General features: G+C 41.6%; 10 protein-coding genes across 14 annotated transcripts; all 10 read right to left on the bottom strand.

The window, feature by feature from the left end:
* Positions 1 to 22088: 22088 nt before the first annotated feature.
* LOC114430031 (ankyrin repeat domain-containing protein SOWAHC-like) lies at positions 22089 to 24265 on the bottom strand. The gene has a single exon (XM_028398543.1). The coding sequence runs from the start codon at positions 24166 to 24168 to the stop codon at positions 22516 to 22518; it is 1653 nt and encodes a 550-aa protein (XP_028254344.1). The 5' UTR covers positions 24169 to 24265; the 3' UTR covers positions 22089 to 22515.
* Positions 24266 to 25945: 1680 nt separating this feature from the next.
* On the bottom strand, positions 25946 to 30326 carry cep70 (centrosomal protein 70). 2 transcript variants are annotated; one of them, XM_028398541.1, is made up of 17 exons: positions 30221 to 30320; positions 30043 to 30141; positions 29632 to 29731; positions 29430 to 29553; positions 28670 to 28850; positions 28390 to 28565; positions 28252 to 28311; positions 28078 to 28177; positions 27919 to 28007; positions 27806 to 27865; positions 27444 to 27522; positions 27240 to 27365; positions 27011 to 27163; positions 26759 to 26927; positions 26581 to 26689; positions 26427 to 26506; positions 25946 to 26214 (listed from the first exon to the last, which is right to left on the bottom strand). In XM_028398541.1, exons 2-17 carry the CDS (start codon positions 30049 to 30051, stop codon positions 26156 to 26158), a joined length of 1674 nt encoding a protein of 557 aa, XP_028254342.1. In that variant the 5' UTR covers positions 30052 to 30141; positions 30221 to 30320; the 3' UTR covers positions 25946 to 26155. The 2 variants fall into 2 exon arrangements, with proteins under 2 accessions (XP_028254342.1, XP_028254343.1); XM_028398542.1 differs by lacking the exon at positions 27806 to 27865 and having other exon boundaries at positions 30043 to 30326.
* Positions 30327 to 32961: 2635 nt separating this feature from the next.
* Positions 32962 to 52473, bottom strand: LOC114429979 (double-stranded RNA-specific editase 1-like). Of its 2 annotated transcripts, XM_028398540.1 has the most exons (11): positions 51454 to 52473; positions 46417 to 46459; positions 40157 to 40228; positions 37781 to 38709; positions 36988 to 37102; positions 36257 to 36425; positions 36015 to 36166; positions 35775 to 35943; positions 35132 to 35313; positions 34874 to 35052; positions 32962 to 34641 (listed from the first exon to the last, which is right to left on the bottom strand). In XM_028398540.1, the coding sequence occupies exons 3-11, from the start codon at positions 40158 to 40160 to the stop codon at positions 34462 to 34464; spliced, it is 2079 nt and encodes a 692-aa protein (XP_028254341.1). In that variant the 5' UTR covers positions 40161 to 40228; positions 46417 to 46459; positions 51454 to 52473; the 3' UTR covers positions 32962 to 34461. The 2 variants fall into 2 exon arrangements, with proteins under 2 accessions (XP_028254341.1, XP_028254340.1); XM_028398539.1 differs by lacking the exons at positions 40157 to 40228; positions 46417 to 46459; positions 51454 to 52473 and having other exon boundaries at positions 37781 to 40102.
* A 173-nt stretch (positions 52474 to 52646) lies between these two features.
* Positions 52647 to 58732, bottom strand: slx9 (SLX9 ribosome biogenesis factor). The gene is made up of 6 exons (XM_028398548.1): positions 58386 to 58732; positions 58138 to 58258; positions 55573 to 55641; positions 54794 to 54968; positions 54439 to 54504; positions 52647 to 54345 (listed from the first exon to the last, which is right to left on the bottom strand). The coding sequence occupies exons 1-6, from the start codon at positions 58572 to 58574 to the stop codon at positions 54216 to 54218; spliced, it is 750 nt and encodes a 249-aa protein (XP_028254349.1). The 5' UTR covers positions 58575 to 58732; the 3' UTR covers positions 52647 to 54215.
* Positions 58733 to 59665: 933 nt separating this feature from the next.
* On the bottom strand, positions 59666 to 66992 carry plcd4a (phospholipase C, delta 4a). Its single transcript, XM_028398537.1, has 15 exons — positions 66844 to 66992; positions 66577 to 66735; positions 66278 to 66506; positions 66038 to 66167; positions 65736 to 65967; positions 65462 to 65663; positions 65133 to 65277; positions 64519 to 64671; positions 64084 to 64251; positions 61732 to 61888; positions 61533 to 61649; positions 60935 to 61113; positions 60722 to 60854; positions 60497 to 60646; positions 59666 to 60377 (listed from the first exon to the last, which is right to left on the bottom strand). Exons 1-15 carry the CDS (start codon positions 66941 to 66943, stop codon positions 60292 to 60294), a joined length of 2340 nt encoding a protein of 779 aa, XP_028254338.1. The 5' UTR covers positions 66944 to 66992; the 3' UTR covers positions 59666 to 60291.
* Positions 66993 to 68657: 1665 nt separating this feature from the next.
* On the bottom strand, positions 68658 to 70948 carry cnot9 (CCR4-NOT transcription complex subunit 9). The gene is made up of 8 exons (XM_028398546.1): positions 70742 to 70948; positions 70154 to 70333; positions 69966 to 70081; positions 69774 to 69883; positions 69573 to 69682; positions 69362 to 69460; positions 69186 to 69277; positions 68658 to 69034 (listed from the first exon to the last, which is right to left on the bottom strand). Exons 1-8 carry the CDS (start codon positions 70757 to 70759, stop codon positions 68866 to 68868), a joined length of 894 nt encoding a protein of 297 aa, XP_028254347.1. The 5' UTR covers positions 70760 to 70948; the 3' UTR covers positions 68658 to 68865.
* Positions 70949 to 71227: 279 nt separating this feature from the next.
* On the bottom strand, positions 71228 to 75355 carry carm1l (coactivator-associated arginine methyltransferase 1, like). Of its 2 annotated transcripts, none has more exons than XM_028398544.1 (14): positions 75269 to 75355; positions 74769 to 74865; positions 74557 to 74682; positions 74367 to 74482; positions 74199 to 74303; positions 73889 to 73999; positions 73206 to 73383; positions 73009 to 73099; positions 72310 to 72391; positions 72157 to 72242; positions 71982 to 72071; positions 71769 to 71906; positions 71616 to 71705; positions 71228 to 71520 (listed from the first exon to the last, which is right to left on the bottom strand). In XM_028398544.1, the coding sequence occupies exons 1-14, from the start codon at positions 75353 to 75355 to the stop codon at positions 71496 to 71498; spliced, it is 1422 nt and encodes a 473-aa protein (XP_028254345.1). In that variant the 3' UTR covers positions 71228 to 71495. The 2 variants fall into 2 exon arrangements, with proteins under 2 accessions (XP_028254345.1, XP_028254346.1); XM_028398545.1 differs by having other exon boundaries at positions 72157 to 72224.
* Positions 75356 to 75752: 397 nt separating this feature from the next.
* On the bottom strand, positions 75753 to 78575 carry LOC114432243 (uncharacterized). 2 transcript variants are annotated; one of them, XM_028400132.1, is made up of 10 exons: positions 78525 to 78575; positions 77929 to 78013; positions 77675 to 77841; positions 77436 to 77583; positions 77218 to 77360; positions 77025 to 77134; positions 76790 to 76866; positions 76561 to 76719; positions 76413 to 76475; positions 75753 to 76334 (listed from the first exon to the last, which is right to left on the bottom strand). In XM_028400132.1, exons 2-10 carry the CDS (start codon positions 77987 to 77989, stop codon positions 76210 to 76212), a joined length of 1053 nt encoding a protein of 350 aa, XP_028255933.1. In that variant the 5' UTR covers positions 77990 to 78013; positions 78525 to 78575; the 3' UTR covers positions 75753 to 76209. The 2 variants fall into 2 exon arrangements, with proteins under 2 accessions (XP_028255933.1, XP_028255934.1); XM_028400133.1 differs by lacking the exon at positions 78525 to 78575 and adding an exon at positions 78429 to 78524.
* An 815-nt stretch (positions 78576 to 79390) lies between these two features.
* On the bottom strand, positions 79391 to 83060 carry donson (DNA replication fork stabilization factor DONSON). The gene is made up of 12 exons (XM_028399294.1): positions 82545 to 83060; positions 82397 to 82468; positions 82111 to 82314; positions 81861 to 82039; positions 81710 to 81785; positions 81532 to 81634; positions 81376 to 81460; positions 80999 to 81151; positions 80715 to 80913; positions 80551 to 80620; positions 80282 to 80412; positions 79391 to 79791 (listed from the first exon to the last, which is right to left on the bottom strand). The coding sequence occupies exons 1-12, from the start codon at positions 82971 to 82973 to the stop codon at positions 79651 to 79653; spliced, it is 1842 nt and encodes a 613-aa protein (XP_028255095.1). The 5' UTR covers positions 82974 to 83060; the 3' UTR covers positions 79391 to 79650.
* A 746-nt stretch (positions 83061 to 83806) lies between these two features.
* On the bottom strand, positions 83807 to 93911 carry runx1 (RUNX family transcription factor 1). The gene is made up of 8 exons (XM_028399588.1): positions 93616 to 93911; positions 92754 to 92914; positions 92570 to 92680; positions 90966 to 91122; positions 89443 to 89547; positions 88037 to 88255; positions 86039 to 86185; positions 83807 to 85962 (listed from the first exon to the last, which is right to left on the bottom strand). The coding sequence occupies exons 1-8, from the start codon at positions 93641 to 93643 to the stop codon at positions 85415 to 85417; spliced, it is 1476 nt and encodes a 491-aa protein (XP_028255389.1). The 5' UTR covers positions 93644 to 93911; the 3' UTR covers positions 83807 to 85414.
* Between the last annotated feature and the right edge of the window lie 38470 nt (positions 93912 to 132381).

Genomic DNA, 132381 nt, shown 5'->3' with positions numbered 1-132381 from the left:
CATACCAGAGGTCTGCTGTACTAATCTTCTATCTATTGTCATGCTATATGCCCTCTTCCCTGAGCATTATCAGCTCGTTAGGCCAGGTAACCATGACTGTGCACACAATTTGCAATACAATAGCATTGTCAACCTTTTGTGTGTGCGCTGCAGTGGGAGGGCTGTATGAGGAGTTCTGCACATACGCTTCTCGGGGAGTGTGAATATGCCGTGCCGAAACGAACATTTTTTTTGCTCTTGCCACCCGGGGAGGGAGAAGAGACTTCTTTGTTCCTGTGAAGTATGGATCCAGCTTAAAGCTGGATCCATACTCCGCGAGACAAAGACATTTTTCCCCCGTGCAGACGTTACGCCCACAAAATGACGTCATTTTTTGTCTCTGACCACCCGCTGATCCGCACTCTTGTGCACAGGGTCCGGGCCGAACTTTGTCTTTCAAGGCTGTGCGGCAACCATGCTGTGATTGGTCAGAATTTATTGTGGGCGTGATAAAAGTGGAGAAGCGCAAGAGCCTCTCCAGGTAGGTAGGTGTATAAACAGCACTGATTCAACAGATTTAGATAAGACCATACTGGTTTTGCATGATGAGCAATAAAAGAAAGAAAGGCAAGTAAGGGTAAATTTGTCACCAATAACTCTAGACAGCCATTCACACATACCAGATGGTGACTGTTATTACCATTCTATATACTCCTACATACCCGGGCATAATAGGCTCGTTAACAATGTCTGTATATCTTTGCTATTGTTACTTTTAATGTCGCATCTTCACAGCTCATCACCGGACAGTTTGAAGTATCGCAGGCACATTGGAACACAGTAGATGTGCAAATGTGGTCATAAAGGCTAGCACAAACACTGAATCTTTGCTATTGTTACTTTTAATGTCGCATTTTCACAACTCATCGCCGGACATCTCACGCTGTTGCAGGCACCCTCTCTGTATAATGCCCTCTTGCCATGGCACACGTCCTTGTGGTGTGTTAAAAAACTCAGTAAGTCTTTCCTTATAGTTTAGTGGGCGGGCCGTATGAGGAGTTCTGCACACACGCGTCTCGCGGAGTATGGTACCTCAGTGCGGAAAAGACCTTTTTTTTATCTCTTACCACCCGTGGAGCGCGTTCTCCGCTCTTTGTCTTGCGGAGTATGGAAAAGCCTTAAGTGTTAAAAGGTATGTTGTGAGGTTGTATGATCTGAGCTAGCATGTAGATGTTGAACAGAAGCAGTTCAGGAGAGGACCTCTGAGGTGTTCTGCATCTGTCATCTGTTCAGCTGTTCTGTCATCTAAGTTTGGTTAGACTCACAGTTACCAACTGACACGAAGTAGTCAATATCATGTAGGTTGGATTTGAACCAGTTTACCACAGTGCCAGTAAATCACAGCCACTTCTGCAATGGAATGCAGTAAGACATCAAGGATGTTAAAGCGTTGTTTATCACTTGCATCTTTAGGATTGACAACATGAATGTTGCGGGTCTAAAGTGGATGCACATAGTGTAACAGTAGTTTGGCATAGTCATGAAAGAACTTTGCATTGTGTTTCTAGGTTTTGTTGTGTGACAGGAGGATTTTACCCAAAGAGCAACATTTTCATATGAGTCAAACATCAAATAATAATAAACTGGAGGCAGTGATTAAATATAATGGTGATTTCTCCTCCCCTGGGTTGTGCAGTCTTGTTTCACTTCACGCTGAAGTTAGGAGTTGATGTAATAAGAACTGCTCCATTATTATATTGTCCAAACCAAGTGTCAATTGAAATGCCTTTGAATAAAATGATTAATTAAGAATCATTTGCCTGCCAACGATGTACTAAAACTCTTGTCCTGTGTATAAGGATGATCCTCTGACACCCGAGGCTCCGACACACGAACGGTAGCTCATAAAGCAATTGTTTGGAACCCCTGTGCCGAGGCTTGGTTTGGTCACGTGACTAGTGTCGTTTCGAGTGCTTCGAACGGCATACGAGTCATGTGATTGGTTCGGTTTGTGAATCATCCGGTGGGATTGAGTGTGTTCAGGGATAGGATTAATGTAGATATATTAGGGCTGGGCAATTATTCGAAAATATATCGAAACCGACATTTATGCCCAGTAACCCATGCAATCTTAACGCGTGGGGATTAATCGTGTGTTTTGTGGCGCAGCGGGATTATCAGTGGCTTGGGAGCAAGAGGTCCGGGCACAATAACCGATGATCGAGGACAAAGCGTCAATTAATCGCGGTTTTGATTTCAGGCAATATATAAGAATAGATAAATTAGTTAGATAGAGAAATATTAGCTAGATGGATACATGTGTTAGATATGAGTTAAATATATTAATTAGATACCAACTATTAACATTTATTTTTATTATTTATATCTAAGAATTCCATAGCGTTAAACGCAGTTAATCGCAAATAAGTAAAAGAAATGTTATTGATCACGTTTCTCAAACATAGACCAAAATTACTTCAAATCGTACCATAATTTTGTGCAGTCAAACTGAAAATTTAATATCTGTATTTTATAGTGTCAGCCTGAAACCATGTAGTGTAGTGGAACGAGACTGTGCCAATAACACACACCGCAATTGGTTTTATTCACCACTAGATGTCCTACTCGAGCACTGTGTCATCGAAGCCTTGAGTAATGAACCATTTCTTGAATCAGGTGTCGAAGCTTCAGCAAGCTTCAGAGAGTGGAGAAGAGTATCGGTCCATTCAGATGAGATTCGCGTTTTCCTTTGAACAGGTCATCACATTCCCAGAACAGGTTAAAGCTATGAATATGAGTGCAAGCAGGCAGCTGAATGTATTTATCTTCCTATGAATGTTTTGAAGTTGTGTGCTGATGAAGGATTGTATTTCCAGTTGAAGGTTTAAAGAAATGTGTTTTCAACAGTTGTTATTCATCCCTCTTGGTATCAGCTGCACCCACATGTAGAATGATATGTTTGAATCCTGGGTGGTTTGACATGACCTGGGGGAGTAGTTGAGTTATGTCACCTATGCTGCATGTGAGCTGCATCTTTCAGTCTTTAGTCTGAGTAGCAAAAAATGTCTGCCCTTGATTGTTGGCATACATTGTCTGTGTCTGTGCGCCGTCTTTTGTACTTGATGCACCTCACTTTTTGTAAATTCTGTATTCTTTGTTTCCTGTTTTTTGTATTTACTGCAGTGCATATTTCCAGTCAGCTTAGACAGTGGTTCATATTTGTTTCTGATCACTTGTCTTTCTTTGTGTGTTTGTCACAGCATGTGAACAGCAAGAGACACAAGGAGGCGAGAAGAGGACATGATGAGCATGGCAGAGCTCAGGAGGACTTCTTACATCAGAAGGCAGTAGTGGTGGCTGAAGAAAGGCAAAGAGGACATCAGAAGGCAGCGCAGAGATGTGAGCACATGTATATGTTGTGGATATATTAGTTAAAGAAGGAACCCTGCAGGGTTTATAACAGGGTGTATATCTGTGGATGCTCTCATTCATCTAGGTCAGGGGTGTCTAAACTACGGCCCACGGCTTCTATCTTAAAATGTGTTATTTTTGGCCCGCCAGCCAAACATATCATACAATCATAAATCATACAAAATCAACAGGCAATTCTTATTTTTGTTTTTAACTTATTGTGTAACGTTTGCATCATGATTCTCTGAGCAGAACATTATCACTCTCTCGCTGTCTGCATCATGGTGCGTCACGCGGTGCTGCAGGGCTTGGTTGTTGGTTCCAGCTACGCAGAGGGCTCCAAAGGTGCAAAACACCGGTTCAGCACTTTGACACAATTCACTACGAGACTATACATGCTTCTGCATACAACCTGCTATCAGAGACAGCGCAGGGGAGTGGAGCTGAGCGTCCCTCTCCCTGTCCATCGTGTCGCTCCCTGCTGCCCGCTCCTGCCCGCGCCAGGCAGCAGGGAGCAATGCTAGAGCCATTAGAGAAGTTAAAGCAACATGATGGAGAGGGACACTCATTGCTCCCTGCTGCACGAGCAGGCTGCGTCCTGGCCTTGTGCCTTTTTACCGACGGCTGGATAAAAGCAACTCTCCAGAAATGCGAACATTTGTAAATCATGAATTAGTTTGTGCCATGTGAGCAGACTGTGATAAACTGTGATGTTTTATTGGAGCAGCAATGAGCAGTCCGTCTTTGCTTGTTAACGTTCTCTGTTGTTAAACTGTCAGCTGTACAGTGAGACTCAGCACTTCTCTCAAAAAGACTCCGTTATTCAGTACGCATCTGTCGTAAGGCACGTCATTACATTTTTACGTCTAGTTGGCATGCACTGCTAACCTGTGTAAACATTAAATTACAAGACCCTTTGAGATGATCACTAAATGACTCCCACCTAGTCTACCTGACATTTTACTGATGTCTGCTGCTCCTAAACCAGACCTGCCACACATGATCAGATCTCACCTTCACCGTAGAGTCAATAACTTGCCTGTTGCTCTGTTATCACAACCACACAGTGTCTGAATGTTTTAAATTTATGCTGTATATTCAGATTCAGAACATTTTTTGATCTGTTCATCTGAATGCTAAGATGTTATTTTGTTTGCTGTGTAAGATGTAATATATTACAAAACAGCACACACAGTTTTTATTGTTTAAAATAATGACATCGGGGACTGGTGGCCCTCAGAGAGTTTCGCATCTGGCCCTCCCCGAAAAAAGTTTGGGCACCCCTGATCTAGGTCATAGTGATTTCCAAGAGTTTAAATGGAGGCAACTGGACATCAGGATTGTTTTTTGAAGATGTTTTGCCACTACCCCGAGTGGCTTCTTCGGTTCTGCTGTTGTTGTTGTGGTTGGGAATCTGAGTTGTTTTTGTTCAGGAACTCTGTGGGTAAGATCCCTGTAGTTGGTTAATAGTCAGTTAACTACAAGAAACTGTCTGGGCTCTGTGGAGGACTAGTTGATGGCCTATTGTCGGGGTTGGAATGGGGTGAAGCCTGCTAGAAAGGCATGAAAGAACAGAGTTGTAAACAGGTGAGAGCTGTTGCCTCAGCCCTCCTCTGTTGACAGAGGGTGTTTCCAATTTCACATAGATGGCTTCTTTGACTCCTCTTTCAAACCATCTGTCCTCTCTGTCTGGAGTTTGGACATTATTGTCCTGAAAGGAATGACCACTGTGTTTGAGGTGTAGGTGAACCGCTCAGTCCTGAGGAGGTGGCTGTCCTGAGTAGCATGTCTTTACCATCCTGTAGCTGTAGTAGATGTCATTGGTGGTTAATGAGGAGGGTCACTTTGAGTGTTGTCCTTGTTGCTGGCATAGTAAATGTTGTTTTACCAGTGGTAGCTTTGTACCTATCAGTCAAGAATGAAACAGAGAGATGTGTTGGCTAACAAGGGAATGATACTCCCAAGCTAGTCACAGACCCCTGTGTTCCTGGAATGTGGCTGGAGTGTGTTGTTTTGATGTGTAACTGTGTGTCTTTGGTACTTTCAGGTGTCAGAAGGAGTGTCGCAGTCTGGATGTCCAGCGACCAAAGTGGACAGATGAGGTGTGTAATTGTGAATGCTTATCAAAGGTCACATGAGTTCAGGAGGAAAGAAGAGGACAGGATGAGCACAGCAGAGCTCAGGAAGATGTCTTAACAACAGGATGCCAAAGAGTAGCATGTGTGTGTCTGGGGCGTCTGCACATCTCAGTTGAGTGTGTGCTGATTAGGAAGTGTATTTGTGTAAGGGCTATGTAGGCAGTAATGTGGTAATGTCTGTGTGTTGTTGTAGTGTTTTGTAGGTTAGCTGCCAGTGAAAGTGCTGTGTCTGTAATGTTGTGTTCCTTTTGTGTTGTATTGACTTAGTTGACTTGGTAGCAGGATGATTGTGACAAGTATGTAGTATTGAAAGGTTTGTGTTGTAGGCTGTAAGGTGTGTGATGTTGTTGTTGTTATGTTGTTAAAACATATGTGTAGTGCATTTACATATGTTTTATTTTTGTATGTGAAAATGTATGTCTGTATTTGTTTTATTTGTCATGTATATGTGTATGTATACTTACATGCATTATTGCAAGTGTAGTCCTCAGTCATGTGTGAGTTAGTATAATAAAACAGTAGTTTGATGTGTATATATTTTGTGTCTTTATTTTTTTTTTATGTCTATATTTTCTTTTATGTGTAAGTAAGTGTTGATGTCATGTATATACCCACACATACATATGTGTGATAATAAAGCAGTAAAATATGATCCTTTGTTTGAGTTATTGCTTTTAGTTAATTGTGTGACTAAGATTGATAAAGGTATAAATAAGTTATTCGACCAAGTGGAAAAGTGTCATTGTTTTTCTACTTCTGGGCCAGCCCGGCCCAAGTCCGATTCCAAGTCAAAGTCTAAGTCGTTGGCGAGTCTCAGAGGAGTCTCAAGCATCTCGAGTCTCATGAGTCATACCTGCTCTGCTCTGCGTCTCACAAGTACCTGGTATTAAGCACTTGATCCAAGACAACGACTGGGGTACGCAGCATTGTCAGACACAGGCTCCCACCCAACATTAGCTGCACTTTGCAGGCAGTCCCAACTGGGAGTTGAACTGATGCTCGAGCTACTACCACACAAGCAGCATTACCACTGCAGCCACTGTGCCGCCAGGAGAACCGGTGCACAGGTTCAAACTGTCCTTCACCTGCTGGACAAGACAGCGTGACATCACCAACAGCTGGACAAAGACGCACTGACAAATGCTTCAAAGACCAATAAAGGCAACCTTTATTAGGGCATCAGCCAACACACACAACACAATTACAACACTGTTCGTGCAAGGCTCTGACTGAATTTGAATTGGAAAAATATAGACAATGTCTGCACATGAGGAAGTACTACTGACTTGCTCAGATGACAAAGTGGTTAAAAGTAACAACACTCATGTACAATCAAAATCTCTAACTACTTTGGCCAACACAACACGCACACCATGACAAACCATTACCTGATCGACAGCTGCTGTGGCTTCTTACACTGGGTGTCAGCTTCGATTACCGCCAGGGCCAGGGCCTGCGGCATAAACACAACAACAACAACACATAAACCTTAGGACTTCTTATTCTATCCGAGCAGACAACATACAGAAAAAACACATACCTGCATTCTTGCTTGGATTAACTGCTTACATTTCAACCATTTCTGTTAGGTCTGACATCACTGAGAAACTCCATCATCTCCTCCTCCGTAGCCTACATAAAAAACACATTCAGTTTAGCAACAGTGACAAGAAAAACTTAATTACATACACATATTATATATGTATAAATATATATCCCTTGCCTAAAGTAGATTAGAGTAGATGGATCCATTGCTGGAATTAGAATGGTGTTCGGTAGCCTCATCATCGGCTATGCTAGGAACCCTTCTGTGAAGCAGCAGCTGTTTTTAAAATGCCATCCTATGATTTGCCTTGTCTGTAGCTATGGGTCTGTTCTGTTTGATAGTCACTTTCCTTATCCTGTTTGCTGTCATACAGCACTGCACAGATGTGACTACATATTTTATTGTGGCTACATTGAACATTGTTCTGTGTTGGTGTCACAGAAATTTATATTTTCAATGTGTTCAGACACTGTCAGAATAAGGAAAACATGTATTGTACAAATGTAGGAAATTACATGATTAAAATACATGTTTTCACTGTTTAACAACGGCAGTAACTTTTATGTCTTGGAAAAAACTAACATGATGTGACAGTAAAGGTGTGTTCATTTTTCCCTTCAGCACTCTGAAGGGTTAATGAGAGCTGCTGTGGACTGTAGATGTGGAGTTTGTGGAGGCATAGTTGCCACACTGGACTGTAGGTGGAAAAGCAGGCTGTGCCACATTAATATGTTGAAACCATACTTACAGCGGCTGCTGGCTTTACAGTCTCACAGTCTCCTGAGGCCTGTTCTGTCGCTGTCCAGTGTGGAAATCACTGACCAGCGCTGTATCCCGATGTCACTGTCCAGTGCTGAAACTGCTAGTGGGGCTGCTCCCCCTGTGCTGTTGTCTAATGCTGATGGTTGTGATGAACAGATATTGTAACATAGACGTGGGCGATTCGAAACATCAAAGTATATAACCTGAAGTGTCTTAAACATTTAACAATTAAATGCACTAAATTGTGACAATTAAACTAAAGAAATGCTGTTATTCTATATGACCAGCAGGTTGCAGAAGAGACTACGAAACAAGGAGCCTAAAGGCCGACTAGCTTGGCTGCTGACAGTTGGCATGGAAGGAGCCTCTCCATATGATCCTTAGATACTTACCTTTAAATCTTCTGCCTGACTTTGTAGCAACATGACATCATCATCTTGTTTTTTATATCTGATGTATTCATGTGTGACTCACCTGAACATCTGAGAGACTAAAACTATCAGGATACACAAACATGTGTGTGTGTGTGTGTGTTTGCATGTGGTTGTGTGCATATTTGTATGTGTATATACATCAAGAGACCCTCAGCCTCCTTGGAAGCAACCTCACTCATGCCCCCTCGCTGGGAGTGGTGCAGCCACAGGTTGTGTGTGTGTCTGTGTGGCATGGGGTGTTTAAAGCAGGTGGAGGTGAGCAGGAGAGAGAGGCAGGCCTCCACAGAGCATGTGTGAAGTCAGGAAAAGAATCCGATGTCAGACAGTCAGATCCTCCTCTGTGACACCTTTAACATCATATTAGAAATCTTGTCTGCTTCTGGTACATGCAGCTGATCACCAACAGATGGCTCACTCAGGGGGGCACTGTTCTGTCTGCCACTGGGATATGTTAAACTTCAGAGTGCAGAGTTTGTATGGATTTCATTCGGATATGTGTTTATGATCATTTTATGAATCGGTTCAAATGAAGGAGACTCATTGAAGTCACAGTTTAGTTTTAATACTTATACACACTTATTTTAAAGCTGCTGATCAAAAAGCTGATCAAAAAGCTGATCTTATCAACTTGATGAGTTTTCCTGTTGAAACACGAGGCAGGACATGTGTGTCAGAACATCGATGAAATGCATAGATTAAGAGGAGAAGGCAGAAAAAGCAGAGCTGATATGTCACAACTGCTGTTTGTGTTCTTTTAGTGTCTCCAGCTTGATGAAATGAGGCTGTTTTACTTTCTCCAAGTAGAGTGGACATGGCTCACAGAGTGCTGCTGCTGTTTCTGCCTCTCTGTGAGCACCATGTTAATCAATCTACAATCTACCTGTCTGAGAGAGAGCTGTCATCAACAGCAGGAAGTACAGGAAGCTCGTGGTGTGCAGGCCTCTGATGTTTGGAGGGTTTAGTTTGTAAAAGTTATGCTCTCTAACTTTAAATGTGAGGATCAAAAAAGAACTTAGATCAGATATGTGCAGATAACAGATACAACAACAGTGACAGCTCCCAGGTTAAAAGGTGTGATGAAGCATTAAAATTGTCCCAAACGACGCAGAACTTACTAGAATTTAATAGCATTCATTTGTCAAGGACAGCAGACTGTCTCTTATTACTATCATAACCATTATGAATATATGTTGATGCTGTACATAAAGGCCTCAAATGAAAAATATGATGGTATGTGAAGTAGCTTTGAAGGAGTCCAAATGTCTTAAATTAAGCCCTTTTAGTCAGCACAACAATGCCATTATCATCTTTTTCTAACTTCATACCAAACAGTTGTTTATTTACACATCCAGCTGTTTTGAAACATCATTCATTTGGATCTATGTCTCTGTCCACCTGGTGAACATAAGCCCAATAGTCACTCTCCTTGTTTTTTTGTTTTTTTTTTTGGTTTCTACATCTGCCTCTCTAGCTGCCAAATGTTCCATATGTTCGCCAGGCAGTTGCCGATGCTGTCTGGCAGCTCCTGCTGTTTGGTAATGAAGAGTTAAAGGGGGGGAGTTTAGAGCCAAGTCTGTGGTTCAAAATAACACAATGAAATCAGCAAAAGTAAATCAAAACTGTAAAGTCATACACTGTTATTTTAAAAAATGTCCATAGCTGTTTGATGTGAGCGACCATTAGATAAAAAATAAACTTAGCCTTGAAAATTGTTTCATGATGTTCAATCAGATAACTGAGCTGCACATAAATAGTAGTGTTTTAATGTTACACACCTTTCACCAAGGAGAAAGTGCTTCATTTTATAATTCAAAGGTAATTGACATTAAGTGAGGGAGAGCTCATGGTCCCAAACAGTAACATACTGTATGGTGGATGGGACAGGTCTAGTAATCCAGATGTTTACAGCATAACTGCGAGCCTAAAACATACATGCAGATTGCATAAGAGTGGAATAAACAGATGATATGCATTTACAGCCAGGTACTGTGACAGTATTGTTACATCACTTGATACATTTATTCATTCATTCATTTATATTTATACAAGATTTATCGAAATAAGGAATCACGAGGGATGGTGTAGTCGGCCATGTTAGGAAGACCAGAAAGCACACAGCAGCTCAGAGCAATGCGGCCGACGTCCATGTCGCAGGCCTGAGACCACTCATTCATCTCACTGTGATAGTACTCAACATTAGATGTGCTGGTGGTTATGCCATTGTTGCCACCGACAACAAAGAGCCGGTCCTCAACTACTTCGATGCCAAAGTTGCGGCGGGGGGTCACCATGGAGGACACGTTGTGCCAGGTGTTGGTGTGAGGGTTGTAGACCTCAGCGGTCTGCAGATAGGCTGTTCCATCAGAGCCACCAACCTTTGGAGTCAAAGATGAGAAGAAGATGCATCACTTATCAATTCAATTGTCACTTGAAAAACTAGCTGCTTTAAACCACTGATGAAAGCTGGTCACACATTTCTTTCATGCACTTACTGCATAAACACGGTTGTCGTATGCAATGACTCCTACTCCATCGCGCCGGCTGCTCATGGGAGAGATCAGGGTCCACTGGTTCGTCTCTGGGTTGTAGCACTCTGCTGTTCGCAGTTCCTCATTCCCGTCAAATCCACCACATATGTAGATCTGAATACAAAAAGGGAGGGGGGGGGGGGGGGGGGCAATAAGAAATTGTCATTTTAGTTGGCTTAAACTGGCAGCAGTGTTTTGTAAACAAATCTTTCTGTTCTCTGTTATGTTCCATTGTGTTCCACCCACCTTGCCGTTGAGTGCTGTGCAGCTGGCGTCGCTCCTCTGCTCATGCATGGGTGCAATTTCAAGCCACTGGTTGGTTTCTGTCTGGTAGAACTCAGCACTGCTGAGACGTCTGTGCCCATCATAGCCTCCCATGGCATAGATGCACCCATTCAGCACAGTCACGCTCACATTACCGCGGCAATAGTGCATTGGTGCCACCTCTTGCCATGTCCGTGTGCTCAGGTCAAACCTGTGCACACTATTGGTGACTCTGAACACCTGGTCAAAGCCACCAACACAGTAGACATACCCACCGAGGTAGGCTGCACCATGAAAGCTGCGAGGAACCTCAGAAAGGTTTATGTTCATCCAGTGATTTGCACGGACGTCAAATGCCTCGATTACATTAGTTAGAGCCATGCTGCTGTTCAAGCCTCCAATGGCCAATAGGATGGCTGAAGGCAGACGAGGCCGACCGAGGTTTCTGTCTTTGCATTCGATGGCCTTAGAGACCATCGCCTGGCACATCAAGTTGTCCATCACCAACTTATTGGACAGCACATGACTCTGTATGTAGTCTGTAGGCATCATGCTCAGCCTGACCTACAACAATACAGAGAATAAAGAGGATATAACTTAACCATCTGTGTCAGAACAAATAAAAATACATAAAAAATCATGGTTCCTAATAAAGAACATCACAATAAATACAAGTAAAACAATAAAATAATGGTCAGTTATTTGAAATGCTATTAGCAACCGGAACAAACGAGGTCTTCATTTTCTTTGTTCTACATCGTGGCAGTCAGTCAGGATCAGTGGTGGAAAGTAACTAAGTATTTGTACTTCCTTACTGTACTTAAGTAATTTTTTATGTAGTTATACTTTACTTAAGTAAAAATAATAGTGCATGATAGAAACACACTGACTGATATTTTTTTCATTCCTCTCATTACTCTCCTCCCTTCATCTGTCATAGTATCATTATCAGCTTATTGATTGTCTGAGTTGCATTAACCTGCACACAAAGCTTATGCAATTAGCCAGCCAGCATTACATGTATATGTTCCTTATTAGTTTATGTACTTTTACTAATAATAATAAATTATTATAAATGCTTGTGCCAGCGCCCAGCTCTAACAGGAGGTTTAGTAACGTTTGTTTTGTTTTCTAATATTTTCATTTTTTGCTCTTTCATAGGTAGGTTGTCACAATACAAATGCTCTGTAAGGTTTTGGAAAAGATGATAATTTGCATAAATTCTCCATTTTCAGAGTTACCCAGAAGACCAGCATGCACATGAGCATAATGCGTCACTCAGGTAGTCTGTGTTGCTTTCTATTTATCACTCATCAGAATAGATGATATTGCAGCTTCTGGCCTATAAAAGGGTAAAGGATGGCTCTCCTGGCCATCATCATGACATGGAGCACATTCAATAACTGGTAACCCTCTATTGGGCTGAGGTTGGCTTCAGTCACTGTCTTGTGATAGATTAACCTATAATATGAAAATTATAATGTATAATATAAGGTACCTTTGGCAAGAGAAAAGCTATGTGTTCTTTTTGCTCCTGAGGTTCATGTGTGATCCACCGAATGATGGCCTCAAACACAGCTGTCTCCTGTCTCACATTGAGGTTGTCACTGCTGATGATGTCACTGACATCCTGGGCCGAGAGCTTCAGGAACTCTTCGCCGAAAACCACTTCCTCAAAGTGACTGAGGACATAGCAGAAAGCCTTGAGGTGCAGTTCAGGAACGTGGTAGGTTTTTGTGAACTGCCAGATGCCGATACAGTTGTCTTGACAGAGCATCTTTTCAAAAAAGTTGCAGCATATTTGCACCAGCTCCACTATATTAAGGGAATCAGCTGCCATGAAAAGCTTCTGTGCATTGGACTCTGTCACGTTAACAGAGCCGGTGTATGCAAACTCAATGATGAGCTTCATTATGTCTGAGGATATGTCAGGAATAATGTAGACTTTCATGTCAGCTTCAGGCGAGCGTGTGAAGAGAGCTCTGAAAGACACAGAAAAAGTTCCACAACATTATACACCACTTTTATGCATTTCAGTTTTTAAAAGATACTAAATTGAGTCACTAAGTCACTGGTGGATTTATGGGTAACTTTATTGAACAGTCTAGTTAAAGGTCTAAATCTGATTGCTGGAACATTATGTAATTCACTTATGACTTATAAAATATACTTCAAGTTTAAGTTTAAGATAAGTTTGAGCCTATAGAGGGAGAAATCATTATTAGATGCTTTAATGTCAACATGTCAAAAATTGTTGTTGTTTTTGTCATGTTATAACATTAAGAATTGCTGCTGCTTTCTTTATGAGGTCAGGCTGACAACAGGTGTCATCACAACAATATCAGCAAACACACTGAAACACTATAGCTATAAAAACAAGATTGCAGTGAATAATCTCCAAACACTCACATCATAAACTACAACAAATCCTTGTTTTTGTCACACACATTAATATAAAATTGATATAATCAGTTTACCTGAAGTAAGTGTACTTCGCCAAGACGACTCTGTGGATGGGAAAGTCATCATCCTCCACTCTGATGACAGCATCGCAGAGCAGCTCCTGGTCAAGGAGATCCTTGAAGACTACAGCCCGGTCATGAGTCATGTTGATTTTGCAGAATTTATATTTTCTCTGTGTTTGTTGCCTGTCTCCTCTCAGTATATAACAGAAGTTCAAAGACACACTGTGAATGGAACCCTTGTCATCAAAGCACTTCACATCACCATGGAGACCACTATACATGTTTACCTTTAAAAACTACTCATCCTTGCATTGCATTTGTGTTTCCCACAACTACCATGACAACAGGTGCTCCAATACATCCCTATAGCCTTTCATCCTCTTTCATAACATGGCTGTATTATTAGTAATCCATGGCTGAGCTGTTGCATTTGATTTTTCTGTTACAAAGTTGTTCCCTGTTTACAGTTATAGTCCACATTTTTCTAACATCAACTAACACCAAGGGGGGGGGGGGGGGGGGGGGGGGTTGTTGAAAACAGGCCAGGGGTCACCAGGTCTTTCTAAAATTTTCAAACGCCATGAAAGCTGGTGGGCCACATTTGACCTGCAGGCCCACTCATTGAGTAGTCCTGCTTTACAAGCCGTTGTACAACTGTAAACAGTGACGAGCTGTGTGTATCTCAGAGTGCAGTACACTGAAAAAGTGATCTCAGTGAGTTGTTGGATCAAATAAATGTAATTATGTGCAATTTAATTAACATTTTTGTGTTTGGTTTTAAAACCTAAACTAATTTAGTAAGTGTAACTTTAAATGTATACTTGTTGAAGCAACACAAACCAAGTAAGTAAATTCAACACAATTTAACATTAAATTAGTACACATGTTAATTAGTTCTTAAAATATGGACTTGAATTGTGCCTTTGTTATGAGACCTAATATATACATGTTTATTTCCAAATGTATTTCTGTAAATTATTTATTGTGATACTATATTTTAAAGATGTCAGCATGACAGTGTTCAGGGTGTGGTTGTGTTGTTACTCAGTTGCATTCCCTGTTAGTTATGAGATGTATTGATTTGCACCATCAGTGAGGAGGGCTGTGTGTGAGGGCTTAGGAGTGTGTATGTGCTAATGTCAAGGCTGGTGAAGGGCTCAGTGGTGGAGTTAAACCACACTCCTGGAAACCACCTGGATTGCTATGCTGACTGAAGAGGACCTTAATTCTTGCAGTCAAGTCTCTTGTGTTATCACGAGGTCGTAACACATATTAGGCTAAGCTTTATTAATAGCTACAGATCAAGCATGTGCAGATTAAGGTTTTCAAAACTTATTCATCAAGGTTTGTTATATGAGGAGATCAATTCAAAGCAACTTGCACTTTCTATTTCTATATTCATTTTCTTTTTCTGTTGACATGTCAACAGAAAAATGTGCCATTCTGTCACGACCTGGTGTTTATTTATGGTTTTGGATTTCCTTGTTTTGGGTTTTTAGTTTAATCTGTGTTATAGTTATTTTTCTGTAGTTTTGGGTCTTTGTTTAGTTCTTGTGTGTTGTCTTGTGCTTCCTGTTTTACTTTGATAGTCCTGTCCCCCCTGTGCATTGTCTGGAGTTTTGCTTCCTGTGTTTTCCCTCCTTGTGTTCTCCCTCCTCCTCCAGGCCATGTGTCCCACCTGTGTCCAATTGTCCACCCTGATCCCTTTGTATTTAGTCTTTGTCCTCCCTGCACTCCGTGCTAGTTCGTTTCGTCTCTCGTGGAGTTAGTGTGTCTTGTCACTTTGGGGAATGTCTTTGTATCTCTCCTGCCTTGACTTCATGAATCTCTTGGTAATTATGCTTCGTCATGTTTTGAGCTTTGAATTATAGAGTCTATGCTAAGAACCTCGTTTTGCTCCTCTGAGTTTTTGCCACGCTACGCATTTTCCTTTGTTTGTATTTTTGCCCTCGTGGCCTTGAATAAAGGACTGCCTTTAGACTTTACACCGCTCTGTGCCTCTGCATCTGTGTCCTCATCCACCACAACTCTTGACACATTCAGGAGCCCTCCTGTTTGAAGTAACAGGATCATGACCTGTTACTTCAAAGTGATCTGACAGTGCTTTATCATTTCATTTGTAACATTAAAATAGATTTGGAGATTCAAGCTACTCAAAAGGGAGCATGATAACATTGTACTAACACATATATAGAACACCTAAAGAAAACAGCTACACAGATATGTACAAATACAAAAAAATAGGCAGAAAAAACACAGAAACATCAGAAGGAACACCTGTAAAACAAAACAGCTCAAATTTAACCAAACTTTAGGAGTGGGAATGATAATTCAACATGAACTGATCATGCTTGAGGTGATTTCTGAGACAAACTGGCCTTTAAACGTTAGACAGATGTTTCAAAGTGAATTTTTATTTTATTTAATATCGTTATTGCGTGTGACAGTCAGTCTGTGTGGTCCAAAATAATAGTAAATGGACCGATATAATAACTTAAATCTACGTTGGTTAGTCACATGATCCACCACGTGTCCTCTCTGCCCTGTAGCTGAGCGCTGCTAAGCTGGGAGACGGTTTACGCTACGACATCTGCTATACACTTTTGGTGTGGTCTGAGAGAGAATACTAAACCAAATACTGTACACCACGCTGACAGGCAGAGGCGACGATGCGCAGATGCTTCGGGGCGCTCTTCATCTGTGGAGGAGAGGACAGACAATTTAAAACAGTAATCTTCCTTTTGTGAGTTGCCGTTAGTGACAATCTGTGGTGCATAGTTTATCACACCTGGTTTAAAAAAAAAAACTGCAGTGGCCAGGCCACCTACAGGGACAAAACAGTCAAGTAAGTTGCTCAGGTAGGATGCGTTACCATGACATCCATGACAGCAGTATCGCACCCATCTTCACCGGTAGGAAGTGCTACGATGAGTTGCAGACATATCACCTCACCAGCAGATATCCACACTTCAAGTTGACGAATCGGTGGTCCTGCAAAGCAAAAAAGGCACACAGCAGCATGGTAAGTGTCTTCACTGGCAGGAGGTGTTCACAAGATGCAAACATTACCTCAATTGCAGACATCCAGGTGCAAACTCTGTGGTTCTGCAGAACGATAAAGTCAGAGTGGTAAGCAAGCATCTTCACTGGAAAGATGTGTAGAGAACAGTTGCAGACACGTTAACTTACTCGCACAAATCCGGCCTTCCAGGTGACACATCAGTGGTTCTGTGAAGATGAAAACAGCCATGAACGCACACATATTTTCCTCAAACAACCCACTGTTCTGTTAAAGCCCTCCAGTGCTTACACAGGAACCTCCAAAAAGCCCATTTACAGCTAAATAATAATATAAAGCACCCATAGTGACTGTGAGGACTGAACTAACACAGCTGTGCTGACACAGCTACACTATCAATTCCATACATACAGGAGAAGTGCCTCAAAACAAAATTACATTTTACCCACGACTCCCAGTCCCATGACACTGGGACATGGATAGCTGCCTACATCAATCTAAATAGTTAATACTAAAGTTTTGGCTACCAGTCCGTCCTATGTTTCAACTATACTTTCTTTAAGTGTTCTACAGCTACACCTTTTTTAGGAAGCACAGCTTGTTTTAACAATTTACTTTTGTCGCATTTTAACTTTGTACACTACAACTACTTAACATATTTTACACAGTTAAAGGGAACACTGACATTTTTCCTCTCCTTTGACATATTCTCTTTAAATTAATCTATTTAACTTAAGACACTTTAATCTGTCTCACTTTTATGAACTACTCTTATTGTTGTTGATAAAGATTCTGAAATCATCCGGGTCATAATTCGTAGAGAAGGTCAAAATTAACCTCCATTAACCTAAACTCCTATTATTGTTACGCTCTGTTAAACATAAAGACGCATTTCTTATCTAACAAACCTCATTTTGCCACCATTTAAGGTGATATACACAACATATCAACTTCACTTTTAGGACCGCGTTTACTAGTTTGCCTGCTAAACTGTCCTATTTATTTCTACACCAAACTACTCTTGGCATTTTACACCCAAACAAGTGCACCACACCAACAACTATCCCATCGTCAACAACTACAATCATCACCACAAACAAAATGCCCAGCACCAAGAGCTCCTACAACCACTATCTACCAGCTAACATAACTTCTGCATCCCTAATGTACTAATCCAATAACTACTAACTCTCTCTCTTACCCTACTTTGGCCTTAAAGATCTGTAAAAAAGCTGTTCTAGTAGGTCTAGGCCATGTTTTCTGATGTCCATTTCTTATGCTGGCATTTTTCTACACTATCCTGCTAGCACGTGGTGACGAAGCACAGAGTTGTAAACGCCTACTTAATTGCGTCACATTTTATTTTTGGCTAGATAATGACGAATGCTTAGCAAAACCACAGCTAAATTATTTTGTTCTTACCATCCTCTATTATTACTTTTGTTTGCTTATTCTGCTATACATTGTCCTATTTTATACGCTACCTGTTGCAGAACCCCTAATGGATTAATTTAATACATTACCTCCTACTATCACCTACTAGCACCTGTGCTGCAGACGTATTAAACGCCTGTCTTGTGGTCCCCATCTCCTCAGAAATGGACTCCAAATTCCACAACAATTGCTGATTGATTGGAACATTGGTGCGAAGCTGCTCTTAATCATGTTGACGTGGCATATGCCAAGTGTATGATCCAGAAGGTTTGTCCAGGTTCTGACATATTGCTGAAAGCTTTGATCATTTGTTGTCTTCAACTCTTCAGAGATCCTCAGAATGCTTCTTCTTTTAAAAGAGTCATGAGCTGGTCCATTTAATATTTCAGATTTTCCTTCCACATCGTTCATTTTTTAGGTGTCCTTTGCTGTCACCATTTTTATTTCAAAACGGGTCAAGGCTGCCAGTTTTGTAACATTACACTATTTTCCCCCATTGGGGTGTTGCCCATTCACAGTCAACAAAAAAAATCCCCATCAATCAAACCCAACCACCAAAAACCACAGCAGCATATGGTAAAATGCAACAATAAACCAACAACACAACTCTCTATGACAGAACCACAACAACACTAACCCGATGCTGGCATCCACACACCCTAAACAACCACAACCTACACCACAACCTCCTAAACACCTGTCCTCGCTAAACACTAATTAAATCTTCCTTAATCCTACCTTAACACTACTAATCTTATATTACTATTACCCTGACAAACCGCTGACTTTAAGCATCTATTTTTATATTGAGCCTATTTTAGTTATCTAGTGACCTAATCCTAACGCAACATCTGGTTAACCTCATTTATTTTTCGCACCTTTCCACTACAAATTGTTCTAACAGTAAATTTATTTTATTTATCAATGCAACTATTAAGTTAATTTATCTAATTATACTATGAATAATATCATTTTTACCACTACATAATTATACCGCCTACGTGAGGGCAGAAAATATGAGGTGAAAAACAAAAAAAAAACACGCCATACAGAAATAACAAGAAAACCGATAACCTGACACAGTGGGACATGAAGACGTCTCCTCAGACCACAGGCAGGGCCTGGTTGTGGGATGACCAGGTGCAGGCAGAGGCAATGGTGGCTGTGGTGCTGTGATGTGATTGTCAGCTGAGGACAAGATAGACCATTTTTTAACAACAAATAACACATAATCTGCAATGCAGAGTTCAACAAAGCAAACATGAGGTAAACATGAGTAAAACAAAACGCTGATGGTGCAGATGTAGTTGTAGGCCTCGTAACTAGTCGCAGTTGAGGACAGTGGCAGAAGAGCTGGAGAACTACACGGCCAACACGCCTTATGTTGCCACTTTTCCTCCTCGAAAGATGCTACTTTTATCCGAGCGCTAATCCTTTGCCAAAGAACATCCCTTTATGTGCTAGGCAGGCCATTTTGTGGTCAGGGACCTCTAGCTGATCTCTTCACAGGAAAGCAGCTGACAAAAAACAGCAGATTCTTCAGGTTAGCGTGTCCTACCATCAGCACTGAAACTGCCAGGAAACATCCACTCACCTTGTTGACTTCAACCCACTGTGACGTCTCCCAGAAAGCACCAAGGAAGGCCTTCAAGGCCTGAAGAGAGGAGGACACAATTTACATCTACATTCGGCTTTAAAAAAAACTTCATGATGACTTCAGTAAATTAAAACAAGCAGACAGTACCTGTAGTAGCTTGGATCCACCTCTGCAGTCTGTGCATTGTTCCTGAGCCTGTGCCATGTGCTCTGATCATCACTGCTTTCAGATGTGTCTCTGGAACGGGTGCATTTCTCCTGTTCACCACTAGATGGAAAAAACTTTATTGCAGCATTCACGTTATACTGACATTTATGAAGCGTTTGAATTTAACACTTATTATCAACTGGCAGGAATCATCCACTCCCCTTGTTGAGTTCAACCAATGTGACATCTCCTAGAAAGCACCAAGGACGGCCTTCAAGGCCTGAAGAGAGGGAAGGGGGAATCAGACGTGATGACACAATTTACAACTAAATTCAAGCTTAAAAAAAAAGTATGCTCTGATTATCACTGCTTTCAGGTGTCTTTGGAACTGGCCCATTTCCCCTGTTCACCACTAGATGGAGACACATATTCTTAGTTTGGAAGCATTTACTTGCTACTGATATTCATGAAGCATTTGAATTTAACACTTCTTAGTATCAACTGAACAAACTAATTAATGCTGCTTCCCTATTATCTTTGTGTTCCCTCCTTCAACTCTGTAATGAAGTCTAGATCTTTTACAGTCATTCACTCTCATTGTGGAAGCACCAGCTATTGTAACTAAATAAACAAGATAAAAAAACAAACAGTTAAATCATTGTCTTCTTATTTTTTCAATGTGCACCTGTTGGCTGACATTTTATCATATTGCGTTCAACACTTGTACCAAATTCTGTTGATTTTCCTTTAAAACTGGAGATAAACACTCATCAGCATTTCCCCAACTACTATAATTTGGTTCTCTATGGACTTTAATGTGCCTAACAGTACAGGGTATGTGTAGTACATGATACTACAGAGTATAAATAATGTGCAGCTTGTAATTGCAGTCTCATCCAATATCGAAGCTATATGACATTAAAACAGAACTTCATCATCATTAAAAATACTCAGCCGAAGTACTGGTTACATATTATAACCACAATATTATAACCACCATAATATAACGCCGTTATGACAGTTATGACAAAAATTTCGATTGTTTGCACAGAAATGGCGCTATCATATTCACCTCTGACCTTTGCACTCTGCAAGCCGACATGGAAATGGAGTCTGGAGTAGGGAGTCTGTTTTCCACACTCTCAGTGGACAAGGCCACCATGGAAGACAGACAGAAGAAAGTGCTGTTGCTTACGCAAACACTCGCGGGACACACAAACCTCCTAAAGAACAACACCCCTATGCTTTGCTCAGAATTGTCTGCACAGACAGAGTTCATCATCAATCTTCATCTGTTAGATGACCAGACGATGGAAAGCCAGGAGGCAATAAAACTCCTTGGTCTGGAAGAGCTGCGCACAATAAAAGACTAAAGCCTCCAGACAATGCAGCAGCTCCTTAATGACGTTAGAGTGGAGAAGAGGCTCCTGATGCAAACACTCAGTGTGCCTCTGTCCAAGAAGGAGCAACAAAAGGCAGACAAGAAGCTGCAGAAAGGAAAGCGGGAGCAGGACAAAAAGGAAAAGAAAGAGAAAGAGGAGAGGGAGAAGCAGGAAAAGAAGGAGCGTAAGGAGGAGGCAGCAAATAGTCCTTCCAGATATGAGAAGCTGACCATTCTGTCAAAGGAGAAGAACTTCTTGACAGACGGGCTGATACAATAGAGAAAGGCAAAGGAAGAGTGCATTAAACAAATGACAGAGCAGGAAGAGACTGACAGTCAGATCTACACAAAACTGATGGAACAGAGGAGCCTTGTTGAAAAACTTCCCTCCAGAACGAGGGGAGGAAGGATCCTTCTGTATGGCAGCAGCTTCTCTTCCAGTTCTTGTGCCAAGTTCTCCTCGCCACATCACTCTCTTTCCTGCTCTTTTTTGTTTTCGTTTTAACAGCAAGCTCTCTTCAAAAACTTTCCTCCCGTCTTTCCCTCCAGAATGATGGGCGGAAAGGAAACACTGAAAAATAAGACACACAAGAGGAAGAAGAACAGGGTGGAGCCTGTGTTAGAGGCATCTTCTGATATATATATATATATATATATATATATATATATATATATATATATATATATATATATATATATATATATATATATATATATACTTTCTACCTAGCTTTTTACCTATTTCCAGATAATAAAAAAGAAAAGAATGACATCAAGATGTAGTGATGGTAGTGATATTACATAATAAAAAAAACATATGGGTTCCTGTATTTACTTTGGCAGAGAATAAGAAGAGCTACTTCTTCTGCTTGATTCTAATACATTACACATACACATACATCATTTAGAAAGGAGTCAACTCACACGTGACACTTATTAGAAGTGCAAATGTTTATTTAAATAACATTTCCTGTTGGATCAGAATATAAATGTGCAAACGGGACTGAAATAAACTGCTTTTTCATTTGTTGTTTAAAGAAATATCTCAGAAATGAGCCTTTGTGCACATATCGGTAAATCATTTTCTATACTAGCTCGCTGTTGTGTTCATGAAACAGTTTCTTTTTTACAAAAAGTGCTACTTTACAGTGTCATCATAAGCAATAATACACAGTTATACTCCTGTAAATGATTCAGTTCTTCCATGACATGAGTGTTCTAGCTGTAAACTCCTCTCTCAGGCTTATGCTGCCTACCACCTTGTGACACAGAAATCTGCCTGCACTGATCCAGATTACAGGTTTTAGTGTAAAGCAGGGATCTCACCAGACCCTGACAGCTCCACTGTTGTCAAAGAATGCCTGATCACACTGTCCCTTTCTTGTAAACACTGTCAGTGTGTCAGTGATCTCACCCAAAAAAGTGTGTCTTAGGTCTGGATCTAAAGGAGCCTTTCTTTGACCCATCCACGTCCTCCTTGTCGTGGAATGAAGCGCTCTGGACGATCTGAGACGTCCTGTAGCGGAGCCTTTGCAGTTTGGGCTTCATTCTGCTAAGCGAGGACCTCCTCCGGACAGGTTTCTCCCTGGGTCGGCCCTCCCCGTCCACAGAGTCACACTCGCTAGCATTGAGCAGCCTGAGGGGCCTCAGGTTAGACTGGAGGACCCTGGAGAACCTCCAGCGGCCTCCGTCTCTGCGGTCCATGTTTTCCGACTCCTCATATGCTCCTATGATGTCCCGTATGTCCACACTCACGCTGTCAGTCAGGTACTGGCAGGCCTTTCTCCCACTGTAGTCCCTGATCTCCACGTCTGCATTGTAGGCACCCACAAGCAGCTTCACCACCTCCATGTGGCCGTGCATGGCGGCTACGTGCAGCGGTGTGTACCCGCTGTTGGACCGGACATCGACACTGAAGGGAACGTTATTCTGCTTGGCAAAGTTGATGATCATGGCCATCAGCTCAGGCCTCCCGTGCTTGGCGGCCCAGTGCAGGCAGGTGAAACCTGTAATGAAGTCCTTCTTCAAGACTAATCCAGGCTCAGAGATGAGGAGGGGGTGCAAGCTGCCCCATTCCCCGTCTGAAGCGCACATCATCCACTCGTGCTCCAAGGGGTCAAGGGTCACAGAAGCCCTCTCATCTTCCAGGGTGATGGAGGATATCATAGAGGCCGAGTCACTGTCGCTCCTGGATGGCATGCACACTGAGCTTCGCAGCACCAAGCTGCGTCTTAACTGCGGGGAACGGTTCATCATGACCTCTATGAAGTGTTTCCGGCTGCCTTTTGGGGTGTTGTTGTCCTCACTCCCAGACAGACTGCGGGCATCCTCCTTGTCATCAGAAACAACCCTGCCCAAAGATCCTTTAGAGTTCAGATCCCTCAGGGCTTCTGATGAAACCACCTCGGCATGTCTCTGTGTGGGTGCAGCAGAGAGAGCAGGCCCGGGCAGGGTGAAGACTGCTCCCTCCGCAGGGAGTGGCGAAGCTTCAATCACTGCAATCACTGGTATGTCGGCTACTTTCCCGCCCTGGTCCTTCTCGGTCTCACTCTTCTTTCGACTGAAGCTTTGTCTGTTCCCCATTTTACCTGACGTGCCGTCCTCCACTATGCAGACATGGCTTTTCTCGGCTGTCTCAGTGGAGCAAACATGCGGAACTCTCACCTGGCTGTCACTTCCGTAACCTGAGCCTGTTTGTTTATGCACCTGAGCACGCGGCTCCTCCGCTGCGTCATCGCCGCTGACCCAGCTGTTAGCTCCTCGGTCTGGATTAGCAACATAACGGTGCTCTCCGACTGCTGCGTCCTTTCCACACTTTTCCTTTAATGAACGGCGAAACTTTTTCTTCAGGCAGACATACTTAACTCCGCTCTCCGTTTTCACAACAGCGACGTTGTCGACGTAGGTTTTAAACCTGTCCCGAACAACAGCCTTCTTCTCCGGTTCCTCCGGGAATACGGTTCTAAAGTGCTCTATTAAATCCGCGTTCCTCACTTTGTTTCCGTTCTCCGTCAGAAACTCTAGAATTGTATCTTGAGTGAACTCGGCAGCCATTGCTAACATAATTAATACTTATAAAAGTAGCAGAACAGCGGGGTAGCACCAAAAATCCACCAAATGATCCCCCGTGTAGAAATAACGCAGCCAGAACTGGTAAAGCCGATTAACATAAGGAGAAGTGTGATGTAGAGCTGCTCTGTGTGTTTTATTTCTAGCGTCCAGGCGCCTCCTAGCAACCGAGTGCAGCAAAAGGGCACTTGCGGACTGTACCATGTAGTCTAAATAGGGGTGGCAAGTTTACAGTTTTTTTCTGAATGCTTAAACACTAACAATGATTCTTATAGCACAATTTCTAAAACTATTAATAGTTATAGCAAAATCACTCACTGAGTTTGCAAAACTAAAAGCAAAAATGCTGATTTACACTCAATTTGCACTTTTGCAACACACTACATTTGTAATTGTATAAATATAATCCACTCCACAGCACTCTTTTTGCGGAACTGTAAACACAACTCACTGCTTTACACACAACTTCCAAATGATCAACACACTCCTAGTAAAACTATACACATTTATGGCTAGTATTTACACTATTTTGCAAACTGTCTGGCTACACTGTCACATGTGAGAACTGTTTTAGATCATTAGTTCACTTTGTAATCAGCATGAGCACTGTAAATAAGCCACAGGTAAGCTTCAGTGTGGAGAACAATGGAGGGAGAAGAAGACTGAGAAGAGTGAGAATTAGAGGAGGATGAGGACATGAGGAAGCAGGTGGGAGAGGAGGACGAAGACTAGGAGGTCAATTTAGAGGACGAGGACGAGGAGGTGAAGAGGAAGGAGGAGGGTAAGAAGAAATAGAATTACTGTCATCGGAGCTACAATAGTGGATCATATGATCAACCATGGAATGACCCTGAGGGAAGCTGGCCAACGGGTTCAGCCTGAGCCGCTACACTGTAGCAAGCATCATAAGGACATATTGATGAGAATCGGTTAGTACAGTTCCCTCACACCAAGTTTTGTAGTAGTACCATACTCTAATGAGAAAAACAACAATACTGTACATGTAAAACTGAAACTGTTACTCCGCAGAATCATAGACATCCAGCATCTGGAAGGAGGCATGCAAGGATATGGACCAGGCATCATGTCAGGCCTGGATACGGCACTCCAGGAGATGTTCCCCGGTGCCTTGGACTAGAAGACATTGCATGCGACGTTGATGAAATTCTGTGGCCGGACCCAGAGAGACAAGACTGATTTTCTCTCTCTCTCTCTTTCAGTGAAATTGTATGCTTTCTTGTGATTGGTTTGATGTGTGTGAATAAACATTCATACTTGAAATTTGAATCCCTGTGCGTTTATAGAACTATTTATGACAAAAGTTTGACCTCAAATGGACATACTGTACCTTGTGCACCCAGAAAGCAAAAGCCAGATGTGTTTTCAGTTAATACCATCAGTGTGTAGTTGGCACATTGTGTGCTTAGTAATATGATGGTTTGTGTTAACTGTTTGGTACAAAAATACCATTTTTACAAAGGTTTGAAGAGTTAAGCAAGATGTATTAGCTTTTGCAAGAGGACTACAATGTTTTGCTGATTTGGTGTAAGGTTGTTTTATTTGTGTGTAGAGTTTTGCACAAATAGCCAATAGTTACAAAAATGTGCTTAAGCAATCAGAAAAAACTGTAAAAATCTATATTCTATTGCTGTACAAACGTGTTAAAAGATTATTTATTTTACTAAAAACACTTGATAAATATGATAAATGTTGATGTGAATAAATTTAAAAACAAATGTATAACTTTTTCATTTTATTTTGTTTCCTTCTTCTTCACATTTACCAGCTTAGCTCCGGACTGTGTGTACCACCTGTCAGATAGTACAGCAAGCTACTACTTAGTAACACAGCAGTGTATGTAATAAACCATACAATAACTAGAAAAATGACACAATATATAGTCAACAAAAAACACTAATTAATACATAGTTTTCATGTTGATTAAAAATAAAAATCACAGCACTCGTGTCACAGCAGCCGCTCACTCCGTTTGTTTCAGAGACTTCAGAGCAGGGAGGATGTCATCCAGGTGACTCACATCTGTCAGAAACAAAAATGTAGTCACAACATGCCTTCGGTCCGTTTTTCACTGGAAGGCTGGGTGTGCCCATTTTTCTTAACACTGTGCAATACCTCTCAAGACTCAACAAGTACAGTTAGCTCATGTCAGATTATAACACCAAGTGCCTGCTTCACAAAAACTGAATTTTTAATTCACTTATCAGATAAATTACATCAGATGCATTATTTACCTAGAGTGTGTAGAATGTCAGTAATGAGGGAGTAGAAGGTGGGAAAGAACTCCTCGTGCTGCCTCACTTTGCTTACGATGCTAAAAAAACAAGAACAAACTCATTTAGCGTTGTGTTTTTTTAAAACAACAACAGGCTGGATGGATATAAAAACCTGTCAATGTCAGCATCTCCTAGCAGATTGTGGAATCCTGCAGCCTGTTTGTCAGACGAGACCAATCTGGCGACCCGGTTCACCACCTCAGCGGGAGAAGCTCTGTTGTCTGACACAAAACACCACACATCAATGACCAAGAAGGTTTTATTCTTCTGTGACTAGTGCGGGCGGTTACCGAGGTCCAGGACGTCTCTGAGGTTCCTCATGGCGTTGTTCATCTCTCCCAGCTGGCTGTACACCTTGTTCATGCGTGGGTAGACTCCGCTGAGAGACGGGACATCAAACAGCTTCTGGAAATGGGACACCATGGAGCCCAGAGCATATCGGGTGGGGCTCCTCAGTATCTAGCAGACAAACAAACCAGTACTAAGTACAAATCTGAAAAAAAATGCCTGAAAATGGCACAAAAGTAAAGACAACATCTAACCTTCTCATCATCAGTCGAGGTGTTTTTCAACATGGTGTCCACCAGCAACATCATGTCCTCCACCTTTGCTGCTTCGGCTGAGTTCTGGCCGCCATCCCCCGACTGCCAAGGCATCAGTGTGGCAAAAAGTTCATTCAAACTGCGCTGAAGATCCTAACAAACACAAGCACAACAAGCTCAGTGGACAAAGACGTTAGTTTGCTGTTACAACCATGTGGCGGGTGTTCACCGTCAGCAGGTGGAGCTGCTTGGCCCACAGCTCCAGTGTAGGCACAAGAGTCTGAAAGTCAGCAGTGGAGAGTTTCTGTTTGTGCAGTTGTGATGGAGTTACAACTGCACTGATCTCATTTAACAGCTGGAAGAAAACCAGAAAAATGCTGTTTATAGTATTAAAGGCAAAAGAAGAGTTAAGACATGGAATCACTGTTCTTACGTGGTGATAGTGGGCACACAGCCTGGCTTGGTCACTGATGTTCTCACTGATCTCTGCAGTGTTATCTTCTGTAGGTAATCTGCAAAAGAAGTGCTTCTGGACATGAGTGATATGTAACTGATTATTATATGCATTAACAGGACAAATCACGTGATCAACAGGCACGAAAACGCACATCCAAACACTGTTACTGTTGTGTTCGGAGACTTCAATCACTGTGATCTCTGGAAAAATATCCCCAAGTTCACAACATGATGGACAAGTGCTACTTATACTGCTGTCCCCAGAATGGTGCTCACCCTGCCATCCTGGTACTAGCTAAACTGTTACAACCCTAGACTGAAACATGTGATTGGTCCTACCTTGTGTTGCACAATCGACGCAGTTTGTGTTTGTAGAATTTCACCTCTTTGAGCGTCGGCCTACACACAAAAACAGTCAGCACAGAAAGCAATATAAAAGCAGGCACACACACCTTTTGTCCAGCTCTTGCTTTAGGTGCTGAACGTCCCTCTTTAGCTCTTCCACCTGTATTTGGCTTTCCTTCTGCTCTTCCTGGTATGCCTTTAAGTAATAAAATTGTCTGAATGACTGCTTCAGGGTCATTGACAACAAACATGACAGGTTTTAATACCTTCAGAATGGCTTTGAAAGATGGGGTAACACTGCCGGACGTCTTTTTGATTCTTGTTTGATCAGACGCTTTCGATCCATCAGACTTTTCTCTGACAGATCTGGAAGCAAAACCTAATGTTAGAGTTTGGTCTGCTCAACAAAATTGTGTTCATACACAAAGGAGTTGTGTTACCTGAGCTCATCCAGCAGCTGAGCCATTTTAGTCTCATAGAAGTCAATCACATCCAGCACCCTGCAGACACATCAGAGCCATCAACCTTCTGCTGTTCAGTCAGTTTATGTGAAGTCTTTAACATGCAATAGTTCTTACTGCTGATCTGCAGCAGAGCTCTGCTGGATGACTTTCTTGCAGACATTCTGGAAAGTTTGACTCTGCCGGGCTAACCGCTGCTCTTCTTCTTTGATGCTGAAGTAGAGTTTCCTCTGAAGCTGAGCAGTTTCTTCCTTTTGTTTAGAAATCGTCTGCTCCAAAACCTGACACTGTTTCTGAAAGAGTTTAACAATGAATCGTTATTAAAAATGCTGATATGTATATATATATATATGTATGTATATATGTATGTATATAGATATGTGGTGAAATGTCTCACCTGTGCTTCTTGTTTTTCTCTCTGCAGCTGCTGTGTGTGGCTTTGCTGCTGGACAGCTTTGCCGAGACATCGGTCCTCCAAGTCCTGGACTCTGGTCCTAACCTCGTCCAGCAGTCCTTCCAGCTCAGTGGCTCTTTGAGACTGCTGAGCCGCTCGGGTCATGTGCTCCTTAACATCCTCTCTAACAACACACATAATAAAAAAAAGGAAAATGTTTAGATGAGTGGCCATTAATTTAGATACTCATCAGCCATCAGATTATGAAATTCATATTTATTATTTTTTTGTTTATCCAATCCAAACTTAATGTTATGGCTGCTCTCTTTTTTTATGATGCATCATGTGCAAAGTGCCACCTGTGTATAAATCCATCTGATCACTATGAATCGAATAAGGCAGCATGTTTTCCACTCCAACCATTATAGATTTAAATGTGTGTGATCATCAAAAATGTATTCTCAGTAATATAATCTAGTCTTAGAAATGACTGGAATTACAGTCATCTGGTTTCCATGTCATTCGGGCTTTATCTCTGAGCTGTGAAGCTCGGGTGTATCCCTGTAATATCCATCTGATGCCGATGAGATTGGATGACAGGAGGCCAGGTGGTCTGTGCGCCCGTGTCTATGCATTATTGATGGCTCAAGATATTACACTGCAGACATCTGAACACAGAAAAAGGACCACCAGCTTTACTACAATCTGAATTGCTCCGTACATTCCAGCACTGCACTACTATGTATCTCTGTGTTGGACTTACTTGAGCTGGTTGTTAGATTTGACAAGCTCCTGGATAAGTGTCTGTCTTCTCTCAGAGTCACTCAGCATCATCCTCAGAGTTGTCCTGACATCCGCGGCTGATTTTTTGTCCAATAAAACCAAATCTGAAGACATATGCATCCCTAATAAGCAAACTGCTGCCTCCAAGTGTGGCATTAGTTTAACTCAATTTCTGTCCTTACCTGAAAGGTTCCTATTCTCAACAGGATCTGAAAAAAACACCGGCCTAAAACCATGGTGCTGCAAAAGTCTGTTCACGTCATCCCATTCTACCTGCTCCTGCTGCAACACACAGAGACCATTACAGTTAAAAGTATGTTACATATGTTCAGCATTTGTTTCAGCACCAACCTGAAACTGCCTCATCGTCCACAGATAAACATATGTCCTGTTTCTTTCTGTATCCACATCCATTGTTAAAAAACTCCCACTCATCACACTGATCTGTAAAACCCACTCGTGATAATGCTCCCGCACCCCCCACTGCAGCAGCTAAACAATGAATAAAAGGCGACCCACTGATCCACGATCTAACACCCCTCCCACTCTGCATCCCCTCCTTGACGCTATAATGCTGTTCTGACACGACTTACCTGCTCCATCGTTTAACCAAACGTCGTTAGGGTCCAGACAGCTGTCAGCGTCAATTACACGTAGCGTAACTTACGTGGATACGTACAAAACAACAGAACCTAAAACGTAAACAGCGGTTAGTTCGAACGTATGTGACCTTATTAGCTTCACGTTAGCATTAACGTCATTATACGTTACATAGTCAACTTGCGAGTTAATTATAAGGCGCCATTGGGACATTGGAAAATTGTTTTCTTCATAAGCTAACTCCTACGTCAACAGGGGCTAAGTTTGTTAGCTACGAACTGCTACTTCCGTAATTCAAACATTGCGCGGTGACGCCATTCTGGTAAAACCAATTGGAAGCAGCTATCTGGTTCATTAACCAATAAGCTTACAGGATGTGTTCAACAAAAATCGTAAATTCAAATCTCCTTACATTCTGACAGACTATTGTACCGATGTTCACGCCTAACGGGCGGGGAATTTATATGAAGCCTCGTAGACTTCTCTGATGAAGCATTTGAGAGTTGGTTTTGGATTAAGAAATACCATGAAGCAACGGAAAGTGTTAAAATTACGACCTCCAAATGTGCCCGTAATGCAGCAACAAAGCTCTTCTTGCACCAAGCACAAATAACCACTAGATGGGAGTAAACGCATGTCTAGCGATACTCCACAATGCAAAAACATCAGTTGATGCTATACCAGTTCAAAATAATTAGTTTGATTGCAGCCATCAAACTAATTATCTTGTCCTTCAACCTCTTTCTTCTATCTTTCTTTCTTCTATCTTTCTTATTCTTCCGTACGTTTTTTGGCGCAGCGTATCTTCAGCATACATTGACCGACTTCAGCCATTCAGCTATCAAAATGTTCATCTTACATAGGACATTCCGGGTCAACTTCAAGTTTTTAAGCAATTATTAAAATTATTAAATTATTAAAATTATCGAATATTAAGCAATTTCGGTGTCATTTTTAACACGGGAGTCTTCAGTGAGCCCTTCAACGAGGGTCATCTGCCAAATGTATCTCCTCCTATAAATTTCATGCTACAGACTCCAGTTTAGTCTTAAAACACTCATTAGATGCTGCTCTATCAAACCTGTATTCAGAATTTTCTAATTCCAAATCGTTTCTGCACGCCAGGCTCTCAAAATTGGAGTGGTTTTTGAGGTCTCCTCTGCTGTTACCATGGTGACAGGCTGACACCCAGAGGCATACAAAGCTCTTTCTCTGATTCTCCAGCAATTCAGAGCAATCCTTCACATCAGCATTCAAAACAATGCTTCAGCTGCAGCAATCAAACTTGCATTTTCTTCAGGAAATGCCCTTTTATAGTTTTATATTTCAGTTGATTTAAGTAGAAAGAAAAACAATTATTTCAGTTTAGATAAATGCTTTTGCCAAAACAATCTGAATAGTCTGAATATATCCTAAATAATACCATAAAAGATGAGTTTAAATGTAAAATCTCAGACAAATGACAACTACTGAGTACTCTTAAAAAATGCTCTTGAATTCCCTCCACCTGTACACACTCTAACTGTGGATCACTTGGGAAACGATCCACTGTCTCTTCATGTGAGAGTTTTCATTAAAGGTCGTTGTCATTTAATAATGGGGAGATGGAGCCTGGCTACTCACTGTGTCTATGCGTGCATCAACTCCACTGAGCATAAAATTAAAATGGAAATTTAGGTCTTCAACAAAGTCAAGGGTCCCATTGACCTGTGCTGTATGATTTATGGCAGGTGATTACACTACCTCAAAGCTGCCTGAGCTCATTTTACTGTTCCAACTCAGCACCATTCAAGTTCCAAACAAATGCACAAAAGTGCACCTCTTACAGGTTATTAGTCAGCGCATGTAAAAATCACTACTAGGTTGTGTAATAAATAATTTTCCTTGAAACCAATCCTCTGTATTTAATTACCTGATCTTATTCTGACTTTTTTGAAAATGTATTTTTTTAAAGGGTTGCTTACTCTAATCATATTGGAAACATCTAATTTTACAAAATTTTGAATTCATTAAATTCATTTTGTGCCTGCTTTTTATACTTTTGCAGACAAATGTTGCACAGCCCTTCTTTTCCACAAGGTGGTGAATTCACTCCTCATCATAATCTTCACATTACACCAGGCTGAGTCTGAGCCGCAGCTGGATCTCAGAGCAGGTGACATGAAGCCAAAGAATGACTCCAGGCCACAGCAGCAAGGCACCCCTCTGTGAAGTTAAGCCTCGGACATGATTCTCTGGATTTTTCATCGCCGTCTCAGCAGGTTTTATGCTTTAATTGGCTGAGCACAGACTTTCTTTGCTAAGGGTTTAAGTCGCCTGCAGCCTGGTGCTGCACACACATGCTGGCTAGAATTATACACATTATTATGAATTGTATTTTTCATCCTATTACATATTATAATCATTTATAATTTGAATATTTAAACAGTGTGTGGGAGTATTTTTCTCACCATCTGCACCATACAGTACCTACACTAGGTTCATGCAAAGGTCCATTAAGTGGCTAATGGGGTTTGATTGCAGGGTAAACGAGCTGCGACAAATGAGGAGATGTCCTAATGGATGGACAACTTGAGTCACTCCAGCCAAGGCATCATTTATCTTACTGACAATAACACTTTAGACTTGACAGAGAGTGTGTTGTTATCACAATACTTCATCAAACATCAAATCCGCTGAAAGAGAGGCTCTTTCTGCAAGATGCAAATTGCTTATGGAGTGTGATGAATGAGACATTATAGCAAGTTGTTTTATTTGTCACTTTTATTATTTATATTTTGTTGTTTACTTTATATACAGCATCTAAACATGATTTATAATAATAATAATAATAATAATAATAATAATAAGTAACATTTGTGGCTGCCTACAGATGTGTTCTGTGTGACAGTTGTAATACAGCATATACAACATTTGCTGTAGTATAACTTTATTAAATCTCAATATCAATGACTTGACGCTACATATTCATATTTGTCATGCTTTACAAGTAGAGCTCATGCATCAAGCCTCACAGTGTTGCCATATTATAGGACACAGTAAAGTAACAAATGTCTCATCCAGATCTGTAGAGGCTCCTCAATGGCAAAAAGTCATGTAGCCATGCTTAAAATTAGAGCCTATTTTCATTAATACAATGCAATTTATATAAGAGAGGGAAAAAACATGGCCTGGTGAGATTTAAAACTCAACTAACAGTGCAATTAAGAGTTTTTAAAAATTCTGAAAAGCTGAATTTTACAGTAAAAACGTATTTACTAAAGACAGAAATTAAGTCATCATATGACCCTATTCTGCCTCTAAAAATGTCAGAATACATTGGTTTGCTCAATCAATAATGCCACTGACACACATGCACATTGTGTCTGTTTACTTTTAATCACATAGTGTGTATCTCTTAACCTGACGGAATAAAATTGGGGTCATTTGGATGTGGTGCTACCACTAAAGCGGGTCTATGGTTCTTGTAACAGGTGTCTGGTTGCGTATCGGTTGTCCCTGCCAACCATCATGTCGCTCGTGCTTGTTACATTGGTAGCGAGGTAGCTAGCCAGCAACATTTTTAAGCATAAATATTAGCAAACCTTATCGTTGCTTGCGTCACTGCATTTTCAGATTTGCTTGCGTCAAGACCTGTCTATAACCAGGAGGTATGACCTCCACAGCTGAATGGACCCTGAGGACATCTGGGGTGGGCCTGCCGTTGAGAGGTGCTGCTTGCAAATGTTTGGGGTCCAAGGCTGGTCAGGAGCCCCCTGAGGGCTGACAAACGTTGTATTACTGCGGTGACAATATTCACAATAACAGGAATAGGAGACCTGCCTGACTCCAGTCTGTGCTAATGACAACCAAAACAAAGGAAAAAAGAGGAAGAGGAGCTAACCCTAATTTTCACCTAGTGCCCCACTGGACTCTAGAATGGCCTCTACTGCTGGACAGCCCAAGAGTAGAGTTGGCATGATCGCTATCTGCATCAGCCAAAATGAGGTCGACATATTGGACATCAATAATGCATCCCTCCCCATATAAAAATAGACCCGCTGTGTTTGATTACACAAGTACTGGTGTGTGAAAGTGCATCACACTGCACAACTGTAAGCTCACATTCGCTGCTGATAAACCACAACACTGAACATAATTAAAAACGCTTTCGCTTGGAAAGTGGAAGTTTTGGTATAATCGTACATGCAAAAGTCAGAGTGCTATCTAACTATCTCTGTTTCCATTCCCAGTCTGTGCTGTCCTTTATATAAACTTTATAAAGTTGCATAACTGAAGAATGTTTCGTGCTGGTTGAAGGAGAGCAGCATGAGGCTGTACAAAATAATGTGGAATGTTACATCCATGGATTATGACATTTGGATTTCTTGCTTCTTCACTTCAGAGAAAACGTCACCACGGCCAGCACTGACTCAAGCGGTCAGACTGAACTGGTCTTGCTCTATAGGTTTCTTCACCCAAGCACCCAGTCCAGCCTTGTGGAAGGCTCTGAAGACCATCTGCTTAGAGTGGTGGTACTCCACCGCCGCCTGTTTGGCCTCGTGGTAGCTGCTGGGGGGCCTCGCTGTTTGGATCCGCAGGGTGGAGGCCAGCTAAGGCACAAGGACAGGTCGCTTAGACAGACAAGAAACGTGAATTGTTTTGGTAATAACGAAACAGTTTGCACAATTCAGCTTAGACGTAGACAGTGCAGCCGGACTGCTGGACTGACTACCCTGGTTGTTCAGTGTCCTTCAGCATTAATCGATTAGAAAATCAATTACTTTTGGGTGCAGTATTCATATGACATAAAACCAATATCTGACGTCTGATGCGATGTGTTACCTTGCAGTGCAGGCCCATCCATCGGCTATAGAGTGCATGTTTGCAGAGCCTGGATGGTCGACCCAGATCGTCTTTCCCTGTTGTGGCGTTGATCACCTCCAAGCCCTGATCTCCCACTGTCCAATTCACACTGAAGTTTGGTGCTTTCCCAGGCTGGCGAGCCTCTGCGTTGCTAATCCCTGTAGAACAAGACAAAACCGGAGAGTTTTCCAGATGGTTCTGTGGCCAGAAAAAAAGCTTAGATGGTCTCCCTCTTACCGCTGAGCAGTGGCCTGTTTAAGCTAAAGGACTGCGGCAGGTCCTCGATCTCTGTGATCCTCTGGTACATGGCTCTGGAGAGGTGGTCGGCATGGTACAGGCTGCCCAGGATGATGCTTGAGAAATAGATGGGCTCGGTGAAGTAGCTCATGAGAGAACCTTGGAATCCAATGACGTTCCACCTAAAGGGTTAGACAGTGAACGGTTGAGATAAATGGAGGTATATCGGTCTGCTAAACTCAACGCCACAGTTCCCCCTGAAAAAAAGTCCTCACTTGGCAGACTCACTGGGTTTCATCAGGAACCTAATCAGAGCTCTGCTGTCCTAATGACACCTGAGTGCAGCTAACTGCAGAGGCAGAAATAGAGTGATTGCAGCGTGACACTGAGATAATTCAGTCTGTTAACACATGCACATAATCATCAGGATTCCTACTGGTCTGCTCATACACACCCTTCAAACACATGGAGTGGCCTGCAGAAAGATGCTATGACTTTACAAAATAAAAGCTGCATTTAAAAAGGCAGCAGCAGCACAGATTCTGTAACAACAGCACAAGCCAGGGACTGAACACTTTTAAGTTTTTGGACAACCACTCTCTGCTTAGGGTTCCTGAAAATGGATTAAAAACAGAACACAGACCTGGCAATCTTGTCACTGCAGGACATGGTGAGCAGCCTCTCACCCTGCAAAACCCCATCCCACGTCTGAATGGTGTTGCTGGAGCGCACCGGGATGGTTCCTTCACCAGACTCTATTTTAGTCCGCAGCTGCCCTCGGGCCTTCCTGTTTGGGTGTCTGTCTCCCTGATCTGAATGACAGTATAAGATCTTGACATGATTTGGTGCAAATGCACAGGCTCTGTGTGGTTCTTCTACTCACCCTCCACTCCGGCTTCATGAGGGGAGAAGATGCGAGCGTCTCCGCAGGGGGAGGTGCTGATGTACAGGTGGAACTGGACGTTTTCTTTCAGTCTGAAGCCTTGCTTTTTGCATGTTGTGAAGATGGATTGCTGGTGCTCCTCTTCACTGTTGCTAAACACACGGATGAATGAGGTTAGCTGATGCGTCCAAAACAAAAGACATATTGTGTTTCAGTCCAGACGGAGCAGCAGACCAAACTACCTGAGGAAGTGCTCCAGCTGGGAGTACAGGAACCTGATGAGAGACCGACGGGCTACAATCTCAGCGTGGCAGTCATTGAGTGCCAAACCTCTGTCGCTCATGTATTCACCATTGATGCACTTTGTCCCCGTGGACACACAGATGACCTGAGCCTCCTTCACATCCGAGCCTGGGTCACAAAACAAAACGAAAAAATATGCAAGGGCTATGCCACCTTGACCCTTTTCAGTGTCAGCTTTAGAATCCATTTGTGAAGCACAGTGGTGGTAGTTTCATGGTTTTGCTGCATCTGGGCCATAGACTGTGTGTAAAATTAGATGGTATAATAGCTTGCTGAAAGAGATTCATTCATCAAGAGGTCATTAACCCTGCTTTCTCCGTTAGTTGATAGAACTCTAACTAAAAGTTAGTTTTCAATGGATAGTTTATAGCTTGTTGGCTAGTTTTTTATCAGATCTGTGTTCCGATGCTGATTTTTTGCCTCTGCTAAAACACAAAAGTTCAGGGAGAGATGTGCCACATAGAACTGGGTGGCACCTTTATCCAACTTGGCAGCACCCATAAACAAGATCATTTTGGCTTATTTCTGTACGGGAAGCAGAGGTGAACCCATGTCATCCATCTTTATTTACAGTCTATGATCTGTGCCATCACTGATGCTGACAGGGCCAGGGCTTTAATAACATCTCTATGTATGCACAGTGTCCAAGTGTCTTCACATCAATGAATACCTGTTGTCATGACGACGCCTGCCAAGACTTTCCGCCGAGCGTGCGGCGACGTGAAGTTTTCGGTCAGTTCGCTGAACCTGTCGACGACCAGGCGAGAGACGGCGTCGGCCAAGACCTGAAGCAATACACGGCGATGCAGAGATTCAATTTTATTTAATATAAATGACTAAACAGCAGAAGACAACAACGCTAAAGTGAGATAGAAAAGCTTCTCTTATCTGCACACATTATTAAATATTTCAATCAGGAATTCTGCACTAGTGTGAATGACAGGCAGGGATATGAGCGGCTTAAATCTTCCGCTTCACTGACTGACTTGGAGAGGCTGCTTTACTGGTTAACAGTGTTTGAAGTAGTACTCAGAGAGTGATGTAATTAAGATAGCGGCTCTGTTATCAGTGTGCAGGGATTACAGGCAGGGATTAGTTTATGTGTAAATAGATTCCCAGTCTATTGAGCTTGCCCCCCCAGTCGTCTCCATCTTCAATCAGACTCTGTCAGGTTGGCGGTGACATTTCCTGGAGGAGTCACGAGGTTCGAGATCTGTGGTTTTTGCCGGCTAAAATCAAGCAGCCAGGAATTCAAAACCTATTTTTATGTAAGATTTGAGTTTGGCTAAGTTTAGATAGTAAACTTAGATAAACTTTGAAATGAACGTTGCCTTAGCATAAGAGGAATAACATAAAAATAAGACGTTACACAGTGACGTCTTATTTTTATAAGATTTTTAAAGTGTAAAATTTAAAAAGCTCAGATGAGCAGCTAGTAGTGATGTGCCTTCCGCCATGCTTACCTGTGGCAGATGAAGCTGCAGTCCTTCCCTTGGTATAGGCTGCCGTGATGGTGCCTGGTCCAGCTGCATGTTAAAGAGAGCAGACAGAGCCGCTTGGGCTGCCCGAGCTTTTGCCAGCCTTTTATTCCGGCCAGAACCCTGAAAATTCTGAGTGTCTACTGTCACCGACATAACAAAGTTCTTGGCGTGGCTCTCCCCGGTCTCTGACACAAAGTCGTACTTGAGGCCTGGTCGCAGCTCATTGAGGATCATAACAGGATTCTTGCCACTTGTCGAGAAAATGAAGGTGGAGGGTGTGGGAGGTAAGGCAGACTGGATTGTTTTTGGGACAGGGGGAGGTAGCAGCGGGTACTCTAATCCCAATGAGCTGAAGGAACTATTGCAGCTGGAAGCAAAATAAAAGGGGTCACCTATCGGAGTGGAAGTCTCGAATGCATTAAAAAGCATGTCTGGAAAGTCTGCTTGGTCCGAGGTGAAGTCCGTGTGAACAGCCAGAGTCCGACCCATGGCCATGTGAGCTTCAGACGCATTGGGGAACTGGACAAAGGAGCGCAGCGCCTTCTCCGCTGCATTCAACTTGGCTTTCTTCTTGGTGGGACCAGAACCATCAAAGAGCTGCCCGTTGACCTCCACAGTCATCACAAAGACTGGCGCATGGACCGGCCCAGTCTGAGACAGCAGCTTGTACTGCAGCCCTGGTTTGATCTCGTTCAGCTGCATCAGGGCGTTCTTGGGCAGAACAGGCCCGGGGACTTTCTTACGCTTCTTGGGCCTGTACCTGGAATGCCCATTATTTCCCTCCTCTAAGGGACGCTTCCTCCCACACCCAGCGCTCCCGTTGGGGAGCTGAGCAGCCTCAGCTGGAACCCCTTCTTTGGAGAAGAGGTTGTCCAAGTTCCGATTTTCCTTAACATCTGTGCTGCATGAACCTGCAGTGCCCAGAAAGAGTAACTCACAATGCCTTCGTTGGAGGATCTTGTAAATGTAAAATTTAGAGATTCCTTTACCTGTCTTTGCAACTGAACAAGTGATGCGTGTCCCTTCATCAATCAACAATTTATTACACATAATAACACTATTAACATCACCTACTCAGAACTAATGCAGGTATGGGCCTAGGAGAACATTTAGAATTTAACTATTTTTACTTAGCATAAAAGCTATAAAACATGACATATTTCCCTCTCAGGATGGTCTTGTGTTTTGGGAACACATATCACCAGGCCCTGTTAACAAAGCCGATGGAACTTAACATCAATTTCCATTTATAACATCCTCCAGCAAAAGCTCGATAGGTTACTCCTTTCGGTGCTCAGGACAGAAAGCGATCCAAAAAAAATGCAGGTCTACAGTGGTTTTGGGGAAAACAGATGGAGGTGCCCGAATATGACTGATTATTGATTAATCGTTTCACTGGTTAGATGGTTAGAATTTTGAAATGATATGCACCTTGATGCCCCACCAAACCCCACAAACAAAAAGGTTTTTAAAGGTCACTTAGCTGTAAGCGTTCCTGCCAAAATGTACAGTCTGGTACTCTCAGTGAAGTCAATAACAAGCATGCAAGTTGGGGACAGAACACAAACATTGCGAACAATAGCAGATTATACCCTAAGCAACAAGAGGCGGGTAGTGATTATAGGTCTGCCGGGGGAAGAGCGAACATAATGCTGCTGCTTCAGTGCTGCAGAAATATTGATGACAGCGGAAGAACTGAATTTTAGCCCAAACCAAGGTCAACAATGTGTCTAAGGACAGCCAGGAGCTGATTTTTTGAACAACTTTCTAAAATCCTTGAACGACCTTCACTTCCATCATCAGTAACTCTGCCTACATTGTCAGGAACAATTCATGTTTCCCCCATCTGGTCTGGAAAGCTGGGACGGGATTACTGCTGTCTGACACAAATAATAAAGGGTGTAAAGAGGCCCGCAGTGAGGCAAATCTCAGTGCCAATTGGCAAGTCTAGTTTATGTCTTCACACACAAAGATTATTCTCCTTTTCACACAGATACTTTTGTAATGAAACCAGTCGGATGCGGGATTATGTTTGTTTGGAAAAAACATGAAAACAGACATCAGGTGAAAGTAAAGCTTGGAGCTAATGTGTTTGCTTGCTACATCTTTTCATAAAATCCTATTGAGAAAAGGTTAAAGTATACCTGTGTCCAAATAAAGGTTTCTCTTAAGGAGCTTTTTGGTTGAAAGCAAGAGGTCAAAGGGTTAATATACACACCCTGACTGTGGAATTAAGGTCCAATCCTGCTTTCTGGAGGAATTACATTTTCAAGGACAATCTAAGTGTGTTCCCTGAGTCTTGACCCAGCATCATAAATAACAAAAAACAGAAAATATTTCTCAAATGAAGAGACTCACTCATGCTTTCTACTTCACCCTCTGTGATGAGCAGCCTCTGTTGGGTCCGAGTTGGCCAGGCTCCTCCTCGGCCTGTGGAAAACGCACAAAGCTGACAGTCACTCTTTTTGTTGCTGTCCGTTGTGTATGTCTTAGACAAAACCTCACATGTCTCAGGATTGTCACACCTATCAGCCTGAACGGTAAGCCTGTCCTCTTATAGGAACCCATTTAAAAACAAATAATGGCCATCTTACTGAATGTGTCTCACCTGTGTAACATGAGGTGTCAGCATTACAATAAAACCTGGGCTGTGTCTGTATTTGTCTGGGTATTCTGGATATGGGGACACCGTTATCAGGACAAACATGTACATTAGGTGATTCTACTATTAGATCTGTCTCTGTTTGGAAAACAGAGCAAACTACAGTTTAGACTAATCCTGTAGTCTGTGATCCCTCGTCAGGAGCAGTTGTTAAGTGTGTGACCCCCATCGTCATAAAAACCTGCTGAAGCCAGTCCTCCTAGTCTTTTCAAAAGCTGTTACGACTGGGAAAGTCATTTAGTGTGTCCCCAGACTTATGACTTATGACAATGTCTGGTACACCTGAGACTGATCAATAATCAGCCCTCAAGCAGCCTCCATCACACCTGTGGTTCATCCACCAATCATATTTCGCAGCAAAGGCCCAGACTACCTGACAATCTGAGCCTCTGAGTGCAATCTTTGTGTCGCCACAGGGTGTAGTAATTTCTTATTACATTCATGCTTTGTCGTCTAAGTGACAAGTGGTTATTTGTTTTTGGCTTCCATAGATCCCTTTAAAGGATTTAAAAATGATGCGCTGATCTCCAAGATATAGAATTTACGTCTCTGAATCAGAAAGGTTGAAGCGACTGGTGTTGGAGACTGTGATGTCCTGATACACCCTGTTTGTTGTGCAGTATGGGAACCATTAATGCAATGGAAATAAAATGAGAGCATAAACAGCCAAGAAGAATGGTAGGTGGAATTTATATTAAAGGATTCCATGTCCCGCCATGCATGCCGTACAGAGAATCGGCTTGACGGACAAGCAGGGCGAAATAAATAAAAATCTATTTAGACTGTCTGCTTCTGCCTCAGATTACACAACACACTCAGTCCTCACTCCTGCTGAATTCATTTACACACAGAGCAGGAGAAATCTGAAAAAAAAAACTAAATAAATGGAAAACCTGCTCGGACTCTTCTGCTGTCAGATTTTGGAGGGCCTGTTTTCTGTCACATTCATCACTCTTTGGTCTGGTTTAGGTAACAAATCAACTTGGATAGGTTTAGGAAAGGTTTGATTGAAAGAGCGATCAACTGCGCAGTGACTGTGGTAGTTGATTACAACTATATAAGACAATAAACAGAGCTATGACTCTATTATTCTCATGAATATACAGAAACAGAGCAGCTGGAAACAACACGGGTAAACACAGTGTAATATATAGATGATGGAGAAGGTGGGATAGCACTATAATGATAAAAGTCCTCACTGTGTCCAAAGGACACTAACACTTCCACAGTGACACTGTGAAATCTTAATTTGCTGTGTGGCAGTAGCCGCGGGGTCAGACCTGATGCTGTGTCGATGGCACACACTATTAATGCTGCGGCCCCCCCCCCCAGAGACATTTGTGCTGCAGACAGCAAATGATGCAAAGCCCTCTAGTGTCATCTCCACGGGGGGCCAAGGAGAAGGGCCCTGTTTACTGAAGGTACAGCAATTAATTGGATTACAGTATCCATACTGCAGAGGAGAGAGTGTGCTATGATAAGAGTATTAAAAAGGAAGCCTGTGGCAAACACAAGCATATGAAACATGTTAGCTAGCAGATCCTGTGTAGCTTAGCTAGCTCACATTTTTTTTTAAAAAACTCACTTCTTTAAATTATATTAGGACTTAAATTATGCATAATTATGGGCGTTACCGCTTTGACTGTCAGATGGTTTCTGTATCACAGCGTGAGCTTCCTGCTTCCACACTCGCCACAATGCCACTGTGTTTGTCCGTGTTTGGGCTTTGATGCTGCCAACATGGCGACAGTTGCGTCCCGCAGCCTCCCACCGAGCCTCAAAACAGCAGTCACAACTGACATCGAGGTTCTGGCAAAAGCATCAGTTACATATTTAAAAAGTTTCACAGTGCTCTCTGAGTGACAGCTGTCTGACGCCTAATTTGCTCGAGCTCATTTCATCTTTTCATAAGTTCATCTTTTTTCATAAGGTCTGAGGAGGTCAAGCTGAGAGACTTCAGGTCCATCCACCCTCCCCAGCATTCGCTGACCCTTCTCCACCCCATTCTCTCTGCATCACCGGCCTTGCGGAGCACAACAGATGGCCACCTCTGCTCTCCCAGCCCCAGTCAAGGCCGGGCTGGGCCCTCCGTTATCTGCCCTCAGAGATTGGAGGAATAACGAGGGAGCTCAGGGCTGATGTTGAATTTCACACCCCACGGCTTCGGGATTAGCGAGACCAGGAGCTGAAGGATGGACAGCTGATGCTGTCTACTGGTGCCGAACAAGAAGAGTCTGTCAGCTCCTGTACAGAGTGATAAACTTTGACATCAGCACATTAATGAACCTGCTGTGTCATTCATATAATGCCAATAATTCAACCTGAAACCAAAGAAGAGTTCTGCATTATAAAAAAAGGGTAACACACTGAATGTGTTTTCAGAATTTACAAAAAAATTCCAGTTACGCATTGCAAGTCTACTACTGATCCTGTATATGTTGTCATATGACTGCAACTGTTTTTTATTTATAATTTACAAAGTATACAAGTAATTCTAAACCAATATCCTGACACTGGACACATTTACTGGTGAAACTCAGAATCCATCAATGATAGCAAGCCATTCCTGGAATACAGGTCCAAACCATGATACTACCACCACCATGCTTTATGCCGGAATGCAGTCTTCCTCTCTCCAAACACAAGATTTTGTAAACTTTTCCAGCCAGCATCACAGCTCTTGAGGATTATTCTGACAAATAATCCATTGCAACTAGCATCAAATGGGGCCACACATTACCTTCTTACCTTCTCACTTGTGTCCCAGAACATATGACAGAAGATTATAACACAGCAGTGTAGCATGACACAATCAAATCCAAGCCAAGGATGCTGTTGGTGCTCTCATACCCTGTCTTCCAGGCAGGGAAAAGGGAGAGTCAAAAGTGTAAGGAGGGGCTGTATCACGTCCTCTGCATCACAGTACGGCAGCTCTTTGCCAAAACGAGATCCACGGCTGTGGTTTTGGGCCGACAGACACATCCCTTAGTGGCAGCGTGCCGACCGTACACGCCTCGTAGAGCATAACGGCTTATACCTCTTCTGAAATTCACTTTTGCTCCCAGTAGATTAAACTCACACTTCACTTCATCTCACAACACCCCGTTTAGCAGAGACACAGAAATGATGGGCTTTTACTCACCCTGCATGCAAAGTATGTACAATGACTCCATATTTCTTAATGCTGTTTAACACACTATGCATAAATGAAACATTCCTGGGGTAGAAAAAAAGATGAAAAATCACCTGAAATTTGCATGAATGTGAGGATTAAGTGCACTTGAGCGGACGTATCAGCAGGTGTTTGCAATCATGCACAGATGATGGTGCTTCCAAATGTCATGTTTGCAGCAGAGCAGAGGAAGAGCAGCAATGCTTGGTCTTGTCTGATAACAGCTCGCACAGCCTGTGTGCTGCTAATTACTGAGATAGCGATGGCTGTGTGTACACAGAGGGGTCATCATGAGAAGCGAGTTAGCAGAGCTTCACTTCTGTCATGTTGCATGGTTTAGCTAGATGCAGCAAACAATGATACTACCACCACCATGCTCAATCCGGCTGGAGCAGGATTTGGGCCATATCTGGATATATCCGGATAGCTTTATTCTGAGTCTGAACAATGCGGATTGGCTCAAATGTGGCTCAGGTGTGAACGCAAATGCCGCTAGTGAATCCGGCTAGTGACGTGATACTTCCGGTTCATGGGGACAATGTCCGGGTCGCGTACAAAAGCCGTATGTAAACAACCCTCGATCTACGACAGCTTTGCCCCCAGTTTATTTTCGACAGGGCTACAAAGGAATAAACTGCTTTTTAAACCGGAAAAAAAAATGAAAGAATAAGCGACACGGGACAAAAAAAAAAAACGCATGACGCATGACGCATGTGCACATGCGGTCTTACCGAGGCCTGAACGGACTCTGTATATTACAAGGTGCCACCTAGCGGTTTGCAGGACAACAAACAAGCCGGATTAAGCCGGATTGAGCGTGGACACGAGTGTGATGAAATAGGTCTGAACGTATCCATCTTAAATCCACCTGGATTTAATCCCACTCTAGCTGGATTGACTTATCTTATTTAAATTTAGACTACATTATTTTAAGGGCAATAATATAAACGTGACTGATCTGTTTCCAATAACATTTAACCTCTATCCGACATTTTTTGTTATTATAATTGAATGCAATATTTTGGCAGCTCTAAGCCTCCATACAGTCATAAACCATGTGTCAGCACCGACATGACATACTGGAGAAACTGAAGTGCAAAATTTAAGAATTGGAAATTTATTGAAAATCATTATTTTTTTAAGCTATTCATTCAGGCTTTTATAAATCATTTCATCATCTTACAAATGTATTTATTTATATTACTTAAAACTGCATGGCACCAGTTATTTGCTCATTTGTATTTTTCTTTCATATTGTTTTCTACCATTCTACTACTGCTGAGATTTCAGAATAAAAGCTGCAAATATTATTAAAACTACTTTTGAACTTATTTTTTATTTTGCTATTTTTTTGCTTCAAGGCTACAAAATGACATCATTTTATTTATTGTTTTCCCACGTATCTAATTTTACAAACTAAAAGAATCCTCCATCATTATTGTATTAACATACTATACAGGACAAAATACAGCTAAAGGTTTCCCTGGTGTTTGATTATAAATTTAAAAGCTAACAAGAAAAAAAAGACAAACTAATGGGTGAAAAACATAAAGCTACAAATCACAAGCACCAAAACACAGCATCCCATCCTGTGAAACCAATAAGGAGGCAACATCATCACCATCCACTCAATCCAAAAGTCACCCAAACCCCCACACACACTGCCTGAGAGCAGAGCACCATGTTTGGAGCGTACCTTTGCGCTCTGAGCGTCTTTTCCTCCTCCTTTTGAACCTGCGGTGGATCAGGCAGTTGTAGACTGCCGCGCCGGGAGACTCGTCCAACAGCAGAGCCATCATCTGTCTCCTTTCGCTAAGCCTGCGGGCTCTGCTGTGCTCCTCTGCTTAATGCTAACACAACTTTGGGCAGAGGAGGAGGAGAGTGAAGCAGCCAGCGCACTGTGAAGCAGTTGACTTGCTGTCAGATAAATGGGCTGGGATGTCTCCCTGTCTCCTCCTCCTCCTTTATCTGTCAGCCGCTGTCTGTCCATTCACTAACCCTCTCTCTCACACACACTTTGGGCTACAATGGAATATTCTGACACATAATGAGATGCTGTATAAAAACACTAAACAACAAAAGGTTTTTTCAGATTTTGTGTAGATTTGATTAAAAGTTGTAGCACATTGTGTCTAAAAATGTGTCAAAAAAGCAGTAATAGTTTACTATGAAACACAATTCACTGCGAACCCTAGTATAGTAGAATTTGAAGTAAAAAACATGATTATTTTCAAGCACAACTTCCCTTCCAACCTGTGAAATAATGAGAAAACACTGCCCCCATGTGGGAGACCAGCACTCACTTACACTTCTGTGCTGACAAAGATCACTCCAAATGTAAGACATGCAACAGTGACCGAGGTCACAATGGAACGCAGGCTACCTTCTAAAATGACTTCTTAGCTCACTGGCTAATGCTAATGTTCATGAGTCCAACAATTACACAAATCAGTCGCTGATCTCCATAACAGAATTGTTCAATTTTTAAATGAGAAGTTTTACACAAAAAAATACAACCGTGAAGCACGGTGGTGGTAGTATCATAGTTTGCTGCCAACTTTAGCCTCAAATTGCACCATTTCCATGGTCACAGGGAATCAAACTTCCTTAACCAGTCAGTAAGGCTCGGTAATGGCTTCATTGGATCAATTATTTTTTCCATCCAACTACTCAACAACATTTATTGCTACATTATGTAGCATTTAATTGATGGGGTAACCCTTTAATGATCCATTTAAACATACAGTAAAAGTGAATGACATAAAGCACTGAGAGCAAACTCACCTGGTTTATGTGTGCTTCCACGTTTAGGAGGACGTCACCAATACTGGAATAAACAACAGAAAATCACATTACTTTATTATAACACACCTCAATATACCATTATTATTAACTTCATCAAATGTATACAACAATTGATTCAACTGTAATTTACGAGTGAATGGGATGATATCAGCACAAGTGTTGATGTTACAGTGAACAGCCTCTAGGTGGAGGTGCTGCACCTTATATATCACACTGCTCATGGAGAGCTGGCTGGAAGAAGCTGTACTCCAAAATAAAACAGCAGCCACACCGTGCACAGATTTTTAGGACTGTTCCATGTTGATTCAATATCAATTAGGATTAATAATTCAAACATGTCTGGATCAATCATTAAAAAATCTATCATTATTAATTTGACAAAATCATTTTACACAGACTGCGTGCAGATCAGCCAATTATTCATTGAATTTTTGACATGTGACTGCTGGTCATTAGAGAGTTAGTCATGTCTTTCGAGTGGGACCAAGAAGTGCAACATTTTTTGTTCTGAACTGAACTTTGTAGAGTATTTTTATTTTGTTTCTTTTGTCTCTTTCTCTAAAAACACATATTGATCAACACGATGACTTCTATCAGTCCACATCAGGATGGTGCAGTTACATCTAAGGACTCATCGTGTCTGAGCCGCGCGGGGTAGATGCATCATCCTCTGAGGTTTTTCTCGCATGGCTGCTGCCTGCTGACCTCAAATGTCCTCCACAGAGACACAATGTTAAAACGTCAGCCGTCCCCGGGACGTCTCCACTTCATACAGGAAGACGTGATGCAAACACTGTGTAGCCTACTTTCATGTATTTGCATATGTTTCGTAGGATTGTGAGAGAATTACACTGTAAAAAAATGACACCATCAGCACTTGTTACTGTGATGATGAAAAATGGAAGTTAAATTATGTAGTATGTGCCAATAGACTGAGCTAAAAGTAAATGGCCACTATGTGCAACTTTACCTGCAGCTCATTTTGAGAAGAGTTTATGTCACCTGACCTCTCCACCCTTCACCACACCAACTAAAACACACATATTGTCTGAGTCTCCTCATACTAATGTCCATATACCGGTAGGTTAGCTTCAGAAAACAGCATGCTCACCAGCTAGCTGCTATAAAGGAGAGTTGATGCAGCATCAAGCTCACCTCAGTCCAACAAGACAAGAAGGAGTAGCATCAGGTGTGTATCCATTGTGGAATCATCGACTCAGATCATTAGCGCCATTGCAAAACAGACTCTAGTAGCGCCTCTAGATATTCTGACAAAGGCAAGCAGTCCTACAAGTGAGCCTTGTGGCAGACCTCTGGTAAGGGATGTCTAAGGGTTATAACTTTGAAAACTATAACTTCAATACTATACCTCAATATGGCTACTGATGACATGTTAACGTTGTATAACGAAGAAAACTAACAGTGGATCGTCTGGGGCATATTGCACAGGATGTGGAGCTGGTTGTGTGTGAGGCATCCCTCAGACTGCAGGTATCACTGCACGCTCTCATCCTTTTATGATTTCTTTCTTCATGTTGGGAGCTTTTATCTCTGCAGCCACTCCACTGAATGAGTCCCACGAGTGTTGTTGAATTACACTAGCACAGAGGCCCTTTAATCGCCTGTCTCTTACTGTATTGGAAAATGTCTGTCTTGATGGAGGCAGCCGGGCCAAGGGGACACTTTGCTTACTAGGCCCTGATGTGCTAACAGCGACACACACTGTCACACTTTAACAGTAAGGCACTTACTCCATCGCTGTGACGCTTTATTGACACTGAGATAAAAAAATCCATACCCGACCGACACCATCACAGCACATGTGCCACAGGCCCTCTTTCCTAAAATATATAATCTGCAGAAGTATTCATAAATCTGCTTCATTTCAATTTGACCACTGCTGACAAAGTGTAAACCATAGCCTTATGCTCCCTGTACTACAGAATGAATGGATGGTTTCGGACAGTGTTGCACTGAAAGTCACCTTGTCTCACTGCAGCAGCAGCAGCACCTCTGCGCTGAGCTGACCTCATCCTGATGCGACTCTGGCCTGTTAGAATCGGGTATATATACAGCGTCCTGAGGCAAGTATGAATAAAAGGGGTCCTAGAAAAGAACCCTGTGGCACACAGCTTTCAAATTCTGTTAGACGTTGCTACGGAAATAGTTTAAAAAGGATGGGCCCTTTCAAAAGCAGCAAATGATTGGATGAACTTCAACCATTTAGATCTGCCAAAGGGAACACTTGAAAACACCAATGATCTTACAAAGCTAGTGAACATTTAGGTGTTTCATGGAGGTCTAAGGGGTCGGGCCCTAGATATACTGCAGTTTTTGATGCTCTTGGCTTCCTTATACTTTGACGATTGGTTCAAACACACAAGTGCTTTACCTTGTACAAGTGTTTTACCTTGCACACAATGTGTGCAAGGTAAAACATTTACATGTAGATGTTTTTTTTACCTGGTCTGGTGTCGATCAGATTCTAAAACGTTATTGTTAGGTTGCTGCAAAGTCACATGATCTCAGCTTCTAGCTTAGTCAGCTATAGTGCTGCACAGCTCAGCTTGGGCCACCAAAAATCACTTTAACAATCAATAAATGGCTCCCTACTGCTGATGGTGCCTCCGTCTTGTTACAAGTCCTGCAACACCTGATCCCCGACATACAAATAAAAACATTAGCATTTAGCTATAGGTCTTGTTTTTGTAATGATGAGGTGATGAGTGAACAGGTTCCTGTAAATTTTACAGGACACTGCATCCTAATTTAATTCCCCCCACAAAAGACCAAACAATATTTCCTGACTGTAAAAGTGTCCCTATATAAAGAACAAAATAATCCTTCTGGTGGAAACACATTAAAAGCCAGGTGAGAAATAAAAATTAATTATTTTTTCCTAGGAAAATTTAATTTAATTTAAATGATTTTATTTTAATTCAATGTGTGTAAATTTTAAAAGCCCTTTAATCTTGGTGTTAACACATCAAAGAGCAGGTGGGGAGTAATAAATGATTCAGCAGCTAGACGTCTCAGCACAGATAGCCTCCCATTAATGAGGGGCTCCGCTTCATCAAAGAGGCGACCTATGAAATATTAAAGGCAGCTCGACATGGCAATGCACAGGGCCGGGCCTGACCTCCTGCTACAGGAAGTGATGAAGTGAAAAAAAAAAAAGAAATAGCGCTGACTCGAGTAAGGATTCAGGGAATACTCACATCAGCGTCTCAGAAACTGAGGTAACAGAAGTATCGACACACGAAACAGCTTGGAGGACGCAAAGACGGCTGATAGGTTTACAGATATGGATCGAGTTGTGAAAACAGTTAAATAAAAAGACAGCAGCAAAAATGGCTTTCAAAACTACTGATTTACAATTTTGTATTTGTTGCCATAAAATATGTGGATTACTGATGATTTCACAAATCTAAGCACAGAAGATATTTACTCAGTGACAGGACTCTTGACCAGTATGACCACAGTGCTGAATGTGCATTGGGCCATTTACAGTACAAGTAGACACAATCCTTCCAGTCATAACAGCTTCAAACAGTCTTCAGGGCAAAAGAAAAAACCCTCAGCAACACAAGCAAATTTATAGACGTCATAAAAGGGTAAAACAACAAATACTGTCCAGAAAAAACAACCCAAAAAGGAAGGTCTTCCAGGCCAATAAAAGTCTTCTAGAAAAAAAAGTGTTTCAGGCAAGAAAACTCACTAAAAAAACAAACAAACAAAAAATGACCTTAGATCTTAGTGGCAATGCACAACAAAAACAGCTTTCTGGAAACACAACAAAAAAGTCTACTAGGAAAACAACAAACACCCCAACAAAAACAACCCTGGTAAAAAGAGAAAGTTTACTGGCAACACAACAACAACAAACATTAAATACTCTCCAGGTAACACAACAAGAAATTCATCTGAGAACCAAAAGTCTTCAGGCAACAAAACTCCACAGATCTCCATGATCTTCATTCTACATGTCCCAGTTATTAATATACTCAAACTATATATAAACTATATAGCATTTGCACAAGACTCTGCAATAACCAAAAAATATGTCTGCACACCTCAGCACAACCAGGAAGCCGTGACTCATGGAGGTTTTAATAACCTTGTTGTTGTGTCAAATGCCCACAGATTGAGTCATAATACATGAACATGATCATCCACCTTTTCAGTTCTATATTTGTGTGTGTAGGCTGAATGGAAGACAAGACGATCTGTATCACAATCATTAATATGTTCGCATAATTCATGCACATATATCATAGACAATAGTTATGCATTCACTTTTTACAACTAAAGCTCCCAAATCTGAGTTGTCAAAAATTAGTAAGGACGTGTCCCCATGTCATCCCCCCTGGTCTGGAATTTCTAGAAGCAACATTGATGGTAAAATATGAATAAAATTAAACTGATCTGAATAAAAATTGATATTATTTATGTAACCTGCTCTTTTAATTGGGACTCCATAAACATGCATGAGAAAGATTTTCTGTGGAAAAAGTCCAAACAGTAGGAGCTTAGATTCAGATCATAACATTTACTTACTTTTACGGTACATCATAAAGTGCTGCTATGGAATACTATAACTTCTAACTGGCCTGGCGCACACATCCAAACTTAACAGACCGTGCGTCCAATTTAAGGGAAAAGGATTGTAAGCGATAAATGTTATACATTACAAATAATTGGTTTATGTGGACTCTTAAATACAGCATGCATTAAATACATATTACAGCAGGGGTTTAGATAGTACACGCCAGTATTCCCTGGCATGCTGTGCTTATACAGTTATTAAAGCAGAAACAAGCGCTGCTTTTCTTCCCATACACACGCCACACTGATCGTTGGGCTGTGTTGTATCTGACAGTGATCAGTCCTATGGATGATGGATCGTGCGATTAGAAAGTTCATCAATATATTTGAAATTGGCGCATTTTTAAATGAAGTATTGACATTATCGAAATGTGAAGGAGATTAAAAAAAAGCCCTTCAGCGGGTACTTACACTTAAGTGTGAGGGTGCAAAGGTACTGAGAAGCCAGGCGAGCGCTCGGATGCTGCAGCGTCCGAACTCCACTGCGATCAGTGCACGACTCAGGAGAACGCGGCGGCGGTGGTGAAGGAGGGGGAGGGGGAGGGGGAGGAGGAGGTGAGGAAAGAAGGGGAGACACACACTGTAATATCACCAAGGCAAGGTCTTTCCTATAGCTGCTCCAAAAGCTGTGCGTTCTTATTGGACAGGAGGAAAGAGGCGGGCGCTGCAAAATGAGGCCGCTTTTACGCACAGCAGACGCACGATATCATGGCACCAGGGATACACATGAAGCATGTGTTCTGTATGCGCTACTGTCTACAGATGTCATTGTAAGAGGAGGGGCTGTTTATTTTTTATATGCACTGTAAAAAAAATCTGTTATCTACAATACAATTTATGCAAATTTATATTTTTTACATGACTATTTTTCTGTATTATTGCGTATTAGTGTAGGTTATTTTTTAGTTTAAACAACATATGCTCCATGTTCTAATGTGGTCATCTTTAACCTTATTACAAAGGCTTCCACACGTATAACAACAGCACGGAGTGAAATGGCCCGTCCAATTAAAAGTACTTTTAATTTGCCCTGCTGTGTCTGAGTCCTGTGAAATCCAAAAACAGCTGCATGCCTCTCTCCACATCTGGAATTTTGAGATCTTATTAACATTCCTCCGTCTTCTGGAGCTATAAATGTGGAGGAAACTCATTACAATTTAATAGTTCAGATGTTCCAGGAGGCTGCGAGTACTCAGATCATGTGAACTTGTGACCTTTGCTGTTTGTTTTAAATGGTTGTGGAGTTTGTTGAATTTGAGAGCTTTATTGACAATAACAGAATATGTTTAACAGTGAGAGTAGATTAATGTATTTATGTATTAGCCCTGGAGTTCATGCTGACTGGATGGATTTTTTTTATTTACAAAACTTACTTAGCAACTTACAAAATATGAAAAAAACCAAAACAACAATTATTGTTTCTTTGTTTCTTTAATTTGCTTTTTTATTTATTCTTTGGATTATTTACTGCTTAATGTATATTAGGTAATAAAATTAAATACATTCTACTTGTGTATTAATAATGAAATATTTATATTTATTAAGATGTATATGAATTTTTTTCTTCATTGCTGCATGTCACAAAAAATAACATCAGATGGACGTATGAGTGACTCTTTTTTTATATATCACACAAATTGATTCTAATACAACAAAAAAAGAACAATCCATGTCAGAGGGATAAAATAACATGACATATCTTTCCAGACTCTCATTAGGTATGAAGATGAAAGAAGACACGGCTTCATCATCTCATTTGGATCCACAGAGCGCTTCTGTCAACTTTTCACCACGACCCGTTTGATCTGACAAAGACCCCCCCCCCTCCCTGTGAAGTCGAAGTCACATCCTTTGAAGCCCAGTGCCTTCACAAAAGATCCAGTAAGAGACACACAGGTTTTATTTAGGTAATTAAATCCTCTCCAATTCTCTGCTCATCCTTACATTTGGGCAAAACGATAGCACTTGAATGGAGGTGCACTCTGGGAAGCAGGCACCCAACTGTCACTCAAAGCGGTCACACCCTGGCAGGTAGAAGAAAGTCGATTCTGATTGGTCAGTGAGAGCATTGTTTGGATTCTTGCATGACTTGTTGCAGCACGGTGTGCTAATCCTCTTCCTTCCTCAGCCTCCTGTGTTTGGTCTGGGTCATCCTCAGCTGTCGGCGGGTATCAGCTGGTGATGAGTGTTTGGAGGAATGTCGGATAAACGAATTACTCGACATACACGTCATTTAATGCTGCAGTCAAAGGAAGAGCAGACAGAGTGCATACCTGTCTGGACTGCAGCTAAACATCTGCACTGACACAGCTTCATTTATTCCGTGTATATATAGGATCCCAATGAGCTCTGATTACTTTTAATTTGACACTGCGGTCTTCCCTTAAGATCCATTATTGATGAGTCCTAATGGCCCTTCTATTGATTAGGTTTTTCTTACTTCTAATCTAATCATAGCAACGCTTGCAGAGGGGCAGAGTGGTGTATTCAGGTTAAAAAGGACAGGTCGCATCATATCATAAAGAATGACCCGGCCTCCTCTATGTTAAATGAGACATGGATTAAGCTTACATCAGAGTCAGTGGCAAATGGACCGGCCAAGGTTCTGGGTCAATGTGAAAGTGGAGCAACGGTGCAGCTTCACCTCTTGACCTCTACTGCACAGACTCAGATTCCAAGATGGCATCTTTTAACAACGTGGCAGTGCCCGTAGGTGAGATGTCCAATGGTAGGAGGCAGAGCTGGGCTCATTTAGGCTCACAGCTGAAACGCATCGTAGCGGCCACGTCTCATCGGTCTGGAAGATTTTTTTTTACATGCGAGTTAACAGAATAAAAAGAACCTCTAGTATCTAAAAGAATGCATGCTGCCGCTGTAGATGAATGCCAGTGTCAGGCATCTCCAGACATGTTTATCTGACACAATATTTTCCTTCACTTTATGTGCTGACAAGATGTTCATTTGCATGGATCAGTATTGCTATGGTTACGCTGTTGAATCAGGAGCTGAAACATACAGTGGGTAGCAGTGTGTAGGTGATATAGAAACAAACGTTTGGCCGCCATGTGATTTATTACTGCAGGGTGGAAGTGAAATGAAGTGAAATACAGATGTTGTCTTCGACCAATCCCGTGCTCAAGTGACAAGTGTCCATGTCTCCACTCTTACTTTTGTTAGCTGGGTCGTTGCTGTTCTTCTTCCTGCTTCATCCTCTTCCTCAGCTGCTCACCGATGTCAGCCAGAGGGTTGGTTTTGGCGGAGAGCGTCTTTATGGCATTGCTGAACTGACTGGTTTCAGTTTCCCTGGAAAAAGAGGCAAACACAGTTGTACTGTTGTGGCTGATTTTGTGATATTTTGAAATAAATGTGGAGCAAAGAGGAAAGAAAGGAGCTTACAGGAGTTTGCGTTTTTGAGAATGTTTCATCTGACTGAAATCAGTCGGATCTGGCCTCTTCACCGGCCTGAAGGGAGGACAGAAAAACCTTTAACACATTTCAATACATGTACTTGAGAGAAGCCCTACCTTGCAGGAAGTAGAAGCTAGTAGTGGATAAACTATGGCACTAAATGTGCAAACCATTTACTTAAATTAAGAGGCTTGAAGAAGATATCCTCCTTCACCTGCAGCATAACATTATCCTGTCTGTAAGGCATGGTGGTGGAAGTATCATGGTTTGCTGCATCTGACCCAGAATGGCTTGACATCAGTGATGAAATAACTAAATGAGATATTAACCATGAATTACTAACGCTTTGTTTTTCCTGCTCCTGCGGCGAGTGCTGGTGGCTGCGTCGGCAGGGGTGATGAGTTTACAAAGCTCTGGCAAGGCATCTGCCAGCGGCCTCATGTCTCCCACCACAGGCGTGGCCTGCCTCCGGGCCTCGGCTGCCTGTTGTTCTCTGGCCTGCTTGATGGAGCTGATCTCTGGTGGAGGAATCCACAGGATGTTATATTTATTATTTTCATAATGCACCAACTGTATTTTAACCTGGATAATCCATGCTAACCAGTCTGCTGTATGCACCCTTTCTGTCAATGATCTAACAAAAACTCCTCTTTGGTTCTGATTTCCTGAAAACTGTCAGCCATGGAGCCGGTCTTGGGTTACACAGCCATTAGCACCTAATTATATGCCTGAGGAGGATATGTGTTGTGTTACTGAGGAATTGATTGGCTCAGCAGAGGGCTACAGTTACATGCCTGATCTCAATTATTGGAGATGATAGCGGCAAGAAAATGTTAATTTTAGAGGCACAAACATGCTCTTGTGTCTCGGCAAAAGTTTAAAAGACCATCAAATTAGGGTCAACAAAATTTTAAGGACTAAAAATGTTCATGTATAGTTCAGATGTGTTTGTGGACATCAGTAGATAAACAGACAAACACAACAAACGCACGCGGATATGCTAATGGGTGTTGATTGGTCAGCTAAGGAAGTCCTGCATCTGATTGGACGGTGACAATCGGATGGCAGTCAATAAAAAAGACAGGGTATATTTGTGTTCTAAAATGTCGAACATGGACTTACTGCTAAGCCACCTCTCCCTCCTCTCCTTCATCTTCTCTTTCTTGGGCTTGATTTTCTTCTCTTCCAGCCCTGTGAAAACACACACAGGCACAGTCACATGACAACACACACGGCTGAACACGGATGGAGGCAATTTCACATATCCATGTGTTAAAGACGCATCTCAAGGCACAGAGTTGGGTATTACAGCTGCATCACAGCGCACCGATAATAACGCCTTATTTTGATTATACCTGTATGGAGATGCTGAAGCTTTGGTCTCAATAAATTTGCTTACATATAAGGTATTTGTACATTTTCTACCATTAAAACAGAAATCCTTGTAACTTAACGATTGTTGCCACGTTGTGGCTTTCAAGGTGAAGAAGGTCAAGAGTGTGGCAGCATCCTCACACTGATGAGAACTCCCAGGAGGGCTGTGTGCATGACATCTGAGTAAACTGCATCTGCTTTGGGCTTTAACACTGTCCAGGCATTCATATGTGAAAACACTGTGTGATATTTTGTTAAAGAAAAAAGGAAGAAAACCTTCCTCCATAAATATTTTGATGATCTTATGACCCTAAATAAAACAATAAATACATTTGTTAATTTCTTTCCTACATGTCATTTCTTTATGAATCGTCATCAAGATAACAAAATTCCTCCATAAACATATAAGAGTGATAAAGTCCTACAGGAAGCCTGTACTTGTAATCATGTGGTGGACTAGGTGACACTGTTCAGACATGCACAAGACCTCCAGAGATGCTGGCAGGCCTTTATCTGTCATCGCTGTGCATAACAACACAACCGGATTGCACTAAGAACAGGCAAAGATAGTCATCTGCAGCTGACTACAAATGTGGGTATAGAGGTGAAGCAATCAAACCTCTCATGAGAAGGTGGGGTTGTCTGTTTTGTTGGGGAGGGGTGCTTTTACCACCGCCCCGCTCCCACCGGGAGCATTGTCTTTCCAGTGTTAGATGAAATGGATAGCTTTGATTACAGACTGGGGTGGGCTGGGGGGGGCAACTTTATCACCTATAAGGCCTGCATCCACCCACACTTCCTGCTTGGGATTTTAGGTCTGGATGGATAAAGTACATCACAGACTTCAAGTTAAAAGGGTGATAAGACAAAACAGGGTGGTAATTCTATTATAAATTTATGGTTTTCTGTAGGATCAAATTTTCATTGCAGAGTTACACATGCATGCTTTGATGTGGCGGAGCTAATGTGAGTAGACTTGACAGCACTGCAGGCCTGTCAAACGTAAGAAAAAAGTCAAAGAACACAGAGATCCTGACAGGTACAACGGTTACCTGAGATGATGTTGGACTGATGGAGCATCGGCATGAAACATTAATATATTTTTTACATTTTTTCTTTTTCTGTGTAAAAATGACCCAAATATGAAAAGCTGCGTGTTTTGGTTAGAAAATGTAAAATAAAAAGTGATTTAAGCATGTTGTTACAAGAAATGTATTTCCATAAAAGACCCTATGGAAATATTCCTGAAAACAGCAGAGACCATGTCAATAAAGGTATATGGACACTATGTGCATCTTTTCAATCTATTCATTGATTAACTGCTCCAGCTCATTGTTTTTGAAACAAACTAGATTCTTAGTGCCTTGCAGTGATACATCTCTGTTGCTATGGTTTCTGTGATACAAGAGGTTAATACAAAAGGATCTCCCAATTGTATGTTAACTGATGCTGAATCAGAACAGTTATTAAGGAATACAAAATTCTGCAGGAGTGTTTGTTCATGTATAATTCTTATTATTATTATTTCTGATGATTGATAACTCTGTCAATAATAAAAGTGTTATTTGACGGAGCCATTTTGTACAATTAAACTTAGTGGCACCGTTTTTTACAAAGGGATCATTAGGTGCATGAGAATAATGAATAGAATATCGAAGAACATGTACAAGCCTCAGTGAAACATGGATGCAGCTAAACCTTGATTTCATGCATGAGCTAAATTTACACCACGTCTGATCTATAAATAGCAGCAGGCCCTCCTCTGGTGAAGCTCCAAGAAGCACAGTGTGCTTAGCGAGTGGGCTCACATCCATCACTCTCTCACTTCCCCTGTTGTAGAAATGCTACCACCCCCACCCCACCCCTTTTTTTACCCTATCACAGTTCAGTGTTTGTTACTCACAGGCTCCTGTGATGCTTTTTAATTCAATTTAACACAAAAAAACCTCACTGTAGTCTGCAGTGCTGCTCTAAGTCAAGCCTTGTGCTCCATCTTGTGGCCAAATTAGGTTATGCCTCAGTTTTGTTTTTATTTTGTAATAGTCCTTTCTTTTTATAAATACATTTAAAAAAATAACATAAATTTAAGACAGTTCACTCACTATAATGTTTTTTTAATATTGTCATAACATATGGAAATCAATCCAAATGTTCCAGGTCTGTAAGAGTCTCCAGATGATGGACTGGACTATACATAAGTTTATACAAAAACTATTTATACAGCCCACAGCCTGGGTGGACAACCTCAATCAGAGGCTGTACGAACTCATTCTCAGCATCCACACTACATCTGATCATCCAGCTGTGTCTTACCTTTCTTTGCAGGTGTGGGCACATGTGGAGGTTCTTCAAACTTGAGTGTTTGGACCAGAGCTTCTGGGGAGATTTTGGTACCAGCAAAGATCCCTGATGGGAAGGAAGTCTCCGACAAGACCTGAAGGAGTCAGTGTAACGTTTATGTACACCAGTATATCTCAGCACTCACTTAGGACCTCTAGATAATAACTATGCTTTGCCTTGAAGTAACACACATTCATTTAAAGTGGATAATTATGACTGACCTGTTTTGCCGATGTGTCGCCCTTGTTCTCCACAGCTGGGACACTTATCCTCTGCACTTCCAAACAGGGAGGCGTCTGTAAACTGAGAGATACCGCGGAGCCGGGGAGCTGTGTGAGGCTGTCCGGCCTGTCCAGCTTCACCGCCTCCTGGTGAAGCTTCTGACGGACATGTTTAATTTTCCCAACCATGTCAATATTGATTGGAAAACTTTAGATTTAACTTAATAATAATATGAGTAGTTCCGTTGCTGCTCTCGTGTCGGCAGCGTGTGACGACTGTCAAGATCGCAACAATAACACCGGAAGTGAGTCTGTTTTCCTGTGGACTTCAGCGTCACATTTCATCTTTTGGACACTTGTCACGTGTTTTGCCAAAAGAAACTGTAAATTATATATATTTTTTTATAAACGAACACTCCCTTCTATGTCACTGAGATACTGTTACTGAGATGCTAAGTCTTTTTATGCTAACGTTTTTCGGAAACGTTAGCATAGCGTTAACTAAATGCAAATATTACAAAAATAATAAATTGACAAAATACTTTAAGCACACTTAACTGTGCTGTTTATGCCCTCTTTCTAATTTGTAATCCCTAAATATAGTTTATGGAAGCCATTGATAATTCAGAAATGTACTACTTTGAAGACATACACGAGAACATACGTGTGTAATCCCTGTAGCTTGACGCTTGTTGACAAGGCTGACTGGTGTCCGGGTTTAGTGCGTCGGGTGAAAACTGTGCCGAAGAAAGGTTCCGCATGTTACTCATTGCATCAACGGTACAGCCAAAATTCTTGTTTTTTTATTGCTTTAATAATGTATATTCAGTTCAGGTTTAAATTTTGCCTTCAAAAATGTTCCATAATTCGATTTAAACAGATCTGTAGTGGATAAATAGAGAGCAACATTACTTTGTATACATACAGTATATTACATGGAGAATGAGCCAAAAGATGTAAGCACAATAAATGCATTTCTAGGCATCTTTTCTCATTTGACATCAAACAAATATGACAACTCACCCATGGCAGACAATAAATCCACATGTGTCGTCTAAGAATGCAAATTTTCCAAAGTTTAGATAACCGCAGTATCTTATTTGCATTGATGCTTACCTTAAAATAAAATTAGGGATAAAATAATAACAGCACCACTAAGCGAAAATCATATTTATTTGCAGCTGCATGTGGCAAACAAATATGAGTTTTATCTACAATAAAAAACGAGCAAAATGAAAACACTATGATGAGCTGTGCTGTACAGTACACATGTCTGCGAATACAAAAATAGACATATCAAAACACATTTACACAAACGGCTAATATGTACATACCACTAAAATACATGAGGTGACACAAGATTAGTGCTAAAATAATGAAAATGTTAAGCTGTTCAAAAGGAAATTCAAGCAAAAACTTCACTGAAAGAGACTATACTGCTAATGTAAAACTCTTGCAACCCTGCTGGACCCGTAGCTATAAAATGTTTTATGTTATCCCCACAAATTATAACTTCAAACTTATATTGTAGCTCAATCAGCCTCAAAGATAATTAGCCATTTTAGAGGAAGTTTAACACACTGACAGCTGAGGGTAAGAACAGAAATCTATCCTGATCACAACACATGGTGGCACATTCTCCTTTTACAACACAATATATCACAAGACAAAACACCAAACATGAGCAGCACAAGAGCAACTGACACACACGACAGAAAGCATGCAGCTCTAATATACTCCACTAAACATTTGGCATAGCATTAACTCACATCAAATAATAATATTATTATATATTATTATATTAATATTAGATACTATTTTAAATACTATTTTAGAAGCTAGAAGTACTTTCAAGTGTAAGGGATGTTCTTCTTTGATTCTATCTGCATATCAGCGAAGTTTAATCTCATTCTGTGATCCTGATATGAACGAATAAGGAGGAGGGAGGAATACTGGTTCCATCTTTGGACAGAAGGTGAATGTGACGATAACCTGAGAACACAAAACAAGACAAAAGTTGATGGAATGGAGAGGACAAGGTTTATTATTATTATTATAATATTATTATTATTATTTTCTCATGTAGGTGTACTACTGTGCCTGAGTCCTACCTTGCTGCATGCAGCTCAGAGGCAGTGTGTACTGCCCCACAAAGTCGTTCTTAGACGTCTTGTCGTAGTCCTCCACCACGAAGCGCACCATGGCCAGCTCAGGAGTGTGGATGGTAAAACGCAGAGTGTCGTACCACACGGGGTTGAACCCTGTCAAAAGACAAGCCATTGCAACTGCTAGCACTAGTTTCACGTCTTTGTACAGTATCAGTGTTTGTGCCGTACCATTGTTCTCAATATATCTGGTCTCCTGCTTGGCCTGGTCCATAGGGACTCCATGGATTTCCACTCTGACCAGAGGATCCACAATGGAGTCCTCCTTGATGTTGACTTTGGGCAGCTGCTGGCCGCTGATCACCTTCAACAAAAGAAGAAGCACACAGATGAATTCTCTCTTGTTGTAAGGCTTCCAAGAAAACAATAAAAGTCATTTTGTACCTGTATGGTGAGGACGACTGGTCCGTATCCGTCCTGTTTTTGAGGCATCTCCGGGTCAAATCTCTTCTCAGCCTCTCTCATGAAGCTGGGCTTCAGGACGAAGCCGCAGCGTCCGTTCTGACTGAACAGTCCATCGTTCAGGTCCATCCCTTCCCCGGCTGTTTGGAAGTTTAACGCAACTAAGAAAATAGAGATTTATATTTTTTAATTTCCCAAAATTTAACTTCAGCATAAATTATACACATGGGTGCGAGAATGACACGCATCGCAGATGCTGCACTGGAAATTCTAAACCTAACTCTATAGTCAGTTGCTAAGATAGTGTAGCATAATAGCATAGTTAGCATTTCTTCAACATTACAATTCAATTATAATAATAGGTATATTATCTATAGCAAAGGTTTGATGTCAATACACTGGTAGTCCCATTGGTTAATATTAGAGATCAATTGCGAAACTTGTCCGTCACCAGAGAAGTAACATACTGGAAAGAAATGAACCTTTCACATATAAATATGTGGGTTTATCCAGATATTAAAAATGTAGCCCAGTGCAGCATTGCTAGTACTAGAAGGCATCATCTGTTAATTGCAGTCACCGATTTGGCACCCAGCATTCCACATTTCCTGAGGATTAAAATTGGAGGAGTCAGTTCGGAAGCCGGTGGGATAAACCCTGGTCAGCTGCCTGGAATTGTGGTGCACAAACTCGGCCCCTGAAAATGAAGATAATGCATCAAAGAGACAGTCAATAAAGCTCCTGAAATACTTGAACAAGTTTGTATTTGTTGGACCCACCAGCCTCTCTCAGATGTTTCCGGGCTTTGGACTCTGTGAAGGAGGCCACTTCGTAGAACTTGGAGTGGATGCGTGAGTGTTTGAAGCTACTGAAGTGGACGCTTTTGCAGTAAACGACGCAGTCTGACAGCTCTTTGGACAGACGCTGCTTCGATTTCTGCGCAAATGAGATAAAATGCAAGATTTCATTATGTGGATCAGATGGATTTAGCTTCAACAAGTTCAGAGTAGTGGATCAATTGCACTGGTCACGTTCTGCTTTGAATGATGATATAAAATTACTTAGAAAGACCTGTGTGGATTGTCACCACACCAAAGTCACATTATTCCTCCTGACCCACGAACCGCATCAACATCAGCTGACTGTTACTTCAGTCCTGAACACATGATAGGGTAAACCCTCATGATGCAAAGGAATCCTCTCATGGGTGGAGGCACTGGGCACACTGAAACCTTGAGACTACCCTCAACGTGTGTAACCGATACCTGACCACGATGCCAAGCAAAAAGCAGGGGCACAGCCAGGTTAGCTTCCACTGCCATGGGGATAACAGGTGTGGTGGTGAAACCTGCTTAGCACCTGCCTGCCTGCCTGTCGTTGGCAACCACATCACCTCCACCCATGCACCAGACTCTCTCCAGACACTTAAGCCATCAGCAGGAGCAGTGTTGAGTTCACATCAGTGCCAAAGTTGATGCTGGCCTCACCTCTGATGACCGTGTTGACAGAATTCCCAGTGTGCCGTTTCATGCTTCTCAAATGCTTATCAATAAACATGGCTCTAAGTGCCCAGTGATTCCTTTACACACTCAGTTTCACTAAACACATCCTCTAAAGCCAAAATACTGTGGGGCTAAATGCAAAAAATTAAACTTCTTCCTCAACCAACAGCAAGTGACCACAGCTTCTGATATGTTTTGTGATGAGATGTATATATGGGGACACTGCAGTGACCAGTGTTATATAACGTAAGGTTTACATGAGCTCACATTGCATATGAAGCCATGCGTGACTGCATGCATGTTAACTGACAAGGTCATGTTTCCATTCCAAAACAAAACTAGCATCATCAACACATCATCTAATTCATGTGAGTGGAGTCCAACATGGTGCTAATTAGTAACACATCATTATACATGTACATTCTAGCCCTACTTACACTTGAGCATTTTCCAACGAGAGGTGATTACTGACTGCTCGGGGTATCATGTATCCCTTTTTAGAGACTATACAACCTTCACCTTATTGAACTTATTGAACTATCCCTAGAATGACCCCACCTTGCATGACGAGGATGGATCAGGTGTGAGTGCAAAGACCAGGAGGACGTTTTGTCCATGACTTCTTATTTGAGAGGCAAGGCTGCGAAGTGTTTAATTTGTGTGTTTTGGGCATCTCAAGTAGGAGCACAGTGACGAAGCTTTGGTCTAGCCTCTGTCCCTGTCCCTGTCCCTGCATGGTCTCTCAGTCTGTAAACAGATCATCTTATCTAACACCCAGAGTCTGCTCACTGTCCTTCAGTCCTCTCCATTTTTCATGAGGGATGACAGGTTTATGCAATCCTTTTCCGTTGGATAAAAAGGTGACCAGATTAAGACTGTCTTACTACAAAACGCTTAATCAAACAGACAAATATACACATTCTATGACTGCGTTAACAGCAAACAGGGACAAACTTGTGTAGTGGTGTCTAAAGAGTTTACAATCAGAGACAGTGTCCAAGTACATACAAAGTGTATGTAGTGTTGTGGCTGCCTAGACGTGTTACAGCACTTTACACCCTTAATATTATATAACAACATATTACCCATTAACAACAATGGATGGTTGGCAAAAATCAAAATCAGCTCCTTTTCAGGCAGTATATTACATCTGTGCATGGGATGGGAGTGGTTGCCATGGTAACCAAGGCCCAAATGATGCCTCACATTTGCAACTTCCACATTGTAACCCCTGAAAAGATCCAAAATATTTTCCTCTCAAGCACTGTCCCTTATAAATTGCACAAAAATTAGCACAACAATAATAATGTTTACAGTTAATTCAATATGAATTGACCAAATTTAGACACAGTGATGTATATTTAACACTGAGGACCACCCAGTATAAACATACTGGAGGAAGTAATTCTGCAAATTTAACTATTACCATAATGTATCTAATCAAAAGGAGTGCCTTTATTTTGGGTTAATCTACTAAGTCTTTCATTCACAGATCCAAATCCACTTCCTGATTTACCTCGGCAGTGTCATCAGCCAAAATAATTAAACTAAAGGATCCTGAATCTATAACAGGCTGGATCACCAGACCGTGGATAATAGGCCATCTGTGTGTTAGACATCCGCTCTCACCTTGACCCTGCGACGGACGCTCTCTGTGTGCAGGTTGTCTTCGTCTATTTCAGCCGCCTCGTCTTCTTCGCTGATCTCACCGGTTAAAGAGTCTTCCACCACTCCGTTAAAACTCTCCTCTAGACCCCCGATCTTTTTCGCCTTTAGAAGGATCTTACCTCTCAGATCCTAGGACACAGCACAAACAAAAGTAAGAGCGGCTGCAAAACACAGTGCAGAGTAGGGGGAAATATTGTGGTATTAAATAATTCAGGGTGGCAGTGTTGCATGTGGACTCAGATCATATGGCCCAGGAGGCTCTGACAGGCTGTGAAGGTTCCCTTTAGGTCACTGATAAGCAGATGATATCTACAGGCAAAGCAGTGCTTTGATAAGCTCGCCTCATGCAAACATAGATGTGACCGCTCCAAGCTGGGGTATGATGCCGCTGCTCACCTCAGGAGACGGCAGCCCGATGGGGGCCTTTCCATCCAGGGTGCTTTTCAGCAGCTTGTCACCGAGGATGTGGTTGAGGTGTTGGGCCATGACTCTCTGCTGCTCAACACCGCAGTGGTTCTCAATGGACAGGATGACTGGATATTCCGATACCTGGATGCGGGCAAGGAGGAGGAGGCAGTGAGTGAGTTTGTAATTTAACACTGGAGGACATTATCATAGGGGAAAACTAATACACCTCCTGCCATACACTTGTGGCTGGCTGAAAGAACAACAGATGCACGAACGAGGGTTCACCAGGCCACAATATTCAGTTGCAGAAAGACATTCATACACAGCACCCTAAACCTACCAGGCGAATATTGTCCTTTATTAATGAGGTACTGAGTGAATGAGACAAGGAAGCATAAACGGGCTTGGTCCACCTGCCAAATTTGGACTACTACCACAAAATGAGGAGGAATCATGCCTCATTAGGTGCCCGCTTACAGCTTGGACCTTTTAGTCATATGACACGTGCAAGTGCAACTTGTAGACAAAACAAGACCTCCAACTACTGCACTCTGGTCCTTGAACAACAACCGAGGGTGACCCAACTGAAACAGGGATGCTACCTTGAAGGCGTAGTTGCCAACAGCGCTGACCACATCCTTAAAAAGTATTTTGGAGGTGAAAGTGTGCCCGTGATACACGATGGGCTCTCCGTTGGCACCGTCCCAGCAGTCCACCTCCACACATCTACAGCCACGATTCAGAGCCCTGAGTAGCAAGAACAAATTTCATTTGAATGCTTCTATTTTAGAATTTGACGTCATGGCCTCCTCTATTTTATTAATGAGCATTGAAGTAAATCTGATGACCACATGGTTGACAGCACATCAGCAAAAGGAAATCCTGAAATGTATTAAATGGTGTGGAAGTGGATGTTGATTTTTTTTGGTACCTGATGTATCCCTCCACACTGCTCTGCCCTCGGAGCTGGTCCTCCATCAGGTAAGTGTTGTGAGAAGAGGAGATGAAGTAGTTGCACAGCGGCTGGCTCATGTCCTGGTACACACTCTTACGCTTTGGGTTGAAGATGGAACCCTCACTCGATCCAAGGTACATCAAGAAGCCATCGAATGTCATTGCGTTCAGCACCTTGGCTGGAAATACCATAAGACAGCCAAGAGTTATCTCACAACTCAACCTTTTCTGTGGGTTTACAGTACATGTACCTGCATCCGAGGGCTCATAGCGCTCAATGAGCTGCTTGGCAGACTCTCGGATATCCTCGCCCTCCAGCTGCTCCTCTCTTAAGAAGTCCTCCAGATCACCTTGAGATAGTTTCTGGCCGTCAGACGAATACTCCTGAAAAACTCGCAGCACATCTTCCCTCTGCGTTAACATTTTGTAGAAGAGCACAAACTCATCGTCCTCCAGGGTGCCAGACTGGGATTTATCTGCCATCTGAGAAAAGAGGAGCAGAGTGTAAACAGATGCAGCCAACAGGAATGGCAAAGGTTCAAATGGCACTCACCGTGAAAAGCCGATGGGCATGGTGCTCGTTCATGTCCACGTTCATCATCTTCAGCAGGTCTTGCACTTCTTTGAAGTTCATCCTGCCATCGTTGTTCTTGTCTGCCTTCTTGAACCAGTCTCCAATCCATCTAGGTATGATGCTTAAGGAATGATTGGTGGATCAAATGCATAGAAAGACCTGAACTGATCAATCCTTGAACACTTTCAACTGACTGATAACGTTTTGAGTGAAGGATACTGGTCAAGCTTCTCCCTCTCGCCCATGTTTTCCAGGTTCTCCATCAGCTTCCTCATGCCCTTAATCCAGGACTGTGCCTCCTCGGCCGACTCCGCCACCAGGTCCAGGTTGCCCCTACGACCTCTAAAGACCAGTGTAAAGCACCTGTCAGCCGGGAACTCATCTGCAATGCTGAGCAGCACCTCGCTCTGGTGGCCCTCTCGTATTGCCTCCACATCACTCACAGAAACTGAGCATAGAGAAGGTTTTAGAAGTCAGAGCACATGTGCAATAAGGATAAGAATATTTTTTCCCCTTACATGTAGAGTGGGCATTGCCAGCCTTCTTGGACTTGTACCAGATGGTCATGCAGTCATCCTGCAGTTTGAAGTATCGCTGCTTCTTCCAGGTGCGAGACTTAATTTTCCTCATCACTGTCCCCACCAGCATTGACTGGAGGTTATCATCCCCCTGAATGCCTGGAAATAAGCTTCATATTAGCAACTAATATGCACACAAACATAAATAAAAACATACAAAATGGTTGTCATTTTTTTGTCAGCCTAAAGGGGTACACAAACACTTACGTAAGCCACTTCCTGTGGAAGCCATTCGTTGTCTTTTCACTCTGCCATCTAAACACCAGAACAAGACGGAGAATCCTGAAATAAAACACTTTCCATCCATGTGGTAGCAACCGGGGCACCCAAGTCTCCCTGCCGCCAGCTAGTCCTGAGGGATCCCCACCCGCTCCTAGGCCAGAGGAGATACAACCTCTTACAGACAAGGTCAGCCTTGGGGTCTCCCTGTAGATTGTCATGGTTGCTCCACCCCTAAGGGAGGTGCACAGGGGGCATCCTAATCTTCCTGCACTACCTTAACTAGCTCCCCTAAAAGGCTACATGAGAATTGTACCTGCCATGGTGAAATTGGAGGTCAGGGGTCAATCCCAGGCCCTTTTCTCACTTTTGGTCCCTTCAAAGACTACCTTACTACTATTAAAGGATGGATATTTCCTCTTGGTCTGCTGGGTCCTAAAGAAACCGGTTTGTAATCTTTAACCTGCACATAAGTTTGCATGTGTACACACCGACTGTAGATGTCATTACACACAGGTCCCTGTGTAACATCTGTCTGTCAGGAGATCATTTGAAACACTTGAAACTAGTAGATATAAAGAAATGAAAGATTTTACACATGGCAGCGGTATCCTTTAGAACCGTGCTGTTTACGGTATTATTATCAGTAAGCTGATCTGGATGCAGTTTTTGCTGCTCTGTCAAGTTTTCACTGCGTCCCGTCCTGCACTTTGTGTTCTCTCTCTCTCCCTCTCTCTCTTTAGCTTTCTAAACCAACTAATCTTCCCAAATCCCTTCCCCAAATCCCCCCTTTTCATTCCTGACCTCAACCAAACTCGGCACTGTATAGTCCAATTTACACAGAATAGCATCTCAACAAAACACACAAGAATGATAAGTAGTTTTTAAAAGAAAGACACGTAAAACTTCCAAATAAAACTCTTTTCAATTAAATGTGCAGATAATTAAAGGTTTCTGACCTGTTGCAGGATCATCCCTGAGTCACTGCTGCAGGAGCTGCTGTCCCTCTGCATGCCAAACTACTGTGATGAAAGCGAGCAACAACTGAGTCAACGCTCTGTGACACTCACCTGCCCCTCCTCCCACACCCTCCCTCCCTCCCTTTTTTTATGGGGAACCTTCCTGTGCTGTTGCCTATTTGGCTGTTGCCTGTTGTGATTGCTGTGACTTTGATAAAGAAAGTCTGGATCTCTAGGTCTGGTCTATCAGGCAGCATCTGTTCCCTAGTCCTATGATGCCAGGTGGAGGACCAGGCAAGCTCCACCACACATAAAGCCGTTGTTTTCTGTCCCATCTCATGTTTCTATTAAGACCCACTTATCAAACTTTGATCAGGTCAATTAAGCAGCAGGGTCATGATGAGAGAACATGAAGGGGACAGATTCTCCCACCAAAGCAGCAAACTGCACCATATCACCTCAAGACACATCACAAACATCGCTTCTGCACCTGAGAGCTCACACACGCAAAGTTTAGATACTAATATTCTCCCTGTGGTTTTCACCACTGTGCTCCCTGCTCAGGTTCAGAGGCATTAATAATCCACAGCTTCAGCTAAGCTTCCCGCCTCAAGTTACACAGACTGACTAAAATGGAGGGGCTCACTCAAACTGACCCTGAGTAGAAAAACTACAGTACCCAGCTGCTGAAAATGTAGTGTAAGGTTTAGAATGATGCATTCAAGTACCATTGGAAAGTTCAACTTGTTCTTTTTCTTGTCTCTCTTCCAACATCTGTATTTACAGAAAGAGGCTGTTTGGTCGTCCCTAACAACAGAACAGAAAAACTTAGGAGGACAGAGATTTTCTAAAATGATGTGCAACCTTTTATTGTGTAGTTGCAGACCACATGATGACACATTAAATGTCTCTGAAAATGTGGATCCATGAGCACAGAATTGCTGTAGTCAACTTGTGAAGTCTGATAAAAACTGTGCTGTCCACTGATGAAGGCTTGTTGTTTGTTTGGCAGTTCCTTGCTGGTGTTCCTTGGGGTAAGGGGCCAGAGCGGTTACTGCTGGGGGAGCGGTATCCCTCTTGGGTCAGAGACCTGACCTTCCTGCAGGTTCTTCACAAGCTGGGCCAGCCAGCGTTTGGTGGTGGTGTCGTCCTTCAGGACCTGGGCGAAGGTGGTGTCTTTGAGCTGGTCAGGGAGGCACTGCCGCAAAGCTTCTCTGGCTCTGTGCAACATGAGAAAAAAGTGGTAAATCAGTGGTATCACTGAGGCTCGGTGAACCTTTGAATATGACTGTATGGTGCATTTAGGGAGCACATTCCTGTTTATTCCCGTTTCAAACTTTCCCTTCTGTTCCTTTTCAGTCACAATATTACCTGGAGTTGTCGGACAGCCTTAAGTAACATCGCACTACATGCTTCAGCAGGCGGGCTGAAGGCTCTTTGGAGAGCTGGAGGACCATTTTTCCCTGAAACAGAAGAGCAGGCTGTGAGATAACCAGACACCAGACCAGCACACACTTTTGTATATAGAGCATGTGTAAAAGACTCACAAGAATCATGGCAACATGTGAGAAGCGCTCGTATGTTTGGCAGATATATGCCAGCCCCGTGTCATCTAGTAGAATCTTCTGCAGGATGAAGGTAGCAACCTACAAATCAATTAATCAATGTATTATATGTCAATTTTGGCTAATTTCTCCTGAAATGCAAGAAGCTTCTTCACATGCTGGTCATGTAAGACAACACGAACTAACTCAGTACCGTTTTGGAGAGTTCGCTTCCAGACTCCATGATGCGAAGGCACAAAGGAATTATCTCTGTTGTCAACAGGAAGTTGATCACTTCCTGTTCATCTGTTTTCACCAAAGCACCTAGACAGAAATTCCACAAAGAGCTAATGAGGCTAAATCAATGTAACAGACATTTAAGGATGCAGTTATCAGTGAATAAAAGTTTTCTTACCGATGACACCTAAGCTGGTGAGGCGGAGGTATTCAAATGGGCGTGTTTTGCTGACAGTGTGTAAAAATGGGTAGAGGAAGAGGGGGATGTGTGCAGCAAGAAAAGCTGATCTGTGCAGGAAACCAAGTGTATGATCAGTTTGCTGCTTTCTAATGATATGTGAATGAATAATCCAAACTCCTGAGTGCCTACCTTGTCTCTGGATGGGAGGCTACACACTGGAGCAATGCAAGTGCATTACATACTCTGTTGGACTGATGTGCTGTCAAGGTGGGGGGGTTGATAGATGGGTAGATGTTGACAATTTCCTGACAAAATCAAAAGGTCATTTAGTATGAACCATACACATACAAATTGGTGTAAAAACTGGCCTGTCTAACCTGCAGCAGTGCTGCGATGGTGCCACAGGAGTGCCACAGCATGGGAGCCAGATCTGGCACTGACTCGCGCTTCTTGCTGAGCTCCAGGAGGGCGTTCTCTCTGGTCTCTGGACTGGACAGCTCATTGATCCACTGGTAGATCTTTTCTCTGTCCACCTGTGCCAGTGATGTGCTGACAGCCTGGAAGCAGCATATAACAGGACTAGACCAGCATGTTGTCAGCTGCACATCTGACACACTACAGCTGTACTCCTTATAATAACAAGCCTAACATTACACTGAGGAGGGAGAATGTTTCACAGAAGAACACTCTAAATGAAATAGGCAATGCCAAGTGTAACGTACCCGTTATTTACATATGACCGACTGCATATTAATATTAAGGAATGACAATTTAGTATCATTAAAACAAAGTCGTACTTTAGGACTGTAGCTTTTTGGGGTACATCTGCTGAGTAGCTAGCTAATGTGTGTACATATTTCTGGCCATGTAATGCTAATAAGGTTAGCGCTCGCTACCGTAGCAAATGCATTCATCTAGGTTAGCTTATGCTCGCTAGCTCACTGACAAAGTTTATGTGAACTTACGGCTCCTGTAGCCAACATGCTCTGTTTAATTCAGCAAGGCCCTTTGAAAACCTCCCCCTCTTCCTATTTCCTGTTTCTTCTTCTTCTTTTTTATTTTCCTCCTCCTTCTTCTTCTTTTCTTCTTCTCGCATTCAGCTTATTGGCAGATTTAGCGCCACCTTCTGCTCCGGTTTGGACAAAACGCCTACATACACTGTACTAACAATTTAGATCATTTAAACATTATTATGATAATGATTTATTAACCAAATGTTGTTAAACAAAAATAAATTACATTTTGCTGTAGTGTTTCTTTTGCAGGAAAACATAGGAAATCAGTAAAAATAGAACAAATTAGATCATTCACAAAGAAAATTGCCGATACTTGTTTTTATCACATTATGTGCATTAATGCATACGTGTGTTTATACTGCACTATACAAAATTTGTTCAAACTTGGCTTTATATTCTTAAAGAACAATACCTAATACCCACCTATTTAAAATGATGTTTTTCCAGTAAAACTGGTACAAAAGTGTCCACAACACTGTAAAAAACATTTACTGCAACTTGACAAGTTATCTTTATCTTTACTGCAACAGAAATTTGTTGTGTCTTTCCTGACCACTGCTGGAAGCTGTTGTTGTTCTAATGGTGACCTACAAGTGTAGGTAACATGCAGCAAAGCACCAACAAAAGAAGGGAAAAGTGGTGTTCTGTGCACCCTGGAGGATAGAGGCCATCTTTCCTGTGGTTATGATCAGTGCAGAGGTCTCTAGCAGTGGAACCAGGTCGGCATCCTGCACACAGGGTCAGCCAGCAGTTAAACATCATGTCACTGAATCTGTCTTCCTTACATGTAATTAAGTGGGAAATGTAAATAAAGAAAAGTAACCTGAAAAATGGGTTCTTGAGGTCCAGGATATTTCCAGATCTGAAGCCTGATTGGTCGACTGTAGCAGTGATGTGGATGTCATAGCTCTGTCTGGTGGGAGAAAAAGGAGAATTTTGACACACTAGTGAGTCAAATTAAATTTCAGAAACTAACCTGCTGTTGGAGGCCAGCAGCACCGTCCCAGACAGAGTCTGCCCCAGCTTCGCAAAGAGCGGGGTCTGAAGCAAACAGCGCACCTGAGACCAGCGGGTGGGGGGCTCAGTGGGAGCTGTGGACAACCACACCGTGGACCTACAAGGACAGTGGACGAAATTACATCCATACACGCTGATGAAATCCTGTAGTAAAGTCAGATCAGTCTCTTACTTGGAGCCCAGGTAGGCCACATCAAACCAGAATGCAAGGCCATGAACCAGACCAGACTGGAGCAGGGTAAACACAAAGGGGATCTCCATTCTGGAAGATTTTATTCAAGCTGATTAGTCTTTTATCGTGACATTAAGACATTCCTGTGTGATTTAAACACAGACACGATTATCACCTGTGTAGATCTTCCTCCTTTGCCTCCATGAAGTTGATGCAGTGCTTGACAGACCTGGCCATCAGGATCTGCACATCAAATGAGTCCTAAAAATAACAATTAATTTGAACATCAATGCAATGCATCTTTGTATATAAGAAAATTGTGACTCACCACTATAGGCTGTCTGAAAAACTCATCTACAGCGGCGCTGTGAAGAGCACTCAGGTTAACACCATAAAAGCTTCTCTGCTGCCTGAGGAGAGAGGAAATACAGTTTCCTCCTCTGCTCAAATCATTTGCACAATTTGACATATTTTGGCAATAGATTCCTCACATTCATTTTGTTCCAAACCTTCAGTAATGCAGCTGCTGTTAGAGTTAATAAGCTGATAAGCCTTTCCTGCATTTTTAAATTTGCTTTGGTCGCAAATCTACCTTAATTCCTCAAGGCTGACTGAGCCTGACACACACATAGTGGTGGAGTCGTGAGGGGCACAGAGCATGCTGGGAGTTGAAAACATTTGGCAAAGGTACAACAAAAAATACTGAGCAACTAAACACATGAGGATAAGACTAAGCTCAACTAATCTGATCTACACTTTTATGCAGATGACACCTTCATATTCTGTTTAAGTGTCGAGTGTCTCGTACCATATATGATCTATGCATTGCCTAACTGATATTACAACATCATTTCTGACCCAAACATATCAGCTGACAGCAGCAAATTGTCTGCCTGTGTGAGTCAGGTTTGGACTGAACTCGAGCGTTTTACATCCAACAGGAAACACGCCTGACTGAGCTCAAACACTGGCAACAAGAATCTGTGTTAGAAAGCCTAATGTGTGTTTGTTAAAGACAGAAAGAGACCAGAAACAGGCTTGTGCGTAGTGTTCAAAGTAGAGCTGCTCATCACTGAAGGGAGCCACATGGATATCACCGTAGGAGGGAAACATAAGCCCTAAAGAAAGGACGAGAGACATTAATAAAACTGTGTAAAAACAAAAACAAAAACTGCACGATAAACCATGGAATGTATTCTCTTCCCTTACTGTCAGGGCTCCTACCTTTGGGTTTTAGCCACTTCCTGGCATACAAGAAGCTCTCCATTAGCTTCTCATTGAGCAGCATATACCCCATTGGCTCAGAGATGATGATGTCCACCATGTCTGGACAGCTGACCTGCTTCACTTCTCCTTCCAGGACCCTGATCCGCTCAGAGAGCTGGTTACTCTGGACCAAGATCTGCAGGGGAAACCACAGTGATTGGATAATGAAATAATATGTCAGACAGCTCCAAGAGTCCAGTGGAGTTACCATGGTAACTGATATAAAGTAGGTCTCTCTTGGACTTTTAGAAGCCTGAAAAACAAAGCTAACTAAGGTAGCCGCTACTAAACAATCAAACAGAAACTGACACATTTGGAACATTTTTATTTAGGTTTTGTGTAAGAGTTTGGTGATTTATAAGTTTAGGGAGAAAAATAAAGTCAAAGCCGGGGACTGTGTGCATCAGCCTCTGCAGCCCCTATCCTACCAAACTCTGGGCCAGATGTTGACACAACCCATTAACTCCCCAGAATGCCACGCTCTGCATGGGATGTATGTACTTTGTGTGTGTGGCTGTGGTTTCTCTTTAGGATTTAGCAAGACTACAACACAAGTAACATCTCACTCTGTGTGTGAGCTTTTACTTCTGTAGAAAATACTTGTGACAAAAGTAAAGAATGTAGGATTTAAATGTACTGACCTGGGTGTACTGGGCCATAGGGTTGGACTCCACAGCATAAACTCTGGAAGCTCCTGCCTGAACTGCGAAGAAAGACAGAATACCAGAACCACAGCACACATCCAAAACCACCTACAGGGACAAGAAAACAGAGCGAGATCAGAACAGGCACCATGAATTTGTCAGAAGAAACACTGTTAATCTATGCATCACACCAAGGCTGGTGCTTTTACGTTGAAGGCAAACTGCCTGTTTCCATTACAACTTTTACTTTGAAGGTGAAAAGACTGATCTGTATCATGTACAATACTGTGTCTCTAGATGAGCTCACCTTGTCTCTAAAGTCCACCTCATTGGCTAAAAAGGCTCTCTGATAGGTGGCAGTCCTCAGGTAGTCATGCAGCAGGCTCTGCTGCTGGATCAGGCAGCTGTGGAACTAACCCACAAGAGTCAACATACATTTGAAGTTTCAGGTGTCAATGTGAATAGATAGTTTTACCTGGAAGCACTGTGTAGGGGCATTCTGAACCCTCATGGCTTGACCTCTGTCAGCATCCTCACTCCATCTCTCATCGTTGGTGCCTTTCTTCAATAACCTCTGGAAGTTCTTCATCTCTATCGAGTGAAGGATGTTTTCAGGTAGTCTCTACTACCCAGGTTAAAAAGCAGCAAGACTACAGAGTACAAACCTGTTGGAGTTTTGAACTGCAGCAGAAGACTCAGCTTGCCAATAGCAACCATAAAGGACTGACCCCCGACCTGGCAGCAGTCCATCTGTGCACTAACTGGAAACTGGAAAACCGATTCTCTGTTGGCTAAAACACACCCACACATGAGACTTTCTTTTCAAACACTCTTTTAGGCAACTTCTGTGGCACTGTGTGTTTGTACCAGCACTCACCATCCTGCACAGTAATCTGATGAGTCTCAGGTCCTGTGGTGAGGAGCAGAGTCAGGTCCTGTCCAGCTCTCTGTCTGCAAACGCTGACGCACTGAGACTGAAATGGAATTGTTTAAATGAGAAATATTCATATCTGCCTGTTTCCATCACTACTTTTACCTTGAAGGCAAGCTGCCAGTTTTGGGCCAGTGGAGTGGGTTCTAGGTTCAGGTTTTCTTTAACCTGACAGTGTTTCTACAACTTAAAGAGCTCTACCGGTGGATGATACTACCCACAGGGGTCCATCGCTGTCAGAATAACCCGAGCTTGGTTTAGGTTATGGTGCGGGTTACAAAAAAAACTACATTAATCTTGGACCTTCGTCATCATTTTCTCAATAATAAACTGTATAGGTTATGCATGGTTTGAACAGCCTCGAACCAGGTCTGAACAGCCTAAACTAGATTAAACCAAATAGGAGGTAATTCATTAAGACAGTAAATGTGTCCTCTGCGCTTTACCTTCTCCGTGTGCGCCTCCTCATCCCTCACCTCCTCCTGCACAGTGAAGATCCTGACAGAGAAAGACTCCTCACCCCTGTCCTCCATTCTTAATGTGAAAACACTCTGTTCTTTGGGAAGAAAAGTAGAGGAAAGGAGGAGGAGAAGGGGGAGGAGAAAGATATGCCCAGACTCTTATTTTGGTACTGTGAACTGTGAAGGTGTGTATCCTTGTCCTACATATTTCACCACTAGACATAGTAGTTTGGCAAACTTTATATAATAACAATATATCATGCTTTTAATTTGCAGCATCAGCCCTTCTGTTTTGCAGTGCAATTATAGCTCAAACACTCCCTCTGCTGGGCAGTAGCATCATTACAGCACTGTGGCTATCCATCACAGCTGCGTAGCTGGATACTGTAACACCTTCTATTAATATACTATACTGTATAATGTTGTTGCTACATGTAGAGTTACATCCAAGGTTGTCCACCTGTCATATAGGACACATGCACATATTCAGTTTAGTCTACACATAAGGAGGCAACATCATGACATATATTATAATGTAAAATATTAAAAAAATAATTATATTTCCCCTTTAATGTGCTGTATGGCTTGTTTACAGAGACACTTTACAAAATTAGTAGCCCCTTTAACTGAGCGACCATGTAAGCATTTGATTACCTTTAAGCATCATGGCAAAAGTGAGAGATTTGAGAAAAGGGATTGTTAATGCCTACAAAGCAAGAATGATATACAAGTATATCAGATTATCAAAACGTTCAGAGAGAGTCACACAGTGCAGACCAAGACTGGCAGAGGTAGGGCCAACCTGGAGACAGACTACACATACTGGAAGTGTGTTATACTTAAATCTGACTGAAAAGCTATGGAGTGTACTAAAGACCATGGTCCAAGTAGGAGCTGGTTAGTGGAGATCAGCTGAAGGTGGGAAACTACATCTTTAAGAGCGCTCCCAGAATGCAAAGCACCATTGACGTGACCAGCAAGACTCCGCCGATTAGTCCGATCCGAACCCATGGGAGGTTGTCCCACTGGAAAGACGTCGTCTCAGAGGTCCCTGGAAGGAGGTGGAAGGTGGAGTTAAATGTCAATATTTGCAGAACGTGCTGTTAGATTTGTGAATAGAACCTCTCACCTTCATCTGGGAATGATGTCACCGTCTCCTCAAAGACTTCCATTGGCTGAGACTCTGTCGCTACTATAAATAGCATATATTAACATTCGGATCATAGTCAGGCTTAATAAAAAGTGACACAATGAGGAGTTCTTTGGGTGAGTTTCACCTTCTATTGGCTGTGTGGAATCTGTGAGAAGGACAGGCAGGATATCAAGGGGAGAGTGGGTGGTCTCGGGCTCCTCCTCTGTCCAAGATAGATCATACCAGTATGGAGAAGTGACCCAGTCATCCACCATGAATGTGGTTGTCTCATCATGTTCAAAAACTGCATGATGGGAGGAGAAATAGTGTGTTCAGGCTTGCAATGACACACATTACTTTTATCAAATTGTTACCTGACTCAGTAGGGATGTTTTCCAGCACGGTCAGTGTAATGCTCTCAGGAATTCCATGTCTGGGGGTTTCAGACTTCCTAAAATATAATCAACAATCATTAGTGGAAGACAGAAACCAAACTCAAAAAATCAAGAGAAAAGCCTTCTACTGGCTGCTGAATAGTCTGATTTATTAAGATATTAATGAACACATATATTTTATACATGCCAAGTCACAGCCATCAGTGGATCTTACCTGGTTCTGAACCAACATTCGTACTTTCCACTGTCAGTGGTTGCTGGTGTCATTTGAAGCTGGAACTCCTCCTCTGTGACATTCAAAACATAAACACCAGGTAGAACACCCTGCATATGAAATGAGACAATGTTAAATGTTAGAGGGAAAAGATGATCTAAATACACTAAACTAAATGAGCAATACACCGTACTTCGTTCATTGAACTTAAAGTGATGCCATCCTTGGTCCACCACACTTCCAGGTAGTTGGATGGGATTCTTGAGCTTTCGATATAGCATGGTAGGTCCACCCTCGTACCTGCATGTACTGTTCTATAGGGCTCGACGCGGGGTTCTTGGAGGTGAAGATGAGAACACGTCAGCAAGGGTTGAAGACGACTCTTCCAATTTCCATTAACGCAACACTTACCCTGGACTTTAAGCCACACTGTTGATAAGGTTTTTCTTTCTTGCCAAATACACTCATACATGGAGGAGTCTCTAAGCTTTGTTTGGGTAAGGAACACAGACCAGACCCCTTTACTGATCTCCTCCTCTGAGGGCAGCTGGATGCGACCCTGGAAGATTGTGTGAACACATCCTTCATGTGGCCACTTCAAACAAGGGCTGCTTTATTTTGAAATGTAAAAAAATAAAGAAGGCTCTGACCTCAAAATGTGGCCCTATTTTTTGTCCTCCTTCCTGCAGAAATGCCACATCCGTCCCCATCGTCTCCCAGTGGACGGTCCCCTCCTCCCCTGCGAAGGTCGAGCCGTCACAGGGCAGGACCACAGAGTCCCCATATTCCACAGTGAGTGACTGGCCTACATAAAATGCTAAGTACATAGGGGAATTACTGATGGCTTAGTAAGCTCAACCTGTACAAAAGCTCTAGATATAAACATAAAGTCTTCAAGACTCACCACTGCAGAGTCCTCCAAAGTGAAGACACACGATTATCATCAAAGCCCACAAAAGACACATTTTCGTCCGTTTCCTCTCACAGTGCTGAAATAATGTTAATAATTAAAAATAAACAAATAAATAAAATAACAATAAATATTTATAAAAGGGTTACTTTGTGATTATTTTTGTTTTCATAATTTAGATTTCTTTCTGTTAAAATGTAATTTTGAAATTTTAGGATTCTGACTTTATTTTTTTTAGAAATCTAAGATTAATTTGTACATTTGAATTTGATTTTTTGTGTTATTCTATATTCTGAGAATCTTACTTGGACTTTTCTTTCTTATCAGAGAATTCTGTAAGAACTAGCTGAGAATTCTAGATAGAATCTGTAGAAAATCTTATTTTTCTCAGAACAAATTTTAAAAAATTAGCCAGAACTGCCAATTATTAGCCTATAAATCACCTCCAAATATTCCATGAGTTTCAGAGGCAGCCTATTTATATATGTGCTGACCTAAGCAACATTAGCTGGAGTTGGAGATTTTTGAATGGGCCTCTTCGTCGTAGCTTTACGACACAGAGCGACAGACATCACAAAAACTGGACTTACCCTGAAATGTTCACGAGATTAAAGAATCCCCCGGGGCTGCGAGTGATGCCGCGACTGTGTGTGTGTGTGTGTGTTTTAAATAACAGCAGGTGTCACCTCTCAATTTACAAGACGGGCTTTAAATCTCAACGGCACCGTATGTTGCATTCAGGTGCTGTTGGAAATATCTACATTGCCTGCCAAATTAAACAATTTGGTTTTGGTGTCCCCTTTTATACAGACATAAATTACTATTAAATAAAAACACATTATGCTCTTAAATTAAAATGGGTTTGTCCATAAGCCTATGCAACACCAGTTTGATAATGAATGCATCTTTCTAAATTTCCCTGCACTGCCACATTTAGGATAGTAGGTTACATTGTGCTTAGCTGGCAACCAACACACAGGAACCGGACACCAAGAGGCACGTGGCAGGATTCCGTTTGTCAGTTTGACGCATCTGGGGGCCCATTTGGAGAAGAGTTCTTCACAGTGTGGCAATATGACCCCAACAAGGAAGATTCAGTTATTCTAATGTGAACTGAGCCAGGGGAAGGATGGGAGATAGCGTAGATATGACACGATAAGCTGATTCACTCATTTCACTTTGATTAAATATTTTTTAAGACATAATTTTTTTTCAGAGGAGTGAGTGGTTTTGTGTCATACAGTGTGTACAGTACATGTATCGTATCGGCTGTCCGAAACATTAGATGGCACATTGCTGCCTGTAAGTGTGGGTGCCACCACATGTGACCACCGCGGTGCTGCATTCAGCTTCCATAGGAAAAATTCTGCATGTAAATCCACTGTTATATTTAAGAAAAGTTATTAAATGTATGTATGCATTAAAATGCCAACATTAAAAACAACAAACCTCAAAATCTGCAAAACATTTTTTAATTTAGTCTTTGAGAATTTCAGTCATGGATACAGCCTGAAAACATGGCTCAGTGCTCCAGCAATTATGCTAAAATTTACACTTAAACAACACCAACAATACCTGCAACAACTTTAAAGTCACCAAAAAGAAAAGAAACACACAATAAAAATGAATAAAACATTAAAAAAAATTAAAACATAATGTGGCTAAAATCTACAGCACTGCAGCGGTTGTTACAGAACACTAACATGCCTCAGACTGTTAGTTCTTCCATGTGTAGCTGAAGTTGTTCATGTTGAGGTGTGTCAGAGCCGTCTTACCCAGGCTGGAGGGTTGCTGCAGCTGCTGGATGGAGGCAGGATGGACACCGCAGCCAGAGAGATCCACAGAGCCACCGGCAACCTGGATGAGTACACATTACTATCAGTGCATGCAGTCTACTCAATTACATTGTAAGCTAATGTACTGTAGAGGCTTAAACAGAACCTTTCTAGACTATAAATACATATCTTGATAGCCCCTACTATTGTAAATGGTATACAGTAAAACCCTAGTGATCGACTCACCTGTGTGAACGTCTCTTTTCATAAAACTGCTCCTACAATCATCTTCATATATTCATCCACAAAGTCAAACATAATCAGCTCCTTCAGTCTTGAATTTAAAGACGTCGCCATGACATAAATATGCAATCTTTGCTCCACAATAAATGATAATCTGACGATGTTTAAGTTCATATTTATGCAGAAATGTAGACGAGGAAATATGTGTATCACATCATAATGCTAACTGTGAAACCCAGGGTTATCTTTGAAAGCTTTTCAGTGTCAATAAAGCTTTAAATTCTCATAATCATAGCTGCCTGTTTCATTCTTCCATGAGAAGTGTGTACCTGTTGCTTGTTGGCATGTATGTTCATGACAGCAGTCGGTGTGTGTGTGTAAAGAGAGGCTGAGAAGTTTCCTTTCTGTGCAGGCCGGAGAAGGTTGGTGATGGTGTGAAAAGAGGAGGGGAGTATCGGTCCTACAAGGAAGAAAACAATATATAAATATAGTTAGATATTGAGGTTATAATAGAGTAATTTGTTCATGTAATCAGCCACACTGCCACCAGGGGGTGACATCATGCTCCAGTTTCAGACACAGATCCTGCAGACAGTACCTGTGATTTCCAGACTGCTGATGTTCTTGTAGGTTGAACCGACCTGGCTCTTCACATTCACGCTACGGGCCTGAAAACACACACAGACACACACACACTCAGAGAGAGCCAGATAGGGAAGGTTTAAGTAGTGCACTCAGTGAAATTCTGACCAAGCAGCGTACCTTTAGCGTGTGCATTGTAGCTCCTTTAAAAGAAACGGGAGCAAGCAGAGTTGGAGGCAACCCGGCCTGGGATCCGGCAGCAGCCACCACACTTTTACAGTTGATGAGGAAGTTGATGAGTGTGAACGTGTGTGTTCCTGCCACACACACCACAGACTCCGGCTTGTGGTCCAAAGACACGGCGTGAGCCTCCTTGCGGCTTGACAGCTGGTCAAGGAGCTTTATGCTGCTTGCATGGATTGACACACTGCTGTCCTCATAAGGCGAGAGTACACAAAGGATACAGTTGTATAGTGATGCCGTCCGGTTTCTTGATTTTGTCCTGGACCCCCATCTCCTCCAGCCAGGAGAAGCTGCCGTCTTCATCTTCATTGTATCCGTCAGAGTTTTCTCCAACATCTGTCAGACAGCCTGAACCCTCCTTCACTTCACAGCACCTACATTTATACCCATCAGCACAACATTATCAAACAGCTGCTATATCTTCATCTTCAATCTTTGAACAATCTTTAGCAACTCTATGTACTCTATAGTCTGGTTTATTCAGCTGGCCATAAATTCATTATTCTCTCACATGAGCTTATAGTCATAATATTCATAGTTCACTGCCTTAATCAGAATAAAGCCGCAATATGGTGCGAATGTAAACATAATTACTTACACTTCAGCTTTTTCCACCTCTTCCTCTCCATGGTGCTCCCTGCTCTTCTTCCTCTCCTCCACTAGAGGGAGACTGAATTCTATACCTAAAGGCAGAGGATCACAGTCAGGGATATTGTCACACTTTAGCAACACGAAAGACAAAAACAAATGTCACCTTCAGACTTCATTGCCTCTCTGAGACCCCTCGTGGTTGGAGAAATAAAAGCGGTAATGCTGTCATGTCCCCCGACACCTGCTGCCCTGAACAGCACTGTAAACTGACACACAACATCATGGACGGATGATGAGAAAGAAGATTAACTGTGGCATTATTTTATCACACAAACACCTACTTGATAGGAGCAGAGATAGAAGTATGGACACAGCCTGGACTTTAGTAGACTGTAGAGGGATGACAGACTGATAGACCTGAGGGCAGAGACATGACAGTTGCACATAACAATGATTGTATAAAGCAGCTTCGTGTGAGATTTAAAACCTCACCAGTCCCTCATGAGACTTTGCTGCAGTGCTGCATCCTGAGCCCACGGGGTGCTCTTCCCGGTGAAGTTCCTCTCAGCGTTGATCCTGGGGAACAGAGACAACCAGGGCAGGGCGGGATGTTGCCAATACACCAGACTCTGCTGGAAGGCACAGCGAAGCTCTGAGCAGGACTTGGGATCCTGCAGGGAGAAACATAAGAGTGAGGATTTCTATGCTTTCACAAAGGCAGGAATTCACATCCAGTGTTTACCTGTAGACTGTGTGGCAGGCTGTTAAACTGAGCTCTACAGTGCTGGCTGAGCCCCAGAGCTTCCTCCTGGGCTTTGGGCTGCTCTGCCCATGACAGGGACACAGGGGAGGTGAAGAGGACACGAGTCTTCAGGCTCCAGTCGACTGGATACTCCACACAGACAGGAGGAGCGATGGAGGTACGGTCAATGGGGGCCTGGGGGCTCTTGGGACAGATTGGAGAACATATGGTTAATATTTTGCACTGCACTTTCATCATATGTAAGCAATAGACAAACAAATCCAACCTTCACCACAGGACTCAATTCTTCCTCTTCTTTTTTGAATGGCGAGTCAGCCTCAGAGAAAGTGAGACACTTCTGTTAAAAAAGAGGAAAAGGGGTCAAGGAACACTATTTATCTATAAACCTGATCCTCTCATAAGTCATAACCTACCTTGCTTGTAAATATTTCCTGTTTTTCTGCCTCATTCAGCCTAGCACTTAAAGACAAATCTACTCGGCACTCTTTCTTCGCTGATTTCCCCTCATATTCCTCCTTATCAGTTAGCTTATAGCTGTCTGCAGATCCGTTGTCATTGTAAATAACAAGTTTCTTTCGAGGGCTGTAAGTATTCTCAATGTTTGCGAACGGATTTTTGCGTTTTTTTCCACCACCGGAACTGTTCTGTGTGTTGAAAAGCGGTCCCGGCGAAAAAGGACGAACGCCAGCCGGGGATGAGCTGCTTTGTCCTGGACTGTCAGCGGAACCCTTGCCGCCAGAGCTACGGAATACTCCAGCGTCGCTTTGAGCTCTTTTCCTTCTCATTCTCATAATTTCAGCCGGTCGCTTGAAGCTGGGCGAATACCCAGCCTGTTGAGACATATTTAAAGTGTGTAATTTATCAGAAAATAGGCTAAATTGCTCGAAAAAACACTAAAAAACAACGACGCCGATGCTATGTATTTGTTGCCACTTCCGCACTATACAAAATTGGCGCCCTGCGTCATGACGTGACAGTCACCCTTGTGTTGCGTTTACGTGCTCAGCGAAAATGAGTAATTTTCAAATGATATTGAAAGCAACATTAGGTGTTTCAAAATAAATACACATACACTCGAAATCACATAATCATATTTCTCTAAGGGCAACAACAATAAATCGCAAAAAATAACTAAAAATACGAGTACTACTAGTACTTGAAAAATACCGTAGCATCTGCGCATTTATGGTAAAAAAATGCATCATAGGTTCTTAAAGAACGACAAAATAAAGACGTTTGCCACGTCACTTTTTTCTTTATTTGTACCGCAAAGAATGTCTATAATTTTTTTAAGACTATGTGTTATTAAATCATGTAAAAAAAATGTAAATACCGTAAATATAAATATTAAATTTGTTGCCCGCCATTGACCTCTGTCATGATGATTAATGAAAGATTATGGAAATTATGTGTTTGTTTGTCATTACTTCAAATAATCAGCCAAGCATCAAATGATGGCTGCTGTTAAGAAATCAATTTCTGCTTCTGTTGCTAATGCAGGTATGAAGAAATGTTTTTTTTTGTTTGTTTTTTTAATCTCAAATAGTCATCTTGGCCTAAAACATGATACTACCACCACCATGTTTCACATAGGTAAGAAAGGTAATCAGACCACCAACAACAAGCCGTTTTCTTCACAAGAAAATTTATATAAATCAAAACCAAATGCGCACTACCAGCAATGTCCAAACAAAGCTCGTGTGAGTGTGTATGTGTGTGTGTGTGAGGGAAGGAGGTGGGTGTGGGGGATGAAAACACAATCAAATATGGTGTCTTTACAGTTATAGCTACACTATATACAGTAGAAATCAACAATGGATATCATGGCACACACAAACACATCAAATGCTACCAAACAAAGGTATTTAGGGAAATAAATTAAATGCTTCAACATAAGTCTATGAACCAGTGGTTTCTCATTGTTGGGAGGAAATGAGTCAAAATTCAACAAGTGTGGAGGAGGACAGAGAAAAACATTTTACGAGAAAACCGCTGATGGAGAACAGTGACTCAATTTGATTCCAAAACCAATATTCTGTTAAAAGACATAAATAAGACCTCTGACTTGGCTGTTACTCAACATTTTTCTAGTAATAAAATATGTATTTTTAAATTTACTTCGAGAGAAAAGTATGATGGAGAGACAAATACACTGTAAAAAGAGTTTGTTTCTAGTGTGATAGCTGTGGTTGCCCAAATAATTGTTTTTTTTTAAACATCCTGTAAATTAAAGTTTAAAATTGTGAGAATTAACATCAACATGTAAATCAAAAATTAGTATATTGTTCAATCTAGAGATTGATTTGCTGTCAGTGTTTTTTTTAAAAAAAATTATTATTAAAGTACAAATTTTAATCCATTTTAACTCAAATTCAAGTACTCAGAAACACAATAGAAATGTATTTTTTGTTTTAAAGTGCAATATTCACTATTAGTCCTGTGAAATATTTGAAATATTTTTACTGAATTATTAGGGCAACAACTGCTTTTCTCATGTAAAAACAAACGAATGAATGACTGATGGATGGAAAATTGATTGTTGACAAATTATCTCTTCACAATGAGCATAAAGTCTTTTTATTAAACAAAGGAAGCTGGGGTCAGTCCAGTGCCGCTGCATGCACTTTGTCAGTGTATAAACCAAACTGTGTGTCTTTTTACGTCTCTGGATTCCATCCAACTTTGTCAGTTTCAAACTGGGTGTGCTTATCTGGCTCCTCATAGAGCAGGGATTTACAGCATAGGGTGAAGTTTTGCCAAAAAAAAATACAAATTAGCAGCAGAAAATGCAGATAAATATCAATATTGCTGCTACTAAATGTGTTTACTTTCAACTTAGGAATATACATTTAGGGTGTAAAGGTGCAGCCACACTTTTAACCCTTTGGCTACAGTGAACATGATGCAGGTGTGAGGCAAAACAAGATTGTCTTGTATCAATTCTGGACGTACAAGCATAGAGGGATGATAAGAGTGCTTTAAATAAACAGGTAAATCTCAAGTGTGTGTTCAGTCATCTCACTAAAATATCATATGTGGATTCATCCGCCGCTGAAAATAGTCCCTAACTCTTTCCTGGCAGCTTTTCTAGATGTCAGATGTGTTGTTGGAGGCAGCACTCATCACCATGGCAACAATTTGAACTGAAATAAATTTAGAATAACTTGGTGTTTTTAGTTAAAGGATTTGTTGACAATAACAAACATTTAGAAAAAAAGTCATTTAATGATCATAAATAATGTCAGTTTAGTCCACACAAGCCAGTGTTTACCATGCAGAGCTCTCAGTAAGGTCTCCACACGGCCTCGGCAGATGCCATGTTTGTTGGAGAACTACTGTGGCTGGACTCCACCTCCACCCCAACCCCTTCATTCTGACTGGGTAAAGAGGGGTGCAGGAGGGAGGAGCCCGTGGAGGCATTAGTGCATGGCGGCAGGATCCTCGGTGGTGAGCGTGAGTCACTGCTGCTTCCTCCCCCAGCCATCATGGAAAACTGGTATGATCCGGCGGCGGTGGAGTAGTAGAGGTGATACGGCGAGGAGGTGGACTGAAAGGGCCCATTCTGAGCTTGGTGCGGGGTGTTCGCTGAGTAGGGCGGAGGCAGGTACGTGTGGTACCGCCCTGTAGGTGTGGTTGCCATAGCTGTCGCCATGGTGATGCCAAGGGCGCTGTTGGAGACAGGGTTGTGGGAGGGGGTGTAGGTGAAGGCAGCAGCTGTCGGAGGGTAGTGCACGCGGGGGTCGGAGAAACGGGAGTCGGGCAAGGATGGGAGGGAGGTGAAAGGTCGTTCTAAGGTCATCCTAGGGTCACTGAAGGCTGTGAGGTCAGGACCTGAGAGACAACAACAGACGTCAGTACATACTCACTTTGTTTTGTAATCTGTGTGTTCATGCACCAGGGGGGTCACCTGTGAGTCTTGAGGAGAGGTCTCCAAGTGAGGAGCGACTGGGCGAGAGGGGATTGGCCGAGTGGACTGTGGGTGTGGTTATCTGGCCAAGGTAGGGATATGATTGGTCGTAAGACCAAGATGGAGATGACTGCACCTGTCTGGAGTCTAAAAAAGAGACAGAGGGGTTAGTTTGTGGTACCAATGCCATAAATGGACACATGCTAAGCTATATGCTACTTGGACCATTGCCATCACTTATTAGCTGCAATCAGAATCTGAGAATCAGAGCTGAAAGACAATGATTTAGAGAGGCAGCTCTCTACTTCCTGCTTTCCAATCCCTCAAAAAATGAAAATAGCACCACAGGAAACCGTTAATTCGGCATTCAAGAGCACACTTTCTTGTTCTTTCTCTTCCTCCTTTCTTTACTTTCCTCTCGACGCGCTCTCTACCGCTCATTGCCGCCCTGAGATTTCATTTCTCCTTTAATATTTGTCTTCCTATTTTTCACTTCTGTAATTTCCCTCACTGTGAGTAATAAATACTGTACACACACCTACACAGCTGGCAAATGTGTGCAGTCAAACAGGCAGACACACACTTCCTTTGCTTAAAAAGCCTTCATTGACATCACTTGTGTACTCACACGCACACACACACATATATATATATATATATATATATATGTATAACAAATATATGGTATAGACAAAAGCACGTGGTCATGCATCTACAACTGTGTTTGCTGGCATTTTTAAAGTCTGAGGAAGGGGATGATCATGTCTTTGTGCTTTTATTTTGAAACAGGAAGCCAACAAAAACACACACATATCATTAAAATAGTTATAATATGCTCTAAAGTTGCAAAATTTGGTCATATAGTGTATTTTTTGCCAGATTTTGCATGCATCAACATGTTGCATGAATTTATGAAATTATCAAAATGTAATGGAAAGTAAATACAAACTTATTTCACTTTTAAATGTTTTTTCTCACAGTAGCACTTCCTGCCAGCTGACTCTCATTTCCTCCTTGCTTGCTTGCTTCCTCACACACACACGCGTGTAAGAAGAAGCGCTACACTTGTGTGCATAAACAATTGGCGTCACTTCCAAGGATGGCAAAAGAGGAAGGAGGTCTTTTTTGGTGCTGCGTAGTATCCACGGCAACTCCAGTGCACACTATAGCAGGTATTCACAGACCGCAATGGATCTCCCAAAAAAAAACCACAATGAGGAACAGTGATGCAAGCTGAGCATAAGACTGAACCCCCCCCCCCCCAACACACACACATGCGTCATTATTGCGTTTTAGCTTTAAGCTAAAAGTAGCTCACCCATTTTCAAAGACTTAGTAAAGGCAAAAATCTTTTCTTCATGTAAATAAGCTAATTCCTCAAAATCATCAGCTCATGGCCACACACTGACTGGTGTCATGTAGATTCTAAGTAATAAAACAGTACAGTAAAAATATTTAATTGTGATAAAATACATTCATGTCAGTGGATAACAATTTTTTTCACAAATCCAATCAGTGTGTTATTCACTCTGGTGATCCGGCGCTTGACTTCCTGCCTGCTTGGTCCAGTTATTGCAAACTTGCACAACAGAGTGCCAAAGCAGAGTGGGGGAGCACAGCGTAACTGAGGTGGTAGATGGGACCTACAATCGCACCCTGCGGGACACCTTCTAATTATGTGCAGTAGAAGAAAAGTCAAAGCCAAACACGACCATCTGCTATTATGAAAAATTCACATGTTTCATCACACCAGGACCCCAGAGTGAGGTGGATCTCAAACTTTTTATAGCCATGCTACACAAAAAAGTGACAATATTACAAATATCGTGTCAGCGACCATGCTCCTTGGAACCAAAGACAACCTCTTGAGGGTTGAGAACAAAAAAGTCCCCAAAATGACCTCTAAAGGGCTTAAAAGCTGTAAGCTTCACATAATTTGAGGGCCTGTCCATGTTAGCTTCACTCACTTTTATTTAGATATTAGAAGGACTCTCTTACCAGGAGTGATCTGAGTGTGTGCAGGGCTGGAGAATGTGGCAGAGTTAATCACCGCAGATGGGCGGCTGTTGGCTGAGGCTGGATGGTGATGATGGTGATGGTGGTGGTGATGAGGAGGAGTCACCCTCATAGAACCTCTTCTCAGCTGTTCCAGCTCAGTTAGCCTCTCAGAGAAAGCAAGAGAGCCGGGTTTGACCTCATCCATTTTCTGACGGTGACCTGAAAGATGGAGAGACAGAAACAATGGTGTGAAGATATGCAGATATGATTTGTCTTGATAATCTGATTACAGATTATGTTAGCACCTGATTAGGCATTAGTTGTCTCCCCAAATGTGTGTGCAGTGGTCTGTCACAATGTCTGTGGGGTTGGCTGCACTTCAAAGCCTTGAGACTGAGCTCCAGTTACAGGCACTTCCTCCCAGTGGGGGAAGTGTGTGTGTGTGTATGTGTATTTATACTGTGTGTGTGGGCGACTTATAGACGAGTGATGGTTATTCACAGCTGAGAGGAGCTGCAGGAGTCTTCCTGTCTTTCTGTCACCTCTCATCTCAGCCCAGTGCTGCTAAGTTGCCTTCCATTCAGGATAATGTTATCATATGTGTTAGCTTTTACCAGCAGAGGCAAACATGGGTGCCTGCCAGTAGAAATCCCCATGTTTCATCACACTGGGACAGAGAGGAACTCGGTGTTGCATCAGGTTTCTTACTGACTCATTCAATGGAGGTTTCTATTCTATAAATTAAACATTGTGCACATTTAATATTGGAAGTAAAGTGAAAATATCTTCACTTTAAAATAAAGCAGAGATAGTCAGCAAAAGTGAAGCCAAAATGTTGGTAAAAGACGCCATCTTGAAAGCAGAATCTGCATCTTCACTGTTATGCTCAAGCACCCACCCAATTCTGGGTCGAGCCTGCAGCTTACTACAGAATAAGAAAAGAACATGTTTACAGCCTGGTACAAAAAATCGCTGTGGTCTCAGATGATAGGTTCTCTTCTAGTGTCAATTGTACGGGGGGTGAATTTTTTTACAATTCACTCGTTTCAATTGTATTCGGACTTAAAATTACGCCTACTTATGGGCGTTGCCGCTTGAGTGACAGACAGTTGACGTATCACAGCGTGAGTTTCCTGCTTCCACGATCGCCCACCCCCCTAAACCCCGCTCGTGCTCCCCCTCTTTGTCCATATTCGGAGTTTTAGTTGACGTGACGCTGCCAACATGGCGGCGGTCATCAACGTCCCGGAACCTCCCACTGAAACTCAAAGCGGCTCTTCAGAAACAAACGGGTGACATCACGGAAGCTCTGTCCATAGTTTTTACTGTCAATGACTGAGACCCATCACTGAACCCTGTAGGACGCCATGTTAGTATGTGCTAAGGTTTGTGTGTCTGTCACTCACGCCTCGGCTCTCTGGGGCCGTCCACTGTGATTTTAATGGCTCTCTGGTACGTTGCCACCTGTGGAGGGTTGGTGAAGACAGTGATGGTCAGTGTGAAGCTCTTCCCTTGAACGAAGAAAGGGGAAAAAACAACAACAAACAATTGTAGTTATTTGTATAGTTATTACTTCCTAAAATAGTATATATATGCACAGGTTTGTATTGTCTGATATCACACACACATGTATGTTATGTGTATATTATAGATGAATATGAACAAACAGATTGTGGTGCGGTTAGTTTACAATAACAGGTTTGGCTGCTGGGATGAGACAGGAAGACGGAGAGAACAGCTGAAGTCTTTGTGTCTGGTGTGTCTATCAGCCAGCTGCTACACACACACACGCTCTAACACACAAGATTAAATCGCAAGGCGGGTGTTTTCCGGCACTTTCTCTCTAATCACTTCTGTCTTAAGATTTCACAGATAAGGTGAGATCTTCGTGTAGTGTATGTATGTGTGTGTGTGTGTGTGTGTGCGGGCAAGTTTGCGCCATGTTCGACTTGCTGGGTCATCTAGTTTTGTCTCACAATCAGCTGATCATTCTCTTATTTACATTGTCTTTGACAAAGCATGTGTGTGTGTTCCTGGAATAACAAGCTTTTGTGTGTGAATGTGAAAAATTACATTCCGTTCAAAAGAGGAACTAATGGAGGGACTAGAAACAGACACACATGCACCCTGTGCAGCCATAGCACTGACATAAACACACAAAAGCTGATTGCATCATCTGCTCATATGTGTGTGTACGTTATCTATAAACATAATTCAGCAAGACGTTAGCCTGAATCTGAAAAATCTGTGTGTGTGTTGTAACTCTGCACATCCGCAAAACAAGGAACACACTCACATGCAGGAACAAAAACAGCAAAACCACCAGTCAAACCACTAAACCACCATCAGTGTCTGATGCTAAGCTAACCACTTCCCACACAGGCGGTTATGACGGTTAAGGAGTACTCGACGTGTAGGACGATTAGGCTTGTTAGCATACAATACATCATTTCCTCGAGGAATCAGCATGACTTATTGTGCTGTTCAATTTGCATGAAACAACATGAATGCTGTAAAGGATCATTTATAAACATATAAAATACTGACAGCTCTTGTTGTGTTTCCTTAAATATTGTGTGTGTGTGTGTGCACAGGACAGGTGTTTTAAATAGATAAGTTGAAGCATTTGCCTGAGTTAGAGTAACTGTGGTAGAGTCTGTTACAAAAAGAGAGAGAGGGGAAGCAGAGTGACATAGATGCTGAATGGTGTGTTAGGAGGAAGTTGTGTGAATACTGTTTTTATTCATGCGTACTTCCCCTAAAGTCCATGCCGAGTTGTGTGCTTGTGCAAAATAAGCCTATTAAATATCAACCAGTGTTTGGTATTTTAAAGGTGATCCTGCTTTCACCTATTGCACTTTATGTTGTGCACCCTTTAATTATCAATAAAATCTGTTATATTTGTGTGTGAGTTTGTGTGTCTGTGTACCTCTTCCACTGCGACCGACAAAGCGCAGGTCGTTGAATCTGGCCACTTGGTTCTTGATGGCAGCGGTGGCATTGCGCAGCTCGGCCGAGTAATTCTCATCGTTTCCAGCCATCACGGTTACCAAGGTGCCGTCAGGGATGTCGCCAAGGGCAACCACCTGAAAGAAAACAAGATGATAGAGCGTTTACATGTTTTGGCATATGTATTTGTTTTTTAGCACACATCATTTATCTAAGTGTTTTTTGGGGTAGTGTTAACGCTTCAGGCTAGCCAGTCGAATGTTGCTAGGTCAGTACATAGCTTGGTTCTCTGACAAAGATCACATCTGTATTGTACTTGGTCATATATTCGGAAAACTGCTCACAAAACAACATGGCTGCCCACCTAAACTGCTAAAGATCATAAGGACAAACCATAGGGCAGCTGGGAAATTATGTTTAAGACGGACTAGACAATAATAATGTAGAACCGTGTGGTTATAATGACTTATATTTGCTGTATATTATCCTATCTGTGAAACATGGCAGTAGCGATAGCATGGTTTAGTCCTGTTCTGCTGCATTTGGGCCAAGATGGCTGATAATATGTTTGTCTAATTTGTCTTGTTGTACACTTTAGCTGATGTTCTAAGCACAAAGCAGAGTGATACCACATATTTTATAGGCAGTTCTTATTGACAAAGGAAAGACTGTCTAAGTTCTCCAATTTCATGGAAAACATGCAAATAAAATACGAGGTAAATGATTTCCCTCGTTAAAAAAAAATTCCTCGGACACAAAGGTGAAATGGAACTCTCGCTGCTCTAGAGAGCAAATTCTCTTCTACCATAACTATGCAAATAAAGAGGCAGAGAGGCTGATTTTCATATTAACGCTAATCACACCAAACCATCAGTGTGCAAATGACATGGGCAGATACTGTACTATGGACGGTTTCTCTTTTAACCCTACGCTCACCAAGCGACCAACCGCAGCCCTTGAATGACACCAGAACGACACTTCCCCTGTGATTGAACAAAAGCTCTTAGCTACTGTTTAGCATCTAAACAAAATTAGGAATGATATGTGTTTAAACGGCTGCTTAAGTGTGCATACCGACAGCTAATAATTGTGCATCTCAATAGTCATCCATTAGCAGTGAGAAGCAGTGACATCCGCTCATGAAGCTTCATAATGATGCATAATGCACAGAAAAACTCACTCTCTCACACACACACACACACACACACACAAACACTAATGCATAAAACTCAATAAATCAATCTTGTGTATGTTTCTGCAGCTAAAAGCCGCTTTTCCACAAATGCATTTTGTCTCAAAGTGCAGAAAAGCTGTCCACACACACACCAACACACACACACCATTACATAAGGGAATACACTTCAATGAAAAATGTGTAAGTAAGCTGGAGATGGACATATCAAATGGTCCTGTAAGGAATTATGTTGGCTTTATTTTTATATAAAATATATATTTAATTTATCATATAAAAATTGCATTAATCCAGGGCACTAAACTAGATAAATAATAATAATTAAAAAAAAAGATTAAACAAGGAATAATGATGTATGAAATGCCAACACACACACACACACATACACACACCTTAAAAGCGATGGGCAGGGTCTTGTTACACCTCCAGTGAGTGGGCAGCACAGAGCAGAGGAAGTTAGGACTGTCTGTCTTCACCAGTTCTCCTGGATGATCTGAGATCACCTAAAAAAAATTTGTATATTTTTTAAGTTATTATTGTAAATGTAAGGCTCTACATAGAAATAAAGAATCTTACCTCCACCATGTTGCGGTCAGCCACACGCAGTTTGCCCACCAATGATGCCCCAACACCGCCGCCACCGGCCTCCTGGGCTCCAAGAGGCAGGGCCTCGGCCATCTTTCCACCCGAGCCGAGGGTGGTGGACGGGGGAGTGTACCTCCGGCCTGGGGCTGGGTCTGGGAAAAAAAAGGGGGATGATATTTTTCCAACTTCTGACAAAACATAACCTTAGAAACTGTTTTTAAAAAAATATTTAAAGTGGAAATTCATGAATCTTTAAAATGGCTTCATTTCTTAAAACAGAAAAAAAGTATTCACACTGCAAGAAAACCAGGAGGACAGGGTGTGTTCTGACATGACTCAAGGATGAGTAACCCCCATACATACACACACACACATTGATCTGAATACCAGGAGTGTGTAGTAATGAAACTTTAGGCAGCTGAATCACACAGAATAACAGGCAACTATTCACTTCTGTTCAACACAAGTCATGTAACACAAAAAAGTCTTGTTTTAAATGTGTGTGACATCACTGCTGCTGTCTTTGTTGTGTGTTAATACAACTGACAACCACACATTTAAATACAAACTATAAAGGGCACCACAGATATGTGATACATGACTGTAGTTTCTATTTATTTAATAAAAATATGAGTCACTAATTTAAAATAATAAAGTTCATGAATGGGCTGAATTATACGCAACCACAGCTAAGCAGCAGGATCGGTCCTCAAACGCATCACTTTCAGAGTCTAGGCTGCATATAGTAGATATATTCATAGATAGAAATACTAAATAAAAGCACCTGTAGTAGAAATGTGGAGAAGCGCCGTGCGTAAAAAGTTGAAATGCGTAAAAAGAAGTTGTGCCGTACCGTATTTTGCGTCCCACAGAAACACCATTTGTACGCCACAGTGCGCCCAAACAGTCTCAAGTCAACTCCCGCGATCACTGCACTGTAAACCAGCGGATTGTCTGTCCCGCCAGTCTCTGCGCGTAAAAACACACCCACAACAAAAACAAGCTCCAAAGCAGATCTCCGACGCCTCTCGGATGGTCAGAAAGCACTCTTTGAATGTGTCTCCACGCACATAAAGTGCTAAAACTGCGCAAAAGAGCGTACGACTAAGCGCGCTCTCTGTTCCTCCAAGCTGCGTCTCCCTTACTTCTCCTCTGGATGAATGGCCATCGCGGCTGACATCGCCAGGCTTTTACCGGCAGAGCTTCGGATTTGCATCTCATATGCGCTCACAGCCAATAGGGGAGCTCACCGCCGCGTGTCGTTTCGCCAATCAGCGTTACGTCCGTCCACGAGGAGACGGGGATTTGTGGAGAAATAGGAGGGGGGGGTGAGGAGGCTGCAGCTCTCCGAATGATAAAATAAAGCGTTATTAAGCAAGAAGGTGTGTTATACCCCACATAATGCACATAAAACAGAAGAAGACATATTTAAATATGTGGGGAAAAGCTATCAGCTATCCATGCAGAAAAGTGTTTTTCTAAAAGCCTGACTACTTGTAATCTATCAATGAAGACGCTCTCAGGCAACAGGGGGCAGTGCGCACATGGCACCTGATTCCTGTAAGCCGGACCGAGACGCAAGACGCGCTGAAAACACATATAAAAATGGTATTATTCATTTTATTAAAACCAAATATATTGACTTAGAGACCTCCTTCTAATTTACAGTCTTTAGTTTGCCTCTAAATAAATGCATGTTTTAATCACTACTTTGCCTACACAGTCACCAAATAACAACCTCTGGGAACTGAATATTTATATATAAGTGCAGACTTATTATGTTCCAATTAATTCATTCTTGATCCAATATATAATATATAATGAATATGTAGGCTACGTTTACATAAGTGTGACCGGGACATCAGGTTGAATGTGACAGAATAATTATACAGGATATTTTGTTGCCTATTAAATGAACCATAGCTGTGTGACCACTTAATCAGAACTGGATGGCTTCACCGTGGTGACATCACATATGGTGGGTGGGGCAAACTGACCCTGCAACCTCCCTGAGATGATGAAACGGGCATCTGCATTGAAAACATACAAATGGCATATTTCTGTGAATGAGTGGTTGGATCCTAGCCTCTTCTGTGTGTCATCAACTACTAACATGATCATGGACAAACTGCACATCTACCTTAATACACTCAGTAAACCTGACACAACCATACTTAACATAATGTCCTAAAACCATCCATAACAAATGCAGATTCTTCTATGATAGAATGTAACTGTGATGGTTATTAAAGGAGAGACAGGGATGGATGTTGCAACAGATAGATAGATAGATAGATAGATAGATAGATAGATAGATAGATAGATAGATAGATAGATAGATAGATAGATAGATAGATAGATAGATAGATAGATAGATAGATAGATAGATAAAAATGTGTCATCAATTGGGCTTATACAAAACACGACATCAAAAAATAAAAACTCTGTAACTGTAACTCTGTATGTAAACGCTCGCCTCTGCCTCAGTCTGAGATGGATGGGACATCTGCAGGATTTTCTTTTACCTTTTCATAAGAACAAATAATATTTCTAATCCTCCTCCTATGTAACAAACTGCAAAAGTATTTTTGTCATTAAATGTGACACTGAGCATTTCTTTCTCAGATAACCACACTCATAAATAATTCAAACAATGAAGGATGTTTTGAAACTATATATCCGTGAAAAGTTTAGGCTTTATGCCAAGTATACACTGTAAAAAAAATTCTAATGTTTTTAAAGAAAAACCTGGTAGCTGTGATTCTGTGGAAAAAAAAACGATTTTAGTTCAAATTTGTGGGGAAAAAATCTGATTAAAATGTTATGTTATGAACTAAATTAGAAAAAAAAAATTAAACTGAAACTGAAAAATATATATTTGCATTCATAAAATAAATTACAGTATTAAAATGTGACTTAGTAAACAACCTTTCAGGTAAAACTTGAGGAAAACTGTGATGCATTTCAGTAAAATGACACTTTTTAAACAATGTTTAAGTATAATGGACAAAAAAATAGCAAAATAATTTTGTTCATATTTTTCACTAAACTAAAATTTACAATTCTAAAAAAATATTGTTTTAATACAGTAATTTCTTACATTTACACTTAAATTTAATTTTTTTTACAGTTATAAAATTGTAAATTTTACAACATTTCTGCTGTAAAATTGACAGCATATTAAAGTTATGCTTACTGTAATTTTGATACAAATAATAATTAGCTGTTTCAGTGTTTTTCTTTCACACACTCGCACACACACTCTGAAAATCACTTTCTAAACTAAATAATAATCAAAGCAGGGATGACGGAGGAAGAGGAGTTGGATTTCAACCAGCCAGCACTTCCCACTGACTGCCTGGTAATATGAGCTGCTTACTGTCCATAATCAATGCCCAGCCACAATCGCTTTATCAATCGCCTATCATTTATTGATGCCAGCACTGCTTCACATCACCGATCAGACCGTACTTCAGCAGATGTGGCGTTATATAAAAACATAAACAACATGTTACAAAGCTCAATAAGAGTTAGATTTTTACCAAAGAGTCCGCTGCCTGTCCGTCCTTTCCTCATCAGGTACATAGCCCAGGACAGGGGGCCTGAGCCAGAGAAAGCCCCAGGGTTCATGCTTCAGTCCTGGGTGCAAAAGCAGCCAAGGTCCCCCCACACATGGAAGGAATGGAAGAAGGAAACAGTGAAATTAGAGCAAAGATAAGGAAACAATCAGCCTTCATGACCTGCTTTTATACCCCTTCCTCACCCCCCCCACCCTCCCTTTATCTCACCCTACATATTAGTAAAAAAAAGTGGGGGAGAGGAGTCAGTCAAGCTGAATTCATTCCCTCCTTTTCTAAAGCATAGCCACAGGGGACACAACTCCACTTTGCCCTCAGGCTCTTTAAAGCTGCTAATTTCATTTAGCTACTCAAATGATTTCCCTCCTCCCTCCCCCCTCCCCCTTCACACCCTTCAAAACTAAAATATAAGTTTGACTTCAGGTGCTGATCACGCACTGAGTTGAGCAGGAAGAATCATGGAGCAGGATGAACATATATAGGGGGATATACACTGGAAATGTATGTGGGAGAGAGGAGAGGAGTGCAGCACGTAAAGGAAGGGCTGCAGCATCGCAGAAGTTGGTGTGGCGCACCATACAATAATAAACTTTTAAAAATGTAGCAGATGCTAATACAGAACATCTCGATTTGCATGCTAATGATCATGAAATTCTTAGTTAAGCTAACATATGAATACATTACATGACTTGACGCTTGGGTTTGTGGTTAAAAAAATCCGAAAAAATATAGTAAAGATGTTCACATCATACACAAACAGCCTTTTTTTCTGCTGATTTAAATGTAGAAAAGTATTTTTTTTGTACAATTTTCTAGTTTCTAGTTACTATTACTGTAGTTTTCACAGAATTGGCTGTTGACCACTCTGTAAAATCATAGATTTTGTGTAAATCTACACTTTTTTAATAGTGTAAATTAAAGTGTTGTCGTCAGGTCAGGTCGTCGTACCTGGTCTTGGCTTATTATAAATAACTTAAGAGCTACTACTTTGATAATGTGACACCCACACAGTTCAAACCCTGATTGGCTCCTTCATTAAGAATTTTAAAACAATGTTGTCCATACGATACAATGGAGGAAAGATCTGCTACCTCGCAACCAGTACACTCTTATGATTCACTATTTGTTCCTTCGAAATTGTACATAAGAGAAACTCTGTAGTACACTCAGAGACGATCTGTTAAGTGACATCACTGTGTGCGTCTGTGTGCTTCATAGACTCACATAGAGCATGGGGCGTCAGCAGCTAGCTCCCTATAATCCTCAATGGTAACCTCAGACCGACTGTGTGTGTGTTCGTGTCTCTGGGTAATGGTGAGCCACAGTGGTCGTCTGAGGTGTGTGTTCATAGTGGACCAAAACCAGTCGGCCCACAACCACTCGGTTTATTGTGTGTTCATGGTAAACCATAGAGATAAATGGTTACAGTTCACGACATACATGTCACACATCACAAAAGTGCTGCTAGATTTTTAAGATGTACTATGATCCTATGTGAGATTTAACCCATGAAAGTCAATAAACTAATTTTAGCATGTTAATTTAAAGGCCCATTTATTTATTTTTATAGTAGAACATGAAATTTGGTGTGGACACTGTCCATGCAATGCATGCTACACATTTTTTATGGTTTAACTTCTTTTTGAAAGTAAATAGCTTAAAAATGATTTGCAATGCTAAATATATACATTTAAGGCACACATAAGTGGTACATATATAAATAAAAACATTCAATCAGAATAAATGCACATATTATTGTCATTTGTTTCCTGAGTCTACATATAATTTGGACTACAGGTTGCCGAAGTCACATGTTCAAACACTGTTACGCACTTATGATCAAGTATGAATTCATCCTAAATAATATTTTCCAATAATTATTATGGAGAAATGGTGATAAAGTAGCTCCTTGATGTCTATTAATTTTTATATGAAAACTGTAAGAATTGAATTTACACTGACTGACATATGGACAAGTGTTACTTCTGCAGCTTAAATAGTAACAAATATATATCACACGTGATAACTAGTGTTTAAAGGAACGAGATTACGAGGGACCGCGATTACCGATCACAGTGCTGAAGTGGATCTTTCTGCCAGCGGCTGTCTGTCCCTGTCCTCTCCTGAGTTGAGGCCACCCTGAGGCCAAAGACAGTGGAAAGGCAGGGATCGATACTACACACACACACACACAGTGAGGGATCAATAGATGGATAGAGAGAGTCTGGGTAAAAATGAGACATCCTATGGTTTAGTCTCTCATCAACACCTTTAACACCTCGCTCTATTTATCTATCACACTATTTTTATTATTATAACTTCAAATAGTTTGCATTAGTCTAATAAACACAGGGTATATATTTAGAAATAAAGGTTATCACATGAAAATATGAATCTAAAATATAGAAGATGTGAGGTACTAGTCTCACATTTACACTGAATGTGTGAAATATTTTTTTGAAAATTGTTTTAAAAATATGAGAGAAAGAGCCTGTGACTGACAGGAGCTAAGTTTTATAGATCAGAAAAATGGTCTAGTATTATTATTTTACATATTCTCACCCCGGGATATAAGCACTGTAAAACCTTTTTTTTGCATTTTGCATGCTAGCTAGAGCTTTGCATACATGAAGCTTTAATACACAGATACTTGATAGATTAAAGCTAACAATACTATCTACCCAAGATGCTTTGCTGTTTATGGTAAATGGTAAATGTTTTTTTAGCAGTATGCCAATACAGTAAAACATAGATGAGATTTCACTGTTAATTTGAATTTTATAACTTTTATAGTGTTGAATTATCACTCGTTTTTTTATATTAGTTAGCAGGTGTCTTAATTAGTGCTGTGTATAACATGAACACACACACACTTTAATGTACTGTCGACAAGGATGAGCCTCTTTAGCAGCTCACTAGATTTGTATCGAAGCACTCTCATCAATTGATCAGTGACGAAGGAGTTAGCGATTGTCTCTAGTTACTAGAGCCACCGATTGTATCTCTCACAGACACACACACACACCTCGTCTATAATTCATGGGGTGTATTGTGCGGATGCAGTTAACTGCCGCTTAAAAGTAATTAATTGATTTTCTGACATATCAGTTAGCAGCAGTGCCAAATGACACACACACACAATCAGTGAGGATAAAATGCAGACCTGCACAAGGACGTGGATACTGTAACGTAACGCTGTCACACCGTCGCACGTGCAGAGGGCCGTAGGAAGAAGGGAAAACTTCAGACGGCCAGCAAAGGTCAGCGCAGGTCACCATGGCAACACAGGAAGCCACACAAAGTCCTGAAGAACTATGAAGAGATTTTAATCATCATTTTGTGACATCAATTATTTGACTGATCTGTAATTTACTTAGCAGCAAGTTGCCTCCTTACTTGGACTTTATCATCCCCATGTTTGGATGACATCTAGCAACACATTTGTAGTAATTAGGGGATGGCTGCTTTAAGTGACAGGCAAGTGTAGACTAATATCACAACTTCCTAATTCCTTTGGAGAGTCATAGTGAACTGTGGCAAAGTTAGCTTGTCCACAGTCCACTACATGCTACATGAATGAACGAATAACATGTAATTAAAGTCTAAATAAATGGAAAGAAAAGAAATTTGCCACTTTTTTGTCATAAAAATGACCAGAAATGTACTTTCCATGTGCAAAAAAAGCTGTGTGTGCCCTTTGTGTGCGTATGCGCTGAATTATTCAGCTGGCATCTGCGATGAGAGAAGACTGGCTTATTCTTGCTAAACAAAAAATTGATTTTCTGACACAAGAAATGAAGGAGGAAGAGAGAGAGAAGGGGGAGAGAGACAGGGAGAGAGCAAGAGAGGGAGAGATCTATTCAATCATGCACAGTCAGAGTTAGTTAAATGTTCATTCTTTCAACGAAGAAATGGACATAAAATGAAGACAGAGGGAAGAGAGGAAGACAGTATGTATCTGACAGAAAGAGGGAGAATGAAACAGAACGACAGAGAGATAGATAGAAGGAGTTAGAAGTGCCTCGGGCTGTGTTTAGTGCAGTATGAATGGCTGAGTAGGTGCATTAAAGCAGAAACTTTTAACTCTCCCTCTCTCTCTCTCACACACACACACACTGCAGGCTGGATAGTGAACACAGATGTCACGTCTGCACCAAGATACCTCAGGTTAATGTGTATTTTGAGGACACATTTTTGGCCTCGAAAACTTTTTTCTTTTAGCATTTAGACATGTTAGCACAGAATATGGTTGTTCAGGGCCCAACAAGATCCGTTATATAGACAGAATGACATGAAAAGGTGTCGGGCAACTCCTACAGTTCAGTAGCATGAAAAACAATGCTAATGCTGACTAAGCAATGTGTTGCTAATCAATCAAAATGTCAAGTTTTAGCCATCAATTGCTTAGATACGATCTCAGTAGTGACAAAAAAGCACAGCTAGTAGTTGAGAAGAAATACTAGCTTGAAATGCTAAATGCAAAATTGTGCTAACTGCAGACTGCAACATACTGTATTCGCACAAGCTACCTCCTTGTTATTTGGGTCTGCTAGAAAAGTCCCTAAGAGTTACAACAAAGCAGCAAGTCTATCACTTAGCTTGTTTCTAAACAAACCATAACTGGTCATTAACATTAACCATTGTTGTGGAGAAGGACCTGCATGCTTGGGGTTGTTGTCTTATTGCACTTTCTCTGCTGGTTTAGATGCAGCAAAACCATGATACTATCACTGCCGTGTTTCAGCTGCAACTGCATCACACAACGTCATACAACTTGAGAATACACTGGTGTCGGTCTATCGCTCTGATGCCACACACCTATCTAAGCAAACAAGTAGTTAATATTAGCATACTGCCTGCATTACCAGCTGATCTGCAGTACATTTTTGGGTTTCACAGCATGGCTCTGTCGTATATAATGATAAGAAGTGAAGAGGGCAGAAAAATAGATTGACTGCTGGTGTGGGCATTTGGATGGATAGTGTGGCAGGAGTAGTGTGCGGATAGATGGATGAATCCAGGCCCTGAGGGCAGGAAGAAAAGGATGAGAAGAGAATTGGAAAGGAGATCCCTGAGGAAACCAGAGATCGAGTGCTGGCTGACAGAAGCAAACCAAGACTGATGACCTTTTCTTACTTAAATCATCTTAGTTGCACAGATATTGGTCATTGGTCAACTTCCAGATTTATACATTAAAGGAGTCATTAGGCTTAGACAGTGTTTCAGTGATGACTTCTACTTAAGATTGGTACTGACACAATAAAACCTCCATCATCCTCAATGCCAGTCCACATTAATTATAAGCAGCACAAACTAAAATACTGAACTAACGTTAATCTAAAATTATGGCTACTTATCTGCAAGTTGTGTCACAGCCACATTACTTTGAGTCAAGGAAGCACCACGAAGAGTACGAACCCTAACCTAGAGGGTTAATGTACTCATTGATTAAAAATGACCACAAAACTCAAAGACACAGATATGTTGGAATAATATGGATTTCATACTAACTGACATTTTGTTTCCAGGATCATCTTCAAACCAATTTGCCAACTGAGAGTCAGTCTACGCCCCAGTCATCACCTATTGTTGTTAATCTGGGGAATGGTGGGGGTAAAAAATGTTAACAAATATAAGTGGCAGGAATTACATTTTTTTCTTGAGTCAGCATGTTTCAAGATAAGGTGAGTCTTGTCTTGTAGATCTGGGAGGGACTCAAAGCAGCCTCCACAGCCAGTTAAGGTGATTCAGGCACTTTGTCACAATGTACTATGAGCACCTTCCTTTGGAGATGCACCAGGCACAGCTATCTGGGTTGGTACCCAAGGCCAAATGAGGAGCCGCTGGAGGGATTACATCTCCCACGTGGCCTGGAAGTGGTCTGGGATCCCACCAGGAGGAAATGGAGGAACTTGCTGAAGATGGAGTTATGGGGGTCTGTTGCTAAGGTGAACCTGATAAATTACGGGGTTTGGAGAATGAATGGATGGATCTCAGCTCGTATCTGAGATCTGAGCGTCACTGAACTGCAGGCAATGCATTGTCCATCGGAGAAATGAGATTAAAAGCTACATATGCAAAATTATGGTTGTATGCATCAAACAACTAGTTGCAGTCTAAATCCACATATATAGTCTGAAATTGATATTTTATGCAGAAAATCATCTAATATATTGCGTTGTGGCTGCAGCCATGTTTGTGGGTAGCCAACATCTCAAAGGTGACTCTGCCCAGTTCACTTCCTCTCATTTTCTGGTATTCCAGTGAGGAACTCCATTACATAGCCCTTGTTTAACATGGAGGCTGCTATTGCTCTATTGTTAGTAGTAGCTCTAGCGGTAAAGCAGTCAGGGAGGGGAAATCGGGCCTAAAATCGTCTACCCAGCCTCATGTTCAAGTCAAAGGAACTGTTCCATGTATACATAAACTCTATTGTTATAGACCAAAATGTGTTTTGTGTAATTTAGATACAAAACTCCACACATATAAAAATCAATGACTGTCCACTATGGTATAGATCATTTCTGACAGTTAGAGATGGAGATGTCAATCAACTAATTAGCCATTCACACCCCTCAGGCTTTGATTATTTTATGCTTTTTGTGCTTTGGTGTGTGTATGTGTTTGTTTTGTGTGTGTGTGTGTGTGTGATTGCATGTTAAGTAAACTGGAGGATTCTGGAAAACACAAATGGGTCACCCCAGTGGCAGGAACCGGCAGAAACAGCCAATTAGATGTCTTCAATCCAACCACACGCAGACCTGAAGAGTCCCAAACGAGCCAATAAATAAATCAGAAGGCTGCGTCGCCGGCTGGAATTTACAATACAGAATAGCAGGGCGCTAATGGGTTGGGGCCACATACACATAAATGACGACACTTTGCATTCACTTGTTAACCACAATGTGGGGACAAATGGGGATGGAGGGAAGAAAGTGGGTAAGGAGGAGTGAAAAATGGGTGAGGTGACTCTTTGCATGACTTCTTTGTTAACCACAGGACTGAAGGGACCTCGGCTAACACAGGGCATCTGTACCAGCAGACTTTACAGACACGAACCGCCATCTCGCCCATTAAAGCTCATGTGGAACCAGTGCGGTTGGTGGAAAAGCAGAAAAGCTCCGGGTGATCAGGGGCTTCATTGATCGTTAGATGGCTGTTCGTTGTTGGCGGTTTCTCAAACCTTCGTAAGAACTTAAAGTCAACGGGGAAGTGTAGCGAAACAAAGAGGCCGCTGAAAATAGACAGTAGATACAGCATTTTCTCTTCAACAAAAGCAGTTTGCAGGTTCTCTGTACTATACATTCATGACAGTGGTAAGATTTAGCTTTAGCTCTGGAGTTGTCAGTGTCAACCTGGGACATATCTTGGGACAAATGAGTCTTGACCTGAGAATGAACTCTGGACTTGAACGTCTTGACTCTGGATGTGACTTGGGACTTGGCACTTAACTTTGGACTTCACACTAGTAAGTCTTGACTGGGGACCTAACTTTGGACTTGTTGGTCTTGGGGCTAAGTAAGTCTTGTATTGGGACTAGACTAGGGACTTGTAATTCTTGACTGAGGACTCGACCTGGGACTCAACAGTCATCAGTTAGGACTTAACTTAAGACTTGTTTGTAAATAAATCCCCAATCCAAAACAACTTTAAAAGATTGATATGATGAAGCAGGCAGAATGAAGCGAGAGAGGGCAAAAGAAACGTGGAAACTGAGAAGAAGAGATGAAAAAGGGGGGAGGAAATGAAAGGATCTTTACTGGAGCTCCCACTTCCTGCTCCATCTGATATAGGACAAAAACACTATAAAAAATGATTTTGGACAAAATGTTTTTTTTACATGCAAAGTCCATCACACATTACACAAAAAGGGACATGGTAGGTCTTTTTTTTGACGGGTGGACCGATTCACCCGGGCTGATTTGTGGAACATTTCTGAACATTCGTGTGTGACACTGGACCATGTGGGAATCCGAAACCACCAGCTGAGTGTCGACATTTTTTACAGCGGGAGGTGCAGAGATCAAACAGAAGAGCGCAGCTGTGTGATGTGTGGCCAGTTTGCCACATGGGAGCTACTGAGTATGTGTGTGTGTGTGTGTGTGTGTAGGTGTGTATTTTGTGTGTGTGTAAGCAGCGAGCCAGGAAAAGACAGATGGAAGATGAATCCATAGAAGGCATTCTGAGCTTATTCCCAGGCTTCAAAATGAGAACCAGAGATCACAGATGGACAAATGACACAGTGCGCACACACACAGTGCAGAGTAAAATAGGACACACTATTAGAAATTTGATAAGAATGCTGGATCATCACAAAGAGCAATAGAATCTAAGCTTGTCTGTAAATCAAGTGGCATATTTGAAGAAATTCCCTCAAAATGGGATGCAGGTCACATGACCCTGATCTCAAACTACCAAGTACCACCAGCTATCATGCTTAGGAAGATATGACACATGAACTCTAACTTACAGTAAAATTACAGGGTACAAACATATTTTAACAGCATTACTTGCCAATTATAATTGATCGCTGATTGCTATTCCACAATGTGTAACATAAAACTGTAAGGGTTCTGAAGTTTGCCTTCAGCACCACGGATAGCACTCACTTTACAGTGTGACTACTGTTCTTTTATTATAAGAGGCTGTCAGAGACATAATTCACTCATACTCTCTTATATTTTTCTATTTTAAAGTAGATGTGAGAGAGTATAGTATTAAATGCAAAAAGTATAGTAGTATGTCTTAAGTATAGTAGTGTGTGTATGGGAGCATGACAGTAAATATAAGACTCTTTTCTTTTCTCTATTTTCAGGACTCGTGTGTTTTTGTTGATAAGGAAGCCTACTATGGTGGGTATGGGTTGTTGAAGCCCAACTGTATGAGATGTGTGAAACTGTACATCTCCTCATCTCCTGCTCGCTCCTCCTCCTTCCTTCCTGTTACTAGACTGCAAAAATAACGATTTCCGTCCCTCCTCACGCTGTTGTTTTTTTTTTCTTTTTTTGTCCTCACACTCACAGTTGAACGTGTCTGTCAGTAAATTGTAGTGCTTGTGCACTGTGCATGCGTTGTTTTGTTTTGTCACACACATCCTTCTTGTTTCCTTCTTTCTTTGCCCTTGCATTCTGTTGCAACTCACCCTCGCACACACACAAACACGGCTAACAGCCATCTAAAACTGTGAAACTGTTTAGTGAACTGCACTATTTGAGGTCTTTAAAGGGCAATTCCAACAATTTTCATTGTAGAACTTACATAGAAACAAAATAAAAGTTTTTGAACCAATCAACCAATTGCTGTAGTTCAGGCTGAATGTGTCAAACAAAAAAAGACTTTATTACCTTATCTAATATAATTTTTTAATTTCATTTATTTATTGAAGTAAAATTTATAAAATTGGTATTATGTATAGCATGATAACATAATGGTTGTCAGGGACAATGTTATATTAGCATTGTCATTTTTTTCCCCAAAAAATTAGCTTATGTCAATACATTAGCTCAGTTCCTACAATGTAAATAACGGAAACTAAAAGGATATTTTTCTGCATTATTTCATATCGTAATATTAAGTTATACTTCTAATATGTACATTAATTCTCATATATTAGTGGTATATATGTCAATAATATCAGATTTGAATTGTAATTTTATGGCCAAAGGTTTTGCATCATTTAGATCATCATTAGATTTCAATTAGAATATATAATCACATGGTGACTGTCACTGTCACTGTAAAGTGATATATACGTATATATATATATATTTCTGATCCCATGTAATATCCAAAATCAGTGATAAAAATGATTAATATTTTCAGCTCAGCAAACAAACCAGGGTACTATTATGAGCTGACCAGAAGTGCATGGAAGTGACCTCTTAGCACTTTATCACTGTTTACCCTTTACATACCGGACCAAACACAAGTGTGCTTTGACACTATGATAAGTTATGAATGTGAGAAAGATCATATGTGTGAGAACATTGGCCATATACTCCATCGCCATCACCTCCTTTAAAAATCAGCCTGAGGCAGACCTGTGGAGTTTCCTCTGCTGAGCTTTGCTGTCTCCTGATAACACACTCCCTTTCTGTGTCTGTAATAGGCACACACACGCACAGAGCAGGTGGACCCAGCAGATAACCAGAATCAGCTCGGGACAGGCACGTGTACAGCGGCCGAGAAAGGCGAACCAATTCGACGAGAGGAAAGTGGCTGTCACGGTTTCGGATGTGAATAAAAGAAGAGAGAAAAACAGCTTTCAAAGTGTTTTGATATATGAACTGAAAGAATGGACTCACATAAATTCATGAGTGATGGAAATGCACAAAACAAATGAGTGAAATTGGGAGGGGGTGATGAAGCAGAAGGATGGATTGCTTGCCTTGTGTAGATTTTTCTTTACTAAAACCAGACTTTAATTTTAGTCATTTCATTTATGCAGTAAAAATGATCCAATATTACATATGTCAGGATTAACAGTCATTTGAAATCCAATCAATGGGATAAGAATGAGTGCACGGTGGTGGTAGTATCATGGTATTGAGCCTGTTTAGCTGCATCTGCGCATGTAGATTCATTAAAGGCTGAAATTCTAAACAACTTATTTTGTAAAACTGGCTAGACACACGCATATCAGTTGGAAGCTAACAGTAAACTGCCCTGTGTTATGATGTCTGCTTATTTTGGCTTGTACTGATAAACCGAAGCTTAGATAAGCTAATAATCTCAACAACCACGACCATAGTAACTGCACACGCAGACTGAGCTGATAAAGCAGTAGTGTCTGGTAGATTGGACAGACACACATGCGCACACATGTGTATTCATGATTGGAGGAGATTGAGTGATGACATAACAACTCAACAGCCATACAGCAAGAACAGATAGATGCAAATGAAAACATCTCTATGGGTGCTTTGATTTTGATCACCTGAACAACAAGGAATCATGTGTTCGGTGCTAGAGTTAGCACCAAATCTGTTGTGGTAACTGTGATTATACTGGGCAGATCTCAGAGACTTGTTGTGTATGTGTGGGTATTGCACACACACAAACACACACACACAACAGCCTGATCATCAAAACCACAGCAGACAAGCGGGAAACATGTGACCTGATGTCTTTCAACATGTGAGGCTCCAACAGTTGCAGCAGGGCACAGTAAGATAGTGTCACAATGACTCACACACAATGTGACAACACATGCACTGCAGAGCAACACACTATGCTGCAAACATAGAATTAAAATGAATAAATCAGCCTCAGATCTAGCTAATATCTGATATTAGCATCGGATCTGCATCAAAAGGGTGACGTTCAGCTTGCCTTTGCAGGCCAGACTGAAAGGTCTGGGAAGCACTAGGTGTTTCTCCTTGTCTAAAATGCAGTGCTGGGAAAATAAGGAGTCATCCGCACAGCTGTGGGCTGATGCAGCAGGAAGGAATGCCTGCTGCATTCCTGACTCTTCTCTCCCCTGTTTGTTGGGAAGCTGCAGCCCTGCAACCTGGAGGTTGCTCGATTACAACATCCCCAACTCTAACAAGGCACCTAGACTTTCAACTGTACCGCAAGACTGCACCTCACAAACCAAAGAGTGCAAAAAATAAATACTGTGGTTGCGGTGTTCTTACCGCCGCTGAGGTGCACCGGTCCTGGTCAGAGGTAGTGGAAAACGGTCTGTGTGGTTTTTCCAGCCTGGGAGTGATTCAGATGCAAAATGGTCCAACGAATAGTCTCTTACTCTGGACATTTCTTTGTCGGTTATTAACAGCTTCCATTCTTTCTTTGCTGTCATACACTAACTGCTTTCTCTCTCTCTGTCTCTCTCTCTCTGGTTTTGGTTTGTGGTTCTCCAAATCCCCTTGCTGATTTTTCTCCAGAGTTGACTCTCTTGCTGCAGAGAGATTGTTTTGTCAATACCCCAAGCCACCTAGGTTTGGTTTATATTAATCTGGCATTGTGGTTTTGGATGCATGTACCGGTATATATGTGTGTGTGTGTGTGTGTGTGTGTGTGTGTGTGTGTGTGTGTGTGTGTGTGTGTGTGCGTGTGTGTTTACTAGAAAGACCCACTTGTGTGTGTAATCAGCCTACCCACCTGCCTCTTTGGCCAATAGCTTTCACCAAAAAAGTAGCTGTGGTTAGAATGGTGTGTGTTTCCGAGAGCTCATATGTGCATGTGTGTGTTTGTGGTTTGAGCAGCAGGGGTAGGAGAGGGTGAGTCAGTCAACTCTGCTTCACCAAGCCTAACACAGGTCACAGAATATCACTGCCGTGACCACAGGCGGAGACAATAGACGAAGGCTCCATTCGTCCACTCCTAATTCTTCATTTAATATCATAGGAAGTATTCATTAGAGCAAAGTGGTTCAAGAGTCTACAAAAACTACACAACCTGAGCTTTCCAAAGAAACCAACCACACATCTATATGACTGAATGTTGAGAAATAAATGCATGATCAGGTGTAGTGCCACCAGTGCATATTTTCTGGACTCTATCATCAAAGGACAATCTATTATTTAGTGACAACAACACAAATAGTCCAGTTTTTGTTTGTGTACCCACACATCCCTGCAGAGTGCATCTGCACTTCACTGCCTTTTAAAATCCGGCACACATCTTTATTCAAACTGTACAGTAATAAAAATGAAGTCATTGCGTCGGTGTTTGTGCGACCAAGGAAGTTGCAGCTGGAGGTCATGTTGTGTCTGCTTGTGGAGGACAAGGATCAGAAGCCACCCACACATACACACAACCGCTTCTGTTCCCATCCCAGTTCAAGCTCATCCAGAAGGTTTCGGGCGGAGGGTGGGAGGGTAAGGGGGGGGTCTGGTTATGCTGTGGTACCATAATCAGCATTGTGGTTTCAAAAGTGAGTCTACAGCCGCCTCACTTCGACAACAATCAGATCAGAAACCTTCTGAGGCGGGGCGGCAGCTGCCTTAGAACCACGCTGCGGTGGAGTCAGGGAGGGGTACACGTGTGTCAGTGCAGGTGCAGGGGTGTGAGGAGGCGTGGATTTGAGGGTCAAGTTGCTTATGGGTGTGTTTGTGAGTATGCATGTTTGTTTGCAAACCACTCAAAAGGCATTAAAGACAGCTAACCAGCAGGTGTTCAAGATCTAATCACATACACACCACATAGAGTTCTTGCATGTGGCCCTACAGTAAACAAGGTAACAGGGTTTACTAGGACTGGCACAATCATTAGGGACCGGGTAACTAGATTTTGAAAAAGAGCCTAGGCTAAAAGAAAACTTTTCATCTTTTCGTCCTCCTCCTCCCTCTTCATCTGCTTCTGCACCCCACTGAGCTCCCACGACATCAAACCCCCTCATGTCTAGACCCTGCTCATATGTGTGTGTGGACTGTGTGTGTTCTTCCCAGCTGTTAAAATGCAAATTGGTTTGTGGCTTTGTCAACAAACAGAACCAAAAAAGAGCAGACCCACAGTCCCAGTCTGGAAGAGGTGGACTGAGACACCTACGTGGCAAGATACTGGTCTAGCTCCTAGACTACATTCAGGGCAAAGGTCTTCGTCTTTTCTTCTGGATTCCACAACCGCAATCTCCCACCTAAAGATCTGGATTGGTACACAGCAAACCCACATTGCATCACAGGATGAACCTCAAGGTTTGAGGGTCTGGAGTGACCTACATGGTTGACAGGACTGCGCTGGGGCCACTACACCTGTCAGTTTGCCTCTGGCTAGCTTGAGGGCACCCTGTGGTCACTGGCCTAGGTGTCTTGCTGTGTCCCAATTCAGGTGCTGCATCACACGGGGCACCGAGGCTGTCCCATCTCAACGGGATCTTTTCCCTGATAACAAGGATCAGGTGGAGGTAAGACGTGTTGTTATCTGGGATGCAAATACACTAAAACTGGTAAAGAATACCCATCACATCATGCAGACACGAAATATGAAGGAAGACCGAATGGCGGTGAGGAGGGATGAGAAAAAAAATGAAAGAGGAAGGGAGGTCAGGAGCAGCAAAGCAGCTCTCCCCAGCTGTCCAGTCAGTGTGAGAAACTACTGTTAGCAGTTAGTCACCCTCACACACACACTCACACAGATCAGCTAAACTACACCCTTCTACAAACACAAACTTCTGGTAATTTGGTATGTGCTGTGATGTCTGTGTGTGTGGGTGCGTGAGAGAGAGACTGACTAAATCCAGAAAACAGAACCAGTCTTCACTTATTTCTGCACTGACAACAAAGTGAAGGTCGGGACATCTGGTAGCTACTTAATTTGTGTGTGACTGTATGCAAATAAAATGTATTCCTGTCTGACATGTCACTGTTTCACTATGTGTTTGTGTGGAAAGGAAACTATGTGCACTTATGAAGGAGGTGGTTTACTGGAAGACCCCCCCCCCCCCACACACACACACACACACACACACACACCGACCCCCCCTTCTACTGAGTCATCAAACATAAAGACACAATAGTCCTCTGTGTGCCTCTTTCTCTCATAGTGAGATTCTCTACCAACCTGACAGCAGACAAAGAACAGAAAAAGACCCCAATCATGACACCACACAGAGACCTGATCAGAATTCATTGTGCCATCAATGATGCCAAGCCGTCTTGGTTCAGATGCAGATGCAAAAAGGCCCAAACTGTGATACTACCACCACCATGCTTCACATAGGATAAGGTTAGTATGCTGGAATGCATCACCACACACTTCCTCCATTTACAGCCTGTGTTTTTCCATTACATTAGAAAATCTTAAAAAGATACAATAGTTCTTAGCCATGCACACACACAGGCTTTATGCCATCTAGGGCTAATGAGGGGATAACTGTCTGGACATCTCTCTCTCTCGCTCTTTTACTCTTTCCCTCTCTCTCTCTCTCTCTCTCTCTCTCTCTCTCTCTCTCTGTCAGGGCAGAGATGGGGGTTGGCAAACAGAGCACAGCAAATGTGATAATTGGTCCCATGTGGATTTCGGGAGTGTATTCATATGGGTGTGTGTGTGTTTGTTTGTTTGTTTGCCCTTTTTGGAAAGGAACTTCTACTAAGTTTTTTATGACAAAAAGTTCACAGATTTTTTTTCTTTAACACTTTAATTGTAAAAAAAAAGAATGCTGCAGTAAATTATGTATTATTCCAAGAACACATACAAATCCCTGAAATTGCCCTTTTTGTTGTAACAAAATGCCAGATTTCCTGTTTGCATCCTGTGCCTGATCAACAGCCCCCGCAGGAGCCACTAGCATGATAGATATATGGCCCATAGAGAGAAAGAGAGGGGGAATTTTATTACTGTGACACGTGTGGCTCCTCCTTCGGTAACGAGGACTAACGGCGCTTACGATCCCATGGAGGTGGTTACGACACGTCATTTATGTTTATGACACAGTTACTAAATTTAAAGGCTATACTGATATTATGTATGCTTGTGTGTGTGTTGAGTGTGTCCCACTGTGTAAATGCGTGTTGATGATGATAGCCTACACCACATTGCTACTAACATGTTAGATGAGCTAACAGTATAATGAGCAGATTATTCATCATGAAATATTCAGAACCCTCATGTGTTATAAACCCATACATGATCAATAGTGAATAGAATGACATGAATACTGTTAATAGGGCAGTTTGGTACCAATATACCAATACTTGACCATTTATGGGACTTTTTCATAATTAAATATTGTAAAAATCTGTTTATACAAGGGTTACAGATAGTGCTTACAGTTATTTTCTTCATATTTGACGTTTGTTTTTCCAACAAACCACAATTTTTTAATTGCTAAGATTATGATTTATGTTATTTCTACTGCTAAAAATTATAAAGACAACTAGAAAAAGCGTTTTTAAAAAAGGTTGAAGAGACTGTGATAATTGAAATGTAATAGAAGGCAGGAATTATCTGGAGCTGAAAAGAAGAAGAGGTTGAACAATATCAGGAAGGAGCACCTCAGAGGGACAGCGCAGGTTGGCTGTTTTGGGGAAAAAGATGGAGAGGACAGATTGAGATGGTTTGGACTTGTGTGCAGAGGAGGGATAGTGGTTATATTGTTGGAAGAATGGTGGCAATGGAGCTGCCAGGCAAGAGGTCAAGAGAAAGGCCAAAGAGGAGATATATGGATGTGGACGGTGTGTGTCAGTTAAACTATAACACAATGTGAATGGGTTTAATGGGCTCCTCCATTCACTTTAAACAAGCTTTAAAAGCTGGACATTTAGGGCAAACTCGTTGAATCCCTGTAAAGATACTGCCCACTCTTAAATAATAAATTCAAATTTTATGTTTCCATACTTATTTAGCATTTTACCTGAAAATACAACAGCAGAAAGAACATGCTACTATACATAGGCGTTTGTTTTCCTCACAAGCACACACATGCAGTCGCATCCAAACAATAGGATACACGCCAGCAGTGTGCATAATACTTTGCGTGGATACACCCCTGCATCTGTCCACTCTGTCCTCCTCCTCCTCTTTCCTCTCTTCTGCATTTTACATCAAAGCTATTCATGACGCTCCTGCTTAATTACCAAACACACAGGCATATACGCACACACACAGCAACCTGATCATCAGCCTGTTAATTGTAGGCTTTTGTCTGACACACGATCGTTTCTTCGAACGCCATAATTATGTCACCAGTGCACACTCGTACGAGGTGTGTAATTACAGGTAAAAGGAGCAAATCAGAGCAGCAGGTGGCTGCGATATCATATTGTCCTCGATTGGACTTTTTAAATGCACTTCAGGGACGCTGGAGGAGAGAAAAGAATTCATGAGCTGCTTATTCCCTCAAGGATTCACATTACATCTAATGTTTTATGACATAAAAATAAAAGTATGCAGAGAAGGCAAAAAGTTACCTATCCACTAACCTCTTATATTACACATTATTGATTAGCATCAAGCTAATATAACAGAAATGACAGTAAAAATAGAAACAGCAGTGTAAGGATTACAAAGATGCAACACATACACACACACATAAACCACAGTGATGAAAGGGGTTTTGAGGCCACAGTGTGACTGCCAAGAGGCGTGTGGTGTGTGGCTCGCCGCAATGTTGAACTGGCCTAAACACACACACACACACACACACAGAAAGTGGTATTAAAAAAACAGCAGGAAGGAGAAAGCTTCCTCTTTTCATCAGAAGTGTGTGTATGTGTGTGTGAAACTAAAACAAAAACACCAACATGGCAGAATGATTACAGAGCGATGATTTCACAGAGCTGAACTGACTATAGTGGTGTCTCCATTGAACACTGTGGATTGGGTTTACAGTGACACCTACAGGTCTGAGGTGCCATAACAACATAAAGATGCAAAAGATGCAAGAAGATTTTTTCTGCTGGTATAACCCACACTTCTTTTATTGTTTTAATGCATTATTTACTTTATAATAAATTAATCAAAATTAAGCAGGTTAGTTTGATAGGCATGTTTGTGATTTCAGAGTCAAAAAAGTTGTATATTTATATAATGCTTCTTTTCTTCCTAATCAAAGGTAGTCAAAGGACTCAAAGGAGCAACTTAGGTTCAAGTGTCTTGCCCAGGGACACATCAGCATGCAGCCAGACTGTGGGATCGAACTGCCAACCTTGTGGCTGGTGGACAACCTGTCTTAAAACCTGCCATAGCATCCATAAATCATAAAATGTGCACTCTTTTGAGTGTCAGTGCAGGGTGACTGATACAGTCCTACCACAGCAGATGGTCCATCTGTTGTTCAGTAACAGCGTATGTAGATCCTGGTTCCGGGGTTCAAACGTGGAGGTTCACCGTCTACTGAAATTGGATCTTCTTCCCCAATAGAAAGCTGCATTCACAAAACAGGCTTTAAACAGGATTTCATTCATGACATCTTTTTTTGAAATTTATTTTAAAATAAAAGTAATGGTATTTTCATCCTGACATGAATATGTTTGCCATATTCTGAGTGTAAAAAATATCAAAATAAACACAATTAGACATCAGACCAATAAACAAATAATTAGACATCTAGCAGCAATTTCACAAATTTAATGACACTTACATTTTAAGCATTTAAAATATTTGCATATGCTCCAATACCGAGTGATGACGCGGTTCTGGAGCTCATCTGCGCCTGTTAACATCAGAGCGAAGCCCGTTAGCATTTAGCGGCTAGTCAGTAGCAGCTAGCTATTAGCAGCACAGGTAACACTTGGAAAAGTTGCTCTCACCTGTGCGGTAAACGTTTGGTTCTGTCACCAAAACGGCAACAGGACTCCTCTTGAGTTGACTAAGCAAAGCACCCAGGTAGCTCCTATAACTTGCTTTATTGTCATTGTTTGTTTTTAGCGTTTTCATGTTATGCACAAATAGAGACAAAAAGGAAGTGAAGGTGACCGCCGCAGATTCACTTCCTAAACAATAACCTGAACGTGGCAACTGATTGGCTGCTGAATAACTACATTTTGGTACGCTTTCATCCAAAGTGACTTTCAGTAAAATCAAAACAAATACAATATATATATATATATATATATATATATATATATATATATATATATATATATATATATATATAATCTATCTCTCTCTCTCTCTCTCTGTATATATGTGTGTGTGTGTGTGTACACTTCAGACAGAATGTCTCCTTGTCATCCGTCCCTTATGCTTTGTTGTTTTCCCACTAATACAGCAGCTGGAACAATCAAATATATTGACCAACACGCACACACACAGTCATCCAGTTTGATGTGTGTTTTTCTTGCGTCCACTGGTCTGAGGTCTGATATGCAACATTATCTGGTCATATACTGTCTCCACGCGCGCACGCATCTTAAAGAGGACCAGTGATGTACACACATATTTGTATCGTGTGCACACTGTTATGCTCTATGGACTTATTGTCTGCTAGTCTGGGTCCATTGATTGTTTGGTGCCACAATGCTTTGTAATACTGATAAGAAATACATATACTCACACATACACACATGAGCAGGACAGACAGACAGACTCCAACTTAAAGCTGAGTCCAACAGGAAGGCAGCTGTCTGGAGTTAAACATGTCATTTTGGCCCCTGTTTTCCGAATTCTATCAGTGCACTCTGGAAGATGAAAGTCAGGAAAAGTTGTCAAAAATTGTCAAATAGTGTGGCCATATTTTCCTCATATTTACTTTAACCTGGGTTCAGTGGACTAAGGTGGTGCAGAGATGACGAAGATGACCAGTAGCACAGATCATCAATTGTTCCACTAAAATCCTCACTCATTTTATTTATGTTTTGGATGCATTTTATTTGCCTTCAAATGTTAAAATCAGTGTTTGTGAACAGGGATGGACGGAGAGAAGCTAGACCTAGACCGATTGCATCACCCTGCACCCCCTCCAACCGCCCAGACCCCCAGGGACGAATGATACGCTTTGTTTCTTTTTCTCTCTGTCCCTCATCCATCTCTTTCTCCAGCTTTGCCTGATTGCCATTTCCCCCTCTCTGTCACCCTACCAGGCCAGCCACACTCCTCAGTCGATAGGGCCATTAGTAAATAACAGATACATAATTTATTAAATATCCTCAGATACATATTTCAGCATCGAATTACCAGGCGGTGGAGCAGGGAGATCAGAACAGCGGCAGGACTGTTGACTAGCTGACACTTGTCTCAGCAGCTAATCTGTTCTGACATTTAAATTTTGTCTGAAATAAAAAAAGATTGGTTTATTGATAAATAAACCCCTTTACTGTGTCCTCTGTGTGTGTGTGTGTGTGATTGATGCCACAGCAGAGTGCAGCGGTTAGCATTAAAACGCAGCCTCTCCAGTTCCATTGGTGTCAATATCAGCAGCATCTCAGGCGACGATCACTGAGCTGTCCCGCTGCATCATCCTCAGTCATATCCTCACAGTTTTTATTACATTTGCAGCTTTTTGTCATATTTTTGTGCTTTTTAGGGGCATCCAATCACAATAACCCTGATGAAGAAAACCAGAAAAATCAACGGTCTCTCTCTCCTCCCTTTTTATCATCTATCTCTATCTCGCTTGCCCTCCTCCTCTCACCCCATGTTTGTGTCCTTTGCCCACTGCAGTGGTCTCCGGTTTCCTTAATGGTTCCCAAGATGCATTGTGGCTTTGTGGGAGCGGTAAAGCGCAAGGGAATGTGTGTGCATGTTAGTGTGTCTGTGTGTGTGTGTGTGGACAGCAGTGAGAGGTGATGCAGTCATTTCGACACATGAGAGGTTTTCCATCAGCAGCTAGAGGAGGCTGAGCGAACCGCATCAAAGGCATTCTCACACACACACACACTGCAGTCACATTGTGTTTAAAAACCATCACACATGATGCCATTTAGCTTTCAGATTTATGAGATGTTGGAACAGGGTTCAGTTGGACCCATGTCAGGGCTTTGACTTGGCCAAACCCTTCTTTTTGTTGTCCGATGTCCACCCTGGCTGATGCAGCAAAACAGACCCACAATCCTTCCACCACCATGCTTCACAGATGGTATAAGGTTCCCTTAGAAATCTCCTGTGTTGCTCCCATGAGACACGTCCTTCAGACTTTGATAAATCAACCTGCTGAGAAGACTTCAGTGTGCAGGACTCTCTGTTTACATCTTTCTATATTGTGGTCTGCTGGTGGAACTGTGGAACCATAAAGAGGGTAAGGTTTGCCCTGAGCCTTTTTGGACTCAGTGGGACATCTGAACAACTCCTAGTACCAAAATGATCCCACGGTTAGCACGTACTGACACATGATTCTCATCCAGTTGATCAAAAACTGCTCAATTGGATCATTTTCCGAAATAAATAGCTGACCAAATATAATAGCTGTCCAGTCCTGATTTTCACACACCGGGACAGTCTGAACACTGCAAAACTGTGAGGAGTACGTCATAGCAGTAGTTTGTTTCATACGGAGATCACGCTATAGGGGTGAAGGATGGGGGTGAGAGAGAGACACAGCTCGATATGTTTGCTCAAACTAATTAAAGGCAGGTTGGCGGCGGTGGCGTCGATGGATGCGCATTTAATGATGTGAGCGACTGTGAATAAGCAAAACACCACCAAAGCAGCAATTTGATAGTGACAACTTGATTACCTCATCGATTTTTTTTTTACCAATCAAATATGAATAAATATTCACATATTAGTATGTGAGGGAGAAACACACAGAGCAATGCTAAGGTGTCTGCAATGAGCTAATAGGATGAAGCTCGCAGTACCTCCCATGATTCAATAGCCACCTTTAGCAGCAATAACTTAAAGTATAGGTTCGATTTGGATCATTGTTCTGCTTTAAATGTCAGACAGATGTCCTCACACTTGTCTCCAGAATACTCCGGTATACAGAGGTGCAATTGTTGCTGACTTTGCCTATAAAGTGACTAATCTGCAAAGTTGAGATTATAGATCAGGTATTGTAAGGCTTCCTCTGATAGGTCTAATTATAGAGGGTCACCACGGTGATATGATAGCCAGGAAGTATCATCTCCCACTACCCTAGACTGGGCGGATCGCATGGCCTTGTTTCACCTGAGGGGGCCGAATTGATGAAGAGATTCTAATTACATTACACTCAGCACTGTACTAATAAAGAACACAGGTTTTTGTATACTGGCTACGCCTTTAATTTGTTTGTATGATAATTTGGCAATATGAAATGGGTGGATACTTGCAAATATGAATATATGGATGGAGGCCTATGGCTGCAAGTATTAGCACAATAAACATCATATCCACAGAAACATGCAAAGATGCTAATAAAGCAGTAAAAATGCTAATGATGTTAGCACAACATAAAGTAGCATACAATTATACTACCACCGCCATGCCTGTGTGTATTCTCTCTCTCTCCCTCTCTCTCTCTCTATATATAGAGCATGTACACACAATTATGTATGTATGTATGTATATATATCTTTTAAACCAGGTGCTGAGCTACTGAGCTAAACATAAGGTGTAATAAAAGGTAATCATAATCTACACTTGTTACATGTATGTATAAAAATCCTCTCTTAGCATTTATAAGGTGTTAAGGCCACTTTGTGTGTGTGTGTGTGTGTGTGTGTGTGTGTGTGTGTGTTCATTTCCAGACAATAATGCACTCGCTTCTTAGACTACAATACACTTAAGCTCTGAGCCGGTCTGAGGAAAGAGACGCTTTTCTGCTTTAATGCCACTGTAAAGAGATAAATTCTGCACACACACACACACACACAGAGTGAATGAGTGTGTGTGTACGCTAGCATAAAGAATGATGAACACAAAAGTGAAGGACAGAGAGTCCTCCAGTCTCCAAACATCTTTTATACAATTAGAATTTACAGTAAGGCTTCATCAGGGAAATATACTGGAAATCTCATTCCTTTGCTTTCCTTTTTTTTCTGCTGAATGTTTCCATAAAAATCCTTATTTTGTCATTCCGCCTTCTCTTTAAACCCCACATTCCTGTTTGTTCTCTTTTCACCTGGCTTACTTTAATAGAATGTACATATTATATTCATCTTCATTATGCAGTAATTCTTCCCTTTCCGTTTAATCTGGATTACACTGTAATGTTGCTGCCCTTTCCATGCACATGCAATGTCTCATTGTCTTTTGGACAGTCTAGATGTAGCATCATTTTATAGATAATGCATTATAAAATACATTATAAAATAAAAATCAAATCAGGAAGCATCAGAACCATGATAATGGCGCAATCTATGACTCAGCAATATGGCAAAATATGAGATTACTGTGCAGATTATTAGACACAAAATCACTCTATTTTAAAAGCCATTTACAGGCCCAAACCATAACACTACCACCACTGTGCTTCACAGTTTTTAAACCTAATTATTTTATTTTGGTCTTATCTGTCCACAACAAATTAGTGTTTGTATAATGTGAGTGTTTTTTTGTTTGGCATACTACACTAAATCATCCATCCAAATAGAATACAAAGCAAAAACCAGACCTGTCCTGTCACATATTGACCGTCCGTTTTGGGGAATCAGGTGAGTCTTTTTTGACCTGTAACTTTACTGTTATTGGGGGTTGTTTAAGGGAAAGGGCTCCATGGGGAGCAAGAAGAACTGATTGCTGTATGATAATATCAGTTTCTGCTGGAGGGAAACATGAGCAGAAATCTTTAAGAGACAGAGAGGGTCCACATAGATCTCCAGAGCCACTTCTCAACCATTTCTGGACGGTCCGTGACACACCGCTCCGAGGACTCCAGGCCTTGTTTATCCAGCCAATCCCTAGTGGGTATTACAACTTAACCCTCTCTCTCTCTCTCTCTCTCTCTGTCTGTGTATGTGTGTTGGGAGTACTGATGACGGCAACTTGTAGACTTCTGGACTCCACCTGCAGCTCTTGAAGCCAATGAAGCTCTGTTGCTCCATACATGGGAGCCAGGGTAGCAGCATATATATAGAATAGAATCTTATCATTGAATTCTAATGTTTCTGAAAATATTTAATATTTCAGGCCTGAGCTCAGAGTCACCATTCTAGAGGTCATATTCTGTTTGATGACTTGAATACATCCTATTTTTAAGACCTAAACATACACAAAAGTTTGAAAAAAACATCTTAAAATGTACATAATTTAGCACTTTCCATCTCCACAGCGCCCCCTAGAATCAGCCCACAATCATGTAATTTGGTACACATATATAACCCATCAAGACACATAAAAAAGCCTCTTACAGCCATACCCTAAACCCTACAGGAAGTCCACCATTTTGAATGTTGTTGAATTGTTGAATTTTGGGTGTAATTTACTGCCATCTGACCACAGGAAGGTGCTGCAATCACACATCAGTCGATTCTGGTGATGTGTGATTGCAGCATTTCTTGCAGATTTATAGCCTCTGGGTGTGTTGATGATGAACACACACTTTTACCATTTCATGCTTTCTGCAGTCTGTTGTGTAATAATACTGACAAACAGTGAAAATGAAGCACAAAAATTGTGCAGCTCCTGGTTGAAAGAGATTTTCAAGAATTTAGTCTGTGTTTTTAGACAAACCTCACTGCCCCAATGAGTTTGTAGCTTTTCTTCTTTTGCTCTCCTGTTGCCATTTTGGCATCTTGCTGCTGTTTGTTTGTGTTTGCCGGTAGTTGGTTCCGCTGGGCCGCTCTTACTCCAGTGTGTCACGACCAAACGTCTAACCGAGCTAACGGGAGGCCTCGCGGGGTCTCTGAGTCCACATGTTTGACTGTGTGTGTGTGTGTGTTATGGAGGGTTTGTAGTGTCCTGTATGTTTTGAGACAGTGTGTGTGTATGTGTGTGTCTTGGAGAACAGGTTCCCTAGGGTCAAAGTGAAGGGTTTAGTGCAGTACAAGTGTGGCGTGGCAGGTAAATAAATACACACACAAACCAGGCCCTGTCTACAAACTAGTCAGGTGAAACAACACCAGGGTGGGCTAGGAGCAGGGAGGGAGTGTGTGTGTGTGTTGGTGGATTTAGATGGCCAGTGATGATGGGAGTTTACACCAACACAACACGCAGTGATGTTGATAGGAGACTGTAAAGTATAATTGAAGGTAATTAGACTCCAGGAACCTAAAAAACAACTGGAAAACTAGATTCATGGTAGTGAATAGTGTTGCAATATCCACACACACACGCACTTTCTCTATGAGGGAAACATTTTAATATAAATTCAAATAAATAGTCTCAGGAATGTTAGTACTTTCTAAACACCTTACCTCATTGGTTTCCATTACAGTTAAGCCCTCATAAGAAGACAGTAATATTATTTTACACTTATTTTATGCATGTATTCATCAGGGACCTTCTTACCCACCAACGTGAGTGTCTGGCTGAGTGCTGGTATGACACGCGCCCTCAGTAACAGTGATTTCCTGTCAGCCTGTAGCATCACAACAGGATGAATCCTTGTTACTGACAGCAGCATGTCACAACAAGGCGAAGAAGTGGCTACACGCTGACACACACCTGCACAGAAAGACACAAGAAGACATCACTCTTAATATTAAATCTCAAACAATAGTACATTGTGTGACCTATTGATCAGCACATATACACATGATGGAAAGTATGTGTGAAGATCTAAAGGAGAACAGAGAAACTTGATCTATCAATCACCTTTGTGAGCCGATGACCTCTTTGTATGTGTGTGTGTGCGTGTGTGTGTGTGTGTGTGTGTGTGTGTGTGTGTGTCCTGATGGCTGTTTGTGTCAAGGGAAGGGAAACTTAAATCAGCAATTAAGGTAAATAATTAACAAGGTGAATCATGTATTATTAATGAGACTGACAGGCTAATTGCCCTACGCTTTAAACAAACAGATAACACCTGAGTAAGGATAAAGATAGACGGGGTGTGCGGGGGACAAAGGTGAGACGCTTTCACTGTAAACTCTGAGATCATTAATAGACCAAAATCTGAACAAAAGAATCAATAATAAAAAAAAATCTTCCTTTGCACTAACAAGTGTGTATCGAGTTGCCCAGACAGAAGCCTCTTAACTGCAGGCTGGCTGTGTCTGTGCTAGCATCGGAGCTTTTTAGCAGCATCTATTGGATTGAGATCATGTTGAGTGCATTAACACCTACTAACATCTCAACGCAGTAAAACAACTCACTGACTCACTGTGTGCTGATTATTTTACAGCAGCTAACTCACAACACACACTTCTGCCATAAAGTGTACTACAAAAATCATATTTAAGATTTTAGTTTTTACATTTTTCATGTTTTTCACTTATTAAATACAATAGAAAGTGCTCTACATTGTAAAAAAAAATCTGTTTATATATAATAAACACATAAGGTTATATATAAATACAAATATATGACACCAAAAAGAATGCAAATTAGACTGAATGTATGTAAAAATAAAAATCTAATTTAATGTAATTATTTTTGGAGTTGTTGGACAGGATGTCATGTCAGTTCAACAAAATTAATTATTATTATTATTATATAATATAAAATAAAAATATATAAATATATAATTTGCAATGGAAATAAGACAAAGAAATGAGACACTCACCTTCTCATGTCAGCCTCCTGCGTGGTTTTGGGAGTGTGGTGGTCTCGGCCGGGTCTTGTTAAGCAGGTAGAGCTAACCTCTGGACTTTGGGCCAACATGTGTACTTTTGAAGAGATGCATCTTAATCTTTATGGCTGCAGGGTGGAAGGGGGGGACTGAGATAGGACGAGGTGTTGTAAGAGCTAAGAGATATGGGGTAAGACTTTATGATGCTAGAGCATGTCTACACCCTCTGCTGCATGTATAAGAGCTACAATAAATGTCCTCGTCATCTTGCTTATCAGACTCCCTAGAGCAGGAGACACAATGGGCCTCATGCAGAAAGTGACAAATAGACCATATCTGACACTTAAAGAACACAATGTAACTCCAAGTCAGTCCCACTTCTGTGAAATCAGCCTGTCCAGTTAGGAAGCAACACCGACTGTGAATCAATTTCAGCTGCCGTTGTGCAAATGGAACAGACAACAGGTGGAAATGAGAGGCAGTTATCAAGACAAGCCCTATAAAGGAGAGGCTCTGCAGGTGCTGACCTCCATGGGATAATAATATTGATTTACATTGATCATTTTGATGTTATTCCACATATTCCACTATGTAATGAATGGAGATTTGCAACTGGAATATTCCATTCATTGAGATGTAGGAGGTGTTATTTTAGTGTTCCCTCTGTTTTTGAGCAGTGTATATTTTTATATATTTCAGACAGAATGTTGCAGTTAAAATGAACAACAGGTTTCATGTAATTCTATTATGTATAAAATACAATACGGGGCTTCACATTTCTTTGTGTTACACAAAAGCATGCAGTAAGCTGTTTACATTACTATAAGATTGGAAAAAATGGCCGTCTTAACAGCAAAAACCATGATATTACCACCATTGTGCTTCATAATATGTAACACAGAGCAAGAGTGGCACGAAAATTGAGACATGACCAATAGGAATGAACATGTTTTGAAGTAGATGAGGTATCTGAATTGTTTATTCTGCTTGAAAGTTGTTTGACTGTGAGCCAAACACACAACCTGTAGTCTCTCCCTCTCTCTTCTTCAGTATTAGCCATATAACGGATGCCACAACCATTATGTGGTCTGTGGGTTGCTCTCTCTTTCTTCACCTCTCCCTTTTCTTCCCAGCTCCTCCTCTGTCTCCGTCTGTCTCTCTTGGTTTGTCAGGACACAGGGAGTTGTGGTTAAGTGGAGGGCGATTGTGGGAGGAAGATGCAGAGAAATAAACACCACATCCTGACTAGGGTAATGTCAAATATGCCTTATTATAAACAGAAGGCCTTTTGTTTCATCAGTGGGTCTTAAAGGGACGCTCCATCTTTAAAACGCAATTGATACATATTTTTAAAAACTAGCTCTGAGCTCTAACTTATCATAGGACATCACATTTGTACCAAAATCAGTGTGTGTCTGTCACTTTAAAGTAGCGTATACTATATATAATTTTTTCCAGTTTTTAACTGATTGAAATGAAACATCAGGGCTAAAATTACTACTGCTACTTCACAGAAAAAATACAAAAAAATAAATAAAATATAATACCTTAATTTAGCTTTTGCTGCAATTTAAATGTAATTTTATAAATGACTCATTAAAAGTGTAAATTATAACAGAATTAAACAATAATATTACTATTTATTCTGTTAGGTTGATTATTACAAATTATTATTATATATTATATTAATATCTATACAATGTATTATAATATTACTAATTATTTTTCCAGTTTTTTAAATTTATTTATTTACTTGTCTCTTATCACTTTTGCAGTTTACACTGACAGTCAGCTTCTAACAAGCCAATTAAAACAGGAGTTGGCAGACTCTCCAAACCCTCACACACACACACACACACACACACACTTCTCTGCCCGTCATTGTTCTTCTGTCTCTCGTACGTTCAATCTCTTTCAATTATATCCCAGTTACTCTCTTCTGCGTCTTCCCCTCTCATCCTTACGTCGTCCTCTTGCCAATGCGATTGCCTAATGACTTTGAGCAAGGCAGCCCACAACCCCCACCCCCTCCAATTTCAATCTCAGAGCGATTCAATTGGATTTGAAGCCAATCAATCATGGTGAGTATTGAGCTGTGATTGGATTTGGCCCGGTCTGAAGGGGTATGGCGGGTAGGCTAACAGCGGGAGATGGGGTGTTTTGATTTTAGCTCTGCTCCAATGAAGGTAGATCTGATGTATGATTGCTATGGACGGACAGGATGGACAGTGTGTTTGTGTGTGTGTTTAGGTTGGAGGGTGGATGGCGTGTGTGATTGCGGTTGACATGTGTCATGGTTTGAGGTTTTGAAGCAGTGCCAGCTCTGAATGATGTCTGCAGAAGCCTAGCACTGGCTATCTGTCATACAGAGATGTACTCAACTCTCTGTGTCTCATGTTACAATTCACATTTCAAGCTTTAATCTAATGACATCAGAATTCCATCTATTGATGAACATTGTGAAATGCAGTTAAAAGCTCCAGAGAAAGCCAGTGAGTAGATTTGAAGTTGAGATTTCTTGTAGTGGCTGTTTCATAGTCATGTAGTTCCACAGGGCTCCAACATTTAAGAGCAGGAGCATCCCATAGACTAGATGAGCCTACTGTATTTTAAACCTCTCATTTTCAGGCAATAAAATAGCAATATGTATTTTCTGGGATGTTTTTGTCAGGGTTTAGAGAGTATTAAATATTTGCTAGTGACCTCAGGTTTGCCACCAATGGCAAAAAACGGAATAAAAATGTGGCTAAAATAGGTGAATATGCATCAAGACACTATGAAAAACGGTCTGGCATTCCTCAAGGAAGCGCCCTTGGTCCGTCTAGGAATTCCTAGAGGACCAAGGGTGCTTCCTTCAAAGAGTTCAGAAAGGACCTAAATGTTAGGAAGTAAAACTGACAAAGATACAACCAAAGCACCTCGCAGTATTGGGCCGAGACATACAACACTTCCTCACAATTCAATCCCAACATGGTCAACACGCTGGACTCTGAGTCAGGAGTCTGAGGTTTGAGTCCCCCTGACACTGCAAGATGTTTTGGACGGCTGGATTTAGCATCCATAGAAACACAAAACTGTTTTCTTCTGCAGTCACCATTTTTGACTCACCGCTGTGATATGTCCCCGCCCCCCTATGAACACATAGAGACGCAGCCAGAGAAATACACGGTAAGCTCCAAGAGCCACAGAGCACTGAAACACTGTGGTTTGTGGTACAGTGGGTATTTGCTAAACATTGTCCTTGGGGTCAGAAGGGACCATGTGGTCATCCCATGGAAAGGTCCAGATTCCACGGATGCTACTAGAAGAAACACCATGAGGTGTCATAGACAGCGCAGGGTCCATATATATATATATATATATATATATATATATATATATATATATATATATATATATATATATATATATATATATAATAATGATATATTATGAAAAATCATTATTTATTCACATACACAAAGTTTTAGCAGTTCTGACACCCGTGCTAGCTGCAGCCACAGATAATGCTATAAGGAGCTGGTCAATACTAATTCACTCACCCTAACCTGCTTAGCACTGACCAGTCACTCTGCATGTATGTGTGTGTGTAACCCTTTTAGTGCTCCCCATACATATTTCTTTGCTGTAACATGAGGCCCAGCTGTACACCAGATCAATAGAAATGTTTCTTTGTTAATGAAGATGTGTCCACTGTGGTGTGTGTGAGTGTGTGTGTGTGTGTGTGGGGTGAGTGGGGTAAGTGGGGGTGGAGGGTGGGACACTTAAGCTGACCACTGTGTCTGACCACAGTGGTCAGTCAGTGGACGATTTATACAACCCACAAAAATTTACCCACAACACACACACACACATTCCCTTATCCCAACCATGACCATCACATGCGACACACAAGCCAAAAGTGCTTCTTTCTCACTTATTTATCAAATTAAACCGAATGCTACATTAGCAATGTTAGCATCCTTTGAACAATATCATATAAACTTTATGCAAACTTCCTGAAAACATTGTAAAACAGAGCGTCTGCCATGTATTACTTCTGTTTCACCCAGATCGTCATATTACGGAGCTTAGCATTCATGACCTAATTTTACTTATTTTTAATAATATTAATGTATAAATGTGAGCAATAATTAATGGAGCAAAATATTGATGGAATCCATATGTGACTTCCAAACAACTTGATTCCCTTCCTCTATATCATCATCATCATATCACTTATTGACAATCTGTGCAGCTTCATTAGCATATTCAATTCATACATCACTCACATAAAGCGTTGAGTATGCATGAATCCTCGGGATCAATATTTAATTTATGGCCCATTTGCACAATAGCTGTTTTTTGTGCAAGGAATGAGAGATGTGCAGGTGAGATGTGTGTGTGTGTGTGTGATAAGAGAACTGTTAATAATTAAAATGTGATTAGATTTGGATCAGGGACACTGTGGTCATGTTGGGTTCAAAGTTTAAAGGCCGAAGTCTCACAAACTAAGAACACAATTTACACCTGGGTTGCACACTAGACATAAAGTCCATGCAGTGTGGACACCAATACAGCAAAACTTCATACAACTATAAACAGAATAGTAAGAAGTTTGGAGAAATTACACATAAGAACCTTCTCCTATCTATAAAGCATGGTGGTGGTAGTATCATGGTTTGCTATTTACATGCATATATTAATGGCAGTTCTCTGAATAAGGTTTTTTTTTTACATGCTAACTAGCATATTCTGAATAAACCAGTGCACACAAGTAGCAGTGACAACTGTAAGTGCATCTTCTGAGTACAATGTCGATCGCATCCAAGAAAACCTATTTATTGACAACACTCCTGTTAGCATTCCAGATCTGTTAGCATGGGTAGATCACTAGTCTTTTGCTGGACCACCCTAAAGACACAACTTTAATCAGAATGAACTCATGTAATCCAGAAAATAAGCTCAAGCACATGTGCAAAAAAAAAAAAAAGAATACAAAAAAGGATCCACATGTGGCCTTGAAAGACCTACCTGAAACCAGGAAGTCCTTGAACCAAGTCGACTGTTTCCGGTCCTAAACGTGTGTTGATGCACCACAAAGTAATACAGCTACACACCAAGTGGCAAGACCATGCTTTATCTCCACTGAAGACTTCCAACACTGAAGTTAACAGAAATTTAGTGACTGGGTAAGCCAATGGAAATACTGGAGAGTCAGTTAAGCAAAAAACTGGCAAAATGAGCCATTTATTGGCCAATTTAATTACAAAGGAGCTAAGAAAATCAAAGAATGTGGGTCGGGGTGGCTCTGATCCTGCACAAACTGCTGCTGGAAGGGCCTTCTGTTAGCCTAATCATATCTATTTAAATAAATAAATATTATTTATTCATATTTAAATAAATAAAGAACTGTGAATATAAATATATAAATTGTACACTTGGAGCTGCATTGTGCTGATGTTACTATTCATGGTTCTCCCTGTAAAAGAGGGCTGATAAAGTGAGAGTGGTCATCTAATGTCCTCCCCTCCTCCTCCTCCTTCCATCCATCCATCCATACTTCCCTTACACGACATGTATCAGAGGTTGTAATGTGTATGTATGTGTGTGTGTGTGTGACAGTCCCCATTGATCCCCTGTCTTCTTGATCACATTACAACCCCCCCCCCCTCTGGTTAGATCTACATTTTTAATTTTTATCTTTGGATGACGGAGAAGACATATAGGGATGGAGGGGAATTTTTTAGATATGGATGACTTAGAAAGGTCATGGAGCGGAGCATGTTCAGCGTTCGCTTAAAAGCATCACACTGGAGGAATCACATGGATTTATTAGGCACAAAACTCTGGTGAATGAGTCACAGGTGTGGTGAAGGCTGATCACTCTCAGGTGTGCCACACACACGCACACACACACATACACAACAGAATCACTGTAAAGGTGCTGTAGCCATTAAACACATTTGAAAGAAGAAGTCACAAACAACTTTTCCTCCCATCCACCGACCCCCTCCCTTTTTGTCTTCCTCCTCTTCCTTATTTCTTCATCTGTCTCATCCTGGCAAGGCCATTAACTTATAAATCCAATACAGGCTACCTCAACACTATTTGTCTTCTGCCGATGGAGTCCAGGACGGGGGGGACGGCGTGAGAGGAGAGGAGGATCAATGGCTGCCTCACTGTCAGTCTGCTCACTCGTTTTCACATCCATCTACCCATCTCTCCCCCTCCTCCCCACTTCTCCTTTTTTTCCTTTTCCCAAACTGTTGACTGAGGGATGAAATGCTGACGCAGCTTCTGCACACGCTCACAAACGCTAGCAGTCGCTCCCGATTATGCAACATTGAATTATTTCACCAGATTTGTCACGACAGTACAAACCAAGATGTTAAATTTCAATTATAGAAACTAATTTATGTGTTTGCCTCAATAGTCTGGATCCTTGTTAAACAGCAAGATGTAAATATTAAATGGGTAAATATAGAAAGCAAATATCACCCTCCACCTCCTCCATGATAGCTGATAAGACCTAATACCATCTTTTTCCAACATGGCAGTACTAAAAAGGAAGATGTTTTACCCTCTATAATCCTATGTATAAAGCACGACGGTGGTGGTATCATGGTTTAGGCCTGTTTTGCTGACTCTAGCCATTGTTAAGACATCCTTCTGACTAATTTTGGAGACAAAATTATCTTTTTGCTACTAGACTAAACACCTGTGATCTTTCTTCACACACACACACACACACACACACACACACACACACACACACACACACTGATTCTCTCTACAGGCCACTCTCCAACTTTAATCAATACAAATGCGATAATCTAACAAAATGTAGTATAGCCATAACATCAGTCACATTAAGCTGCAAATGCACACAAACACAGCACCTCTCTTTATGATCTTATAAGGTGCGCACCCACACACACACACATTTGTAAAGCTATCTTTATGAGGACGTTCATTGACATACTGAAGGGTGTGAAAAATGTCCTCACTTTCTCCTCATGGTTCTCATAAGGATAGTTGTATGAGCACACACACACACACACACACACACACAGGTCGTGCCCTTCTCATGTTTCCTTTGATACATGGTAATAGATTCCGCTGTAGCTCTACGCCTCGGCTAAGTGGCCTCACCTTTCACTGAAAACAAATCACTCTCCCTCCTTGCTCTCTCTATCTTTCTGACACACACCTACATGCTCGCTCTCTCTCTCCTCACATATTTCTCCGTTACCCTCTCTCTCTCCTCTTTGACCTTCCCTCCTCTCTCTCTTTCTCTCTCTCTCTTTGTCATCTCCCTCCCATGTGTGCTCTCCTCTTCCTCTCCATCACTCAGCCCTCCATCCTATTTCCATCTTCTCCTATCTCTCATACATCTGTACATTTTTTTTTCAAATTTAGATTTATTTTTCTTTTAACAGGCACACCAAATTAGACAGATAATGAATTTGAGCTTTTATTTTGAAACAGGAAAGACAAATGTATCACCTAAATACTCTATAAAACATTTTCAGGACATTTTCCTGCTGTCTTACCCACAAATTGTCAACACAAATTGATTAATTGATTATTGGTAATCAATCAATAAAGCAGTAAACAATCCTAGAGTCCTTTACCTAAGATCTCATCCTCCACAATTATATTTGTGCTTTGTCAATTGCTCTCCAGGTATGCAAACATTTTGGTCACATCAATACATTTATTAAAGTAAATGCATAATATATTGCAATAATTTTCTTATGTTTCAAATATTTCATACATGCCTCAGCTTTGTTTTCAATTTTTTGATGTGTGAGTGTTTTAAGAAAAGAATATGTCTTGATGTGCATGATCTATAGAAGAAGACTGCCCCCTAGAGGAGACTGTATATAACTACTGTAGAAGAGGTTTTATAGGGTTCAAGTCGCATGATTGTTGTTTGGATGGGATACAAAGTCAAAATTGTGGCTCTACATCATGAAAAATAGCAAAACAAAGAGAGACAGATGAGATGAAAAAGCAAGAAGAAAGAAGAAAATGCTTCTTTATGTTTCACACACACACACACACACACACACACACACACACACACACGTCAAAGGTCTGCAGACAGACAGGCAGCAGTAATGAATGAGTGCATGTTCTTAAGCTGAATTCTCTTCACCCAGCAACTGACACACACACACACATACACACAGACACACACACACACACAATCCCCCTTCTTCACACACATACACATTCTTTTGCAATGTTTATTAATATTTTGACACAATAAATAGTTTTTTTCGTTTAACCCTTTCTTCTCAGGCATCAGTCGGAAGCTTTATCATTATGCTGATTATTGGCGTCACTATGTCAACTTCCACTCTGAACAATGGATGGACAACAAAAGACAAAAGTTTGACATTTGGACTCAATTCTCAGCCTTTCTGTGCTGTTTGATGTGCATCCCTTGTGTGTGTGTGTCCAACCTTTATCCTCACTGACCTCAAAGAAGCTTACGGTGTGTTTGTGTACATGTTTGAACGTCGTATTTGAACGCTTTGTGTTTGTGTGCAGTCAATATGGCTCCGGGCCCTCATGCGTCAGAGGGTCTTTCTCTTTCTTTGGCCCCTAAACAAACATATTAAGAACTAACTTATCACCGCTTTACACGGCCTGGGCCGTGCACACATATACACACATACATGGTAAATACGAGCCTGAACACACACACTTACAGCATTCACTAAAGATAGACACACAAAGCATGCCGCCAAAAACTGCCCAAATGTCACTGATCCATTGAAGAGGAAGGGGCGGGCATTGAAGGGTCAGGTTTATAAAAGCGGGATGGATTTGGAAAAGGGGCACATTCTAGACAAGCCTTCTTCAAGAGGCGCATCCTTGAAAGATGAACTTGAAAGACTGAGTTGGTTTTACAAATAAAGTGTAAATCTAAGGAGACATGGTGCTAAAGTAGACAAACACCTATGTCGCTCGGGAAAGAAGAAGAACTTTTTGACCTATCAGAGCAGAAGGGAATGAAAGGAGCACCTAAAGACAGAAAAACTGATTGATCGTCTGGAGAAAACAGCGCATACCGAGAAAAGAATAGCAGAGCCGCGATGCAGAGCGGAATAGCAGTCCTGTTGGGGATGAACATAGTGGCGATGACCCTGATGATTCTTGGGAAGCGGGTGGAAGCAGCACCTACTGAGAGAGGTAAAAAAACAAGAAGGTATCATTGGAAAAGTAGCGATGGTAGCTAGGAGGAATCAGAGAGGTTTCAGTCAGAGGTCAACCTCTGATTGATCCAAACCACCTGTGGTTTGGTGCAAACACATAGCTTAAAGCCTGGCAGGGTGAGCATACCAAAATATTAAAATGTTTCTGTGTTTTCTCCAGGTTCTCTTCCACCGAATTCAAATCAATACCCGAATCACCCGAGTAGCAAACTTGCTTTCCCAGATGGGACGACCGACAGAACCACCGCATGGACCATCACTGCCGGAGTAAGGATCAGCAACAACAGAGGCGGTCCGGATAAAAAATCCAAGATGCTGAAGATGATCGCCGCCCTGGAGGACATGCAGAGGGTGTTTAACAGCACGCTAAGCTCACGGATCACCATCATGCCCCGAGGTAGTGACTCTCCACTGGTGTAAAAGCATACACAGAAACCCAGGACTGACCATAGCTTTTCTTTTCAGGAAACATCAGACATTCAGGAAGAAAAAATAAAGCGGTAAGTTCTGTTATATTATTCTGCACATCATTCAAAATGACTTCCATTAATTTCTGTCAATGTCACGGTTAAAGGTCCATGTTGCTGAGGGAGTGGCAAAGCCTACCACCGCATCCCCAACATCACTCACCAGCACTGCATCCAGATCCAGTGCTGATGCCATCATCCCGAGCCTGACCGGTCGTAACTTCAGGAAGTCGCTTCCACCACACAACAAGAAGACCAACAAAAGAGGTGATGCCAGGTGTCTGAGTTGCTTGGCAACAAACAGTAAAGTGGTGCTTTGGTTGTCTGACAGTGTTATCCCTCTTTTTTCAGTGTGTTTCTGGAAGTACTGCTCCCAGAACTGACCGGATCTCAGCT

Source organism: Parambassis ranga, chromosome 2 (genome assembly GCF_900634625.1).
Source record: "Parambassis ranga chromosome 2, fParRan2.1, whole genome shotgun sequence".
Lineage (NCBI taxonomy): Eukaryota > Metazoa > Chordata > Actinopteri > Ambassidae > Parambassis > Parambassis ranga.
This window is presented reverse-complemented; position numbering and strand designations above follow the sequence as displayed.

Excerpts from the sequence above, each read along its gene's own strand:
- LOC114432243 (XM_028400132.1), bottom strand. The coding sequence starts at position 77,989 with ATGTGTCTTTTGTGGGCTTTGATGATAATCGTGTGTCTTCACTTTGGA. Across the intron at positions 77,361-77,435 it reads AGTGTGGCTTAAAGTCCAGG|AACCCCGCGTCGAGCCCTAT; the intron begins GTAAGTGTTGCG and ends TTCACCTCCAAG. Across the intron at positions 76,867-77,024 it reads GAATGTTGGTTCAGAACCAG|GAAGTCTGAAACCCCCAGAC; the intron begins GTAAGATCCACT and ends ATTATATTTTAG.
- LOC114429979 (XM_028398539.1), bottom strand. The coding sequence starts at position 38,848 with ATGTGTAATAAATTGTTGATTGATGAAGGGACACGCATCACTTGTTCA. Across the intron at positions 37,103-37,780 it reads TGCAGCTTCATCTGCCACAG|GTCTTGGCCGACGCCGTCTC; the intron begins GTAAGCATGGCG and ends GTATTGCTTCAG. Across the intron at positions 35,314-35,774 it reads TGCAGTGACAAGATTGCCAG|GTGGAACGTCATTGGATTCC; the intron begins GTCTGTGTTCTG and ends CTAACCCTTTAG.
- slx9 (XM_028398548.1), bottom strand. The coding sequence starts at position 58,574 with ATGGTTGGGAAAATTAAACATGTCCGTCAGAAGCTTCACCAGGAGGCG. Across the intron at positions 54,505-54,793 it reads AGGAGCAGGAAAAACAAAGC|GCCGGTGAAGAGGCCAGATC; the intron begins GTTAGTAATTCA and ends TCCTCCCTTCAG. Across the intron at positions 54,346-54,438 it reads TCTCAAAAACGCAAACTCCT|GGAAACTGAAACCAGTCAGT; the intron begins GTAAGCTCCTTT and ends CTCTTTTTCCAG.
- runx1 (XM_028399588.1), bottom strand. The coding sequence starts at position 93,643 with ATGGTGTTTCTGTGGGACGCAAAATACG. Across the intron at positions 92,681-92,753 it reads CTGACCGCAACATGGTGGAG|GTGATCTCAGATCATCCAGG; the intron begins GTAAGATTCTTT and ends AATTTTTTTTAG. Across the intron at positions 88,256-89,442 it reads CGGCCCCAGAGAGCCGAGGC|GTCACCGTCAGAAAATGGAT; the intron begins GTGAGTGACAGA and ends TCCATCTTTCAG.
- cep70 (XM_028398541.1), bottom strand. Across the intron at positions 28,008-28,077 it reads CTTTCAAAGCCATTCTGAAG|GCATACCAGGAAGAGCAGAA; the intron begins GTATTAAAACCT and ends TATTACTTAAAG. Across the intron at positions 27,164-27,239 it reads AGCAGCTCCACCTGCTGACG|GATCTTCAGCGCAGTTTGAA; the intron begins GTGAACACCCGC and ends TGTGTTTGTTAG.
- plcd4a (XM_028398537.1), bottom strand. The coding sequence starts at position 66,943 with ATGGATGGAAAGTGTTTTATTTCAGGATTCTCCGTCTTGTTCTGGTGT. Across the intron at positions 65,664-65,735 it reads CTATGAGCCCTCGGATGCAG|CCAAGGTGCTGAACGCAATG; the intron begins GTACATGTACTG and ends TGGTATTTCCAG. Across the intron at positions 61,889-64,083 it reads GCGTCCGTCGCAGGGTCAAG|AAATCGAAGCAGCGTCTGTC; the intron begins GTGAGAGCGGAT and ends TCATTTGCGCAG.
- carm1l (XM_028398544.1), bottom strand. The coding sequence starts at position 75,355 with ATGGAGGACAGGGGTGAGGAGTCTTTCTCTGTCAGGATCTTCACTGTG. Across the intron at positions 74,000-74,198 it reads AGGTGGACTTTAGAGACAAG|GTGGTTTTGGATGTGTGCTG; the intron begins GTGAGCTCATCT and ends TTGTCCCTGTAG. Across the intron at positions 73,384-73,888 it reads CTATGGCCCAGTACACCCAG|ATCTTGGTCCAGAGTAACCA; the intron begins GTCAGTACATTT and ends TTTCCCCTGCAG.
- LOC114430031 (XM_028398543.1), bottom strand. The coding sequence starts at position 24,168 with ATGTTAGCAATGGCTGCCGAGTTCACTCAAGATACAATTCTAGAGTTT.
- cnot9 (XM_028398546.1), bottom strand. Across the intron at positions 69,683-69,773 it reads CACCAGCTTAGGTGTCATCG|GTGCTTTGGTGAAAACAGAT; the intron begins GTAAGAAAACTT and ends ATTTCTGTCTAG. Across the intron at positions 69,278-69,361 it reads CACATGTTGCCATGATTCTT|GGAAAAATGGTCCTCCAGCT; the intron begins GTGAGTCTTTTA and ends CTTCTGTTTCAG.
- donson (XM_028399294.1), bottom strand. The coding sequence starts at position 82,973 with ATGTCTCAACAGGCTGGGTATTCGCCCAGCTTCAAGCGACCGGCTGAA. Across the intron at positions 81,152-81,375 it reads GAGGTGGAAAAAGCTGAAGT|GTGCTGTGAAGTGAAGGAGG; the intron begins GTAAGTAATTAT and ends GTATAAATGTAG. Across the intron at positions 79,792-80,281 it reads TACATGCCAACAAGCAACAG|GTTGCCGGTGGCTCTGTGGA; the intron begins GTACACACTTCT and ends GTACTCATCCAG.